This window comes from Zonotrichia leucophrys, chromosome 20, assembly GCF_028769735.1.
Source record: "Zonotrichia leucophrys gambelii isolate GWCS_2022_RI chromosome 20, RI_Zleu_2.0, whole genome shotgun sequence".
Taxonomy (NCBI): domain Eukaryota; kingdom Metazoa; phylum Chordata; class Aves; order Passeriformes; family Passerellidae; genus Zonotrichia; species Zonotrichia leucophrys.
Genome location: NC_088189.1, coordinates 14,844,544 through 14,983,287, shown reverse-complemented (window position 1 = coordinate 14,983,287; position 138,744 = coordinate 14,844,544). Strand labels below are relative to the sequence as shown.

Genomic DNA, 138,744 nt, shown 5'->3' with positions numbered 1-138,744 from the left:
TGTCCCCTTTGCACCCAGCTTCAGTTATTTATATCCATCAATAAGATCCCTCACAATCCAGGCTGAGCACTCCCAGCTCTCTCAGCTTTCCTCACAGCAGAGCTGCTCCAGTCCCTCCACGTCCTTCACAGCCACTGGTGGAGCTGCAGAAACCTTTCTTGCTGCCTTTCTTGTTCCCTGCCAGCCCCAGCTCCAGGTGCACTTTGGCTGTCCTGACCCCATCCCAGCACTCCTGGATTTGTATTCACACAGTGTCCTTGGATTCCTTGTTCAATTCCCTGCTGCCCTTGCTGCATTCCCTGCCCGTCAGGGAGCAGTGGGGGAGCTGATCCTTGACAATGAGTTGTGGCTCCTGGACCCCTTTTCTCCTCAGGATTGCATCCTGTGGGACTCTTCCACGCAGACCCTTCAGGAGGCTGAGTCTGCTCTCCTGAGCCCAGGTTTGTGACCCTGCTTTTTGCTCCTTCCCCTTCTCTCAGGACTCCCAGCTGTGCTCTCTCCTGCCAAGGCTGCCCCTCATCCTTCACACTCCTCACCAGATCAGATCCATCACAGCGTTTCCCCTCTTTTTGTTCTCGTCCAGCCTGTGCTAGGAAATTGTTTCCAGAGTGTTCCAGGGATTTCCAGAGTGTCCCAGTGCTCCCAGGATTGCTGTGCCCTGCTGTGCTGCCCTCCAGCTGGTCCCACAGGGGTTAAAGCCCATGGCTGCAAACAGGAACCCTGTTAGAACAGAATCCTCCAACTGCCTGAAAAAGGTTCGTGCTCTGCTCCCCCTCAGAGCTCTGCAGGGCACACACAGGGCTCTGCCCCCACATCCCGTTGCCTCCCAGCCCCGATCCACCTCCCTGGTTCATGGTCCACCCCAGGGCAGAGCTCACACAGATTCCTCCCCTTGGCTTCTCACCCAGGGCATCCTCCCCATCCATGGAAAAAGCCCAGCAAATGTCACTGAGACATGGCTGGGAGCCAACAAAGGAACAAAGGGCCTGGACAGCCCTGGCACCTCCTGGCTCCCACCTGGACCCTGCCACCCCCTCAGTCTCTGTCTGGCCCTGGCACTGCCCTCCCAGGGCACAGGAACCCATTGACAGCTCTGTCTGGCACTGCCTCCCTCCCGTCTCCTCTGGACTCCCATCCATGGCTCATCTTTCACTCTTCCCTGTTTCCTGACAGCTTTGAGAGCTGCTCACACATGGCCGCGCTCCAAACGTGGCTGCTCCTGGAATTCCTGTCATTTCCTGCCAGTTTGCCTTCTCTGAGGGTGCTGCAAGGCTCCATCCCAGCATTCCAGCTGGGAATGTCACCAGTGCCATGGCTCCAGGCACGGCCAGCACTGCTCTGGCACTACCCTGGGAACAGGAGCTCCCCAGTGCTGCTCCCTTGGGATACAGGCAGGGTTTGCACAGCTCAGAGGGGATTTTAAGGGGAGGCACAGTTGTGTCTCCTGCCCTCTTTTCCTGCTGGAGACCCCCAAGCACAGATGGAGAAGCGAGCTCAGCCTCAGCTCTACAACAGTGGATGCTGCAGCAGGAATTCTCTTGGCTGGAACACAAACCCCTCACCCAGCCAGACCCTTTGGAGGGGCTGGGAACCATCGTCAGAGATGAGGGCTGGGCACAGCTGCTGCCAGCTGGGCACCATCCCTGGCACTGCCCTGGGCTCCTCCTGCTCTGCCCCCTCTGCTGAGGGCTCTGCTCCCCCAGCCCTCCTGGCACCCTGAGCTGCTGCTGTCCCTGTGCCATCTGTGCTCCCCCTGCCCAGGCTGATGGAGGAGGGAGGGCTGGGCAGGCTCCTGGCACTGGGAAAAGGGAAAGCACCACAGGGATCCTGCAGGGGCTGTGGGCACAGCCTGGGGGAGCAGGGTGTGCTCAGGGCAGGGTCCCCAGGGATGGATGCACCTTAATGAGTGTTTGTGAGCGGGCTGGGCACCAGACTGGGCACCAGCAGACCTCTGAGACTGGGGGTGCTCCCAGCCTGTCACAGACATCTTTTCTGAAAAATTCTTTCCTTAGGATTTTTCCTCCTGAGAAGCTGAGAAGCCTCAGGAACAAAATGTTAACATTGATTATCTGCTGCTGTGGAATGCAACAGGTGCATCTGTGATTGGCCCATCTTGAATATTTGTAATTAATGGCCAATCACAGTCAGCTGGCTTGGAGAGAGAGTCCCAGACAGAGCCTTTGTTATCATTCTTTGCTATTCTATTCTTAGCTAGCCTTCTGATGAAATCCTTTCTTCTATTCTTTTAGTATAGTTTTAATATAATATATACCATAAAATAATAAATCAGCCTTCTGAAATATGGAGTCAGATCCTCATCTCTTCCCTCATCCAAGAACCCCTGTGAACACCATCACAGTTTTCTTCCTCAGCCCCACAGAGGTTCCTGCTGGTTTGGTCCTGCTCAGCCTGGTGCTGAGGGTGGAAGGTGCACCAAAGGACAGCAAAGCAAATTTTGCTGCTCTTCCTTTCAGGCCAGGGTGTCTCAAAGGAGCACGGCAGAGCAACCACACCCTGCAGAACCTGCCTGACTCCTCTGATCAGGAGGGATTTGTCCCAGCTTCTGCTGGACTTCACCAGACGATCCTGCACGGTTCTGCCATGACCTCAGTGATTGGGAAAGCTTTGAGCCCCTAAAAGTTGGCTCCACCAACTTTTGAGGTGCACCACTGAGCTTCCAAAAGAGATGGTGGAGGGAGCAGGGTATGGAGAGAAGGTGAAGGTGAGGAGGAGGAGGTTCCTCCACCTGGAGAGGATCCCGTGCTTGGCTGTGGGAAGGGACCTGAGGGAGGGAATGGGACCCATGGAGAGGAACAAAGGGCCCTGAGGGTGCTGGGATTTCTGGGTACCTGCAGCTCCAACCACAGTGGCCCAGGGAGGGCTGGTGGCTGCTGGGTCTCACAGGGTTTGCTGGCACCAGCAGTGGGAAGGAGCCAGGGGTGTCTCAGTTTGAAAAGACAGGACTCTGCTGAGGAAGGCAGGAGCCTCCCCTGAAATGGAGAATGTAAACCCTCCCCACCCCTCCCAATTGCTATAAATTTTAAATTAAGGGGCTCTCAGGCAAAAATATGGGAGCAGGAAATAACAGTTCTTTAATAGGGAAGAGAAAAAAAAGGATAAAATAAACAATGCAGTACACTAGAACAACACTGACAGAGTCAGAACCCAACCTGACACCCTGTGGGTCAGGCTGTTGGCAGCAGTCCCATTGGAATTGTGGCTCAGCCCTCCTGCAGTGTCAGGTGTGGTTCTGCTGGAGCAGGGATCCTGTAGAGAAGGATGAATTCTTCCTCCGAAGGTCCCATGGAAGAAGAGGCAGCTGCTGTTCCTCTGGGGAATCCCTTGGAGAAAGCCGTGCTGGTGTCTCAAAACCTCTGGATTATATCTGGGTAGGAATGCTTGGCTCCTCCCTCTGGGCTCACATCTCCCAATGGGATGTTATAGTTCTTATCAGCCATGCAGGGACATTCAATAGCTGTTATCAGCAATGTCCCCTCCTGAAACTGCCCACTTGGCAAAGGTAATCTGCCATACAGATGGTAATGGAAAACACCTTGCATTGCAATCTGGAACTGGGGGACGGGGAGCTCCCTGGCTGTGCCTCAGCTGGGACACCAGGAACCATTTCTTGGAGATATTGCAGCGAGGAGGGAGGATCCAGACGTCCAAGGAAACTGCCTTTGTTTGCCCTGCAGCTTTAGGAAGCCCCTCTTTGATATCAAGGCTGATATTTACCTTTCCTTCTCTGTCAGCTCAGGCCAAACCTGAGACAGGGAGAGCAGAAAAGCAGGGAGGGAAGGGATGGATAGGGAGCTGAGGTGGGAACAGGAGAGGCAGTGAGGAGGGATGTGCTGGAGGATGGTGAGGAAGGAAAGCACAAGAGGATCTGAGCACTGAGGCCTCCAGCCAAGCCAGCACTGCTTCTCTCAGCCTGTCTTTCATGTCTCGTAGTGTTTGGGTTTCTCTAAACTTAGAAAATCCCACATAAAGTTTTTTTTATCTTATCACCAAGACTGCTAAGTGCAACCCAAACTAAGAGACACCACATAGAACAAATGCTTAAACATTAAACCCACAGAAATCACTAGCAAATGTTGCATTTGTTATTGCTGTGTTAACCCCAGGAGCTCCAGGCAGGATTGGAGGGAGCAGTGAGAGAGGAAGCAGCAGGAACCAAGGGGAACCTGGCAAAGCTGGGAGAGGGACAGGAAGGGGAGCATTGTGTGGGGGCAGGAGTCTGGAGAAAAGCAGGTTCAGGTTCCTGGAAGCAGAGTCCCACATGCCCAGAGATGTGTGGAGGTGCCAGCACTCACACAAGCTCAATTCTGGCTCTGCATCCCATTTACAGATTCCAGTTGGAGCTGGGAACAGCTTTCTGCTTTTTCCAGGGTTAAAAGTTCAAAGTTTTGTCATTTGCTGGGTGCAAAGTGGAACCCCCAATATTTTCTGCTACACTCCACCCAAGCTCTTCATTTCCTCATGAGATGAGGATCAGCACTGCCAGGCTCAGGGTGGGATTGTTGGGATGCCCTGGGCAGGATTCAATGATCCCTGGGGGTCTGTTCCAGCTCAGGACACTCTTTGATTCTATGATTTTGGCCTGAGCTTTTGAACTTTGCAGCAGACAGCTTTTGGCCAGATTCTGCTTCCCCCACTCTCATAACCCTGATCTTTACTCGTTTCCACAGGAGCTGGCCCAGCTCCTTGGCAAGGCTCTGCTGGGGCACATCCCCTGTTCCAGGCCCTGCTGAGCCAGACGTGGTGTGCAGCAGATGTTGTGCCACCAGCCTGAGCAGGCTGCCACATCCTCACAGGAGCTCTCTGGAGTGGCTGCAGAGTCAGTGTGGGGTCCCAGCCTGGGGCAGTGCAGGGTCAGGGATGGCAGCACAGGGAGGAGCTGGGCAGGGCTGAGAAGCTCCTGGCACCCTGCCCCTGCTCACAGTGTCACCTTTCCCCAGATGTCCCTGAGCCTGCCCCGGGTGGCTCTGGGGAGGAGCCTGCAGGGGCAGTGACCCATCTGCCATCCCAGCTGCTGAGCCTCTCACCTGGAAGCTGGCTGGAGACTGAGTGTCCCCAAACCTCCAAGAGCTGCCTGTGCAGCCCAGGCTGGAGCTGGGAGCAGCTCTCTGCCATCCCTGCCCTGCCTTTGTGAGCCCTGAAGGAGCAGCACCTTCCCCTGCCCCACTCTGGGCAGACCTTCCCTGTGTCCCTCTGCTGTGGCTCCATCAGCACCCATGGCACAAAGCTGGGCATCTCCAGGGCTTCTGCAGCCTGGCTGAGCAGTGAGGAGAGGGTTTGCTCCTGCCCCACAGCCCCAGTCATCCACTGGGGGCACAAAACACATCCCAGTGTGTGTGGGCACGCTGTGCCAGGGGTTCTGCCCAGGGGACACCAGCCCTCAGTGCTGCACCCCTGGGCTGGTGCCACGAGCACCTTGCTCGCAGCCCCTTTCCCAGCTGCTGGGCCTCTGGGGTGCATCAGAGAACAGGGAATGTCCTGGTGTCCTGAGAGGAGCTTCAGCAGCCCTGAGAAACCTCAGTGCTGGGTGAGTGCAGCCCAGCAGGCACATGGAGGGAGCACGGCCCCAGCATGAGGACGTGGCAGAGCTGGGTGGCACCAGGACTGGGGCAGCAGGGAGAGACAGGGACAGGAAGGGTTGGGGCAGCTATGGGGTCGCTCTGTGGGTGCCAGGGACAAAGGGGCTGTGGGAACCTGTGCTGGCAGCAGGGAGCAAGCAGAGTGCAGCCCTTCCCTCCCTTCCAGGGATTCCTCCCAAGCATCCGAGCAGCCAAACCCATCTGCAGTGAGGGGGTGGAGAGCCATCAGCACCGGCAGGAAGCACTGTCAGAAAAAGCCTCGTCAGTGTTGTTCCATCGGTGCAATCATGTCAGGAACACAAAAAGGCAGCGCCACCTGCAAAAGAGCAAAAGAAAGAGCAGGAGCTGCCTGTGCCAGCCCCAGCGAGGCTCCAGCCCTGCCAGGGACGGCTCGGGGCTCCTGCCGTGCCCCCGGGGCTGGGCACACCCAGCCTGAGCCCTGAGCCCTGGCAGGTGACGGGCACGGTGCCCTGGGGCACACACAGCTCCGCACGGTGCCCCCGGGCACACCCAGCCCCGCACGGTGCCCCCGGGCACACCCAGCCCCGCACGGTGCCCTGGGGCACACACAGCTCCGCACGGTGCCCTGGGGCAAACACAGCTCTGCACGGTGCCCCCGGGCACACCAGCCCCGCATGGTGCCCTGGGGCACACACAGCTCCGCACGGTGCCCTGGGGCAAACACAGCTCCGCACGGTGCCCTGGGGCAAACACAGCTCTGCACGGTGCCCCCGGGCACACCCAGCCCCGCACGGTGCCCTGGGGCACACCCAGCCCCGCACGGTGCCCCGGGGCACACCCAGCTCCGCACGGTGCCCTGGGGCACACCCAGCCCCGCACGGTGCCCTGGGCACACACAGCTCCACACGATGCCCTGGGCACACACAGCTCTGCACGGTGCCCTGGGCACACCCAGCCCCGCACGGTGCCCTGGGGCACACACAGCTCTGCACGGTGCCCCTGGGCACACCCAGCTCTGCACGGTGCCCTGGGCACACCCAGCCCCGCACGGTGCCCCTGGGCACACCCAGCCCCGCACGGTGCCCTGGGCACACTCAGCTCTGCACGGTGCCCTGGGGCACACCCAGCCCCGCACGGTGCCCCCGGGCACACCCAGCCCCGCACGGTGCCCCCGGGCACACACAGCTCTGCACAGCCAGGGGGAACAGGGGCTCATTCCCCACCAGCGATGCCTCCTGGCTCCAGGCACTGCCCCTGTGTCCCCTGAGCCCTCAGTGAGGCCCCAGCCCCGGGGGGAGCAGGGCTGAGGCGTTCTGGAGGTGCCGGCTGTGTCTGGAGAGCATCAACCACTGCTGGCTGCTGCCCACCCCTGCCTGCTGCTCCCTGCCAGCTCCTGTGCTGCCTCTGGGGAGCAGGGACGTCACTGAGCAGTGCCAGCCCTGTGCCAGGCCTCACCTGATGCCCAGGGAAGACAGACCTACCTGCTCCCTGGCCCTGCCTTTCCCCAGTGCTGACAGAGAGCCGAGCAGGCTGCACGTTGGCATGGGGGGCTCCTCATCAGTGCTCCCTGCTCATCCTGCCCTCAGTCCGGGCTGCTCAGACACCCCCGGGGTCCCTGCCAGGCGGGCAGGGTGTGCCAGCAGCCGGTGCCAGCAGCCAGGGGCTCCTGGGGCACCCGGGGGGCAGCCCAGGACAGTTCCCTTCCCCTGTGCCAGGCAGATCTCAAACCTCCTGTACAACATCACCTCAAACCCGGCCTGGCAGCCCGGGAGCAATGTGAGCTCATGCTCAAATCCCGAGGGATCGCAGTCCCTGAGGAGCAGCAGCTCCTGCCGAGCTGCTCACAGCCCCAGGGAGGCTCTGCCCGGGGCTCCCCTGACCCTGCTGTCCCCTGCCAGGGCTGGCAGCTCCTCCCTCTGCCCTGCCCCATTCCTGACGGGCACAGCTCAGCCTGGCACCCTGGCACTCCCCTGGCACACCCACGGGCAGGAGGTGCCTTCAGGAGGGAGCTGGGGATTCCTGGCACCGCTGGAGCACCACTTTGAGCTGACCCATATCAAACGTTTGGGATGTGCTTGTCAAGCCCCAGCAGCTCTCCCAGGCTGGCAGAACGTGCTGAGTGTGCACCCAAACCCCTCCTGCTCTCCTTTTCCAGAGGGGACTCCTCTGTTGGTCCGTGGGGAGCTCTGGTGTCTCCCTTGTTCCCGGGTGGATGCACTGAGTGCAGGAGGGTCTCTGTGGGAAGGACAAGGTGCCTCTGCTCAGCTCGAGCCTTTGCTGCTCCTGCACAGCCCCAGCTGCCCCCCTGCCTGCCCCCTGCCCTGGGGGGTTCTGTGCTCCAGAAGGTTCTGGGCACCTGTGTGTGGCATTCCCTGAGCTCCAGGCACGTCCCACGTCCCTGCTGGGGCAAATGAAAGGCAGAGCTGGGGGTGCTCACCTGGGGAACAGGAGGCTCCAGGGAGAGCTCAGAGCCCATTCTGGGCCTGAAGGGGCTCCAGGAGAGCTGGAGAGGGACTGGGGACAGGGGATGGAGGGACAGGACACAGGGAATGGCTCCCGCTGCCAGAAGGCAGGGATGGATGGGAGATTGGGAATGAGGAATTGTTCCCTGTGAGGGTGGGCAGGCCCTGGCACAGGGTGCCCAGAGCAGCTGTGGCTGCCCCTGCATCCCTGGCAGTGCCCAAGGCCAGGCAGGGGTTTGGAGCAGTCTGGGACAGTGGAAGTGTCCCTGCCTGTGGTCCCTTCCAGCCCAAGCCAGTCTGGGATTCTGTAAATCCATCCAGGAGTGGAAGAGGTGCGAGAGGGAGGCTCAGGCTCGGCTCCCTCCCAGCAGAACAGGATTTCTTGATGAAGAATGAAAGTGCACCCAAGGACCCAGTGCCCCTGCCCAGTGAGGAGAAGTTTGTGTCCATTTGAAAGGACTGATGGCAAAAAAACCAAGAGGGAGAAATAAGAAAGTTTAATAAAAGCCTTCAGGAAGAATGAGAGGGGGCAGTGGAGCCCGAACAGGGCTGAAGGAGGGAGTGTGGTGAAGACTCCTGACACCTGAGCAGGGCACAGACCAGCACCAGCAGCAATGGGGACAGCGGGGAGGGGCTGGGAACGTGCCCTGGGAGCAGGACATCACAGGCCAGGTGTGCCATGGAAAAAGGGAGAGCCTGGAAAATGGGAGTAGTGCAGAATTTCTGTACATCAAAGATGGATGTGTGAAGATGAAAGTAGAGCAAAGCACAAATGCAGAGAGGAAAATCAGGCAGACCAAGGAAAAAATGAGTTCTGCCTTGAGGGATAAGCCTATGAAAATATAAATCTGTCTGTCCAGGAAAGTCTTGGTGAAGGCAGTGGGACAGAGAAGGGAATGCCAGGTGACACAAGAGATGGCTGAACCTTTGTGCTTTAAATATGTACAGAAGTGCTCACTCTGCCCAGATTACAGCTGGCAACAAGAGGCTCAGAGCAAGAGCAGAATAATGGGGAGGAATAGAGCATGGGAATATTCAAATTGTCAAAATCTCATCGAGTTCACCTTGGCATACATGAGAAACCAGTCACAGGCTTCGCTGACCTCAGAAAGCACAGGCACAGGTGAGGTCCCCGTGGAGGGGAGCAGGGGGAAGCACGGCCTGTGGCATTAAAAGGGAGCAGGGAAATCCACTGGGCAGCCTGGCTTTGGTCCTGAAGGGATTCAGAAGGAATTGTTACCTGGGATATGCTAAACCTCTCAAGGGTAATGCATGGTGAGGAACAGGCAGCAGGGATTTGCAATCACACAAAATACTGAACCAATGCAGGGCCCAGCACTGAGGGGGACTCAGCCCAGCTGGGAACAGGAGCAGGGGATGTTCCATGGTGTGCCTTGGCTTCCATGGGCTTTGGGGTGTGCCCTGGGAATGCTCCTCAGGAAACGCAGCTGAGGGGCTCAATCCCAGCTGGGCACAGCACTGAGGGCTCTGCCCAGCCTGGGCAGCCCAGCTGGGCTCACTGGGGCCCTGTCCTGGGCAGCCTCTTCATCAACCACAGGTGCATGGAGCAGTGATCATGCTCATAAAATGCTGAATTAAAAACAGACCACAAAGGGCTGCAACTGCTTCAAAGGACATGAGCAGAATGTAAAATAAAACCCAACTGCTGAGAAATGACTGGGAATTGGTAACAGCAGCTCAGTAAAGACAAATGCAAAGCAGGCGACCTGCAATGCACCACCCTGGAGCAGAGATCCTGGCTGGGGATGGAGGCACTGCTGGGCACCCTGGGGGTGCCTGGGCACCTCCTGCTGCCAGGCAGGGCCAGCACAGCCTGGGCATGGCCACAGGGGTGACCCCAGGGATGGAACAATAGGATGCTTTGGGTTGGGAGGAATCACAAAGCCCATCCTGTTCCACCCCTGCCATGGCAGGGACACCTCCCACCATCCCAGGCTGCTCCAGCCCTGCCCAGCCTGGTTTGGGCACTGCCAGGGACACAGGGGCAGCCACAGCTGCTCTGGGCACCCCCAGTGCTGCTCTGCTTGGCCCAGGGGGAATTTCAGCCGTGTTGCTTTCTTTAGTTTATACAGAGATACAAAACAAACTTACAAAAGGAAACAAAAAAAGCTTACAAAACTATGAAAGCTTTCTATCAAATTCTAAAAATTCTTTACAAATCTGTTTCCTACACAGCCAGAGATTTCTGCTGATCATCTCAAGCAAACAGGTGAAAGTCCAGAGGAGATGCTGACAAGCTTAGTTAGAAGTTTGAAAGACTTGAGCTTCAAGAAGGGGAAGAACAAATAAAATCTGGGTCTGGCAGGGCGAAAACTGGGCAGGGATGTGAGAACAGCCTCCTAAAATGCAAAAAAAAAAAAAAAAAAAAACAACAACCCACTAGAAGGGGATTAGTGATCACTTATTCTCAGGTCTACCAAGGGTTTTTTCCAGTAATTGGTTTAATTTGCATCTGGAGAGATTCAGGGTGGATTTTGATATTGCAAGGAGATTTTTCTTGTGCCACGTGATGGTGCCTGGGATGGAGGTGCTCCAAAGCTCCCTGCAGTGCCAGGGGCTCTGGGGGTGCCCTGCACGCTGGGGGGACCCCCCTGTACTGGGGGTGCTGGGGGGACACTGGGCAGGGAGCGCTGGGCAGGGCTGGGCAGGGCTGGATTGGGCAGAGCCGCCCCGGGGCAGGGGCAGGAGGGGAGGCAGCGGGGGCTCCTGTCCTTCCTATCCCCCTCCCAGCTCCTGCTGCCCCTGCCCTGGCAGAGGGAGCTCTGTCCCTGTGCCAGAGGCTGGAAGCTTTCTGTGAGCTGGGAATTCATCTCCATGAGCTCCACTTGTCCCCTTTGTGCCGCATCCCTCTCCAGCCTCTCCCCTCCCGTCTCTCCACTCGTGTTTTGCATCTCCTGCGTCATCCCCTTTCTGCTGCACCCTCCCGCATCTTTCATCTCCCCCATCCCTCCAGCTGTGCTCCTCCTCCTTTCCAGTCTCTCCCTCTTCATCCCCGCTCTGTCTCACAGCCGCTCTTTAATTCAGCAGCTCGGCATTTCCATTTCAATCGCGTTCCTGCCTCCATCCCGGGCAGGAGCGGGGCCAGGGGCTGCCACAGGGACGGTGCTGCTGTCCCCAGCCCGGTGCCACTCCCTGGCCATGGCAGGGTGTGCCCAGGCTGTCCCCAGGGTATCCCCAGTCCCATTCCCATTCCCTGGCCATGGCAGGGTATCCCCAGTGCCATTCCCTGGCCATGGCAGGCTGTCCCCAGGCTGTCCCCATGCTGTCCCCAGCCCAGCCCCATTCCCTGGCTGGAGAGGCAGTGACAGAGAGCATCCAGTGCTCCCCAGGGACATCTTCATGGACTCACCACCATTCCCAGAGCACCTGCAGGGTACCACGGACACAGCTCTGTGCCACCTGTGCCCACCCATCCTCGTGGATCCCCCCCGGCAAACGGGGGACCCCGTGGCAAAGGCACAGGTGAGGAGGGAGCTCTGGTGAGGTGTCACAGACATCTTTTATGAAAAATCTTTTCTTTAGGGTTTTTCCTCTTGAGAAGCTGAGAGGCCTCATGAACAAAATGTAAACAATGGTTATCTGCTGCTGTGGAATGCAGCAAGTAGATCTTTGATTAGTCTATGTTAATTGTTTCTAATTAATGGCCAGTCTGAGCCCAGCTGGCTCGGACAGAGAGTCCGAGACACAAGCCTTTGTTATCATTCCTTCTTTTTCTAGTCTTAGGTAGCCTTCTGATGAAATCCTTTCTTCTATTCTTTTAGTATAGTTTTAATGTAATATATATCATAAAATAATAAATCAAGCCTTTGAAACATGGAGTCAGATCCTCATCTCTTCCCTCAACCTGAGACCCCTGTGAACATGGTCACAGTGAGGGTGGGTCCCAAGAGCTGCTGGCTGTGGGAGCACCCAGAGGGTTTCCAGGGTTTCTGGGAGCAGAGCTGTGCCCTCACCAGGGCTGTGCCCTCACCAGGGCTGTGCCCTCACCAGGGCTGTGCCATCACCAGAGCTGTTCCCCCCTCAGGGCTGTGCCATCACCAAGGCTGTGCCCTCCCCAGGGCTCTGCTCCCCTCAGGGCTCTGCACACCCAGGGCACCCCTTGGCTCTGAGGCTCCCCCAGTGCAGGTTCCTGCCCAGCTCTGCACACCCTCAGAGCAGCCACAGAGTCTGGCAGAGTCTGCTCCTGCCCCAGGGCCATCTCCACATCCTCCTGCTCATCTGGGTGTTTTGGGGGGCTGCAGTTTTGGGGCTGCCTCTCTCCTGCAGTTTCACAAGGCCCTGTGGGCAAGATGCCCTGGTCTGTGCCAAGCATCAGCATCTCTGCTGGCCTGCCCAGGCTGCTGTGTGCCCCCAGGGCACCTGGCATGTCCTGCTGTCCCAGCAGAGCCTCTCTGCCCTGCAGGCACCACCACAGCCACTGCTTTGCCACCAGAGGCACCAGCTGGGCACCAAGGCTGTGGTGGCACCATCCCTGCTGGCCATGACCTTTCAGGAAGCTTTACCCCGTTTCAACCTGAATATTTGAGTTTTGCACTGGACAATCCTTTGGCCAGACTCTGCCATCTTTGTCCATTTTCATAACACACAGGCTGTAGCAACCACATGGGCTGGGTTTGCTCTTCCTCTTCACCAGTGTGCCCAGGCTCAGCAGGACCCTGCCCAAGGAGAGGCCAGCCATGCCCTGGCCCTGGCCCCAGCACTCCCAGGGACAGGCTCTTGGCCTGAGAGCTTTTGTGTAGCCCAAATGGCCTCTCCCACACCCCTGAATTCCCTTCTTGCACAGCAGCAGTGTGAACATCCATCAGAGAGCCCTGAGCTGTCCTGGGACCTGCTGGGGCAGCTCCAGTGCTGCCCTGGCCCTCCTGGGGCTCCTCAGCTGCCTCACAGGAGAATGGAGCTGGGAAATCCCATCCTGTGATACCCATGGATATGGGAGGCCCTGCAGTGAATCATCTAAAATTACCCTTTGTGGGTCCCACTACAATGGATCTTTTACAGTTCTATTTCTCCAAATTATCCACTCTTATAGGCAAGGCCATCCTTTGAACCTTGTTTTCAGCTCCATTTCTCTCTCAGCAATGTCTGTCCTATTCCATGGCATTTCCCATGAGCAGAACCATTCCTGGTGCATCCCTGCCCTGGGCTGGGGGTCTGTGAGCAGGGGCTGCCCCCCTCCCCAGCCCCTCCTGCCTCTCTGGGGCTCAGCCCCGCCACATCTGCCCGTGTACTCCCAGTGCCACAGCCTGACAGGCTCAGTGGGATTTGCACCCTGCCAAGGGCCTCCAGCCCCCCAGGCTGCTCCAGTCCCCCTCTGCAGGTCCCAGTTAATGGTTAACCTCAGGAGCTTTCCTCCTGGCAAACAGGGAGCCCTTCAACATTCCCCTTCACCTCCTGGTTAAAGAAAAGCCAAGAGGGCCAGTTGGTATCTGGGGAATTCTCTCTGTGCCAGGTGAAGCAGTGCCCACTGTGCAGGTGCCCAGCCAGTGCCAGGGCAGCTCCAGCCACAGCTGTGGCACAGGGCAGAACAGGGGCCCGGTTCACTTAGAGGACAGAATCATGGAATAACAGGGTGATTTGGGCTGGAAAGGACCTTAAAGACCATCTCACTCCACCCCTGCCATGGGCAAGGACCCCTTTGGGCCCAGGCTGCCCATCCCTCACACAGCAGCCCAAACCCACAAATTAATTGTCAGTGAGATCCAATCAAACAGAATATCCACAACTCCTTTGGGAAATGTTTCCTTTAGGATCTATGGGAGTGCATTTCCAAAACTCTGGACTTTAAATGAAGCCTCTCAAGCTCCAGCAATCCAAATGGAGAAGCTGGGCAGGATGGAGTTCAGCTGAGCATGGGGTCCTGCAGGGACCTTGCTGGGGAAAGGGACCCCTTTAGGCTGGGAATCAGAACCAGCTGTGTCCTTCTCCAGGGGCAGAGGGAGTGGGAGCAGGGCTGGCACTCTGATGCACCCAGGGAGCCTCAAGCTCTTTTCCATGGATCAAACTCACTCTCAGTGTGCAGGCAGCTGGGCTGGGGAGCACAAGTCTGATTTGGTGTCTCCAGAGGCAGAGCTGCTGCCCTGGGGTTCGGGTTTTGCTGTGACAGAGCCAGGGGAAGGACACTCTGTGGCCTTGGGAGGCTTTCAGTGGTGGCCACTGGTGGCCCCTGTTGTGGGGCTGGAACCAGAGGCTCTTTAAGGACCCTTCCCACCCAGCCCATTCCATGACCCTGTGCCAAGCCATGGGCACATGGTGACCCTGGCACCATGAGCAGAGGGGCTGTGCTGCCCCTGGGGACAGCAGCAGGGCCCAGGGCTGTGTCCCCTCAGGCTGGGCTGTACAACAGCCCCTGATCCCCATCCCCTCTGCCATGATGGGGAAAGCAAACAGGCAAAGGAGCTCTCGCTCAGGTTGTTAAATTTTCATGGCGATTTAGCAAGGCTGGTTGAGAGTCATTTTCCAGCTGATTTCAGTTCCTTTGAGCTGCTCCTGGGCTGCAGGGCCTGGGCTGCAAATGTGACAGCAGGGAGCTGCTGCTGTGCTGCTCAGAGCCTTGTCAAGGAGAAAGGCTGGCCTGGGAAAGGGTGCTAGCAGCGTTTGATAAGAGGTGATAATGCTAATTCTGGTCCTAAAACCTTTCTGTAATAGAAATGAGGGGCTTGTATTGATCCCGGCAATTACAGCCACAAAGGGCTCTCACAGCCAGGGAACATCAGGGAACATCCACTTCTGAGCTGAGAGACAGCAGAGGCTCCCTGGATCATGGCTGCTAATCCTGACAGAGAAATTCTGCCTTTGGAGGAGAAATCAGAAATTCATCAGCTGTCAGAAATTGGGCCCTGCTCTCCCCTGGAATCACAGAGTCATGGAATGGTTTGGGTGGGAAGGGACCTTGAAGCCCATCCAGTGCCACCCCTGCCATGGCAGGGACACCTCCCACTGTCCCAGGTTGCTCCCAGCCCTGTCCAGCCTGGCCTTGGGCACTGCCAGGGATCCAGGGGCAGCCCCAGCTGCTCTGGGCACCCTGTGCCAGGGCCTGCCCACCCTCACAGGGAGGAATTTCCCCCCAGTGTCCCATCCAGCCCTGCCCTTGCAGTGGGAGCCATTCCCCTTGTGCTGTCCCTCCATCCTTGTCCCCAGCCCCTCTCCAGCTCCCTCCAGGCACAGAGAGGGCTCTGAGGGATGCCAGGACAGCCTGGCCCACCTCTGCCTCAGGGCTGGGTGTCTCAGCAGCCTCTCTGACCCCTCTGCCTTCCGTGCCAGCAGGGGCAGGTGGCAGCCCCTGGCTCTGCTCCAGTGCCAGCTGGGGCTGTGTCCAAGGTCTGGCATTCCCTGGGGTATTTCTGAGGATGCCTGCAAAGAGCTTTCGCCAGAAACTGTCCCTTCTGGGGTGTCAGTGAGGTGGGCCCTGCATTCCAGGCAGGGCTGATCCCTGGGTCTGGTGCAGCTGGGGGCAGTGTCACCTGCTGGGTGTCCCCATGCTGTCCCAGGGTGAGCCCAGTGCTTGCAGACACATTTCCCAGCAGGGAGGAGCATTCCCAGCCTGCACCATGGCACAGCCATTGCCCCAGCACAGCTGCTTTCCCCACAGGAGGCACTGCCCTTCCTGTTGTGCCCAGGCCGTGCCCAGGCCGTGCCAGGCCTGCGGGTGGGAGCGGTGCCAGCCATGCCAGGGGCAGCAGATGGGCTGCAGGGGGGCACAGCCCGGGCTGCTCTCTCTGGGTGACCCCTGTGCCCACAGCACAGCCTGGCAGGGGGCAGAGGCTGGCATTGTGCCTCATGGCAGGATGAGAAACCCAGGGCTCCCCAAGGCAGGCCAGGGGCTCTGTTATTGCCACATTTCCCTTCACAGAGAAAAGCAAGGCATGATTCTTCCCAAGGATTTCTGAGATTCACATTCTCTGAACCTCAGAGAAAGGGAAAACACAATTCCTGTCACTTGCTGTGCCTGTGTTGTGCCACGGTAGAATGCAACATGGAGATTGTTTACCCAAAGTGAGGATGTTTTGTGTTCTTAGCCTGTCAGGGTGTCTGTGTTGGGACTGTTGGGTGACAGCCACAAGATTCAGAGCAGAGTGTGCAGGGTTGAGTGCTTGGCAGATTCAGTTTTAGATGTATAGAATAATATAGTTTAATAAAGTAATTAATCAGCCTTCTGATATCCATGGAGTCAGATACATCACTCTCTCTGCCACCTTTAATTTACAATCTCTGTGCCAGGGGAAGCCCTTGGGGGCTGTGCTGGTGCTCTTGCCTGCCCCAGGACTCATCTGGAGCTGCCCATGTGGGCACCTCAGGTGCCAGTGTGGGAAATGGATTTGTAGGGAATTCTCCAGGCCTGACAGAAGGCCCACACAGTGTGTGCATCTGTGTGCAAACCCTGAGATAGGAAATGCTGACTTGGAAATGCCATGGAACAGGACAGACATTGCTGTGAGAGAAATGGAGCTGGAAACAAGGTTCAAAGGATGGCCTTGCAAATAAGAGTGGATCCTTTGGAGAAATAGAACTGTGGGAGATGCATTGTAGTGGGACCCACAAGGGGTAATTTTAGATTATTTGCTTTAAGGCATCTGCAGCATGGTGTGGCAAAAGCTGAGAGGCCAAGAAACATTTAATAGTGTATTGGAAATAGATGGAAATATTTCCTAATAGTGTGTTAGGAAATAGATGGCTTCTGATGGTGATGGTGTGAATTATAACATCTGCATTGTCTCACCCTCCTCATGAGACTGAAAATAGAATAAAAGCTTTTAAAATGCCTCTCAGTTGCCCCATCTCTGGGTCAGAAAAGGGCACAATCCAACAGCCAGTCTGCAGTGCTACCCACTCCTGGTGAGCATTGCCCACCAGCTCCCTGATGCCAGGCCTGGGACAGGCCCTGGCTCCCTCCAGGATGGCCAAGCCCATGTGCTGGGGCTGCTGAGGCTGAGCCAGGGCCCCTCCAGGCTGAGGCACCCCCAGGGGACATCCCAGGGGACAGGTGGGGATGGACACCCCTCAAACACTGCCTTTGCTGGGGGTATGCACAGAATGGAGAGTTCTCCTGCCCCAGCTGGCCACTGGCACTGGGGATCCCCAGCTGTGCCACTGAGGCAGGCAGGAGATGTCCCCAAAGCACCCAGACCCACATCCCTCCAGAGTGACCCTGAGTGTCACTGCCTGCAGTGTCCCTGAGCCCTGGCTCTGTGCCCACCCCTCTGGTACAAACACACAGAAACTCCCTTGACTTTGTCACTCCCTGACTGCCCTGCCCTGCACAGCTCTGCTGTCACTGGTGTTTCTCTTTGCTTGTTTGAGACACCTCTTTAAGCATTGCTATTTTTCACCACAGCAACTTTAATGCTGTAAAAGATCTGCTCTGTCCAAAGGATAAAAGCCAGATCTGGTGGTGGTTACTGTTTACTGTTCCAGTAACTCTCATCCATTCCAAGCCCTTAATTCAAAGCCTTCCTCCATGCCTATACCTTCATCCACTGTCTCTGTGAGATCTTGAGAACTCTTTGTGAATCCATTTCCTGCATCTCTCTCTTGTACAATAAAAACTTTTTTGATAATTTTGTCCATCATTTGCTGCACACACTGCAGTATGCAAGGTGTCACTGCCAGTATCACCACCAAAGCACTCAACACATACAAACCCATTTTACAAAGTTCCCTTGGCTGGCCTCACCCACGCCAGGGCCCTGGGGCAGGCTGGGCTCAGCAGAGGCTCAGTGCCCTGCCCAGGGACCCCTTGGCTGCTGCCAGCACTGGGGGCTCCATGTCTCCCCCAGGTCCTGTGTCCTGTGTTTGCTGTCCTGGGCTCAGCTGCCATCCCCTGGGGCTGGGGGAGCTCTGGTGAGCCCTGCAAGGGCTCAAACGAGAGCACAGTGACCACAGGAGCCTGGCCAGGGAGCAGAGCCTGCACTGCTGCACTGCCCCTTCCCTCCTCCTCACTTCTGCACTCATCCATCAGCCAAAGCTGGCAGGGGGCTGGAGGTCTCAGCACCACAAATAAACACCCTGAAAAGAGGCCCCCACTGCCAAGCCTGGTGCTGTGCTGCTGGGAGAGGCTCCAGCTGGGTGTTGGACAGGCCTGGCAGGGGCTGGCTCTGCACAGATCTTTATTTTCCAAATATTATTCATGACCCTGTGTGTGATGAGCAGTAACAAGGCTGGGATCTCGCTGAGTGCTGCTGCCAGGGCGCCTGGGCCAGGGAAATTGGCTGTGGAGCATTGGAAGAGCTCTGAGAGAATGAGGGGCTGAGCCTGGCAGCCCCAGGGATGCTGCCTTGGTGCCCTCGGTGCCCTCAGTGCCCTCAGTGCCCTCGGTGCCCCTGGCCACGGGCTCGGGGCTGGCTCATGCCAGAGGCTGCAGTGGATGTTGCTGGGAGCCCAGGGCAGCAGGGGTCTGGGACAAACAGGGATTGTTTCCCCAGGCCTGATTCTCTCCTCAGCTCAGCCCTGGGCTTGTGCTCCCTGGCTCAGTGGGGTGCAGCCCTGGCAAATGCTCCTCTGCCCCATGGCAGCTGTGGGGTCCTGTGTCCTCACTGGAACCTCGCTGAGGACCTGAGCCCCCCTCTCTGGGGCTGCTGGTGGGGCTGGGCCCCACAGGGAAACACAGCACAGGCCAAGGCTGCAGGAGAGGGAGCAGCACAGCCCTGGGGCCCCCAACCCCATCAGGGTTACGGCATTTGGGAAGGAGCCCTGTGTCCCAGGGCAGGATGAATGTCCTGTCAGCCTGGGGGACACGAGTCCCTTGGAGAGGGCAGGGCCAGGCTGCTGCCAGGGCTGGAGGCAGCTGGGGAGGGGCTGGCAGGAGGGTAGGGCTGGGCAGTGCTGCCAGCCCCAGCATCCGCCCTGCCTGCCCTGGGGGAGCAGGGATGGAGGGAGCAGGAGCTGCTCTTGCTCCTGGCAGGGACAGGGACAGCACTGACCCAGCTGGGCTTGGCTCTGGCTGACCCAGGGCTCTCCTGCTGGGTGGGTCAGGGACAGGCTCTGCTGTCCTGGGGGCTGCAGAGCTCCAGTTCCCATCAGACAGGGGCCAAGGCTGGCACAGGGCAGGAGGGAGCACCTGAAGAGTACCTGGCACTGAGAGGGGAGTGAGGTGGGTGCCCATCGAGGAGAGAGACTGCCTGCCCTGCCCATTCCATCCCATCCCTGCCCACTGATGCCAGCAGTGGCTCTTGGGAGCACACAGGACACCTTCTCCAAGCCCAGGGGTTTTGCCTTCAGGGAGGGCTGGTCTACCCTATAGCTGCACTTGGGATCTGTTTCTGCCCAATCTCTGGGTGAGTTTCTGATGTTCTCTGGGGTGCTTGGTGAGGGATGGGAACCATGTGAATCCTGCATGCTAACCCAGAAGCACCATGGCAACATCCAGACCTCAGTTCAGAGTGTTTAGCACCAAATGTGGCTTTAGCGGAGGTTTCTGTAAGCTACTGACCCCTTCCCATTTGCTGATCCCACAACAGAGTCTTCTTTCTTATACCTGGCAAATCCTTGCAGCCTCACTCAGCCCTGCTGGTTTTCTTGTTGTATCCAGGGGGAAGCTTTTCCTGGGTTCCCTTCATTCAGCTGGCACCCCAGGAAGGATTGGAACCACACTGAACCACAACATCCACTGATTGCTCTGGAGATGCTGGAGGGAGCCCCTGCTCGTTGTGATCCACATCCCTGCTGCCTCAGCAGAGAGGGGAGGGGTCCCCACCTCCTCCCCAGGTGTGGAACCCAGCTAGGAAGCAAAACCTGCTGGGGACCCTTGGGGAAGAAAGTGTTGTTCTTCCTACAGGGATCCCAAATCCTCCCTGTATGAAACTGAATCTCAAGCATGTCTTAAAGCCACCGACATTTACAGCCATCTACATTTACAGTGATCAGGTATGAAGCTGAGAGAGGTCCTTGAGAGCTGCCAGCCCAGCCTGGGCAGGGGAACCCGCCTGGCAGCAGCTGGGTGAGCCCCAGCACCCTGCGTGTCCCCAGGAGAATGCACAGAGGTGTGGGAAGAGGCGGCTGTGAGCACTCTGCAACCTGACACCTGCAGCCAGAGCCGCTAATTAAGCTGCTAATTAGAGCTAAATGATGGCTGGGATGCTGCTCCTGGAGTGGAGGTCATTAACTCCCTCAGGCTGTGGCCAGGTGACCGCCACTGCTCATCTGAGTGTCCCCACAGCCAGCTCAGCCCCCGGGGCTCTGGGGACATTTCTCCAGGCTGGGCTGGGCAGGATGCAGGAGTTGCACGTGGCTTGGTGACTTTCCACCTAAGCAGATCCTTAGATCATTCTTGACCTGTTATTTTAGGACATGCAATAACACAACGTGCACACACCACTGTTCTCAAGGTAAAAAGGGAAGTTTATTTTCTGACTTTAGCATTTATAGATTTCCAAAAGTGACAGTGGATTGGAGGGTGAAAGTGCCACCTCTCCAATGACACTGGACAAACGAACAGTTTATCAAATTTCTCCTCTTTTATATAAGAATGCAAAACAACAAGTTATTTACAAAAAGTATGTAAAAAAGTTCATTACAAAAATGTAAACATCAGAAGGCTGAAAAAATCTTAAATAATCAAAGCAACATTGACCCTCTCTTGATTTATCTTCTGCCATTCCAGCTTTTAGCTTTCCAATTTTTCTGCCTTTCATTGAACCACTGAGACTGGAAAAGACTCCAAAATCATCAAGTCCAACCAGAGACCAGCACCACTGTGGTCACCACTAAGCCATGACCCCAGGTGCCACATTCTCACATTCCCACACCTTTTGAACCCTTGCAGTGATGGCACCTCTGGTGCTGTGCCCAGCAGTGTCAGAAGCCAAGGTTTTCACATGGTCACCTGCTCCATGTGCTGGGACACCGGGGGCTGCTCATCTCAGATATCTCAAACCCACAACAGATGGCTTCTTTCTTTTTTTTTTTCTTTTTTTTTTTTTTTAGGCATTCCCTTCATGCCTGTGACTCTTAATACAAAAATCCATACAGTCTCAGGATGTTTGCAGTGAGAAGGAAGAGCCTGGGCAGCAGAAAAGGTTATGCAGGACAAGTCAGGTTCTTGGGCAGAAATGCCACTTTCTGCTGGTCAGGATGGCCTGGGGTTCCTGCTGGGATTGGCACTGCAGCCTCCTCTGGGGCTCCATCCATGCAGGGATTCCCCTGCCAGGGAATAACTGCAAAGACTCCCTGATTCAGAAGGCTGAGCAATTGCTTTATTAAGCTATACTATATTAATTACACTATACTAAAACTATATCACACTAAAGTGTCTCGGTTTGGAAAGACAGGAGTCTGTTAACGAAGGCAGGAGCCTTCCCTGAAATGGAGATGTAAACCCTCCCCACCCCTCCCAATTGCTATAAATTTTAAATTAAGGGGCTCTCAGACAAAACTATCAGAGAAGGAAATAACAGTTCTTTAATAGGGAAAGGAAAAAAATAAAAGGATAAAATGAACAATGCAGTACACTAGAACAACACTGACAGAGTCAGAACCCAACCTGACGCCCTGTGGGTCAGGGTGTTGGCAACAGTCCCATTGGAATTGTGGCTCAGCCCTCCTGCAGTGTCAGGGCTGGTTCTGCTGGAGCAGGGATCCTGTAAAGAAGGATGGATTCTTCCTCTGAAGATCCAGTGGGAGAGACAGCTGCTGTTCCTCTGGGGAATCCAGTGGAGAAGCCGTGCTGGTGTCTCAAAACCTCTGGATTATATCTGGGTAGGAATGCTTGGCTCCTCCCTCTGGGCTCACATCTCCCAATGGGATGCTGCAGTTCTTATCAGCCATGCAGTGACATTCAATAGCTGTTATCAGCAATGTCCCCTCCCAAGGGAGGAGTGAATGTGGTCACTCAAAGATAAGGCAAACTGCCCACTTAACAAAGGTAATCTGCCATACAGATGGGAATGGAAAACATCTTGCATTGCAATCTGGAACATAAAGAAAAACCCATGATCCTTTCAGACAGTCAGACACAGCTTTGACCCAATTGGCCAACCCATCCAAACAACCCTCACCAGAGTGCAATTAACAAATCACTCTCATTAAACAATGTCCATAACACATTCCACATGTGCCAAACAACAGGAGCAGTAAGTAGAGATAAGAATTGTTTTCTCTTCTCTCTCTGAGCTTTCTCACTGCCTTCCCCAGGAAAAATCCTGGGAGAGAGAATGATGTCTCTCTCTGTTCACAGATTATGTGAGTTCCACAGGGCTCCCTGCAGCTGAGGGAGGCACGACAGGCAGGGTTAGGGAGCATCCATCCTCCTCACCATCACCAGCAGGGATGAGGAGCTGGGCAGGAGGATGAGGGTGACATGGGCAGGGTGGGTTAAAGCAGCACACGACTCCACATCCACTCTTCCCTTCACACATTGCTCTCCACCCATCCCTGCCCTCCCTCTGGGCTGCTCCAGGAGGACAGGCTGCTGTCCCTCATCTTTGCTCTGGGCCTGTCACCTCCAAGCTGGCAGTTAATTAGCTGTTGGAGCCTTCCCTCGAAGCAGAGCATGGCAGGGGCTCCCTCAGGAGAACTACACCTTCCTGGCAGCCTCAGGATGGGCAGCACAGGATGGGCAGACACCACAGGGCATCCACTGCTCTGCCTGGCACAGTCTGGGGCAGAGCCTGGGCATCCCCACAGAGCATGGCAGTGCCACCCTGCAGGGATGGTGCAGGATTGCATCCAGCTGGGCCCTGCAGAGAGCCTGGCTATGGAGGGAGCAGATCCAGGGGCTCAGGAGCCACAGCTGGGGCTGGTGCAGGACCTGCCCTTCCCCTGCCCCTCACATCCCACAACACAGCAGGAACGCCTTGGCAGCACTGTCACTGTCTCCTGCTCTGCTGCAGCACCAATGGTCCCTTTGCACCTGGTTCCAGCTGTGCTGGGTGGCACAAGGGACCCCACACCCTGCCCTGGGTCTTGGGGCCAAATATTCCTCCCTCCTAGTGTCCCAGGGGTGCTGCAATGCTTCCACTGCAGGCTTCCCTCCTGCTAGGCAGCAGGTGGGATGTGTCCCAACTCTGACACCAGTCATTAATCTCTTTGATTAATTAAAAATGCATTTCCTGCCCTTTTATTCCTATTTTTCCACCATGCGCATAACTACCTATAGTATCTCAACTGTCTGAAGGGCAGGCACTGGGAGCGTTTGGGGAGAAGGTCCTTGGGAGCCCTTGGGAAGCAGAGGATGAAGGCAGTGGGATGTGTGCTCATCCCCTGAGACTTCAGGGCTGCAGACATGCAGGGATAATAAGGGCTGGATTGCCAGATCTGGTGACAGTCCCTGACGACATCTGTCCCAGGGACTTCTTTGAGCTTGGGATCCCACTCAAACAGCCTGGAGGAAGATGGCATCAAGAGCTGGAATTGTTTTCTTTGGCTGGAAGCGTTTGCCTGAGCTGCCCAGCATTCCCACCACCCAAAGGATGAAGGGCAGGAGGTGCCCAGGAGCTGCAGCAGCTGTGGCCCCTCTCCTGTGGGTGCCAGCCCTGCACATGGGCACCCCAAGCCTCCTGTGGGGGGTTTTGCTGGAGCAGAGGAGCACACAGGGAGTGTCTCACTGATCCCAGCTGGCAGCCAGCTCCCCAGGCTCACAAAGGGCCTTTTCATGCCCTGCATAAACAAGCAAGAGCCATGAAAGGTTGTTATCGCAGAGCATCAGCACCAGCAGCAGCTCAGGCAGGGATTCCCAAAATAACCCAAAATTCCCAAAAGGCACACACACACACACACACACACACACACCCTTTTCCCTGCTGCTGGGATTTGGGGAATGAGGGCTTTGTGTGCCCCCAGCCCCTCTGCAGAGCCCTGCAGCCCCAGCTCTGTCCCCCTGTGCCAGGCAGCGCCTCCTTCAGCTCAACACAGCCTGCTCCAGCTCCTGCTGCATCCCTGTGTCAGCTGGTTTGAACAGCCAGGTGTCTGCTGAGGAAGGCAGGAGTCTCCCTTGAAATGGAAAATATAAACTCCCGCCCTCTGAATTGTCACAATTTTGAAATTAAGGGGCTCTCTGGCAAAGATATGGGAGCAGGAATAACAGTTCTTCATTAGGAAAATTAAAAATACAAATACAATAGTACAAACAAAACAAACCAGTGCCAGAGTGATCACAGGCCCTGGCCCCTGTGTGTCAGGGGGTATCCCAGCCCCATCCCATGGGGGCTCAGCCCTCCTGCAGTGCCAGCCGTGGCTCTGCTGCAGCAGAGATCCTGCACAAGGGGGGAGCTTTCCTCTGCAGCTCCAGGGCTGCTGCAGATGGGCCTGGGCTCCCTCTGGCCATGCAGGGCAGCAGAAAGCTGCTCCTCTGGCAATGCAGGGGGCAAAGGCTGCTGTGCTGGGCCAGGCTCAGATTGGATCCAGGTAGGAATGCTTGGCTCCTCCCCTGGGCGGAGCATCTCCCCATGGGATGCTGGGATTGGATCAGCCCTGCAGGGTCACTCAGTGGCCATGGACAGCAGAGATCTCCTGGAGGGAGGGTTGGCTGTGGGAGAGATAAAGAAAACTGCCCCATGGACAGAGGATAACTGTTCATAACCTCTGACAGATGGGGATTGAACACACAGCTCCAGCCAGTTCTTCTGACCTGAGACACCTGGAGCATCCATGGAGCAGCCTCAGCAGGGCTGGTGGTGGCTGCACGTGGCCCATCCCAGCACTGGGGCTGTGAGGGCTGCATGAAGGTTTGCTCTGGGCCTCCAGGAACTCCAAGAGCCCCAAGGTGCTCTTCCTTACAGGAGGTTTTTTCCATGGCTGCACCCTGGAGCTGGGCCCCAAGCTGCACCCCTCTGATCTATCTCCTTCAGAGAAGAGCAGGTTTCCATGTGGAAATACATTCCAGAGGCACTGCTGGAGGATGGGCTGCTCCTCTTGGCTTTCCTTCCCATAAAGCCAGGCCAGAGTCACTGCAGAGGCAAATTGAGAGGGGAAAATTTGCTGGAATTAATGAGCTTGGAGAGTCTCAAGGAGATAGAGCCATAGACCCAGCCTGGCTTGGGTTGGAAGGACCTTGAAGACCATTAAGTCATTCAGTTCCATGGCAGAGACACCTTGTCCTGTCCCAGGCTGCTCCAGCCTGGCCTTGGGCACTGCCAGGGATCCAGGGGCAGCCATAGCTGCTCTGGGCACCCCGTGCCAGGGCCTGCCCACCCTCACAGAGAACATTTTCTTCCTAACAAGCAATCTAAATATCTGGTCTCTTAGTTTAAAACCATTTCCCCTTGTCATGTCACCATCTGCCTGTGTAAATAGCTGCTCTCCCTCATTTTCATAAGCCTAAATCACTGCAAGGGGCTCTGAGCTCTCCCTGAAGCCTTCTCTTCTCCAGGTGAGCACCCCCAGCTCTGCCAGCCTGTCCCAGAGCAGAGGGCTCCAGCCCTTGGAGCATCTTTGTGGCCTCTCCTGGACTCAGTGCAGCAGCTCCACTGCTTCTGGTGCTGGGTCCCCAGGGCTGGGGCAGCTCTGCAGGTGGGGTCTCACCTGGGTGGGCAGAGGGGCAGAATCCCCCCTGACCTCTGCCCACATCCCCTCAGGATGTCTCCCTGGGCTGCTAAAAATCTGGGGAAAACCAGGTGCCCAAATCTGTCCTAACACGGAACTGTGAAACATCTGCCAGCCCTTTGCAATTTGTGCCAGTCCCCATTTATTTGTGGGGTTTTTGTGCTGATTCTGCTGGACAGAGGGAATCTGGTCAGGCCATCCTCACCTGGGATTACCTCAGTCTCAAAGAGGGAGATTTGCCCATGGAGCTCACAGGGCTCACAGGTCCCTCTGCTCACACTGAGGTTGCAGGAAGCTCCAAGGTTTCCCTTGTGCACCCATGGAAAACGAGGCTGACACTGGACAATTGACAGGCAGAAGGGCAGCTCCACCAGCTGAGAGTGCCTGAATTTGGGGTTTAAAAGAGCTGTGGTTTCTGGAAATCTGTTCAATTAATCTGTAAAAAAGCCCTGAACAAATGGCAGCTCCCTTAAATGTCTTTAAATTTCTTGAAATATCTTTTAATTTTCAGTAAAGTTCCTGAAAAGCTTGCAAAATTTACACTTCCTTAGTGTTTTCTGGGGAATAGAGAAGACTTGCTCTCCCCTCCCTGCCCACCTCATCTGCCATGTGTGATGTTTGCTCCTATCACTGCAGCAGGAATTGGGCAGGGATGCAGGAAAGCTCATTTATCAGTTATTGAACAGCCAGGAGAGCCCAGCACAGCTGTGGCCACGAGAGCTCCCAGGGGATTATTTTGCCAGGGCAGCTCCTTCCCTCTCCTCAGCAGGCAGAGGTGCATTTTCCACGCCTTCTTGGCTGTGGGAGAGACTCAGGCTTTGGCTTGGTGGTCAGGGGAAAACAGGCTGGGCTGTTTGCAGCAGTGTGAGATGAGGAGTGAAGGATTCACTGGGGAAATCTGTTCTGTAAGTTCTTCTTCCAGCTCCTTGGCTCCCAAGGGGATCCTGCATCCCAAGGGGACAGTGACATTAAGGATATGTGTGTTCAGAGAGCTGCCAGTGCAGTCACCCACTGACTTATCTGACCCAAATTCACTCCAAAGAGTGAATTAACATTTACATTTCCCAGATTTTCCTTTGGAGCATGACAGAACCCCCTGAGCAGCCATCACTGTTTTCCCTTTGAAGGCCTGCAAGATGAATGCAGACAGTCACAGCAGCTTGCACACAACTGCAATTATTTCTTTTTTCCAACAGCACAGTGCAGCTTTTCTCCTGTATGAATTCCCTACAAATTCACACCAGTTGTGTCCCTTGCAGCAAATGCTGTCCCTTGCAGAGCAGGCACAGCACCTCTTCAGCACTTTCCCTTGAGGATGTGAGGCAGTGAAGGTTGGGAGGGAAAGCTGTGCCTGCACAGGGGATCTCAGCAGCCAGCTGGAATATTTATTTGTAAATGAATGCCCTCCCTCAAGTTGGCTCCCATGCAGGGGGTGTTTCTTTTTTTTTCCAAGAGGTTCCTGCTATTTACCCAACTTTCCAGCTGGGCTTCTCCACTGCACAAAGGGCAGGACCTGCCTGAGTTTGTACAGTGAGTCAACAGCTCAGCAGGGGATTAGAGCCCACAATCCCGCTGGCATCGCTGCCTTGGCTCGAACCACTGGACCATGCAGCCTCATTTTGTTCCTGGTACTCTCTGCTGGTATGTGGTTTGTCAGGGAAAAAGCCTCAGCGTGGCTCATAAAGGAGGCACTTTCTAAAGCATTCACACAAAGCCTGCCTCATCCCAGCACCCAGCCCAGCCCTGGTGCTGGGGGTCAGGCTCCCTGTGGGACTGGGAACTGCAGGATTCCCTGGGGCTGGGGGGACAAAGCTGAGCAGCAGCACCCAGAGGCAGCTGGCACAGAGCCCTGGCACCCAGGTGACCATGTGCTGACACTCTGTGACTGCCTGGCTGCACAGGACGGGCACAGGCTCCAGGCTGGAGCTTCACTGCTGGGAAGGGTCCCCCAGCCTCCCTCACATCACTGGAGGCCTTTTCTGTCCCTCACACCAGGAGAGACACCGAGGGCAGCTGTGGCACCAGGTAAGGGAGCAAGGCAGGCCCTGCAGGACACTCAGGGTGCTGTTGGGAGTCCTGCTCGGTGCAGGTGAGCAGAGGGCACCAGGAACTGAGCTGGGAGCCACCACAGCTCTGGGAACGGGGAACCCAGAGCCCAGGGCTGGGCTGGCACCTCCCTGCAGCCTCCACTGCTCAGGGTCTGCCACACAGGGGGGCAGAGAGGGCTGAGTGGGCACCTTCCTATCTGAGAGCCAGCGCCATACTCAGGGCTTGCACTGGGAGCAGAGTGGCCACTGCATCCCTGCTGCGCATCCAGCAAATCCCTGTGCCCCCAGTGCATCCCTGCTGTGCATCCACTGCATCCCTGTGCCCCCAGTGCATCCCTGCTGTGCATCCACTGCATCCCTCATCCACTCTATCATCCACTGCATCCCTGTGCCCCCAGTACATCCCTGCTGTGCCCCCAGTGCATCCCTGCTGTGCATCCAGTGCATCCCTCTGCATCCACTGCATCCCTCATCCACTCTATCCCTGCTGTGTCCCCAGTGCATCCCTGCTGTGCATGCAAGTGTGCCCATGCATCCCAAGTGTCCGTGCTGCGGGTGCACACAGATTTTGAAGAGCAACAGCCTCCCCTTTCCGTTTGCATCTCCTGGGGGGGCTGCTTGCCCTGCCACCCCAAAATGCACAAGTGTGGCAGCTGCTGGTGTGGAGATGTCCCGGGGCCGGCTCACGGGTGTGCCCCCAAACGCCGCTGCTGGGCAGCCCGGGGTGCCCCACGAAGGGCCGGGTACTCCGGGAGCTGCAGGAGCCGCCGCGTGTCCCGCACGGGATGGCAGAGGAGGCTCAGCAGGGACGGGGCCGGGGGGAGGAGACTGAAGGTACCGGGTACCGCCCGCGGCCGGGGGCGCGTCCCGCGGGACGTGCGTGGGGACCCGGGGGGCCCTCGATGTCCCGGGGGCGGAGGGAGCCCCGCAGCCCCCGCAGCCCCGCGGGCCGGGAGCGCTCGGGGCGGGGGCGGTGCGGGCGGTGCGGGAGCCCCGGGCCCGGGCGGGGGCGGTGCGGGAGCCCCGGGCCCGCCCCTCCGCAGCGCCGCACCGCGCCCGGCCCGCCCCGCGCTGCGCCGCGCCCGCCGCACGGCGGGGCAGGAGCGGGCACGGACGGGCAGCGGCGGCGGCCGCGCCCCGCACACGGCGGCGGAACGGAGCCGAGCCGAACGGGCAGAGCCGAGGTGAGCGGCCGGGGTGCGGGGCCGGGCAGCCCCAGGTGCGGCGCGGGCTGTGAGGGGAGAGGCGGGCAGGGCTCAGCCCCGGGCCGGGAGCGCTGCCCCGAGCCGGGCCTGCCCTCAGCGGCGGCGGCGGCGCATCCCGCTCCGTGTCCCGCCGGGATGCTGCGGGCGGAGCTCCGGTCCCGGGGGCTCCGTGCAGGCGGCAGCGCCGGCCCCGTCCTGCGGCAGCGACCCGGCCATCCCCGGCATGCCGAGCCCCGCGGATCCGGAGCCCCGAGCTGCGGCAGCACATTGAAGCGCCGGGCTGTGATTTGAGGGAGACGATTTACATTAGAGGGAGAATGTGGAGAGAGCCAGGAACAACTTGGAATGGGTCCTCGCATATTTCTGTGGTTATTTTTGGAGTACCGTCATATGGCAGGAGGTGGGCTCTGGAGGTATCCTTGAGCTCAGCATTTTCTCCTTAGGCTGGTTACCCGGGAGATTGTACTAGAGGACCTGCGTGGCCCTTTCCCCATCAGTGGTTTCTGTATTTCCCGTCGCTGTTTCTCTGGCTGTTTCTCTGTATTGTTCCCTCAGCCCGTCTCGGTGGGGACCCTCCTGTGGGCAGACAATGGTCGGGGTGTGCGGCTGGGCAGTCTCAGTGTGCTGCAGGCGATGGCAAAGCTGTGCTTCATTCAGCTGTGGATGCTGTGAGGTGACTCCTGATCAGCCCCTTCTCCATTGCTGTGCATGAGGTGTGGCTTCTCCAGCATCCCCAGCGAGACCAGCCCATGCCTCCATCTCCTTCCCGCACTCAGCTGCCACTTTCCCTCCAGCTTTCTCCTGCTGCACTTGCCCAAAGGGATTTTTACTCCAGAAAAGCTCGGGGTGTGGGGAGGCACGTTGTTCCTCTGCTCTGCTCCTCGGGGGTCTGCACATGCCCTGGCTGTGCCAGGCCCCTCGGACACGGCTGGGGAGCGGCTCTGGTGGCTTCAGCTGCGTGTCCTTGTTGCCATGGGGCGAGTTTGGAGCTGAGGGGAGGCTGCCTGGCTTTGGGTGATGGTCCTTGCAGGAAGGGAATTCATTAATGACTCTTTAATGATGTTGGTTCAGAGTCTGGCTCGCAGACACGGCGCCGTCTGCGGGGCTCCCTGGGGTGCTGGGTCTCTCCATCAGGACCTGTCTGCTGCCTGCAGGGACACAGGGCATCTTCTGGAAGCTGGGGCAGGTCCAGAGCTCCCCTCCTTACCCAGGGATGGCCTCTGTGTTTGGAGTCCAGGAGCAGGGTGCAGCTGTCTCCTGTGGGCCCTGAGCCCCTCTGGGAAGGGAGGATTCCATCTCCTCTCCTCTTCCCTCCATCCCTGTGCCATGGGGATTGCTCTCCTCCATGCAGCCATTCCCAGCAGAGCCCTGGGGTGCAGAGCCTGTGTTTGGCTCCCTTTGGCAGGAGATGGGTTCTTCCCCTGCTGCTTTGGCTGCTTGTAGATGTTGTGCCTAGGACTGCCTAGAAATTTTGTTTGTTACCAATTCTTGAGATATGAGCATTCTCCAGAACTCTTAGGGGAGATGTTTTGGTCAGGAGGAAGCATCTAGAAAGGGTTTTTGGAGTCCAGCATGGGATTTCTGAGCTAGAGGTATGAGTGTTCCTGGTGTGCCGAAGATTTTGGTGCCTTCCCTGTGCAGACACAGAGCGTGCTGGGCCCCCTTCCCTGGGCTGCCACCCCCACCACAACCTTCCAGGGTGATGTGTGATGTCTTTGTGGCTGGCTCGGCTGAAGGAGTCACTGCAGCACATATTGGGGAAAGCCTTTTTCTTCCCCCAGGCAGCTGAGCTCTCTGTTGAGCTCTGGGTGATGACCTTGGTCCTGGTGAGGAGCTGGATCCCTCCCTGGTTTCTGGAGTTACATGAAGGATTTCTGCTGGCAGCACTGAGCCCTCGTCCCGCGGGGTTCCGCCGTCACTCTGGGCGTCCTGCCTGCCTTCCCCTCTGTCCAGCACTGCTGGGACTTCTGCTTTCCTGCAGGAACCTTCCAGACCACTCAGGTGCCTGACTAATTCTGTCCCTAACAGAAGAAATCTTTCCCATAACTAATTAGGGTTTCTAAATTAGGAAGCTGCTGACAATGACCTGTCGGTTAAAGGGCAGGGGTTGGGCTTGGCTCTTCCCTGAGCTTCCTGCTCAGCTCACAGACACCACTGGAGTGTCCTTTGCCTCAGTTCTCCTTGGCTGTGCGCTTGGGCCGTTTCCCTGCTGCCTGGGCACGGGGCTGTGGTGCTGGGTGGCAGCTGGGACACGATGGGAGCGCGAGGAGCAGGGCTGAGCTCTGTCGGAGCGGCGTGGGCGGCTGCCAGGCCTGCCTGTAGTAGACTTGCATGCGGTGCCTGTCACTTGGAGGTCTGAGCTGAGCCTGAAGCTCCCTCTGCCAAAGGAGAAACACAAAACAGTGGCAGTCCCTGGGTGCTGGGAGCTCCTGCACAGGGGAGCTTGTGCATCCGTGAGCACCTGACTCTCTGGCAGCACCTAAAGCGTGCTGGGGCTGTGACAGCCATGGCTGCGGGGCTCATTGTTCTCCTCAGAGCGATCAGTGCCTCTGAGTCAGCAGCTTTGGGTTTGTCACAGCCTGTGCAGGTCTGTGGTGCTGGGCCCTGACCCTGTGCAGGGGATGTGGGCTCAGCCTGGGATCAGAGGCACTGGGAGCTCGTGCTGTCCCTTGAGCCTGGAAGGAGCTGGGTCTGTGCGAGCTGCAGGAAGCTCCAGCCTCCCTCAGGAACCCCTTCCAGCCCCTGCCCTGTGCCAGTCAGGGCTGTAGAGCTGAGCATCACTGCTGCTGGCCAGGCTGGTCCTTCATGGTGCTCCTGTCTGGATCACAGGAGGGGGACAGTGTGGTGGGAGGAGACTGTCCCTGATGGGGACCTGCTGCAAGGCTCCCTGTGGCTGCAGATCCAGCCTTCCTCTCCTTCCAGCCCTTGAGGGGAACCTTGTGGGGTGTCCACGACCCAAGTGTGTCTTCAGACGAAGAGGAGAAGTCTGGGCAGCCACGTTTTCCAGTGTGGAAGCAGTGGCTGCTTCCTGCAGCAGCTCCTGTGCACACAGCGTGTTCCTGGTACAAAGCAGGTGCTGGGCCCAGGCACCATGGATGTCCCTTGTCTTGGATGGCAGCTGCTCCCTCTGTCCTGCCTTGCTCCAAGGGGATGTTGGAGCCATAGAATCATGGGTTTGGGTTAGAAAGGACCTTAAAGTTCATCTCAGTCCAACCCTCCTGCCATGGGCAGGGACACCTTTGGCTATCCCAGGTTGCTCCAAGCACCATCCAACCTGGCCTTGGACATGTTCAGCCACAGCTCCTCTGGGCAGCCTGTGCCAGGGCCTGCCCACCCTCACAGGGAAGGGTTTCTCCCTAATATCCAATCCTAAGGAGAGCTTTGGGCTCAAGTTTGGTACAACTGGGACAGGAGTCAAGGTTTGCTCTGTTTGCACTGGGCAGGGAGTGATGGGACAGTGTGGAATGGGACAGACACCCCAGAGCCCTGGATGGGTCATTTGATACAAATTCCTGTCTGCTTGTCCCAGTACACAGCTGAGGGGGCTCTGGATGCAGCTCAGAGTTGTCAGTGTCCTGGCATGGAATGGAAGCAGCAGACAGAGCCTTAAAATCTGGGTGATAACTCTCTGGAAGAGGATTTTCTTTCCCCCTCCTGCTGATGTTCTGTGTCCTGCCCTGTGCAGGCTCCTGGGGGCTCAGCAGTGCCCGGGACCCTCGTGCAGGAGCTGCCCAGAGCCCGGGCTGCAGGAGCACAGCCAGGGGATGCTGGGCTGACCCCATTGTGCTCAGAACACGAGACAAATGAGGCTGAAGCTGCAGATCTGTGCCTGCCAGCAGGTCAGCAGTTTCACTCGGCCACTTGGCCCCTTTGTGGCAGTGAAATGTGGCCGCAGGCCGGGATGTGCTCCATCCCCCCCTCAGTGCCCAGCCCGCTCCCCCAGGCTGTGCTGGGCCCTGGGAGCTCCTGGCTGGGCCGGGCTGTCCCCGAGCCCCCTGGAGCCCTGGGGAGGCGCTGGGGGCAGCAGGAGCAGATGCTGTGCCGGAGTAAAGCACATCCTGCGGCTGAGGCGATGCTGAATGGGGATTCACAGCCCAGCCCTGCTGCCAGGTTCCTCCCACCGGCTCCTTCCTCCCTCTGCTCCTACTAACCCACTGCCGGGCCCCTCGCTGCCTGGCAGCAGAGATGTCTGCTGCTATCCTTCCCGAGCATCAGATGGAGAGGAAAACACAGGGTGGAGTCAGCTCCGCACAAAGGAAATGTTGAGGTATCTTTTCTGCCTTCCGTGCGTTTTTTAGGTGGCTGGGGAGAGATTAAACAGGATCTTAACACATTCACAGCCCCCTTCCCACCTCATTTTCCTGTGAATCTGTTGCTGTCATGGTATCTTTCGGGTGATATTTTTAGCTTTGCCTTTTCCTTTTTTTTTTCCCCCTCGGCTCCTCGTATCAGGCTTTAGAAGGGAAACACGTTTCTATGGGAGAACAGAACGAGCCATTTCACGAGACATTTTGTTATGGGCAGAAGGGCCGGGAAATCTGATTGTGTGTTTGAAATGACACATTCCCCTTTGTAATCAGCTCATCGGCCTGGCTGGGGCCGTGCCAGCAGCGATCGAGGCACCCTGGCCGGCCGGGGGCGGGGATGGCCTGGCCCGGCCCCTCCATCCTCCCGGAGCATCTGCACTGTCCATCCCCTCCATCCTCCTGGGGCATCTCCACTGTCCATCCCCTCCATCCTCCTGGAGCATCTCCACTGGATCATCCCCTCCATCCCCTCCATCCTCCTGGGGCATCTCCAATGGCCCATCCCCTTCATCCCTTCCTTCCTCCCCTGAGCATTTCCACCGGCCTGGCTCCTCCATCCTCCCGGAGCATCTCCACTGGATCATCCCCTCCATCCTTCTGGAGCATCTCTACCAGATCATCCCCTCCATCCCCTCCATCCTCCTGGAGCATCTCCACCATCCATCCCCTCCATCCCTTCCTTCCTCCCCTGAGCATCTCCACCGGCCCGGCCCCTCTGTCCTCCCAGAGCATCTCCACTGGATCATCCTCTCCATCCTCCCCATCCCCTCCATCCTCCAGGCCCATCTCCACCAGCCCATCCCCAGTGGCCACACAGGAAGGGCTTGGGGCTCCTGTGGGTTTTTCTCCCCTGGGGACAGCTGGATGCTGTAATGAGGTGCACTCTGGGTCTGGCAGTGTCTGTGCTGGCAGGAGCACAGGGGATCAGGGTACTGGCACAGCTTTGGGGCTCTGGGGATGCTGAGAGGGACGTGGCAAAGGGCTCCAGGTGGGAGAGGGCTGGTTAGACGGTGGGGCTGCTGCCCACTTTGGGAAGGTGTCATTTTTGACAAGGATACAGATTGATGTTATGTGGTGATGATGAACTTTGGCAGGGGAAAATTCCAGCCCAAATTCTCTGCAGTATTTCCCTGTAGCAGATTTACTCAAGTCCTGATAGATGAAGGTCCCATGGAGTGGCCAGAACAAGAGAAGCCTCCTGGGAGGGCTGGTCTGGCTTGGCTCTGCACACCCCTTCGTGGGGCAGGGGCTGTTACCTCTGCAGATTCCTTGGGACTGTTCTTCAGGGAATCAAGGAATGCTTCCTGCTGGCAGGGCATGGTGGCCATGGTAGCACAGCATGCCTGGAAGTGTCCAAGGCCAGCCTAGATGGGACTTGGAGCATCCTGGTCCAGTGGAAGGTGTCCCTGCCCATGGCAGAGGATGGAATTAGATGGGCTTTGGGGTCCCTTCCAGCCCAAACCATTCTGGGATTCTATGGGATGAGGAAATTTCTGCTCATCACCTTGGTCTGGTGTAAGACCTGTCTGACTTGGGGTGACCCAGAGAAGGGCCACAGGATGTAGAGGAGGTGCAGCTGCCCATGCTGTATTTTGGGCACAGGGGCACTCTCAGCCCTCCTGGGCACCTCCATGCTGCTGATGGAGCTTTGGAGATCAGTCTCAGCCTGGGCAGGCCTGGGAAGGCCATGGTGGTGTGGTCCATGGTCCCTGGGGTGGTCCATGGTCAGGTTCCAGGGGTGGTCTCCCCTGTGTCTCCTGGGCTCCTCTCCAGCTGCACTCCCTGCCCTGTGTGTGCCCTGCCCTGCTGGCGGGGACACTGAGTCCCTGTCCCTGTGTGTGACCCATCAGCAGCTGTGCCAGGGGCTGCTTTCAATGTGAGCTGGGACAGTGCAGGGCTCCTTCCTAAGCCTGGCCAGCAGTGCCTCCATCCGTGTGCCACCCCGTCCCTGTGTCTGTCCCTGTGTCTGTCCCCAGGCAGTGTCACCCTGACCCATCAGGGCCGGGCTGGCTGGCTGTGCTGACGAGGTGATGACAATGTGGTGACAATGTGGGTCACTGTGGATGGTTGTGAGCCCGGGGCAGTGGCTGTGGCCGTGCACACAGCCTGGCACCAGCAGGGCTGGGTGGCAGGAGCTCAGGGCTCAGGCTGGTGTGGGTTTGTGCTCTGGGAGCTGCTGCTCTGCGCAGAATTGAGCAGGGCTGGGGGAGGCCTCGCTGCCACTGCCAGCATTCCCAGAGCCCTTCATTAATGGGATCCTCACTGGTGCAGTGGCTCCCACCCCAACGGGACCGCGGCTCAGAGCTGGCTCAGCAGCCACAATGGCCTCTCCCAGGGCAGGAGGGATGGGCTGAGGGCATGGGGAGGGCAGGAGCTCTGTGTGGCAGTGACAGCACAGGCTGAGTGCCACTGCCCTGCCCGTGCTGGCTGCATCCTCCATCCTGCCTCAGGAGCAGGGAGCAGCCCTGGGAGCCACCAGTGCCATCCTCCTCCTTGGGGTTCTGGGGAAAGCTGGCTGCTCTTGCACCTGCCTGCCCATCCCTTGAGCTGAGATGAAAGAAATTCAAAATCCAAGCACACAAACCTGGCAGCAGCATGGAGAACCCACAGAAATCATTGGGCCCTACAGAGAAGGAGCAGGGCCATGGAAGCTGTGCTGGATCAGGGAGAAAATCCCACAGATGCCCTGTGTGCCCTGTGCTGCCGGAGCCCAGCCCGTGGATCAGCTCAGCCGTGGCACCCATGGACACCTCTCCTGCAGCTCACCTGCTCTAAGATGGGTTTGTCTCCTTGCTGAAGCTCACAGCTTTATCCCATCAGGATTTCTGGCTGGGAGCAGCCTTTGTGCTGCTCAGGGCGGGCTCTGGGCTGCACACAGCTGATGTTTGCTTGTGGAGAGTGAAAGGATTTTGCTGAATCCATGGCAGAGGAGGGAGTTTTGCATAGGCCTGCTTTGCTTCTGCCTGGGGGGAGGCTGGGCCTCGCCTGTCCGAGGATGTTTGGAATTAACCCTTGGAGGAGTGGGAGCTCCTGTGCCAGACTGTGCTTCCTGCTCCTGTGGTGCTGCTGGGCAGATCCTTCTCCCTGGCTGGGTGCAGCTGTCATGTAAAGAGGCTCTGCAAGGCTGCTGCAGGCTGGGCTGGCCCTGTTGGAGCTGCCATGGCTGGAGTGGGGCAGGCTCAGGCTCCTGCCCCGCTGCCCCCCAGGCAAAGCCCTGCTGACCCTGGAGCCATGGGGCCTGAAAGGAGAGCCTGGGCCATGCCCAGGAGAGCTGGTGGCACTCAGAGGTGTGTGGGCTCTGCTGTAGTAAATATTTGCTGTTCTCCAGGAGGCAGCGGGGCTGGCTGCACATCAGGAGAGCAGAAGGAGTCTGAAGCAATGCACAGCTCCCATTTCCAGCAGGGAGAGTGGTATGGAATCCAAACACAGCGCTGGAGCTGGGCAGGCACCCTCTGGTGACAGCTGTAGTGTCCTTCTCAGCGCTTGCCATCATCTCTGGGCAGGACTTTTCCCTTCCTTTTAACCAAATGTGCTTTCCTCTTTGCAGGTTGTAAATCGTGCCTGAGCTGAGTGCTGAGAGCAGCCCCTGGAAGCAGCGTGAGTTTATCCTGAAAGCTTTTGTTCTCCTTTCCACATCCCACATGAGGCTGAGTGGGTTTTACAGCACAGAAAAGGTTGCTCAGCACGGAGAGGTGCTGCAGGGAGAGCCTTGTCTGCCAGGAACCCCTGGCAATCTGGCCTGCTCCCACCAAAACACCAAGCACTGCTGGCCTTGGGCTTGCTGTGGCTCTCTTTGTGTTGGGATTGCTTCCTGCCTTGGCTGGGGCTGGGCCAGCAGCCCCTGTGCCCACAGAAACCCTCCAGCTGCCTCATCCACTGCCAGAGGGGTTTGGGGTCTCACTGTTGGGTTTGCCCACTCTGGGGTTCTGTGCTCTCTGTTGTGAGGAGGGTCTGAGGGTGTTTGCAAAGCAGCTCTGGGGTTTTGCTGGCTGTGCTCCCTGGGCTACCAGCTGGCCTCAGGTGCAGCCTGGGAAGGTTGAGCTTCAGAATTCAATGCTGTGATGCTTGGAAGAGTCCATGGCCTGTGGCCCAGCCTCTTCAGGGACACCAGGGTCCCTCCAGCTGCTGAACTGCACCATTGCAGAGCCCCCCAGCACAGTGACAGCCATGGGAACCAGATGTGAGCAGCTTCCAGAGCCCTGAGGGCTGGGGAGACACGGTCCTGCTCTGCTGGGGCTCTCTGAGCTGCAGACTGAGGTGAGTCTGGGCAGAGCTGCAGCACAGCCCTCATGTCCTTATCTGAGAATTGGGGTGAGGAGCCCCAGAGCTGCACCCTGTCCTGGCTCTGCCCCAGGTGACAGCAGTGTGTGACAATGTGCACCACAGGGCTCAGACCCTGCTGCCCACGGGGCTCCTGCCCCACAGGGCAATGGCTGCAGGTTCTTTATCTGAGGTTCCACACCCAGAGGGTGCTGGCACTGCCCAGGCTGCCCAGGGGATGGGCACAGCCCCGAGGCTGCCAGAGCTCCAGGAAGGTTTGGAAACACTCCCAGGCACAGGGGGGATTGTTGGGATTGTTGGGGTGTCTGTGCAGGGCTGGGGGCTGGGCTGGATGGTCCTTATGGGTCCCTTCCAGCTCAGGATGCTCCATGGTCTGTGGGTGTGGGGTCTGGGTCCCTGCTGAGGGCTGGGATGGGCTCCCAGGGCTGGAGCTGCCTCTGGCTCATAGCAGGGCAGGTCTCTGCTGTGCTTTATGAGCAGTTTCTCACCAGCTCTCCTCCTCCAGGCATTTTGCAAGATGCCAACTCCACCCCTGCCTGGGGGTGCAGGGAGGGCCAGGAGTGTCAGGGATCCTTGTCCTGCCCCTGTGTGCAGGGGTTTGGGTGTGGGGTGAGCAGTCTGCACTTGGTGCAGGCAGAGCTGCAGGCCCAGTGTCAGTGGTGGGTTCCAGGTGGGTTCCAGGTGGGTTCCATGTGGGTTCCAGGTGCTCCTGCATGGCCACAGTGTCCCCCAAGGGTGGGACAGGGTGCCCTGGGCTCTGTGCTGGGCTGGGTACCCATGGGGAGTGTTCTGAGTGTTCTGCTCCTGGGAAAAGCCTCCAGGAAGCTCTGCCCCTGCATGGGTGCAAATCCCTGTTGGGGTCCCCCATGCTGGGGTGGCATGAGGAGCAGGAAGGAGGACATGTGCCATCCCCATGGTGGCCCTGGTGCCAGCCAGCCCCTGGCCTTGCTGGTGGCTTTGGTGGCCCGGGTGCAGCTGTGGCCCTGGCCCAGGTCTGGGTGTCTCTGGTTTCACAGCTGCCCCTTTATCTCCTGGGTGCTGGGGCCTGGGGAGCTGCAGCTCTGTGCCCAGGGGGTGTCCCCTGCTTTGGGAGGGTTGGTGACACTTTGGTTGTGGCACAGGGATTGTGCTGGCAATGAGCTCCTCCTGTCTCTGGGTTCCAGCAGCTCCCTCCCCCTGGGGCTGGCTGGGGGCTGATCCCTGGGGCAGCTTGCTCACAGGACATGGACATCACCAGCCGGTCACTGCAGGTCCTTCCAACTGAGCCACCCCAATGCTGCACAAGGTGTCACCTTCCCTTGGGGAAAATGACACTTTGTCACCACTGCAGACCCTGACAGGGCCTTGTGGGGCGCAGAGCAGAGGATGATGATGGTGGGGAGAGTGCTTTGCCCTTCCTTTGGATTGGAGAAGATGGGGAAGGCAGGGCTGAGCCTGTGCCAGGACTGGGCTCCTTTTGGTGCCCTCCCTTGTTCTGGGTGCAATTCCTCTCCTCTTCCAGTCCACAGCTTCCCAGGGTGTCTGGCCCTGTGTTCTTGTTGCCCAGGGAGCAGCTACTCTGCCCTGGCTGCACATCCCAGCACAAGGCAGCTGAACCCCTGCTCTGTGCCTTTCTCTGCAGGCAGGGAGGATGGAGCAGCTCTGTGCCAGTCCCTGCAGGGTGAGTGAGGGCTGTTCCACCAGGGCTGCAGCAGCTCCTGGAGTGCAGCCCAGGTGCCCCACAGTGGGCAGTGGGGTCTGAACTGGGCTCCCAGGGCATCTCTGCCATCCCAGCCTTGGGCTCAGCCTCCCTGCCCTGCTGCACCACAACATTGCAGGGCTGGGCTCTGGTGCCATCCCTGGATGAGGTGTGGAGGAGGGCAGGGATGGCTGCAGGCTGCTGGTCCTGCTCCCTCCCCGGGCTGACTTGGCTCTGGCACCTTTTTGACAGACACTGCCCGTCCCAAAAAGCAGGGGGGTCAGCAGGGCAGGGCCAGGTCCCAGCACCACCCCCAGGCACAGCCCCGGGCTCTGGGGTTGTCCCTGGGGGTCAGTCCCACAGCTCTGCTCACAGAGCTCAGGTGAGCAGGGAGCCGCTGCCCAGTGCCCCCTGAACACCCTGGGCAGGATCAGGTCCCTGTGAGAGGAGCTGGCCCAGGGCACTGCACAGATCCCTCTGGCCTGAGAGGAGCTGTTGGGTGTTTTATGGAGCAGCTGGGGGTGAGGCTGCTCTGTGCTCCTGCCTTGCACCCCGTGCTGCAGCAGGGCCCTGGCAGGGCTGGCACAGGCACTGGGAGCTGGCAATGCCGCCTGTGGGCACCAGGGCAGAGCCCTGCCCTGCCCCAGGGCTGCTCCTGCACTTTCCTCTTGATTTGGGGCCCATCCTGGCTGCAAGACATGCCTTGGTCAGCGAGCCCTGCTCTGTGCCACCCCAGCTGAGCAAACAGGTTTGTGGTGTGTGGCAATGTGGGCCCTGGAGGCTGGGGGAGCTGCCAGCTCCCCAAACTCTTGGGAAAGGCTGGCTGAGGGCCAGAGCCCTGCTTGCCTTGGCTGAGCTTCACCTCTCACATCCCAGCACAAGAGCTGGGCCATGGCAGGGCAGCCTGGGGTGCCCACCCCTGTCGGAGCCCCCTCCTCTGGGAGCAGGCAGCGGCCCCGTGCTCAGCCAAGGCCTCGCAGGGGATCGGGAGCTCTGGTCCCACCCTCCCCACCCCTTTGGGCAGGGGTTGGGGCTGGGATGGGCTGGGCTGGACTGGGCCGGGCCGGGCCGGTCTGGGCCAGGATGAGCCGGGATGAGCTGGACTGGGCTGGGCCGGTCTGGGTTGGGCTGGATGGGCTGGGCTGGATGGGCTGGGCTGGGCTGGATGGGCTGGGCTGGGCTGGATGGGCCGGGCCGGGCTGGGATAGGCTGGACTGGGCTGTCCTCAGCCCTGCTGCACTGGGGTCCCTGTGGGGCTGGCTGCAGGGGAGGAGCTGTCTGCTCTCACATCCCTGCCGAGGAGGATTTGCCACCTGGGACTGGTGTTTCTACAGCTTTTCTGGCACAGCAGGGCCCAGGGGATGTGGAGCTGTGGGCAGCATCTGAACAGGCCCAGTGTGGGCTGGGGATGTGCAGGACTTGCTCCCAGGGGAACAGCAGAGGCTGGGCTGTGTTCAGGAGAGCACCTGCCCCAGTGTGGATTTGCTCTGGGACATCATCTTCAACAGCACCTCCAGCCCATTTCCCACAGCCCTTGCTGTACTTTCCTTTATTGTGCCCCCCTGTGCAGCAAGCAGGACACTTGGTGAGGCATTGCAGGGAGCTCTGCACTGTGGAGGAGCTGTCAGGGACTGTCACTGGGCTTGCCGGATGCCGTGGGAGGCTGGGGCTCATGGCCACTGTGTCACCTGCCCAGCTCCCATGTGCGTGCTGCCATTGAAGGCAGCCAGTGCAGGGACAGGGCTGTCACTGCACCTGCCCCAGCCCCAGTCCCAGGGTGGCAGCACAGCCCCTTGGGTGGGGCAGGGGGAGCTGCACCTCCATTCCTCACTGTGAGCTGGGGCTGGATGTGTTTGGGAGGGTGAGGGAAGGAGAGGCTGCCCTAATCCTGCTCTGGATTCAGCTGGGCTTTGTGCACAGGGCTGCTCAGCTGCCAGCGAGAAGGTGCCCAGGTTGCCGGGGAGACAGAGCCAGGGATGTGGAGGATGTGGAGATTGTGTCACCCTGTGCTGCCACCAGGGCCAGTGACAGTCCCTGCCTGCATTGTCACCCTGTGCTGCCACCAGTGCCAGCCCCAGTGCCAGTCCCTGGGGCTGCTGCAGGGCACACAGTGCTGGGCCATGTGAGGCCCTGGTGCTCTGAGTCCCCTCCCTGGTGGCTCCTGGTGGCTGTGGCTGCCCTGGGTGGTGCCCTGGGCTCAGGGCAGGCTGGGGGGGCAGCTGGCTGTGGGTGCTCCTGGCACGGAGCAGGGCCCAGGTGTGTCCCCTGTGCCAGCCCAAGCAGAGGGATACTGTCTGGGGGTGGGTGGCCTTGCCAGCCCTCATCTCATTCCCTGCTGACCAAGATGGGCAGCCCCAACTCTTGGAAAGCCCAGGCTTCTCTCCTCTTCTAGAAGGGTCCCAGATCCCCTTCAGGTCCCAGGAGGTGACCAGGGGCTGGTGGGCAGAAGCACAGGGTGCTGTGCCAGCCCAGGCTCAGGCTGGGCTGGACCTGGCTGAGCTGGAGCCTCTCTGGCTTTGTGGTGCTGGTCCTGCCTGAAGCTTTCCCAGTTTAGCTGGGAGGGCAGGGGCTGTGCCAGCCTCTGCCCAGGCTGGTGCATGGCCCAGGACCTCAGGACATGAATTGCTGTGCTGGGATTTGCTGTGGTGAGCCCAGAGCAGCTGTGACAGTGGGGTCCCTGCTCCCAGGGTTGGGATTTGCTGTGGTGGGCCCAGAGCAGCTGTGACAGTGGGGTCCCTGCTCCCAGGGTCGGGACCCTCCTCTCAGAGCAGGTTCTGGTGATTCTCTCAGGCTCTGCCTCCCTCGGGCTCTGCCCTTGGGTGTGGTGGGGAGCCTTTGCTCAGGTTTGCTTTTTGTTTCCCCTTTATTTATTTATTATTGTGTTTTTAAGCTTCTCCTGCAGCCCTTCCTTGTCTTGTCATTTAATTGTCCAAGTTCCCTGAATGCTTGTCACCTGCCTGAGGGTAGAATTTGAGACACATCAAAGGTAGCTGAGAACATCCTCTGGGAGCTGAGGCGAGATTAAACAGCAAGGGAAAAAAAAAACCAACCAGCTGCTGTGCTCAGGTTTGGCCAGGAGGTAAAATGGAAGGGCTGGGGAAGCAGCAATGTTGGCTCTGCAGAAAATGTCTGCCCTGGGCCTGGCAGGGCTGGCCTGGGGGTCCCTCGTGTGCTGAGGCCTTGGGGGAGCTGGGTGAGAGCTCCAGGGTTTGGGAGCAGCTGTGCTGCAGGAGCTGGGGTGGATCCCAGAGCCCCTGGGGTGACTCTGTGGGCTGGGATGGATCCCAGAGCCCCAGGGATGGGTTTGTGCAGCTGGGATGGATCCCAGAGCCCCTGGGATGGATCCCAGAGCCCCTGGGATGGCTCTGTGGGCTGGGATGGATCCCAGAGCCCTGGGATGGCTCTGTGAGCTGGTATTGATCCCAGAGCCCCAGGGATGGCTCTGTGGGCTGGGATGGATCCCAGAGCCCCAGGAATGGCTCTGTGGGCTGGGATGGATCCCAGAGCCCTGGGATGGCTCTGTGGGCTGGGATGGATCCCAGAGCCCTGGGTTGGCTCTGTGGGCTGGTATTGATCCCAGAGCCCCTGGGATGGGTTTGTGCAGCTGGGATGGATCCCAGAGCCCCAGGGATGGATCCCAGAGCCCCTGGGGTGGCTCTGTGGGCTGGGATGGATCCCAGAGCCCTGGGATGATTCTGTGGGCTGGGATGGATCCCAGAGCCCCTGGGATGGCTCTGTGGGCTGGGATGGATCCCAGAGCCCTGGGGTGGCTCTGTGCAGCTGTGGCTGGGATTGATCAGGGCTGGCCCTGCTCAGTGACTCAGCTCCCTGTGCTGCCTGGATGCAGCAGGGGGTAGGAGCAGTGCCAGCTCCCCAGGGTGGCAGAGCTGGTGCCACCCCTGGGTCCCACGGGCTCCAGGGCACAGGGGGCCCAGCCTGGCAGTGGAGCTGCTGCTGCCTGCACTGGGCTGAGCCAGGCTCCAGCTGCAGCTCAGAGGGGCAAAGAAGGAGTTTTCAGCTTTGTCCTTGGGAGTGATGCAAAGCAAATGGGATCAGTCCCAGGCAGTGGCGGTTTGTGGTGTCAGGGCTGGGTGGAGGCAGTGCTTGCAGAGGTGTCAGCACCTCGGGCTCTGGCAGGAACCAGTGCCAGCTGCACCTCCCAGGCCTTGGCAGAGCAGCCTTTGGGCTCCTGGTGGGGCTGTGACCACCCCCTGAGCTTTGCTGAACCTGCACTCATGGAAAAATGGATTTTTGGGGATGTTTCTTGTGGTTTAAAACCCTTATGGCAACAGGCATTTTGTTGCAGAAAATATCTCCTTAACATATCTTTTAAAAAAACCCCAAAATAACCCACCTAAGATGTTCTCCTCCACTTCCCTGAAAAACCTCAGGGATTGATGCTGCTGGTGGGTGAGCCAGTGTGGGATGCTGTGCCCAGCACATCCCTGTGCCAGCAGGAATGGATGCCCTGGCTGGGCTGAGGGAGCAGCCCAGTGCAGCTCTCTGGGGCTCCTGCAGTGCCCAGGGGCAGTGCCAGGGTACAAGGGGGCAGTGCCAGGGTGGGGAGCTCATGGAAGCCTCCCTATGCTGGTGGGTGCATTGATTTCCTGCAGCTCAGTGATCAGTCAGATTTCCAGGTGCCAAGTCAAAGGGAAAGCTTGGATTTACCTCCTGCCTCTGATCTGTGAGAGGTCAGAGCTCTGCTACAAACACCAGTGCTGGGGGTAGTTTAAGGAAGCCCCCAAAGATCCATTTTCCAGCTGTTTTCCGTGGTTAATACAGCAGTTTGCTGCTCCTCTTTCCAGCCAGGGAATCTGTCTTCTCTCAGAAGGGAGATGAACAGCAGGATAAATTGCAGGCAGGGCCCAAAAATATATTTGCAAGAGCAATTCTCTTCCTTGAGCTCCTGCCTGTTTCACTTACAGATCTGCTGCTCCTCTCCTGTGATCTTGTAGCATTTTCTTCCATACAAATGAATTTTGAGGTGTTTGGAGGGATGTTGGCCTCTGCTGGCTGAGGATGTTCAGCTGGAGAAGAGAAACCTCCAGAGAGGCCTCAGAGCCCATTCAGAGCCTGAAGGGGCTCCAGGAGAGCTGGAGAGGGACTGGGGACAAGGGATGGAGGGACAGGACACAGGGAATGGCTGCCACTGCCAGAGGGCAGGGAAGGATGGAATATTGGGAATTGGGAATTGTTCCCTGTGAGGGTGGGCAGGCCCTGGCACAGGGTGCCCAGAGCAGCTGTGGCTGCCCCTGGATCCCTGGCAGTGCCCAAGGCCAGGCTGGATGGGCTGGATGGGGCTGGGAGCAGCCTGGGACAGTGGGAGGTGTCCCTGCCATGGCAGGGGTGGCACTGGATGGGCTTTATTGTCCCTTCCAACCCAAACCATTCTGGGATCCCAGTCAGCTGGGCTGGCTCTTGAGCTGGGCTCAGATGGGATGAAGGTGTTTCCATGTGTCCTTTCCCTTCCCCACATGGCATTTATCAGTTTCTGGGGGCAGCAGCTGCACCTGGGCTGGGAGGGTCCCATCTGGAGGTGCTGCTCCCTTTTCTGGGGCCCTTGGGTGGGGCTGAGCTGTGGGTGCAGCTCAGGGCAGAGCAGCACATCCCCATGGAGCATCCTGGTGGGATGAGCAGGGGCTGCCAGGCACCAGGGCTGCTTCCTGCCTGATTCCTGCATCCCTACCTGCATCCCTGCATCCCTGCATCCCTGCCTGCATCCCTGCATCCCTGCCTGATTCCTGCATCCCTGCCTGCATCCCTGCATCCCTGCCTGCATCACTTCCTGATTCCTGCATCCCTACCTGCATCCCTGCCTGCATCCCTGCATCCCTGCCTGCATCCCTGCCTGCATCCCTGCCTGATTCCTGCATCCCTGCCTGCATCCCTGCCTGATGCCTGCATCCCTGCATCCCTGCCTGCATCCCTGCCTGATTCCTGCATCCCTGCCTGATTCCTGCATCCCTGCCTGATTCCTGCATCCCTGCCTGCATCCCTGCCTGATTCCTGCATCCCTGCCTGATTCCTGCATCCCTGCCTGCATCCCTGCCTGATTCCTGCATCCCTGCCTGCATCCCTGCATCCCTGCCTGATTCCTGCATCCCTGCCTGATCCCTGCATCCCTGCCTGATTCCTGCATCCCTGCCTGCATCCCTGCCTAATCCCTGCCTGTTCTGGTACCCCCACATCCTCCCAGGCAGCTCAGTGGGAGCCCCTGCTGCCCACACCCCCATCCTGGGGCATGAGAGCATCACCAAACCCTGATTTAGGGTTTCTCTGCCTTCTCCTTTTTCCCAGAGAAAGGAAAATATCTTGAATCTCTGTTGGCCCTTTTGTTTGGCATTCCCACCCCAGCACTGCCCTGCCTGGCTCTGGGAAGCAGGGCCCAGAGAGGGGAGCCCCAAGGAGCACCCTGAGCCTCCCTGCAGCCCTGGCTGCTGTGGGATGCTGCAGGAGCAGCTTTCCCCTCTGGGACAGGGGTGCCAGGGAGCCCAGGGTGTGGCTGTTTGTGACAGGGACAGCCAGGGTGGCACAGGAGGGCCCTCAGGGTGCCCCCAGCCCTGCCTGGCCATGCTGTGCCCATGGCTCCTGTCCCTGTGTGCCCTTGGCTGCTGTTCCTCTGTGCCCATGGCTCCTGTTCCTGTGTGCCCATGGCTCCTGTTCCTCTGTGTGCCCATGGCTCCTGTTCCTGTGTGCCCTTGGCTCCTGTTCCTCTCTGTGCCCTTGGCTCCTGTTCCTGTGTGTGCCCATGGCTCCTGTTCCTGTGTGCCCATGGCTCCTGTTCCTGTGTGCCCATGGCTCCTGTTCCTCTGTGCCCATGGCTCCTGTTCCTCTGTGCCCATGGCTCCTGTTCCTGTGTCCTGCTCCTGTTCTGTGTGCCCATGGCTCCTGTTCCTCTGTGCCCATGGCTCCTGTTCCTGTGTGCCCATGGCTCCTGTTCCTCTGTGTGCCCATGGCTCCTGTTCCTGTGTGCCCATGGCTCCTGTTCCTGTGTGCCCTTGCCAAGGCGGGGTGCTGGTAGGGCACTGGGAGGGTGTTTGGCTCAGGTGACATCCTGCAGGTGGAAGGAGCCTTCCCTGTCTGCCTGGAGGATGGGGAGGGTGTTCTGGGGGTGCCTTTTGCCCTTCAGTGGCTCCCCAGGGCTGGTGCATCGTGTGCCATGGCACTGGTGGGTGTTGTGTGCTCAGTGTGGAGCACCTCCTTTATCCCCAGCCTTGTCCTGCCCAGCCAGAGCTCCTTGCTGGACTTTGCTGGAGGAGCTGGAAGCCCAAGCTGTGCCACCAGATCGTGAATTTCCCCTCTCTCCACTCCTGGTGTGTTCCCCACTCTGCTGACTGTGCAAGCCATGCCTTTGGAAAGGTCAGAGTTTCCCTGGAAGAGGCATATTCCTGCCTTTGTGGGGCTGCCTGCAGTGATGGAAGGGACAGGCTGGGCAGCCTTGAAGCCCCAGGGGGCTGCCAGAGCCCCTCCCTGGGGCAGGGATCAGGCACTGGGCTGGGGTTGCTGTGGATCCTGCCCCCAGGAGCTGTCCTTGATGCACCCCCTACTCCCAAGTGCCCATTCCTGGGGTGCTCTGGGCTGAGCTTTGGGGTCCCTGGGAGCTGCAGGGCTGTGCTGTGCTGTGTGACAGCTGTCCCCAGGCAGGGAGGGCACTGCTGGGCAGCAGGGATGGCTCTCAGGGGGCAGAGGATGGGTGTTCATCACTGCTGAGAGAGAAAAACTTCAGCTTGTGCTGCTGGGTGGGTGTCCCAGGGAGGGATGAGGGAACTGGGGAGCTCTGCAATAGCAGCATCCCCGTGTCACCCCCACTGCTGTGGCGCTGTGGAGCTGCTGGGCAGGGGCAGCAAGGCCCTGGCATGGCTGGGGGCATCTGTGGGGCTTAGTGGGGTGGGAGGGGCCTGTGGGGCCAAGGAAAGCAGGAGTGTCCCCAGAGCTGTGAGCAGCAGGACGTGCCCTGCCCCGAGGGTGACACCAGGGCTCAGTGGTGGCACATGGTGGCTGTGGGGGTGCTGCTGGTCCCATCCTGCTCTGCTGGGAGCAGGGGAGGAACCAGGGGGGACTGAGGGCTGTGGGGGCTGCTGGCTCTTCCCTCTCCCTGCTCCGTGGGGTCTGGGCTGTGCTTCCATCTGGGGAGGCACTGGGTGCTCACAGGAGCTGGCTCAGGGCTGTCCCCCTCCAGCTGGGACATCTTCATTTGCCTGTTAATGAGCCTGTGGAAGGAGTTTCTTGACTTCTGGGGGGACACAGCAACTCATTCCTGGAGTTGTTTGCTCAGCTGGGAGGTGTCACCCAGCAGGGTGGGAGTGGGACCTTGCTGGGAGTGCCCCACAGCTCCCATGGCTGGCAGAGGGACCAGGCTGTGTGAGGGGAGCAGGGGGTGCTGCCTTTGCATCCTGCTGGGCCCAGAGGAGGAGGAGGCACCTCAGCCCTGTCCCCCAGGATGCAGCAGAGCTGTGCTCCCCTTCCCTGCTTGTTCCTGTGGCCAGAGCAGCCTGGAGGAGGGTTGGTGTCTCAGATGGGCTCTGCCCTGGCTGCTCTGCCTCTGGCAGCTGTCAGGGTGAGCTGCCATGGCTGCCTGGCTCCAGCCTGGCTCGGGGGATGACTCCCTGTCAGTTTGGTGGCTTCTTTTCCCTCCCTAAGTTTCTCATGATTCATTTTTGACATGTGGCACCAGCTCTGGAGCCGCAGGGATGCTGATCTCCACTTCCAGTGTGTCCTTTTGTGCCATAAGCTCAGGCTGCTCCATTAACCCCAGCTCAGGGGCTGGCCCCGGAGCAGGAGGGCACTGCCCGTGCCCTGCAGGCCCTGGTGCCAGGGGAGGGTGTGAGGGAGGCCTTTGGTGCCTGTCAGCAGGGTCAGATGTCTGTGCTGCCTGGCTGGGGCATGATGAGCGAGCAGATGTCTGGGCTCCCGGCAGCTGCTGACATCATGTAAATCCATAATTGCCCAAACACACACTCAACACGTGTCAGGGAGGGCCGGGCCGGCTGCAGGGGAGCTGGGAGAGCCCCAAACCCAGGCTCCTTTTGGGTGGTGGATCCCCAAGCTTGTGAGGTGTCCCCCAGGATCACTGTGTGTTCTCATGAGATCATCCCACCCTTGTGCCGCTGCTCTCCTGCTTTTCCCCACTTGACCCAGTTCTTCCCTTGGCAGCTCCAGGCTGGCTGTCACACTCTGTGATGACGAGCTGCTGTCTGCTCTGCTCTGGCTGCTCCTGGTGCCTCAGCCTGGCCCTGGCTCAGCATCCCTGGGCAGCTCAGCTCAGCTCAGCTCAGTGGGGTGGGCACAGCAGCTCCACAGCCCCAGCCTGCCTGGCCAGGACAGTGTCACACACATCTTTTCATGAAAATCCTTTCTGTTACAGTGGTCACAAGGGTTGCAGGATGAAGAGAGAGGCGAGAATGTTGACCTCATGGTCAGAAGGCTTGATTTATTATTTTATGATATATATTATATTATAACCATACTAAAAAGAAATAGAAGGAAAAGTTCTCAGAAGGCTAGCTAAGCTAAGAATAGAAAAGGAATGAATAACAAAGATCTGTGTCCCAGCAGAGAGTGAGACAGCTCTGCTATGAGTGGTCAGTAAATCCAAACATCCACCTGAGACCAATCACGGATCCACCTGTTGCATTCCACAGCAGCAGATAACCATTGTTTACATTTGGTTGCTGAAACTTCTCAGCTTCAGCTGGAAAAATCCTAACGAAAGGGTTTTAATGAAAAGATGTCTGTGACACCTTTCCTTAGGATTTTCTCCTCCTGAGAAGCTGAGAGGCCTCAGGAACAAAATGTAAACAATGGTTATCTGCTGCTGTGGAATGCAACAGGTGCATCTGTGACTGGCCCATGTTGGATGTGTATAATTAATGGCCAATCACAGTCAGCTGGCTCAGACAGAGAGTCTGAGCCACAAACCTTTGTTATTCATTCTTTTGCTTTCTATTCTCAGCTTAGCCAGCCTTCTGAGGTGAAACCTTTTCTTCTATTCTTTTAGTACAGTTTTAATGTAATATATATCATAAAATAATAAATCAAGCCTTCTGAAATACAGAGTCAAATCTACATCTCTTCCCTCATCCTAAGACCCCTGTGAACACCATCACAGGACAGCACCACCTGCCTGGGTAAAGGGGCTGAAATGGCCAGCAGAGCCCTGCAGGGCCTGTCCCCAAGAAGGGACTGGTCCAGCCAGCCTGGAGGGGCCCTTCCTGCCCCCACAAAGCCTGTCCCCTGTCCCCAGCAAGGGACTGGTACACCCAGCCTGGAGGGGCCCTCGCTGCCCCCCTGGTCAGGCAGGCTCTGGCTGGACCCGTCCTTGGTGCCCCAGGGACAGGAGAGGACGTGTCTCAGTGGTTTCCATGGGAGCAGCCTCCCGTGGCCAGCCCATGGTGATTTCCTCCCCCAGCAGGTTCACACCTCTCAGCTCTTCCCTTCCTGAGCTGCAGAACTATTCAGGCTGGAAAAGACCTCCAAGGTCATGGACTCCAACCTTGTCAGCTAAACTGAGTGCCACACCCAGTCATTTCCCGACCACCTTTAGGGGTGGGCACTCCACCACCTGTCTGGGCAGCCCTTCCAATGCCTGGCAACCCTTTCAGTGAAGAGATTTTCCCAAATATCCAATTTAAAACTCTGCTGGTGCTACTTGAGGCCGTTCCCTCTCCTCCTGTCCCTGGGAGCAGAGCCTGACCCCCCCAGCTGTCCCCTCCTGTCAGGAGCTGTGCAGAGCCACAAGGGCCCCCTGAGCCTCCTTTGCTCCAGGCTGAGCCCCTTCCCAGCTCTGTGCCCTTCTCTGGACACGCTCCAGCCCCTCAAGGTCTCTCTTGTGAGGGGCCCAGAACTGGACACAGCCCTGGAGATGAGGAGCTGCTGCTTCGTGGTGCAGTGCTGCCATGGGGTGGGACAGCTCGGCTCAGGCTGGCAGGACAAGGTGACAGAGCTCACCTGCTCACAGGCTGAGGTGAAGAGGGAATGCTCAATTGCTGCCTTTCCTGCTGCCCTTCATGTTCCCAGTGTGATGTTTTTGAGCTCAGTCCCACCCTGCTGGGCAGGGAACAAGGTGCTCTCCTCTCTGACCTCCTTCCCAAGACTCCTGGCCGAGGTCTGGGGGCAGCAGGCTCCTCCCTGGAGGGGGAATGCCTGGTTTTGCCTCTGTCAAGGTCAGGACTGAAGCACTCAGGATGGTATTTTGTGTTCAGACTCAGGTGTTTATTATTTCTTATCTGTATCACAGACTTACAAGGCATGGGTTCTGTAGTATTTCAGTAACAAGGTACAAAATGGCTGAATGTCTTTCTCTACAAGGGAGGGAGATTTGCTGAGATGGAGAACAACTCTCAAAGCTGAGGAGGATAAAGCCCTGGTGCAGGTGGTGGTGCAGGAGAGGAGTTACGGAATCCCAGAGTGGTTTGGGTTGGAAGGGACCCTAAAGCTCATCTTGTCCCACCCTGTCCAGCCTGGCCTTGGGCACTGCCAGGGCTCCAGGGGCAGCCACAGCTGCTCTGGGCACCCTGTGCCAGGGCCTGCCCACCCTCACAAGGAAGAATTTCTTCCCAACATCTGATCTAAATCTCTCTTGGTTTAGTTTGGAATGGTTCCCTCTTGTCCTGTCATTGCCTCTCCATGTAAAAAGTCTCTCTCTCTCTATTTCCAGTGCCCTTAGGCCCTGGCAGGGGCTCTGAGCTCTCCCTGGAGCCTTCTCCTGTCCAGGTGAGCACCCCCAGCTCTGCCAGCCTGTCCCAGAGGAGAGGGCTCCAGCCCTGAGACCCTGGGAGCCTTGTCCCACTGTCCTCTCCAGCACAGAGTGCTCAGAGCTCACTGGGATGGATGGATGGATGGATGAGGGATGGATGGATGGGTGGATGGATGGATGATGGATGGATGGATGGATGGATGGATGGATGGATGGATGGATGGAGATGGATGGATGGATGGATGGATGGATGGGATGGATGGATGGAGGGATGATGGATGGATGATGGATGGATGGAGTGAGATGGATGGATGGATGGATGGATGATGATGGATGGATGGAGGATGATGGATGGAGGGATGGATGGATGGATGGAGGAATGATGGATGATAGGGATGAGGATTGTGATGATGATGGAGGGATGGATGGATGAGGATGGATGGATGGAGGGATGGATGGATGGAGGATGAGGGATGGATGGATGGAGGGATGGATGGATGGAGGATGAGGATGGATGGATGAGGGATGGATGGATGGATGGGTGATGGGGAGGATGGATGGATGGATGGATGGATGGATGGATGGATGGATGGATGGATGGATGGAGGAATGATGGATGGATGGATGGATGGATGGATGGATGATGATGGAGGGAGGGATGAGGATGGATGGATGGATGGATGGATGGATGGAGGAATGATGGATGGATGAGGATGGATGGAGGATGGATGGATGGAGGGATGGATGGATGGAGGGATGATGGATGGATGGGATGGATGGATGGATGGATGGATGGATGGATGGATGGATGGATGGAGGAATGATGGATGGATGGGGGATGATGGATGGATGGATGATGGATGGATGGATGGATGGATGGATGGATGGATGGATGGATGGATGGATGGATGGATGGATGATAGATGGATGGAGGTGCTCCCTGTGGTGAGCTGGCTGGATTAAAGCAGCTCTGGGGGCACTGTGTGGGGCTGCAGCTCCAGAGCAGGCTGCAGAGCCCCAAAGCAGGCTGTGAGCCCCAAAGCAGGCTGCAGGGCCCAGGGCAGGCTGTGAGCCCCGTGCTGCCCTGGGTGAGTCAGCTCTGGTGATTCAGCTCGGGCCAGCCCCCCTGCTGCAGCGGGAGGAGCCACCAGAGATGTTTTCCCTCCCTCATCTCAGCAGCGGTTCCTGAGCCTGCCTGAGGTACAGCAGCTCTGAGCTGGGAGATGTGCTCTGCCTGCCAAGGGAGCTCCAGCACATCTGGCACAGCTGGAAATCCCAGACTGGTTTGGGTTGGAGGGACCTCAAAGCCCATCCTGTTCCACCCCCTGCCATGGCAGGGACACCTCCCACTGTCACAGGTGCCCCCAGCCCTGTCCAGCCTGGCCTTGGGCACTGCCAGGGATCCAGGGGCAGCCACAGCTGCTGTGGGCACCTGTGCCGGGGCCTGCCCACCCTCACAGGGAGGAATTTCTTCCCAGTACCCCATCTGACCCTGCCCTCTGGCAGTGGGATGTGGTGGTGTTCACAGGGGTCTCAGGATGAGAGAAGAGATGAGAATCTTGACTCCATGTATCAGAAGGCTGATTTATTATTTTATGATATATATTATATTAAAAGAAAATTATATAATAAAGCTTCACTAAAGAATAGAAGAAATTATTTCATCAGAAGGGTAGCAAGGAATAGAAAGGAATGGAATGATAATGAAATCTTGTGACTGACCAGAGAATCTGAGACAGCTGGACTGTGATTGGCCATTAATTAAAACCAACCACATGAGGCCAATCAAAGATGCACCTGTTGCATTCCACAGCAGCAGATAATTATTGTTTACATTTGGTTTCTGAGGCCTCTCAGCTTCATAGGAGGAAAAATCCGAGCAAAAGGATTTTTCATAAAATATGTCTGTCACAGTGGGAAGCCAGTCCCTCTTGTCCTCTCATTCCATCCCTTGTCCCCATCCCTCTCCAGCTCTCCTGGAGCTCCTTCAGGCACTGCAAAGGGCTCCATGCTCTGCCCAGAACCTTGTTTTTTTCCAGGCTGAAATCCATTCAAATCCATTCACCAACCCAAGCACTTCAAAAATCTTACTTGGGCATCTTTCCATGTCCTCTCTGGGCTCAGATGCCCTCACCTGGAGCCACAGGAACTGCCCACAATTCTCTCAGGGCTTGGCCCAGCTCGGTGCTGCAGCTCACGGTGGGCTCAGAGGCTGTTGTGCACCCCCAGTGCATGGCCAGGCTGGTGCTCCCAGCCTCTGCCTTCCTTCTGCAGGATTCTGCAGAGCAGGTGCCCTGTGCCAAGCTGAATCCTGGTTGGGGGGGGGTTTGATTGCATTTTGCAAGTCACTGAGGGGTTCTCAGCCTGGCTGTTTGTGGTGTCTGAGTGCTTGGATACCAAAGGATTCTCCTCAGCTTTGTGGGGACACAAATGCTGTTGCTGTGCCTTTGTACAGGAGTGAGACTGGGGAAATGTTTCCTTAGCAGAATAGAGGCAAAGCCAGGTGAGAAAGGTTGTTCCAGGCTGGACCTTGTGCCATCCATCTCTGCCAGGGCTGCTGTGAGCCGGCTCAAGGGGGATGTCTGGCCATGGTCCTTCCCTGGTTGCTATTCCTGGCTCTTGTTCAATCTCCTTTGACACCCTTTTAGTCCTTTTGTGTATCTGTGAGATGCTTCAGAGGATGGAAATTTCCAAGTTCCAGTTTCCCTGCAGCAGCTGGAAGCAGCTAAGCCACACGTGTGCTGCAGGACTCAGAGTGTCAAACCCTCAGGGTCAGGGTGGGGGCTCTGGGCAGGTCTGGGGACTTTGGTGCTTTGGGGTTTGTGCAGGAGGGGCACGGTGTGGTGGTGGCACTGCATTCACGGGGATAAACCACCCATTACAAATACACCCTGCCCTGCAAACAGACAGGGACAGCAGCCTGGGCAGGGCTGGGCGCTGCTCAGACACAGCCAGGGGGTGTTAGAAGGTGTTATGGAGGAGGGATGGCAGTGAAGCCATGGGGTGTGGGCACTTCCCACCTGCAGCAGCACCGGGGTGAGGGGTGCCAGCTCCTGGGGATGGTGGAGGGCTGGGAGCATGTGGGGCTCATGGAGGTGGGCATGGGGCAGCTCCACTCTGCTCCTCCAGGCTTGGTGGCATGGCCTGGCCCTCCCTGTCCCCTCCATGGAGGGTGGGCCGGGCTGGGCACCTCTCCTCTGTGTCCCCGAGGTTTACCCTGCACAAGGAGCTGCTGGGGAAGGGGGTTCTGCCCCAAACAGGGACCTGCCAGGGTCTGGGTCCAGCACAGCTGCTGGGGAGCTTTGCTGTTTTCCTTGCATTTTGCAAGTCACTGAGGGGTTCTCAGCCTGGCTGTTTGTGGTGTCTGAGTGCTTGGATACCAGAGGATTCTCCTCAGCTTTGTGGGGACACAAATGCTGCTTCTGTGCCTTTGTACAGGAGTGAGACTGGGGAAATGTTTCCTTAGCAGAATAGAGGCAAAGCCAGGTAAGAAAGGTTGTTCCAGGCTGGACCTCCTGCCATCCATCTCTGCCAAGGCTGCTGTGGGGATGTCTGGCCATGGTCCTTCCCTGCGTGCTGGTCCTGTTTCAGCTCCTGGGAGCTTTGCTTCAGTGAAAGCCCCGGGGCTCATGGGGACTGTCCAAGATAAACTGGGGAGCACAAGGATGGGTGTCAGTGAGCCTGGCTGTGTGGGAGGCCCTGGAGGCTCCCTGGAGCAGTGGGACACCCCTGTCCCACAGGACCTGGGGCATGTCCTGCCTCTGGGGCAGGGGCAGGTGACAGGAGCCCGGTGTGGGCAGCACTGGGGGGTTCCCTGCAGGGAACTGAGGTGCCTCCTCCTCTGCACCCACGTCCCCTCTGTGTCCCTCTGTCGCAGGGTGTCCCCTGCAAGGAGGGTCAGAGCTGCTGAAGGAGCCCTTGTGCTGCTTCCCACCCTGCTGCAGCCCCGAGCTCACTCGCTCTCCCTTCTCCCCACTCTGATCCCTCTGGCATCCCTTCCCTTAAAAACATTTCTCTCTTATCTTTGATAATTGCCTGTGAGGCCTGGGCACCCCTGAGGCCTCTGAGCTGCCCTTGCCTTGGCAAAAGCTGAAAATCCTCTTTCTTCCCCCAGAGGGGCTGTGTCCTTCCTGCAGCTCCTGGGCTCCCTGTGCCAAGGCACCAGGGGATGGTTCCATGCACAGCAGAGGTTCCTCACGTGCCCTACAGGTTCTCCTTGGAGCTGTGGGTGCTGCCCAAGGACAGGCTGCTCCCTGCTGCTCCTGTCCTGCTGCATCCCAGAGTCAGTGTCCCTGTCCCTGTTCCTCAGTGTGGTGTGGAATCCTGCCATGCACAGAGGGCCTGTGTTGCACATGTTTGTGTTATTTAGTTCAATTTGGGGACACTCTGGAGTTTTTCAGGGTCCTGGTCCTGTGCCAGTCTGTCAGTGGTGGCAATGGGGCTGAGCAGCCACAGGGTCCCTGTGTGACACACCTGGCTGGGAGAGGGGCAGAGGGGAGCAACCCGAGGGAAGCCTGCCCTGGTGGCTGCAGATGCTCAGAAAATGTGAGTCACGCATCCCAGCAACGGGGAACTGGGCTGAACCCCACAAATACTCAAAGAGCAGCCCCTCCAGTGAGTGCTCTGAGGGAGGAGCTGAGGACAGAGCTGAGCAGGCATCGACAGGGACAAGGGACCAAGGGGGGTGTTTGGGGAAAAGACTGCTGTGGGTGTGGGCCAGCTGTGCCATGCCAGAGCTCCTGGCCTCCCAAACCCTCCCTTCTCCTTTTAACCCTCCCTTCCCCTCCTGATCCTGCTGGAGGGCAGCAGGACACGTGTGGGGACAGTGTGGGGACAGTGGCTGCCTGTGGCTGGCTGGGACTGGGGTGCCTGAGGGTGCCTCTGCTTGCTGGAGGTTACAGGGAATGAGGAGCCCTCACCTGCATTTAAGCCCTCAAAGACTGATGAGGCCTGAGATGGCAGCTGGGTATGGGATCAGGCTGCTCCCAAATGCCCATCCCCGGCTGGGTATGGGATCAGGCTGCTCCCAAATGCCATTCCCAGCTGGGTATGGGATCAGGCTGCTCCCAAATGCCATCCCCAGCTGGGTATGGGATCAGGCTGCTCCCAAATGCCCATCCCCAGCTGGGTGAGGGGCAGGAGGGTGCCTTGCTGTGACTGAGCCCCACGTGCCTCAGTTTCCTGTCAGGACTGGGTGAGCTCAGGGAGGGAACACAAGGAGGACAGTCCTTTCCCCCAGCATGAGGCCAGTGCAGCAGCTCTTGGCCAGTCTGGTCCTCAGAGGGAGAGCCATGGTGCCCCTGGGCACAAGGGCCAGAGGGCCAGCCCCCAGCACGGGGGGCTAACCCTAATCCCCCCCAGAGCCAGGGAAGGGGGCCCTGGGCTGCACCAGCCCTTCCTCTGCTGGGGTGCAGGGCAGTGGGGCAGCCCCTGCCAGCAGTGCCCCCACACTTCCCTCCTTCCCTGAGGGCATGTCCAGGGAGGGATGTGCCCAGGGCTGGTTCAGGGAGGTTTTTCAGTTCATTTTTCAGCCTTTCCAGCACAGCTTGGCCATCCCTCCCCTCCCTCCACCCCAGCTTTCTTGCTACCCAATTAATGAGGAACATGTTGGTGCTTGAAGTCAGAGGCTCTATCAGCAGCTCTCTGCCTTCCCCCAGCTTCCCAAATGCCTCCAAAGGAGGGCTGGCAGCTCTGCCAGGGTGAGGGGCAGGGCTGGCAGCTCTGCCAGGGTGAGAGGCAGGGCTGGCACTGATGCCCTCCGCCCCCACAGCATCCTCTGCTGGGATCTAAGGGCTTCTGGGCCTCTGAACTGAAACCAAAGCCCAGCTCAGCCTTGAGCTGTGTCCCACTGTGGTCTGAGGGAGCTGGCTCTGCTTCTGCCTGAGGCACCAAATTGTGCTCCAGGTGGCAGTGGGGGATGCAGCAATGCCCTGCTGTGCCATGTGGGATCACAGGGATGTGAGGAAAAGGTGCCCTGGGGTCAGAGGGGCAAGGGAGGACTCTCCAGCAGCACTGCCTGTGCAGGAGCTCAGCTCAGTGCTTGCTTGGGGGGCATTCTGGGGCTTGGGGGGCATTCTGGGGCCCCCAAACTGCTCCTTCCCTCAGGAGGCACCTTGGGGGTCTCACCAGTCAGGAACCCCTGAGGCTGGAAAGGAATTCCATGTGTCACATCCAACCCTCATCCCTGCACTGCCAAGGCCACCACTCAGGCATGCCCCCAAATCTGAGTGTCTTTTTAATTCCCCCAGCAATGGTGACTCCACCACTGCCCTGGGCGGCCTGTGCCAGTGCCAGCCCACCCTTTCCAAGAATTTTGGAGCCCAGAGGAGTTTCCACAGGCCCCTCTGCAGTTAGTGGGTAGTGGATGCAGTGTGTGTCCCTTTCTCTGGGTCCATCATTGCTTCCTGCCAGGGATGGAGGGAAGGTCCTTCCTTTCCCTGTTTTCCCCAGGATTCCCTGTTTTCCCCAGGATGGAGGGAAGGTCCCTCCTGTCCCTGTTCTCCCTAGGAGCCCCCAGGGACTCTGTTCAGCTGTGGGTGACCCCAGCCCTGAGCAGTGCTGAGCAGCCAAGAACTGGTCACCCCCAGCCCCAAGCCCCAGTGGCTTTAGCCTCCTGGACAGCTGGGAAGGGGAGGTTCAGGGCTGGCAGTGCCATCGGGGGTGCTGAGGCTGCCTTGGCATGGTGGGGGCTCCAAGGGGGGCTGCAGGCTCTGGGGGAGCTGCAGGCCCCACTGCAGGCCTGCCTGAATTGTGGGGATTGCACTGCTGAGGTTGGGGTTAGAGTGCAGACCAGGCAAGGATTCTGGAGTGTGAGTTTGCTGGTAGCTGTGGGATTCCTGGCTCTCCGTGGCTGCAGGCTGCTGTGTTTCACAATGGGACCCCTGGGCTGTCCCAGTTCAGTGGCTCAGGAGTGCCTGTGAAGGTGCCCAGCCTCAGGGAGGGCTGTGGGGGCTGGGACCCTTTCCCTGCCCTCTGCTTCCCCCAGGGCTGATGTTCTTGACTGGGGGAACAGTCCATGAGCATCCCAACCCACGGGTACCACTTGGGGAGCTGGTCCTGGTGAGCAGCTGGGCACTCTGGGGTTCTCCTTCTGCATCCAGCGTGGTCACCCACACAGTGAGTGCCTGTACCCCACAGCCAGAGCCTGATGGGGTCTCCATGGCTTGTGCTTTGTCCCCTTGGGTTCCTGCTGGCTCTGCATGCCCAGGGCTCCCATCAGCGTGTGCCCGAGCTGGTGGGTCCTGCCCACACCTGGTGAGGGCTCCCAGCCCCTGCCTGCCCCCCGACCCCGCCGTGTCCCTGCCCGTGCTCTGGCTGTCCCCTCTGCCAGCAGGAGCTGTCCCTGTGCCCGGCGGGGTCAGTGCAGGGCTGCAGGAGCCCCTGCAGAGGGTCCGTGCCGTGTTTGCTCCGCGGGGCTGTCCCTGCAGGGACGGGCAGGGGACTGTGCCCTGGGGACAGGGATGTGCCGGTGTCACCCTGGGCAGGGCCGGTGAAAGAGGAGCCTCTGTTCAGCCGCCGGCGCAGCCTGGGTGTGGATGGCAGCGCAGGGTTCGCTGCCCCGGGCCCCACGGCAGAGCTGGGGAGGGCAGGACAGTGCCAGGTTACCTTGGCATGGAGATGAGCAGCCGAGCTCTGCTGCCTTGCCGGGCGTGCGCAGGGAAGATCCCGGCGGGAGTGCCCGGCCCGGGATGAGTCAGGCGTTTGCGGGGCCGGGGGCGATGGGGGCGGCACCGGCACCCGGGGACACGCCCGGGAGGGCAGCCCCGCTCCCATCCCATCCCGTGCCGGCTGCGGCAGCAGCGCACATCCATCCATCCTTCCATCCTTCCTTCCTTCCTTCCATCCGTCACCGCGCGGGGCGTGGGAAGAGGCGGCTCTGCAGAAGGCGCTGCCTCGGCCGCAGCGCCCGCCCGGCGGGATGAGCCGAGCCGGGCTGAGCCGAGCCGGGCCGGAGCCATGGGCAGCTGGCACCCAGGTAGGGCCCCCCGGGCACGGCGCGATGCTCGGCCCCGCTGTGCTGCCGCTGCTGCCCCGGGCTCAGCCGGCGGCGGCTGCCTGGGGAGCGCTGGGGAGGATGGGGAGGATGCGGCTCCTGGAGCCCGGGGACCATGGGGGCGCTGGGACTTGATCTCAGAGGTCTTTCCCAAACTTGCTTCTAGGATTCCATGACGGGGCACTTTTACAGCTCGGGGCACTGCAATCTCTGCCCCTGCCGGTCCCCCGTGAGGAGATCAGGGCTCAGTCTTCAGGAACAGGAGATCCCTAGTGTTTCTGATCCCCCCCTTCACAACAAACAGCTCATATGATCCTCTGGCCCTGCTGCAGAGCAGCACAGGAGAACTCTCAGGCTGCACTGCAGAGTTCTTTGGGGATTTGTGTGTCCCATGCCAGGGGGGTGAGGTCCCAGGGGTGGCACTGGGGCCCGAGGGTGGCACTGGGGCTCAGGGTGCTGTGTGCTGTCGGGGCTTTGGGGTGGCACTGGGGCTCAGGGTGCTGTGTGCTGTCGGGGCTTTGGGGCTGCTTTCCTTGTTTGCCGTTTCTATGGAGGATCCCCAGGACTCTCCGCCGGGCTCCCTCAGGTTTGCAGGATGGCTGCACGGCACTGCCTGTGCCCCTGTCCCCTGTGCCCAGCTCAGCCCTGTGCCCAGCTCAGCCCTGCCCGGTCGGGGTGCTGGATGCCACAGCCCCGGGGAGCATCTCGGTTCTGGCCAGCCCCTGCCCCGTGCCCTGCAGCCACTGCCACCCCCGCAGGGTGCCCCCCATGTCCGTGTGTCTGTGTGGCAGCATCTGTCCCCAGTGTGACCCCACAATGTGATGGGGCTTTGCTGCCACCATCAGCCCCACTCGGAGGGGTGGGAGAGGAGGTCACTGGGTTGTCACCCACCCCTGTGCTCCCCACCCGAGCTGGAGCCCCCTTTGGGCGCTCAGCAGGGGCTGCTGCCCCCCTGGGACCGGGGGACTCCGGAGGTGAAGCCCCGTGGATGGGCAGAGCCTCTGCAGGGAGCGAGGGGCGTGAGGGGCAGCCCGGGGGAGAAGGGGGATGCTGAGCCCTGGAGAGCAGCTCTGCAGCCGGCAGTGACTGGGCACGGAGGGGGAGCAGCCTGCAGGGAGGGAAGGGAAGGCTCTGCCAGGGAAGCGCTGCAGCGCCTGGAGCTGCGAGATGCTGGGAAAGTGCTGGGGCAAAGCAGCTGGGAAATCCACACTCCAGCTTGAAGGGGAAGGAGGAGGAAAACACCAAAGGGAGGAGGAGCAGGCAGGGAGATGATGGGAGGAGATTCCAGGCATGACAAGCAGGTCTGCCTGTGATCCTGCTGAGGCTTCCTTTGCAGTCACTGTTCCCATGTGCCTGTTCCGGTAGCCCGAGCTCCATCCGGCTCCAGCCCTGTCCCCTGAGGGAGCATCCCCGGCCCTGGGCTCCAGCTGCAGCTGCATCGAGCCAGCCCTTGTTGGAAACTGGGCTTGTGCTGAAAGCTCACCCTTGCTGGAAACCAGGCATGGGGCACCAGGGCCTGTGGGTGCCAGGAGGAGCCCTTTGAGCACTGCCTGCACAGGGCAGCTCTGGGGGTTTGTGCCCACTGCCTCCAACAGCTTTGCACAGGATTTGCTCCAGTGGGACAGCCATGGGCAAGGCTGGTTGCTGGGAGGACTGGTGCCCACAGGGGTGGGGTCCTGCTCCAGCTGTAGGAAGTATTTAGAAAGAAATAACTTTAGAACTCCATCAAGTTCAATGCAGTTGTGTAAACCTCTTTAACAGGTTTGTAACAGCAGATATTTCAGTGGAATTGTCCCTTTGGCAGCACTCTGGGACCTGTGTCATTTCTGAACCCATGGCCTGCACTCTGGGGTCCATGCTGGGACAGCAGGAGCTGAGTTTGCACAGGGAAGGTGCTGTGGGATGGGCAGGGCTCCATGGCTGCTGCTCCCTGTCTGTGCTGTGCTGCCCCTTCCCATCAGGGACAGCTCCTGCCCACAGCACAGAGCTGCTCCCAGGGCAGCATCTCCCTCTGCAGCTCTCGAGGGCCATGGGGTAACAGAGGGACAGGGGGCTGGGACAGGTGTCACCGTGAGTGTGCAGAGCCTGCAGGTGCCCCCAGGGTGCTGAGCACCCCCAGCTGGGCACAGAGGGTGCTCATGTGGGTGCTCATGTGGGCCTTGGTGTCCCTCTCCCACAGCCCTGTGTGCAGGTGAGTGCGGGTGACCAGGCTGCCATGGAGGGTGGCAGTGTCCCACAGCAGGTGCCACTGTCCCCAGGGGCTTGGTGCTGACCCTGGGCTGCAGCAGCACTGGGGTGAGTGGCAGTGCTGGAGGAGCCCTGGCCTTCCCCCTCAGCCCCAGGGCTGGCCAGGAACAGCTCCTGAATGCAGCCCTTGTGGCTGTGCCCGGGAGCGTGGCAGTGCCAGCGTGGTCCCTCCGTCAGGGCTGTGCAGCTGCAGGGCTCAGCTGCAGCGGGGCCGTGCCTGCAGCCACTGCCCCTGCCAGCTCTGGCACCTCCAACAGCTCCTTGCCCCAGCAATGACCCTGTGGAGGGAGCAGAGCCTCCCCAGCATGGCTGCAAGGCCAGAGACTGAGGGATTCCTGCCCTGGGAGCAGGGACACGGTCCCTGGGGGTTTGCCAGGCTCCCTCAGCAGAGCTCTGCCACCCAGGCACTGCTGTGCCATGCTCTCACTCCCTTCAGCTGGAAGGCAGTCCCTGGGATCAGGTTCCTGGCGCACCATCAGAAGGTTGGAACTGGAGCTCAAGATGCAGAAGTAAGATGGGATGAATTCCCAGCTTACTACACTTAAAAATCCCCTCATTTCCTCAGGGATCACTGCAGGGAAAAAGTAGTTTGGAAGAAAGTTGAGAAATGCCAAGTGAAAACCTCAGCATGTTTTTGGCCCAAAGTGATACGTTGTCATTTTAGAGATTTCACGTTGATTAAAAATTCACACAAAGAGATCCAAGCAGAAGTGCTTGGGAATGATCCACACAGGGACCAGGGCTTGGAGCGAGCAACTGCTTGAATTTGCAGTGGAAAAAAAGCAGCTCTGTTTCCTCTGTGGAAAAAACAAACCAGCAGTGACCTCTGGAAGCTCCTGGTGGCCTTGGCTGAGTGTGGGGTCTGTCAGGAGGAGCTGATGCTGCTCAGGGCAGGTTGTCTGGCCTGTCATGGCCAGGAGAACGTGGCTGTGGCACAAGGGGTGGCACCCTGGGCCCTTGGTGAGCACGCAGGCACGGGAGGGGAGCGTTCCCGGGATCTCCTGGCTGCGGATCCGGCGGAAGGCGTAGGCTTGACTCCCTGTCTTCTCCATCACCTCCTCTCCGTTCCCTCCACCCCCAGAGCCAGTTTTAGTCATTTTCCTGGGAAGGTTTCACATCTTCCCACGGCTGAGGACACCTGAAGGGCAGCAGTGGGACAGGAGCTGTGGTGTGGGATGGGTTTCTTTGTGAGTCTCAGTGACACTGAGCAGAGCCTGAGCTGTGCAGTGGATCCAGATCTGCCAGGGATGGGGCACCCAGAAGGTCCTGGGCAGGCTGGGGGAGCTCACAGGAACCTCATGGAGCTCAGCCAGGCCAAGGGCAGGTCCTGCACCTGGGGCAGCCCCAGCACAGCACAGGCTGGGAATGGCTGCGTGGGGAGCAGCCCTGGGACAAGGACTTGGGGGTGCTGCTGGTGACAAACTGGATGTGACCTGGCCATGGGCACTGGCAGCCCAGGAACCAACCCTGCCCTGGCTGACCCCACAGCGTGGGCAGAGGTCAGGGGGGATTCTGCCCCTCTGCCCACCCAGGTGAGACCCCACCTGCAGAGCTGCCCCAGCCCTGGGGACCCAGCACCAGAAGGATGTGGAGCTGCTGCACTGAGTCCAGGAGAGGCCACAAAGATGCTGCAAGGGCTGGAGCCCTCTGCTCTGGGACAGGCTGGGAGAGCTGGGGGCATTCACTCAGAGAAGAGGAGGCTTCAGGGAGACCTTGGAGCCCTTCCCAGTGCCTAAAGGGGCTCCAGGAGAGCTGCAGAGGGACTGGGCACATGGGATGGAGGGACAGGACACAGGGAATGGCTTTCCACTGTCAGAGGGCAGGGTCAGATGGGATACTGGGGAGAAGTTTTTCCCTGTGAGGGTGGGCAGGCCCTGGCACAGGGTGCCCAGAGCAGCTGTGGCTGCCCCTGGATCCCTGGCAGTGCCCAAGGCCAGGCTGGGCAGGGCTTGGAGCACCCTGGGACAGTGAAAGTTGTCCCTGCCACAGCAGGGTTTGGAATTGGAACAGGATCTGCAGGCATTACTCAGGGCTGCTGGCGTGGCTGCTCTGTGGGCAGGGTGGGTGATGTGACCACAGGGTCACAGATGCTCCAACTGAGCCACCTTGTGCAGCCACAGCCCTTGGACTCAGGGATGATCCCAGCAGGTGCTGCACAGCTGGACACGGCCTGGTGGAGAGTGGGTGATGGTCCAAAGGGTGCTCCATGACCTGTGGAGTGTGGACCCTCCCAGGACACCCTGCTAGCCCATGCTCTGTTAGCATTAAATGTTCCAAAACCATAAAGGTTCCAAAACCACATTGCTGAGCATCCCGGCATGGAAAGTGCCTTCCCCTCCCTGTTCCTGGCCCTGGGTTTGTTTTTCAGGCAGCTGGGGTTGGAGGCAGGAATCCACAGGGTCCCAGGCTGGCCGTGGGAACCCAGCATGCTGCTGGGGTGGCCGGAGGGGAGCAGAGCAGCCAGCCCGGATGTGAGAGCTGTGCACTGTCCGTGCCTGCCATTTCCTGTGTCACTGCAGCCCTCCCTGACTCACAGCCTGCCTGTTCCTCCCACTCCTAGAAAACAGCAAGGGAAGGCTCCAGCCGGTGCAGGGGTGTGGGAGCAGGGGGTCAGAGCAGCTCTGCACAACCAGGTGCATCCCTGGCCATGGTGGGTCCCTGTCACCGGTGTGCCTCCCCACTGCTGCTCTTGTCCTCCAGCTCAGAGTATGAAATCCTGGTGTCCTGTGCTGCTGCCACCAGCCCTTTGCAAAGCCAGCTTTTGGCACAGACAGGGATCTGGGCTCTGGCAGTGGATCTGTGCATGGACAGGGATTGGAATCTGGCGGTGGATCTGTGAGTGGACAGGGATCTGGGCTCTGGCAGTGGATCTGTGCATGGACAGGGACAGGGCTCTGGCAGTGGATCTGTGCATGGACAGGGATCTGGGCTCTGGCAGTGGATCTGTGCATGGACAGGGCTCTGGCAGTGGATCTGTGCATGGACAGGGATCTGGGCTCTGGCAGTGGATCTGTGCATGGACAGGGACAGGGCTCTGGCAGTGGATCCGTGTGAGGCAGAAATGGGCACATCCCAAGCCTGTCCCAACCTCCCCCGAGCAGCCAGGGCATCCCAGCCGGCCCCGGGTGACACCTGCTGTCTCTCTCCGGTGCCGGTGGTAGCGCGGTGACCGGCGGTCATGACAACGGAGACAGGCCCGGGCTCTGAGGTGAGGAACGCGCAGGAGGACGCTCCGCAGCAGCAGCTGGAGGCGGCCGCCCAGGGCCCCACGGCCGCGCCCAGCCCCGCCGGCCGCGACACCGACCCCAATGAGAAGCTCGGGGCACAGCCGGACACCCGAAACATGGAGCCGGTGAGTGGCTGTGGGCCGGGGAACGCGGGAGGGGACGGGCAGAGCAGCACGGGAGGGGCCGTGCCGCCGCTCGCTGCCGGCCGTGGTGCCGCGAGGCGGGCCCGGCGCTCGGGGGCAGCCCCAGAGGAGCCCCTGAGGAGGGCCCGGCCGGGCTGTGCCGCTGCCCGCGCGGCTCCTGCAGGCAGCACCGGCTGCCCGGGCACGGGTGATGGTGAGCCCGGTGGTGTGCCAGGGCTGGGAATGGCCCTGCCGGCCCGCCATGGCTGTGGGCAGGGGTGCCGTGTCCCCACTGAGCTCCCCGGGCCCGGCTGCAGCCGCTGTTGGCTGCGGGGCTGTGGGGGGCTGAGTGCTGCCCTGGTGGTTGGGCAGGGAGATCGGGGTGCTGAACTGACCCCCGGTGTCCGTTTTCCAGGGAGCTGGGCTGTGCTGGCACTGTGGGTTGGTGGAACTGGCCTTGGCTGGGCACTGTCCATCAGCAGCTGCCCCTCTCTGCTGTGCAGAGCCTTCCCCCTCTGCCCCTGTGTCCCTCGGCAGGGCTGCCAGGTAAGGTAACCCTCTGTGTGTCCCTGCTCCAGGGCACAGACATGGAGGACAAGGACTACAGCGAGACCGACGGGCTCTCTGACAAAACAACTCCCAGCAAGACCCAGAAGTCACCCCAGAAAACCACCAAGAAAGTGAAGAGTGCCCTGTGCAGGGTGACCCTGCTCGATGCATCTGAATATGAGTGCGAGGTGGAGGTGAGTCCCAGACTTGGGGGCCTGTGCTGGCACCAAGGAGGGGACACTGCTGGGACCCTGCCCAGTCCAGAGGGTCCTGAAGGACAGGACCCTTCCTAGGACAGCTTTGTAGTACCTCTGTCCTAGAGAAAAACACACACAGAAATAGCCATTGAAGTTGAAATTTCAAAATTAGTTAAAAGTCTGGAAAGAAAGACCCTCGCAGGGGATATCAGCCCAGTGAAACCAAATTTGGCAGCTACTCATAAGAGAAAAGAGTGTCTAAGTCAGAAGCTTAATGGCTGGGGATAGAGCTCTGCCTGGCAGTTCAGGCACCTGGCAGTGGCGGCAGGGTGGAACAGAGGGGACACACACCTGGCAGTGGCTGCACCAAGGGTGCTTGCCATCACTCCACATGCTCCTGGTGGCTCTTGTTATGCTGTGCTTGGGGATCCAGCCACCACTGCCACCAGGAGCCCATTCCTGCAGCTCTGGGACCTGGGTGTCCCCACAGTGGTGCCCCATTCCTGCAGTCCTGGGACAACCTTTGGCACCACTTTAGGGACATACAGGTGATCCTGGGGCTGCAAGGCTGGGATGTGCTGAAGTCCACACTGGGTGAGAGGATGTTCTGATGGTCACCTGGAGGGTGTCCAGGAGCCCAAGGGACCAGCTGACATCAGCCTGTCCATGTCTCTGACAGAAACACGCCCGAGGCCAGGTGCTCTTTGACTTGGTGTGCGAGCACCTCAACCTCCTGGAGAAGGACTACTTTGGCCTCACCTTCTGCGATTCAGACAGCCAGAAGGTGAGCATGGGGGGGTCCCCCTGCAGCCCCCCATCCAAGGTTGGGACCCCCCTGACCTGCTGTCTCCTCATTGCAGAACTGGCTGGACCCCTCCAAAGAGATCAAGAAGCAGATCCGCAGTAAGTGCCTGGGGAGGGTCCATCCTCCTCAGCCCTGGGGTGTCCCATGGGGCTCCTGGATGGCTCAGTGTGGCTGTCCTGTGGCACATCACCTCCCCTTTGACCGCTGGCCTGGGGACAGGGACACTGTTGCTCATTCAGCTGTTTGTTACCCACCTCTTCTCTTACTCATGAGAGGCGAGGGGGCAAAGGACTCTGCTACTGGAGAGCTGTCTGACACTTGGTGCCACCCTGGGCACCACCTGGCCCATGCAAGGGGAACAGGGATGGTGGGGAGCGTGGGGGTCCGTGCTGGGACAGGTCCTGGGGTGCATTTGCCAAGGTATTGCCTTGCTGGGATGGCAGAAGAGCTGTTGCCCAAGGTGTCACCTTCTGGGACGCAGGAGGCTTTTGCAGGGACACTGAGCTTGTGGCTCCTGCAGTTGTGATGCTTTGCTGTCCCCAGCTCTCTGGGGAGGATTCCCCAAAAGCTGTGCTGGAGTCCCAAGGGCTGTGCCCCTGGCAGCCTCTGGAGCCCCCTTGTCCCTGCCCTGTGCAAGGCTTGGAGGGAGCAGCAGGATCCTCAGTGGGCACACGGATGCTCCTGTGCCCTGTGTGCAGCCCCTTGGGTGCTGTCCTGAACTGCTCTCTCCCCTCCCCAGGTGGGCCCTGGAACTTTGCCTTCACTGTGAAGTTCTACCCTCCAGACCCTGCCCAGCTCACAGAGGACATCACCAGGTGAGGAGAAAGGGCCTCCTTCCCAGGGAGTCCCAGCCTGCTCCAGAGAGCACCAGATTCCTACCCAGGGAGCCCCAGCCTGCTGTGGAATGCACAAGTCTCCTTCCTGGCGAGCCCCAGCCTGCCCTGGGGGCACCAGATTCCTACCCAGGGAGCCCCAGCTGCTGTGGGGTGCACAATTCTCCTTCCCAGGGAGTGCCAACCTGCTCCAGAGAGCACCAGATTCTTTCTCAGGGAGTCCCAGCCTTCTGTGGGGTGCACAATTCTCCTTCCTGGCGAGCCCCAGCCTGCCCTGGGGGCACCAGCTTGGTTCTTGGGTGCCCTGCCCCGCTCTGACCGCCTGCCCCCCTGCAGATACTACCTGTGCCTGCAGCTCCGTGCCGACATCATCACGGGCCGCCTGCCCTGCTCCTTTGTCACCCACGCCCTGCTGGGCTCCTACGCCGTGCAGGCCGAGCTGGGGGACCACGACACCGAGGAGCACGTGGGCAACTACGTCAGCGAGCTGCGCTTCGCCCCCAACCAGACGCGCGAGCTGGAGGAGCGCATCATGGAGCTGCACAAGACCTACCGGTGAGCCCAGGGAGGGGACAGCACGGACAGGACGGCTGCCCCACAGCCCTGGGCCACCCAGCCACGTGTCCCCCTCTGTGTCTCCCTGCAGGGGAATGACCCCCGGGGAAGCAGAGATCCATTTCCTGGAGAACGCCAAGAAGCTCTCCATGTACGGGGTGGACCTGCACCACGCCAAGGTACGGGGCTGGGGGCTGCCAGAGTGCTGCCCCTTCCCAGCCTGCTCCTGCCCACCTTCCTCCCTCAGAGAAATCTCCTGGCGTGGCTTTGGGTGGCACCAGAGAAGCTCCAGAGATCAGACTCCACCGGCCTGGGGGTCACTGTTCCCTCTGCCAGCCAGGCCCCCGCAGCATTCTGCAGGAGGGATGTGGCACTGCTGGCCAGGCTGGCTCTTGCCAAGCTGCTGACCTGTCCCCCTGTCTCCTGCAGGACTCAGAGGGCATCGACATCATGCTGGGCGTCTGTGCCAACGGCCTCCTCATCTACAGGGACCGGCTGCGCATCAACCGCTTCGCCTGGCCCAAGATCCTCAAGATTTCCTACAAGAGGAGCAACTTCTACATCAAGATCCGCCCTGGGGAGGTGGGTGCCAGGTGCTGGTGCAGCCCCTGGGTACCTGTCCTGAGGGATTGGAGCTGGTGGTGAGGATTTCTTCACCTGACTCTGGCCTATGCTCCAAGGATCCCATACTGGCCAAGAGAGCACATTTCCTGTGGCATGGATTTTCTTTCATGTTCTCTTGTGACTTCAACAGCTGAGGGACCCCAGGATCCCATTGCTGACAGAGATCATGACCCTGCTGGTATAGGGAGCTTGCCCAGGAATGGGGGTTAAGGGCCATTTTTGTCACATCTTCACAAGGCTTTTTCATTTATTTTCAGACTATTTCCACTCATTTATGGTGGGAAAATGCATTTCTGCCCATCTGTTCCAGCAGGCTGGAGGGCAAGGGCAGCACACTTGGGAGTGATGCCCTCATACCAAAACAGCTGTAAAAGCGTTTTGTTTCTTGAGGGAATTTCTCTTGCACTGAAAAGCTGTTTACAGCTGAGGAAAGTGCTTAGCCCAGAGATGTGGGGGCTATCACTCTGCTGGGCATGGTGCTGGGCATGGACCATCCCAGCATGAATTTGAAGAAGATTTTTGAGGGTCTTTTGCATGGTCACAGCTCCTGCCAGGGGAACCTGAGGACCTTGGCAAGGTCCTGGCATGTCCCCTGGGGCAGGATGTGTCTGTAACAGCCTCTCTCTGTCTCCCCCTAGTACGAACAGTTTGAGAGCACCATTGGCTTCAAGCTGCCCAACCACCGCTCAGCCAAGAGGCTCTGGAAGGTCTGCATAGAGCATCACACCTTCTTCAGGTGAGGCACCTTCTCTAGGCCTTCTCCAGGCCTCTTTTCCCAGAGGCAGACACATTCCTGCTTCTGCTGCAGTGGCTGCACGTGGGGAGCAGTGCCAGGGGGCCTGACTGGCGCTCGCTGACACCGTCCCACCCCTGTGACCCCCAGGCTGGTGTCCCCAGAGCCACCCCCCAAGGGTTTCCTGGTGATGGGCTCCAAGTTTCGGTACAGCGGGCGCACGCAGGCGCAGACGCGCCAGGCCAGCGCCCTCATCGACCGGCCCGCGCCCTTCTTCGAGCGCTCCTCCAGCAAACGCTACACCATGTCCCGCAGCCTGGACGGAGGTACGGGGCACACGGGGACACTGCGCCTCTGGCACCAACAGGGGACGCTGCCCGGCCTCGCTGGGCTGGCTCACAGCACCGTCAGCCTTCCTTCTGGAGGCTGTCCCCAGCCCCATCCCCGTGGCACAGGGGCTGTCCCCACCCCTAGGGGTAGCTCAGACTGTGCATGAACAGGGGGAGGTGGCAGGGCTGGGGTCAGGCAGCTCAGGGACACATCACCCCCTCCCCTGTGCCCTGGGACCCCTGGAATCACCTGCCCCGGGTGTGAGCTGGCAGGGCAGGGGGCTGGGGCAGGAGCAGGGTGGCAGGGCAGAGGCAGGAGAAGGGTGGCAGGGCTGCAGTGACTCAGCTCGCAGAGCTGGCTGGGGCAGGAGAAGGGTGGCAGGGCTGGGGCAGGAGCAGGGTGGCAGGGCTGCAGTGACAGCTGGGCAGAGCTGGCTGGGGCAGAAGCAGGGTGGTAGGGCTGCAGTGACAGCTGGCAGAGCTGGCAGGGGCAGGAGCAGGGTGGCAGGGCTGCAGTGACCCGTCTGTCCCCCATGGGCAGAGTTCTCTCGCCCGGCCTCTGTCAGCGAGAACCATGACGCCGGGCCTGAGGGGGAGAAGCAGGATGAGGACGGTGAGTTTGGCAGCAGGAGACGCTCTGAGACAGAGGATGAGGAGGTGACCACGCCGACGAAGATCAAGGAGCTGAAGGTACAGCCGAGGTGGGCAGAAGAGGGTGGGGGTGGAGGGGCAGGCAGGGCCTGGGCACAGGCAGCAGGGCTGGGCTGCAGGCAGGAAGGGTCACCTCAGGGCAGGGTCCCTGCAGCCCTGTGGGTGTCAGCTGTGCCCCAGGCTGGTGGGGCCCTGGGGATGTGGCTCTTGGCCCCACCAGTGGAAGTGGAGCTGTCACAGGGGTTCAGATTAACTTGGATTCCCCAGAGCCCTCCAGGTGGTCTCAAGGCTCATCTCCAGGCAGGGCTGGACCTGGGAGCAGCCCGGTTCTGGGACAGGGATGGGGACAGGCTGAGCACATCAGTGCCCACCACTGTCTGGCACAGCCCACCCCCTCCTGCCCTGGTCCCTGGGCTGTCCCAGCCCATTTCAGCCCCATGCTGGGAGGGGAGGGGGGTCCCTACCAGCCTATCAGCTTAACTGTGGTGTTTGTGACAAGTGCCCTCAACTGACCCTGCTGGTTACTTTTAACCCTCTCTTTGCTGCCAGCCGGAGCACGAAACAACCCCCAGGCACAAGCAGGAGGTATTCTCTCTCTGGAGTATCTTAGTCCTCATTGGTGCATCATATTGTCCATCCTTCCCAAAACAAGTCCGTCTGTCCCCCTATTTACTGGAATACAAGATGCATCGGGCCGGGGGTTGGGTGCTGGAGGAGCCCGAGGAACAGACAGCTGGGCATCAGCTGTGGCATCTTCTATCCCACTAAGTAAGGTGGTCCTGATCGTGCCTGTGAGCAAGAGCCCTCCCAAGGGCAGGAGAGGCCCTGGCCCGTTGGGATGACTTGGCTTCTGCTCGTGTTCCTGACCCCGCCATGTCCTCACCTTGTGTCTCCTCTCCTGTGGAGCTGGTCCCATCCTCCTGCTGGCACCCGACCCACGCTCTGCTCCTGCCTGACCCAAAGTGCCTCATCCCCCCTGCCCAGCTCTCCTGCAGCCCCCGGGGGAGCTGGGCTGGGGCTCCCCAAGCACTGTGGCTGCCATCCCACCCCACAGGGGCCAAGAGGCTCTGAGCTGCCTGGGGGGGCCAGCACTCACACCAGCCCTGTGCCTGCCCACCCTGAGGGGGGCTGAGCAGAGAGGGAGGCTGAACCCTCCCTGCACAAATTGTGCCTGTGATGGCCCCATCAGGAACGATTCATCCTGGCCTCAAATCCAGGGTGCTCCCCAGGGTTCGCCTCCGTAAGCAGAGATCCCAGCTGGAGCTGCCAATGGGAGCAAGCACTGCCAGGGGATGGGGTTGGCCACGCCGGCGGCACGCCCAGGCTCCCTGTGCAGCCCCAGCAGGGGTGGGCACTGCCCCGACCCTGCCCAGGCTCCCTGTGCAGCCCCAGCAGGGGTGGGCACTGCCCTGACCCTGCCCGCCTCATCGCTTGCCCCCTGCATGTGCATGTGCTGTGCCCAGCCCAGAGGTGGGCACACCTGAGCCCCCCTCAGCTCGGGCATGCGGGGCCAGGCCGGGACTTTCCTGAGCGCTGCTGAGCCCTCTGGTCTGGAAAATTCCGTGGGGCTTTTGCTGGGACTCTCACGGGTCTCTGCTCTGTTGCCGAGAAGGTGCCGGGGAGGTGTTTGGGAGCCTCCTTTTGAACCTGAGGAGAGCTTTGGGTTTGGGTTGGAGGCAGAAGCCGGGTTCCTCCTGGTTTGCCCACCTCTGTGGCAGGATGAGGGGGCACCCCGGCGCCGTGCCCTGACACTGACCCCTCTCTTCTCCCTGAGCACTCTGAGCTGTCCACTCTCCACAGCAGATCAGACCCACCCCAGCCTGGGCTGATCCACGGGGATCCAGTCTTGGATCCAAGCTGGACATCCCTGCCCAGCCCTGGACCTCCAGCCCTTTGTCAGAGCCTGCTCTGGGGGAACTCTGCTGGAAAGGCCTTTGTGAGACAGAGCCTGGGCTCCCTTGTGCCTGGCACCAGCCAACAGCAGTGGCTGCTGGTGTTTCCAGCAGGGCCCCATTCCTTGCTGGTCCCAAGGGAGAGCCAGCTCTCCCCTCCAGGAAGCTTTAGCATGTCCCCAGCCAGGAGGACACAGAGCCCTGGAGATGCCACCAGGCCTTGCTGTGCCCTTCACCTGCTACCCACGTTGTGCTGCTGCCTGCAGTGAAAGAGCTGCTCCCTGTCCTACAGTGGGACCTGCAGACCATGGTGCTCCATTCTGCTCCTCATTTGGCTCCTGAGCCCCTCAATTCCAGCCCAGTGTGACACCAGCCCTCCCAGTGCCCCTGCTCATCCCTTTGGACTGGGCTGCTGCTTTAACCATCTCCCTCTTCCTCTCTCCTTCCCAAGTTTTTAGACAAGCCAGAGGACGTTTTGCTGAAGCACCAGGCAAGCATCAATGAGCTGAAGCGGACCCTGAAGGAGCCCAACAGCAAACTGGTTCACAGGGACCGGGACAGGAGGCTGCCTTCCTCACCTGCCTCTTCCTCACCCAAGCACGAGGATGAAACACCAAAAGGAACCCCTGAAAAGGCCACTGAGGTTTGTTCTGCTGCTTCTCTTCCAGAGACGATCAGGATCTGTTGGGGAGCAGTCCTTCAGCTCCTGTGCTGCCCTGTGCATGCTGGGGACAGGGGTGTTGTTTCTATGTTTTTGAACCATTTTTACTGCTGGTGGGGAATCTCCCTGGGCACTGCAGAAGACTGAGCAGCCCTTGTCTGGAGGGGTTTTGGGGCTACCAGAGAGGTGGGCTGTGGCTCTGGTGGCGCATGGGGTGGGGTTTTGCACACTCTTCTCAGGAGCAGCCTGTGGGGCAGGGCCAGTGCAGCTCCTGCCCAGGGGTGTCTCCAGCAGGGCAGGACCAGGCTGCGGTGCAGGGGTGCCCTGTGGTGCTCTCAGCAGTGGAACCTGGGTGGTGGGAAGAGGTGGAAGATGAGTGGTGCCGTGCTGGATCCCACAGCCACATCCTCCCTTCTGGGCATTGTGCACACTGGCTTTGCACTGGGACCAGGGGGGCAACAGGAGAGTGCTGGAGTGGGGTGCCAGGACAGAGCCCCCGTACTGGAGGGGTGTGGATGTGGCACAGCTGGGCTCTGTGGGTCCCTGCTGGGCTCAGTGCAGGCAGCATGTGACAGGAGTGTCCCCCTGCCAGCCTGGATGCCCTGTCCCTGCCAGGGACCTTCCCTGCCTGCTGTCCCTTGGTGTGTGCTGTGCCCGCAGCAGGGGACGTGGCTCCGGGAGGGTGGGTGCCACCTGGGGCTGCTCTGCCCTGGCTGCCCCTGCCATGGAGAGGGCACAGGCTCTGTGGGGAGTTTGGGATGTGCCTGTGTTCCCAGTGGGCCCCAGCACTGCCTGGAGATGGGGGCTGCAGGGGGGGCTGTGGCCCCTCACAGTGCTCAGAGGAAGGGGGGCTTTCCCCCACATTGCTTTTACCATGGAATTTATCAGGTGCAGAGATATGAATGGAGCATCTAGAGCTGGCACAGCTGTGACCTCTGTCCATCTATCTCTCCATCCTTCCATCCATTCATCCATCCATCCGCTCACCCACCTGCTCACCCTTTGTTCCTTCATTCCTTCTCAAATTCTCCCTTTCTCTCTCTCTCTCTCTCTCTCTCTCTCTTTGTCTCTGTCTCTCTGTCTCTGTCTCCCTCTCTCTCTCCCCGTGGGTGCTGGGGTTTCCGTGCTGGCACAGACGATGGAAGAGGACACCTTAGAGGATTTTGCATCTGAGCATGGAGCTTCCCTAAGCATGGAGTCTTTCACACAGAAAAGCCTTGTCTCCTCTCCTGAGGTTGTCACCATCCCCTTTCTCTCCCACCTCTCACTCCCACCCTGGGGGTCCCCAGCCTGCCGAGGGGTCTTGTGCCCTCTGAGCAGAGCTGCCCATGGCTGGGTGCCCTTTCTGGTGATAGGCAGGACCCCTCCTTGTTGGTGGGACCTCTCCCCTGGCTGTTCTTGCAGGGCTCTGTGTTCCTGGAGAGAGTTCCCAGTGCTGGAGCCCAGTGCTTAGGGTCCCAAGGCAGGGGTGACCCGATGGCCTGGACACTTGGGTGGCTGCTCCAGCAGCCTCAGGCTGTCCTGGCTGCAGCTGGGGTTCCCTAGGCCCAGGCACCCTGATAAAGGGCACCCTTGGAGCCATGCCTGTGCACATCATGCTCCATCAGTGTGAGGGCTGTGAGCTCCCAGCACCCCCTGTGTGTGGGTTTAGGGGACAGCCAGGAGTGGTGCCTTCACTGAGCAAAAGCAGGCTGGGGTTTGAGCCTTGGTTCTGGCATGGTTGGCCCCAGGGATGTGCAATGCTGGGACACTTGTCCTGCCTGAGCACCCCAGGGGAGGCAGAGGGGTGGGGGACAGGCTGGGCACACTCTTGCTCCATGTGGGTGTCCCTTAGACCATGCAGAGTCACAAGCATGGGCAGGAGCCTGAACCTGGGCTGGCTGAAGCAATCCCCAGGAGGCAGGATGGGGGTCAGGGAGGGCTGGGGCACAGTCTGGGCTTCAGCAAGGATATGGCACCTTCAGCTGAGCAGCAGCATCTCCTGGTCCATGCTGGCACCCTCCCCATTCCAGGATTTGGGAGCTGGAGGACAGAAACAGCAGGTGTGAGGTGCACACACATCTCCTGAGTCAGTCTTGCCCTCGGTGTGCCCAGCCTGAGCTGGGGTGCAGGTGCTGAAGTGCCTCACCAGGGGTTTCTCTCCAGGCATCTGTGACTGAGACTCAGCCCTGACATGTCCCCATGTGTCCCCACAGGCCAGAGCCTGGGGTCTCCCTGAGAGAGTCATGGCCCCGAGGGGGTGATGGCACAAGGACAGCACATCTGCAGAGGCTGGAGCTCTCATCACTGCCAGGAGGTCCCTTGGTGCCCATGGGGTTGGGTGGTCTGTCACTTCCAGCCCTCTGGCCCCACTCCTGCTGGAGGGCAGGAACGCTGGACTGGGCAGTGCCAGGAGCCTCTCCAGCCCCCTGTTTTGTCCAACATCTGATTCCCTCATTTTCCTTGCCTGAGGCTGTGCTTTCCTCTCAGGTGAGCTGGGTGTCCCTCAGAGCAGAGAAGGGCAGCAGGGGCACTGAAGGATGCCCAGGGAAGAAGCCCCCCATGTGCCTCTCCAAGGCTATGGCCCCCCTTGGCAGGAGCAGAGGCTGTCTCTGCTCCCTGCTCTCCTCTTTCCTTTCTGCCTCTTGTGCTGAAGGCCACTGTGGGAATGCCCTTCCCAGTTGCTCCTGTCCCTAGAGCAGGTGCATGGGGAGGGGGGGAGGGCAGGAATGTGAAAGTCACTTATCCCTTGGGAGGTCAGGGCTGGTCTCTGGACAGAGCCTTCCCAGCATCAGCCCTTCAGAGGCAGCTTTGCTGTGGCTCCATCCCCCAGCCCACTGACAGCTCCTCACAAGCTCCTGCTTCCCTGGGGGATGTGCCCCAGGATCCAGGGATTTGCTCCAGGCATCCCCCAGAGCCCTCAGGCTCTGGACACAAAAGGGCTGCCCTGAGCTGTGGGCTGTGGCCAGAGCCCTCCAGAGCAGAGTGTACACCACACCAAGGAGGAGCTGGATGCCCCTTGGGCTGGGCTGTGCTCATCTCAAGAGCCTGAGGAGAGGGAAGAAGCTGGTTTGGGAATAAATCTGCAACTTTGGGGTTTTCCTGACTGGTGAAGACGTCCTGTCATGGATGAAGATGACAGGGGTCAGACTTTTTGATCTACATTTATCTTGGGCCTTAGTTCAGAAGAGGAGCCTGAAGAAAATCATCCCCTTTGCTCAGGGAAGATCTCCTCTGAAGGACTCTGGTTTGCAGCCAGAGAAGAGGGATGAGAGGGCTTTGCTAAGGAGATTTGTACAGGTGCCCACAAGCTGCCCATCCTTGTCCTGGCTGAGAATGGTTTCAGCAGTGGGACAGCAGGGCAGGAGCAGGGGAGAAGCTGCTGCACCCTCAGGAATGTGAGTGCTGTCCTGGCTGAGTGTGGCTGCTGGACAGGAGGGAGCACAGAGGGACGAGGGCCAGGGAGAGCACAGGGACTGAGGGGCAGAGAGCAGCACAGAGGGACTGAGGGGCAGAGAAAGCACAGGGACTGAGGGGCAGAGAGAGCACAGGGACTGAGGGGCAGAGAAAGGACAGGGACTGAGGGGCAGAGAGAGCACAGGGACTGAGGGGCAGAGAGAGCAGCACAGGGACTGAGGGGCAGAGAGAGCACAGGGACTGAGGGGCAGAGAGAGCACAGGGACTGAGGGTCACACAGCAGCACAGGGACTGAGGGCCAGAGAAAGCACAAGGACTGAGGGCCAGGCAGCAGCAGGGCTGCCCAGGGGGCTCCCAGGCAGGGGGGATGGTGCTGCCACGGGTCACACCCACCTGGGAACAGCCCCAGGGCAGGCACTGGTGGGCTCTGTTCCCAGTGCCATGAACTGGGAAGGAACAAAAGCTGCCCTGGAGGCATGAGTGGAGGAAGGGAGCTGGAGAGCAGCTGGCGAGGGGAAGGGGCTGTGGGAGAGGCTCCTGCTGGAGGGGGCTAGGGCTCAGGTTTCCTGCAGCCCCTGCTGCTCACTGGGGCTGCCTGGCCAGGGCAGAGTCCCTGCCAAGGATCCCTCTGGCACCAGAGGAGGAGGGTACCCTTGATCCCATCCCTCTGGATGCCCTGGCACTGTGAGGAACTGGTACTTTCCTGCCCTCAGGGTGGGGTGCTCTCTTGTGGGGCCCATGGGCTGTACCACAGCACAGCCCCAGGTGCTTCCCTGCAGGCTCCTGGGGGTTTTTGGGAGCAGAGGGAATCTTGGCAGAGCCTGGGGCAGGGGCAGGTTGGGGGCTGCAGTGAGGGCAGGGGCAGGGCCTGCAGCACTGTGCCGAGGGAGCTCTGCTTCCTTTGACACTTGGCAGAGAAAGGAGCAGCTGGGAATGGCATTCTTCTGCTGGGGGCTTTCACTGACTTCTCATTTCCTTGTGGGAGCTCTTCCACTAGTAACTGGTTTTCCTCCTTTCTTTCTCTTCTCTAATATTACCTTCCCTTCCCTCTCTCTGGCTCTGCTCCCCTCTGCCCCCTGTTTCCCTTTCTCCAGTATCAGTCACTAGGTTTGCATTTTGGGTTTGCAACTGCTCCAAACATTCCCCAGTGCCCTGCATGGGGTGAGGCTCAGTTTCCAGCTGTTCCTGGCTGGAGGGGCACGGCCAGGCAGCCCCTCCCTGGGCCTGGAGTGCATCCTGGTGCCCTCGAGGGCCATCCCTGCCCCTGCTGCAGGCTGTGCCATGGGCAGTGCCAGCCCCACGGGGAGCCCCAGCACTGCCCTCCTCATGTGCTGCCAGGGGTGGCTGAGCCGCCGCATGGTGCAGATGTTCTCCTGAAACTCTCATCCCATGAGTTATTTCCTACCTGCTGTTCCAAAAGTGGCTGGATTCTAGCAGTGCTTTGTTCTTGGCCCTCATGAGGCCTTCAGCTGACGTGCAGGATGAGCACATGGATGTACAAGGTGTCCCTGGCAGCAGTGACCTGGTGTCCCCTGCCAGCAGCACAGTGACATTCCCGCTGTGGCCGTGCTGCAGGATGCTCCGTGGCCTTTGCTTGGTCCTGCTGCTGAACCTGTGATCTTTTACACTTCCCAGGGAGCCTTTCTCAGGTGACACTTGCTGAACACTTGTTTTCAGCATGGCTGTGTTCTGAGGAGATGTCCCTGGTGAGCTGGAAAGGAGGGATGGCCTTTTGGGGAATCTGAGCTGCAGCAGCTGGTAGGAAAGGGACAGGGCCTTGCTAATGGCTTGCAGTGGTTTCTTTCCCTGCTTGTGCTCTTGGCACTCTGACAAATTCTTAGGGCACATGCGTGACACTGAGGGTGAAGCTACCCAGAACCCAGGGCCTTGCTTCCAATGAAATCTCACCCCTGGGAGTAGCCAGAGCCAGCTGAAAACAAGGGGGCAGCCAGCTGTGTTCCCCTGCTTCCAGAGAGACCCTGGTGGTGTTCCCGTGTCTGCTGGGAGCTCCACTCCCACTCTGTGCCACCAGCAGGGCCCCAGGTATTGCAGGTGTGTCAGGGGGCCACCACCCAGAGCAGAGCACTGTCCCCTGAGAGGACACTGGCTCGGTCCCCAGTGTGGCAGCAGCCCCTTATTTCAGCCCCTCTCCCCATCAATGAGCGGCTGGGCTCTGTGCAGAGCCTCAACTCTGGCCTTGATAAGAACAATAGTAATAATAATAATAATAATAATAATGATAATAATAATAATAATGACAGTGATGATGATGATGATGATGTAGGCAGCCCCGTGCCAGGCTGAGCAGCTGTGCCAGTCGTGCCAGCAGCACTCGGGGCCGGGTGTCTGATGCGTTTAACTCTTCTTGCTCCAATTGCAATGCAGGGCTCGGAGCACTGGGTATTTATAGAGAGAGAAGCCCCTAGGCTGGAAGCTGTAGCTCTGAGGAAAACTCTGAGAGCCAAGACGGAAGAAGCACGTGCAGGGACCTCGGAGGGGAGCACGAGTGGCAGCCTGACCAAAGTGGTGGTGACGGTAGGGAAAGCCAAGGACGGGGCAGGCCAGGAAGAGCCGGCAGCTGCAGCCTTGGAGACGAGGAAGAGAGCCAAAATGATTGCTAGTCCCGAGGATTTTGAGTCTGTGTGGGAGGATGAGCTCTATGAGAAGGAAAGCAGGGGTGAGTCCAGCCCAGGGGAGGCACATCCACCCGCCAAGAGTGCAGAGGGGGAGCACCAAGAGCCGGGCAGAGGCGCATCCACCAGGGAGCCAGGGCTGCCCAAGCCCTGTCAGCAGCCTGAAGAGAGGCAAAGGACCAAGATTTTGGAGCCAGAGCCTCCCCAGGGAGAAGGTGAGGTGCTCTCCAAGGACCGTGCTTCTGCAGTCTTCAGGAAGCAGGAGGCCAGAGTGGCAGCCACGGCCCCAGAGGTCCTGAAAATTAAAGTGAAGGCTGGTGACGACAGCTCAGAGACTTCTGCAACCCAGAGGATCATCTACTTAGGAGATCCAGAGGGGGAGGAGAAGGACAGTAAAGCACACCTGGTCTTGGACACTGGTGGGTGCCTTGGCTTGGAGGAGAGACCAGAAGCCCCAGTAAACACATCCAGGGAGGGATCCGAGCATGTCACACCTGTGGCAGAAGGGTTCCAAGCCCTCTCCTCAGCAAGTCACCAGCACAGGACAGTGTCTGAAAAACCCACTGGAGCACCAGAGCCACCTGGGATGAGCTGTGATGGGACCAGCCTGGAGGGACATCCCCTCTCAGGGTGGGAAGAGCTGTCCCTGCAGCCAGAGAAAGCACCTGGTGCTGGGGTGCCTGCAGGAGCACCCATGGGAGGTGAAGCCCTGCTGTGTTCCCAGGAGGTGGGACCAGAGGAGATGGAGCTGCAGAGCTCGGTGGGAGGCTTGAAGCCATGTGGCCTGGCAGGGGATGGCCCCAGGGCTGAGGAGCACAGAGGGAGCCCAGAACAGTCCCCAGACATCTGCCCAGCACTGGAGGGGCTCTCGGGAAGGGTTGGAGCAGACAGTGACAGGGAGGAAAGTACCAGAGTGGTTCTTCAGATGGAAGAGATAGAGCCCAAGTCACCTCCATCATCAGCTGGGTCTTGGCAGGGCCACACTCACACCACGGGGCTGGAGGGGGACAAACCCAGTGCTCCTGTCCCTCCGCCCCTTCCCCAGAAACCCAGGCCAGTCCCTGTGGAGCTGTCTCCAGGTACGGAGCCTCCAGGCACAGACCTGTCCCTGGGCACCAGCCCTGCCAGAGAGGTGGCCATGCCCAAGCGTGGGAGCCCCTCTAAGGAGGTGGCATTGCCCATGGGCACTAATCCTGAAGCTGAAGAGCAGTCCCAAGATGTGGGATTTGCCTCATGGAAACCCCATGAGGTGAAAAGTCCTGTTACAGGAGAGCCACCCCAAAACACAGACCCTGCAGCAGAGTCAGTCCAGGTTAGAGACCTGGCCACCAGCGAGGTGGCCCAGGACATGGACACAGCACAGAACAATGTGCCTGCCACTGAAGAGCCAGTGCAAGAAGAGAAGCCCATGATCAAAGAGCTCTTCCAGGGCTCAGGGTCAGGGAAGCCAACCAGAGATGAAGGCTCTGGGATGGAAGAACTGTCCCATGACAAAAGCCTTGGCATGGCTAAGGTGCCCCCCAAGGGAGAAGAAGCAGAACAGCAGACTGAGACAATCTTGAGGGACTTGCCCCTCCCCAATGCAGATCCCAAAGCACAAGAGCCACAGCGGGACTCGGAGTTCAGTGTTGGACAAGATCTGCAGTGTGGGAGCTGGACAGTCCCAGAAAGCACCAGGGACAGTGACCTGGCTCTGGGGCAGCCACCACAGGATGACTCTCCTCCCAGAGCAGCTGCTGATGTCCCTCCCTCCCAGTCCCCTGCAGCAGGATTGTGCCAAGGAAGCGAGGCATCCCAGCTCTCTGCCGTGGTGAATGAAGGCAGGACAGGGCAATCAGGTGGTGAGACACATCCAGCAGGGCCTGGGCTGTCGGTGTGCATGGCTGGGCTGGCAGGAGCTGTGGCCCAGGAGCACGGGGATGCTGCCCTGGCCCCAGGAAGCCAGGAGGACAGCAAGAGCTACAGGGAAACTTCCGTGGCCTCCAAGATCAAGATGTTTGAGCAAGGTGAAGCGGAGCGAAGGGCGGGCCAGGAGGGACAGGAGCACGTGCCTGATGCTGAGACATTGGTGACAGCCACGGGGAAGGCGAATGTGGCACAGGATCTGCCTTGGAGCACCGGCCTCGCCTCACCCTCTGCAGTGGGACCTGTGTCCAGCGTGGGCTCCTTGGTCCTCGGGCAAGGGGCTGGTTCAGGAGGCACCTCCCAGCCTCAGTCCCTGAAGGAAGGAGTCTCTGCCGAGCCCGAGCACGAAGAAGACAGTGCCGAGCTGGCCTCGCCCGACTCCGGCTGTGAGCTCACCCTGGCCGAGGCCGTGGTAACCGCACCGAGCCGTCCGGACGGGCCATTCGTGCGCATGTTCTGTGGCTCTGCCCGTGTCCAGTGGCTCCTCACACTCCATTGACTGGCAGCAGGCGCTTTGCATCCCTGTCCTCTCTGTCTGTGTGTGTGGTCAGGCTTCACTGGCTGCATGCGCAGCCGCTGCCCAGTCGGTTCATCAGCTTTTGTTTTGCGCCCCCCAACATTTTGGCTCCCTGGAGAATGCTGAACCCAGGAGGGGCACCTGAGCTCCGTGGCCGGGAGCAGGACAGGGCGCCGGGGGGTGGCTGGAGCAGCTGGGACTGTCACGGACACGCGGCCCACGCTTCCAGCTTCACCCCTGCATTTCCTACGTTGGTTGATTACCCCTTCTTGCTTAGCTGCCACCCTGCCCTGCCTTCAGCAAGCTGGTGGCCGGCTGATGGAGCAGCTTCCCTCGCTCTCGTGAGCGCCTGAGCAGCTCCTGCAGAGTTCATTTCCTTCCGACTAACCCTTTTCTCTAATCCAGAGCAAATCTCAGCAACCAAGTGGGGAAGAAAAGGATTTATGTGACCCATCAGTAAAATCCAGCCTGAAAGAAGAGAATGTAAAGGCTGCTGTTCCAGTGGTCTCGCAGGTCTCAGTGCTGTTTTGCTAAGTGCTTCTCCCGGCAGTGTGAGCGCTCGCCCCGCGGCCAGGGCTGTGCTGCCCCTCCGCTCCCCTTGCAGGGCTCTCTGTATGTATTGGTCAGACACACCCCCACACGTGTCTGCAGCGTGTTCCCCGGTGCTGCTGGACACCCTGTGTTTCGCCCATACCTCTCAACCTCCCACAGTGCCGAGGGAGGGGTGTGCCGGCAGGCCCGGCCCGCGGGGGATGGCCCTGGCTGTAAGCCTGGAGCAGAGGCCAGGAGGTGGGGTTTCCTCTGGCATCGGTGAGCTTAGAGCTGTTCCTAAGGGACAACTGGGTGTAGATTCCCATGGCTTCATGGCAAAGTGTGGCAATGGGACACGTCCCCTCCGATGGCAGAGTTGAGAGGTATGTCCGTGTCTGGAGAAGAGTGGATGGAGGGAGGTCATCCCTTGGCTCTGGCCGTGCTGTCAATTACACTGACCAGGTCACCCTGAGACCCACCTGAGGCCTCTGGAGGGGCAGGTGGTGTCAGTGGGGCAGACTCACCCCGGGGCAGCTGTTGGGCTGGACCTCCCCCCAGGGTGATGCTTCACAGGATGCTCAGTGGAATTGGCTCATTCCTCCTCAGTGGAATTGGCACCTTCCTTTGCTTCTCCCTCACCGTGCCTGGCTGATGGGCCCTTTCCTTTCAAACTCTTCTCTCTTTCTTTCCCTTGTTTGTTTTTTTTGAGTCACTGACATCCGATAGCCCTTCGTCTGAGCTCTTTTGAATGTCTCCTGTCAGACCCATTGTTTTGCATCCATCTGCTTCCACCGGTGCACTGAAGTGCCTCCAAGCTGGCCGAGCTTGTTTTTTGTCTGACCGAGCCTTTTTGAGATGATTCATTGCCAACAAACTTTTGGCACAATCCAATGGAGTCGCCTTCTCTCCTGCAGCAAAGCCACTGCTGTCAGAAAGGTTTCGGTCTCCATGCTTGAGTTGTGTTTGACTCTACTCTGTGATGTTTGCTGCAGCCTTCCTCCTCCTCCTCCTCCTCCTCGTGCTGCTGCCGTGTCCCGCCGGCGCTGCCCCGCGGTGCTCACGGCCCCGTCTCTCTCTCCACGATTGTGTCTCCCTCAGAGAGCGGGGGCGAGGGAGGGCCCCGAGGAGAGGGTGAAGCCGCCCCGGCACAGGGCCCCCGAGAGCGACACCGGCGACGAGGAGCCCGACCAGGAGAAGGACTCGGTGTTCCTGAAGGACAACCACCTGGCCATCGAGCGCAAGTGCTCCAGCATCACCGTCAGCTCAACCTCCAGCCTGGAGGCGGAGGTGGACTTCACCGTCATCGGGGACTTCCACGGCACGGCCTTCGAGGACATCTCCCGCAGCCTGCCCGAGCTGGACAAGGACAAGAGCGAAACAGAAGATGAAGGCCTGGTTTCCTTGCAGCACACTGACAAAGTAGTTCCCGGACTGGAAGAGGATGTGAAAGGCCGGGATAAGGTCTCCCAGCCCAGCCCAGATGTCTCCCAGGCAGAGGTACACAGGGACACCGTTCACTGAGACCGGCCCGGTGCCATCGTGCCTCTGTGTCCCTCGTGCCCACGTTGTGCTCCCGGCTGGTTTTGGGGAGCATGCTGGCTGCCACCCCCCGTTCCTGCCCGGTGCACGCTGTGTCTGTGTTGCATGGCTCTGTCACGTGCTTGGTGCATCTGCTAACCAGGAGAAGTCACTGTCACCTGTGTCCCTGCGTGTGGCTGTCCCAGCACAGCCCACAGCAGCATGTGCGCCGCAGGGAGGGCACGTGGCACTAACCATGGGAGCTGTCCTCGTGTCCTGCATGAATTCAGTGACCAGTCTGTGTAGTGCAGAGCCATGTGCTGCCCACTAACCTCTCTGGTCATGCTGGGGCTGGGGGGGATTGGCCTTGTGGAACCGCCCTGGAGCTCAAGGAGGGTCACTCTGTGCTGGGAGGGGTCATAGCAGGGCTAACAAAATTGCATGTGCATGTGTGTGGGGCCGAGTGCACTCATGGGGATGGAACAGCATCTCTGTGTGGCCTTGTCTCTGTGCTGGGCAGGGCCATCTCTGGCCCACCCACCTAGGGCAGCCTCCAGCCCTGCAGGTAAGTCCCCAGTGCTGGCCAGAGCTGCTGAGGTTAGTCCAAACCTAAAGCCAGGAAGAAGCTGCAGAATTAGAGGGAGCTGTCTCTGAACCAGCCTGGAAACCCTGGTGTGTGGCTGTGACCATGGGTGATCCACTCCAGGGCTGTTGGCTCAGGAATACTGAGCACTGGTGGAGCATCTCCCATGCAGGAGCCCTTGGCAGCTCCAGTTTCCTGCAGCAGGGCAGTGCTGCCAGCCTGTGTCCATTCCCCCCAGGCTCTGACACCCAGGTGTACCCAGAGCCACCAGGAGCTGGTACAGATCACAAAATGACTGCAGCATAGGCATGAAACTGGTTTGGTGGCTCTCACTTGGCTTTTGAAGAGTAGCTTGTCCTTATCCATGGTGTCTATAAATCTATCCAAAAAATCCCAGGGACAGAGCAGCAGGGCTGATTTGGGATGTGTGGGTCACAGGGCACTGTGGATGGTGCCTGTCTGCCCAGGGCAGCAGCCCAGCCCTGCAGTTTGCCCAGGCAGGACTCAATGTGACACTCACAGAACACTGTGTGTGTGGCACCTGCGAAGGAGCAGGGCAGGGATGCTTTGCCAGGGGCTGCTGCACAAGGAGCACAGAATTCGAGTGGCTGGGCTGGAAGGGACCTTAGAGGTCATCTCTTTCCAGCACCGTGCCATGGACAGAGCACTCAGGGCTGTTGGCATCGTGCCCCAGGCTCTGCTGACTCTCTGCTGTTCCTCCTGCAGCCCTCAGCCCCCAAGGCAGACGCTGTGACTGTGAAGAAGCCCGAAGCAGAAGGCTCCGCTCCCCATCGGGTCAGCGCCACAGACACGGCCCAGGTGACACGGTGGCTCCCCAGAGAGCCTGAGCCCTGACGCTCCCCAAAGCCTCAGCCCACCAAAGCCTGTCCCTGGCAGCAGCTCTGGGAGGGCAGTGGCTTTGTGGGGTGGTTGGGGGCCTCTGCTCACCCTTGGCGTGGTGAAGTCCTCCAAAAATACAAGCTAAAGGGATATTGTCTGAGTGTCCCTGCCCCCACTTGCCATGCTGCTGGGCAGTGCTGGCACACAGGAACATCTCTAGTGGGTGACAGCCACCAGCTGGCTGTAGCTTCACTGCCCTCCCTGGCTTTCTCTGGCAGCAGGATATGGCCACATTGTCCCTGCAAGTGTCACCCACTCCCTGGTGGCACCTCCAGGCTCACCTGGTTTCCTTTGTCCTGGCAGGTGGACGGAGGCACCCCGGGCAGCAGGGACAGCACCACCACCAGCACTGGCCAGGCTGGCACCACAGAGACAGCGCTGGTGACCTCAGTAAGCGGGGCTGGCCCTCGAGGGAGGGGCAGCCACTGTCCCCTGCGGTCCCTCTGCTCCTGTGGGAGTGACCGGGGCCACCTGTGCTGGGGGGACCCTGCCCCGCTGGGGGTGTCTTTGGAGGGTGGCACCTGCCATGTTTGCCCCATGCCAACATGAGCCAACGTGCCATCTGCTCTTCTTACAGGATCACGGCACCAAGGCTGGCAAAGGGGCCGCTCCCACCACAGACCTTCGCTCCCTGTCACCGGTGAGGGGGGACCTGGCCAAGCTGGGAAAGGCAACCCTGTGGGGCTGGAAGTGGGTGGGATTGGCCCCACTGGGCCCCCTGCTGTGTTCCCAGCACTGGCACCCGGCTGATCTGTTGGTGTTGGGAAGGGAAGAAGGATGCTCAGAAGGTTGGGGAGTAAGAAGTCAGGAGGCCCCAAGCTGTGGGGTTCTTCCTATGCCAGATCCATACCTTGAGCATCTGCCTGAGGAGGATAATTCCCAAAAATACCCCAGTCCCTGCTGCATTGGGCTGAGATGCATTTAGCTCTGGGTGTCCTGTGGGGTCACCCAAGGCCACCCACAAAGTCTCCTGACTCCCAGTGGAGGTGGTGGCCACCAACCATCCTGCCCAACACAGCCCTGCCTCTGGAAAGGGATTTCTTACTCCACCCCTTCATTTTGATGGAGTGCAGCCTGGCCAAACACCAGGTGCTGCCCCAGGCTCATCCTTTGTGCTGCAGGGAGAGCAGCCCTGGGGCTGGGGTACCAGTGCATCCTGCCCAGCCTTCCTTCCCAGCCTTCCCAGCTTTTGGCATGCAAAGTGGGATGGACAGAGAGGCAGCCTGAGGACTCTGTGCTAGAGTGGCCCTGAGGGTGGGTAGGGAAGAGCCAAAAGCAGTCATGAGACCCTCTGCAGCTGCTGTGGGCCTGGATACCTGTGGAAACCTCTCCCTGGTCCCCCCAAGCTCTTGGTGCAGTTGGAAGCACAGCTCATTGCCTTTTTCCCTTGCTGTGCTCTCCCCTCCCTGCTGGGCTGAGGGGCTACATCCCAGAGGGAGGTCCTGGCTGGCTGGGGCTGGGCTGGGCTCCCCAGGAGCAGAAGGCTCTGGGATGTCCCCTGAGCACGCTCCAGGATGTCCCCTGACCATGGTGTCCCACTGCTCGTGTCCCGCAGATCTCGGGCGGCTCCGCTGGCAAGGAAGTGCTCACCAGCATATTCAGTGCCACTGCAGAAACGCTCTCCACCTCCACCACCACCCACGTCACCAAGGTGAGAGCAGCTCCAGGGCTTCCTGAAGGCCACTGGAATTAGGGGATGGGTGGATTTATGTTGTGCCAGGTACAGCAGAAAGGGCCCCTCTCCTTCCAGCAAGCCAAGAGCTGAGTGCTGTCCCATGGAATGGCAATCCCACAGAGTGCTGTGTGCCCTGGGTGCTGCCTGTGCCATCCAGCCAGGTGGGACCACAGCAGGCAGGCACAGCCAGGGGTGAGCATTCAGCCAGGGGTGGGAGTGAAGGAGACAAGGCTGCAGCAGAGGGTCTCACCCATGGCTCTTGCATCCCCAGATAAAATACACGCTTTTCTTCCAGGGAACAAGGCACAGGATGGGAGGAAATGGCCTCAAGTTGTACCAGGGGAGGTTTAGATTGGATATTTGAGAAAATTTCTTTACAGAAAGAGTGGCCAGGCACTGGCACAGGCTGCCCAGGGCAGTGGTGTGTGACAGTGTTCACAGGCGTCTTAGGATGAGGGAGAGATGAGGATCTGATTCCATGTTTCAGAAGGCTTGATTTATTATTTTATTATATATATTACATTAAAACTATACTAAAATAATAGAAGAAAGAATTTCATCAGAAGGCTAGCTAAGAATAGAAAAAGAAGGAATGAATAACAAAGGTTTGTGGCTCGGACAGAGAGTCTGAGCCAGCTGACTGTGATTGGCCATTAATTAGAAACAATCACATGAGACCAATCACAGATGCACCTATTGCATTCCACAGCAGCAGATAACCATTGCTTACATTTTGTTCCTGAGGCCTCTCAGCTTCTCAGGAGGAAAAAATCCTAAAGAAAGGATTTTTCATAAAAGATGTCAGTGACAGTGGTGGAGTCCCATCCCTGGAGGAGTTTCAGATGTGTAGCTGTGCCACGTGGGGACATGGTCAGTGGTGGCCTTGGCAGTGCTGGGTGAACAGTTGGGCTTGGTGATCTCAGAGAGCTTTGCCAGCCTCACAGTGATTCTGTGGTTCAATAAGGACAGCAGCAGCTCTGTGGGGGAGCTGAGCTGCAGGAGGGTGCTTGGCACCTGCCCCAGCCCCTCTCCTTCCCCTGGGGCTGCTCTGTGCCTCCCTCCTCCCTGAGCCAGGGGCAGTGGGAGCTCTGCTGGATTACAGGGCACTTCTGAGGGGATGCTGGTGCTGTTCCTGCTCCTGTGGCAGAGTTCCCTCCCCTGCCTGGAGCTGGCTGCTGGGGCAGGGCTGAGAGCTCTCCTCTCCTCACGCAGACTGTGAAAGGAGGGTTCTCCGAGACCCGGATAGAGAAGCGCATCATCATCACGGGCGATGAAGATGTGGACCAGGACCAGGTAGGAGCAGGATGCTCTGCCTTTGCCCACTTCTGGCTGTCCCTGGATGCAGCACTGCATGTTTCTGCTTCTGCCTGAACCTGTTTACTGCTTTTGGCCAAAACCTGACCGCCAAGACCCCAGACCTGTCCAGCAGGGCGGGTTCCCACGGGTGCAGTGACCCTTGGGCCATCTCCCACCACGAAGTTGTGGCAAAGGCCACATCCCAGTGCAGAACAGAGTGATGGCATCCACTTTTTTACAGTCATAAACACATTTCTGTGTGTTCTTTCTCTGTTGAAATACTCCAAAGTGACCCAGGTCACCTCTCTCTTCCAGCACAATCTCACTACAGATTGAGCCTCCAGGTGACGGTGCCTCAGTGTCAGAGGACAAAAGTGACACACTTTTGGGATGAAATCACAAAGACTGACACAAGTCTTTAGGTCCACAAGGTCACTTCCCTGTGGCCTCACAGGGATTCATTACTTAAGAAAAAGAAATAAAGAGATAAAGTAATTAAAAGGCTCTGAAATAATTTTTAGAATTATAATAATGAATTTGATAATTGCTGTAGATTCTTCTAGTGTTTTCCTCTGCCCAGGTTTCAGTAGCACATCTGTACAGAAAAACAGCAGAGAAAGGCAGCTCGTGGGGGCTCCGAGTCATGGATGAATTCCCAATCATGCTGGATTCCCATGCTGGGCTTCAGCCTCTTCTGCCCATCTGCTGTGGGTTCAGCTCTGAACCCCTGCATTCCTGTCCTCCTGGAATCCCACTCTGCTCCCTGGAATGCTGCTCAGCTGCTTTCTGGCTGCAGTCAGGGTGCCTGATTGCAGGAGAGGGAGGATAAATGCTCTCTCTCACCCTTCTGCTTTCCAGGCACTGGCTTTAGCAATCAAAGAGGCAAAACTCCAGCACCCTGACATGCTGGTAACCAAAGCTGTGGTGTACAGAGAAACAGAGCCCTCTCCAGAGGAAAGGGACAAGAAATCTCAGGTAGGTGGAGAAGCTGCCAGGTGTGATTTACACCTGCTGGTAATGGCGGTGTCACAGGTCACGGTCTCTGGTCCCCACAGAGGGTGGCATGGTGGCTCTGGGCTCAGCCACCTGGTTGTGGTCAGGAAGCTGTGGATGTCACCCTGCTGTCCTGCTCAGCACAGGGCTCAGAGGCATTTGATGTAAAAAGGAAAGGACCTGCTCATCCCCCTGAGGTGGGAAGGGAATGAGGGATCTCAGGTTTTTGGGTAGGCTAAGGCACTTGGCTACAGGTTATGCAAAGCCAAAGTATCAGAACAATGTTGGCAGAAATTATGTTTGCTTTACAAAAACCGTACAGGCTTTCAGTCCCACTCAGATCTCCAGGTTTAGTTTTTATACACACACAGGTGTAGGAAGCAGCACACAAGGTTTGCACCTCCCTGCAGACACCCCAAAGCTGTCACAGTCCCAGACACTTCTCTAGGGCTTGGGGAGTCCTGCCCCACCCTGAACCCCCTCTTTGACCCCATTGCCCCTGCCAGCCTGGAGATGCAGCTCCCCTGGGCTGGCACAGCCACCAGAGCCCTGTGTGGGAGCACTGGGGACTGAGGTGCAGAGGAGAGGGAACAGTTCTGGGGGCTCTGGCAGAGCCAGGCTGCAGGTGCCTTTGGAGAGGCTCCTCAGAACTGGGGTTTTCCATTTCTTTATCATATGAAGGTTCTGATTGGCAGCTTTTAAGCCTGGAAAAGTGACCAGCAGTGCAGCTGGGGAGGCCATGAGAGGCTGGTGGAGCTGCCTCACCCTGTCCCACAGTACAAAGGAATCCAGACATTCCTGCATCCCATAGGATCCACCCAGTTTTAGCTGAATGGCTTAAAGTGAGGGAGTGACAGCTGCCCTCATGTCCTTCCTGCACCAGCACCAGCCCAGTGCCTGAATTCCTGCTAATTACCAAAGCTCCTGCTAATTAAATGCAAACCGTGGCCCCAAGTGTTTGCAAAGTTTCTATCCAGTGCCCTCATGCAGAGAGGAGCCTCCATGGACTGGCACTCCATGACTTGGTCCTTTCCATCTGCCTTGCACAGGAATCTTGACCAACATGTTCCTGGAAGCCAACATCTGTATTCCAACCTGGAGAACAGGGGAGAAGGAGCCTTCATGCTGGATTTATCAGCAAGACATAGACATCCTGGCTGCAATGTTCATGGCAAGAGACAAAAATTTTTAAAAAAGGAATAGCAAATATATTATATATATATATACATACATACATATATATATATATATATATATATATAAACAGGAAACAAAATGCATCCTTGCACTGCTGCTATATGCTGGAAACGAATAGCAAACAACACCACCAACAAACAAAGCCAACCCTCTGCAGATAAATTGAAGAATTTCCTGGATTGGTGATCAAATCAGATTTAAAAAGTCATAATAATAACAATAATCTTGGTAACAATACAATAAGCCACCATCTTGCATGTTACATGAAAGGACACACAATCATGAGTTCATTTGTTGCACACTGAATGAAAAGGAAAACTGCTTTGCAACAAAGCAAGTAAGCAAACTGAAGTAAAAAACCACAAGCAGAAGCAAAACCATTCCCCACCTCTGGAAAGAAGAGAGAAAAACATTCAAGTTATGACCTTAGAGTTATTTTCCAATTCACAAGTGTCGTTTCGCCCTTCTCCTCATTCCATGCTGGTTTTTTGCATTTTTTGGGGGTTCTGTTAACTCTTCCCCTTCCCTTCCTTATCTTCTCTGTGCACTTGTCCAACCTCTTGTTCTCTGAAGGTATTTAGGAATGGGTTTCATTTCAAACAAAGCAAATGATATGTACATGGTTTCTCATCTCTAACGAGCAGCCTGTGGGGTTTCATATGGATGTGCATTTCAGTTCTGTATATTATTCTATATAACAGAGGGGGAGGGAGGGAACAATGCTGAAATAATTCAACAGTGCTGGTACAGACGATGCCAACATTTTTAAATGGTTAACTCTTGGATTGACTGTGGTTGGTGTACTTGGAGACTCTTAGATCACCCGTGGGACTGTGAGTCCTGCAGGAAGGAATGGGAAAGGTTTTGGCTGCTGCTGGCTGGGGGGGAAGGGGAGAGGGACAGGGACAGGAGTGTCCTAATGGTGATGTGCAGTGTGTGGTGGTGAGGTTTGGAGGGGCAGCGTCACCTGGAGGGGCAGGGAAGGCTCCAGCTCCAACAGCAGGAGGGGCTCCCAGCCCCAGAGCACGGGCTCAGCTGGGAGCGAGGGGGGAGCTGCAGGGCTCGGGGCTCCCCTGCAGGAGCCCTGCCCCTGCGTGGGGTGGGTTTGCTTTGTTTCTGGATCCCAATAATGGACGTACTTGAGTTTTGTAGTAGGGTCAGAGGCGGAGGGGCTGCTTGTGCCCTGCCTCCCCCACTGCCAGGGGTGTGATGGCAAAGGGCTGGGGACAGCGCTGGCAGTGCTGCCCTGTCTGCCATGGGATGGGCAGTGCAGGGAGCGTGCTGTGCCCATCCCTGCAGTGCCCCCAGCCTCCCAGGCTGGATGGGGGAGCCCAGGAGGTGTCAGTGGAGCTGCTCCCAGCTCAGCCTTCAGCCGAGGCTCCTCCAGGGCTGCCTTTGGAAGGGGACCGTGGGCCAAGCCCAGGGCCCCGAACACTGTGAACAGGCAGTTCAGGTAGGCTCCCAACCAAAACCAGAAAGGAAAGGAAAGAAATGGGTTTCCTTCTTGGAATTGTGTCTAGCTCCTACAGAAGCAGAAGGGCCCATGATTCTGCACCATTTTGCCTTTAGTCTCCCACCCCTGACACAGGCTGTGCCCAGGACCGGGTGTGCTGTGCCAGGCCCTGCCAGGGCTCGCAGGATGCCCGAGCAGGAGCTCCAGAGCCACGAGGATGCCGCGGGCAGCCCCTGCTCCCACCTGCACTGCCCAGCAGGGAGCTGCTCCCTGGCAGCTGCTCCCCAGTGACTCTGTTCTCTGGCAGAGAGGCGTGGAAGGCAGGAGCACAGGGCTGCTGCCAGTGCCAGTGCCCGTGCCCAGGTGCCAGCCACGCACCTCCAGGGAGCACAGCCCCAGCCTCACAGCACTTAGGGCAGCTGCAAAGAGGCTCCTTTTGTGCCCTTTGTTTCCCCAATGCACCCAAGCCAGCCGTGCCCAGCAGAGGCACTGCCAGGGGTGGTGGAGGGTGTTCACCATGGCACAGTTCAGGGTCAGAGCCCGCCTGGCTGGGGCACCTCCACAGCCCACCCGAGGCTGCTGTGAGCCTGCAGAGTTGCTCTCAGCGTGGTGCCCAGCCCGGGAAGTGAAGGCTGCCCTGGGATTGAGCAGCTTTACAGAGTGGGGCTCCCTGTGCTTGGGCTGCTGCGAGTTCTGTTTGCAGTGAGCAGCCCCTGGCTCCCGCAGCGTGTTCATGGGTGGCACTGTCAAAACTTTTTTTTTCCTTAAAAAAAAAGAAAAAAAGGAAAGAAAAAAGCTCACTGCTTGTTTTCTTGGCAAGGTGTGGCTTACTGCTGCTCAGCCCCAGCCTGCCCATCACCACACTGTTTCAGATAGCTGGCCACTGCTTGTTTTCTTCCAGGGGCCTTTTCTGTGGAAAGGGGTGGGAGACATGAGTGCCTGTTTTTACCCAATCCCACAAATTCATTCTGAACCTGGCCTGCGATTGCATGAGTAATAATAACAGTAACAATAATAATAATAATAATAATATTTATTTTTCTTTGAGAAGCACCTTACCAACCAACTGCAACGCTCTGTTGTTCCTTCACTAACTCTCCTTTTCTCTTCCCTTGTTCTCCCTCTCCCCCTTTGGTCATACTCCTTTTCAGTGCTCGGTGGTGTATGCGTGTGTGCTCACTGTTCTTGTATTCAATAAAAGTGAAATAAATGTGTTTGATGCTAAATCACCCAGGGGCCTCAGTGGACTCTTTCCTTACTGAGAGGATGGAGAAGGGAAGGGAGAACCTTGCAATGGGAGCGCTGCACATGGAAATACCAGGCTTTGTGTAAAAAGAAGATCATAGAAATCACAGAATCCCAGAATGGCTTGGGCTGGAAGGGAATATTAACCTCATCCTGTTCCATCCCCTGCCATGGACAGGGACACCTTTGACTAGACCAGGATGCCCCATCCAGCCTGGCCTTGGGCACTGCCAGGGATCCAGGGGCAGCCGCAGCTGCTCTGGGCACCCTGTGCCAGGGCCTGCCCACCCTCCCAGGGAACAATTCCTGCCTAATATCCCATCCAGCCCTGCCCTCTGGCACTGGGAAGCCATTCCCCCTTGTCCCCAGCCACTCTCCAGCTCTCCTGGAGCCCCTGCAGGCCCTGCAAGGGGCTCTGAGCTCTCCTGGAGCCTCCTCCAGGTGAGCACCCCCAGCCTGTCCCAGAGCAGAGGGGCTCCAGCCCTCGGAGCATCTCCACGGCCACCTCCGGACTCCCAACATCTCCCCACCCGTCCGGAGCTGCAGAGCGCAGAGCGGGCGCAGTTCTCAGGTGGGCTCTCAGCGCCCCAAGGGCAGATGAAGATGTTGCCAGGTCGGGAACTGCGGCTGCCGGAGCCGGGAGCGGCTTCGTGCCAGTGCTGAGCCTGGGACACAGCGCGGGCAGCGAAGGTGCTTGTGAGAGTGCCCGGGGTGCGGGGAGGGCTGGAACTGCCCCTCTCTGGGGACCCCGAGCCCGTCTGCTGTCCTGGGAGGGAGGATGTGGTGCTGGGACAGGGTCTGTGTGTCACAGTGAGGGTCCCGTGTGTCTGTCCGGGGGGCCCTCTCGATCCATCAGTCCCAGGCACAGCTCTTGTCCGTCTGTCCCGCTGGGGGCTGGAAGCGCGGGGGCCCAGGGGGATGGCAGGAGGCAGCTGAGGGGACTGCGGGCCGGATTTGGGGACAATGGCTCAGCGGGGAGCAGCCGCCAGCCACGGAGAGGCTGAGGGGAGCAGCGCCGGGCCGGGGCTGGGGATGGGAACAGGGAGCGAGCCAGGGATGAGCGGAGGGGACAGCGAGCGAGCAGGGACCGAGCCGGGGGCGATCGGGGGGCACTTCCCGCTGCTCCCCGGGCACCGCCGCTGCGCAGCCCGCGCAGCCCAGCCCCGCCCGAGCGCGGTGCGGTGTGGGGCCGGGCGGGCGGAGGCTCCTCCCGCCGCCGTGACCGGAACCGCCGGGCCCGGATATCCGGGCAGTGCCGTTCGGTGCCATGGCGGCCCTGCGCTCGGATCCCGAGCTGGCTCGGCAGCTCTTCTTCGAGGGCGCGACCGTGGTGGTGCTGGACGTGCCCGAGGGCACCGAGTTCGGCATCGACTACAGCGCGTGGGCCGTGGGGCCGCGGTTCCGCGGCGTGAAGATGGTGCCGCCGGGGCTGCACTTCGTGCACTGCAGCGCGGCCGGCGGCGGCGGGCGGGACGCGGGGCCGCGCTCCGGCCGCTTCCTCAGCCTGCGGCGCCGCGAGGTGCGGGTGCTGCGCTGGGACCCCGCGGGCGAGGCCGTGCGGCCCGAGCCGCCCGAGCAGGGCGAGGCGCTGCGGGACGGCCTGCGGGAGCTGGACCCCTTCCTGGGGCCCTACCCCTACGAGACGCTGAAGAAGTGGGTGTCGCTGAGCAACTTCATCAGCGAGGCGGCGGCCGAGGAGCTGCAGCCCGAGAGCGGCCAGATCTGCGCCTTCGCCGAGGTGCTGCCCGAGGCGGCGGGGCGGCACACGCGGGACCGCGCCGGGCAGCACCGGCCGCCGCTGGGCGCCGAGTGCCGCAGCTACGCCGAGGGCCTGGCCCGGCTGCCCCGCATGCGGCCGCGGGCCGGCACCCAGATCCGCTTCTCCGAGCTGCCCCGGCAGGCCTTCCCCGACGGGGCCAGCCCCGAGGAGATCACCCGGCACAGCATGGACCTGAGCTACGCCCTGCAGCGGGTGATGGAGCAGCGCTACCCCGGCCAGCCCCTGGGCCTGCTCGGTGAGCCCCGCCCGGGAAACGGCGTTTTGTGCTCGGGGTGCCGCCTGTGCCGAGGCGCCTCTTCCGTGCGGGACAGGCGTTTGTGGAGTTTTTAGCAGCCATAGGGGCTGTTCCCAAAGCCTGGAGGAGACTGAGGCCGGAGCTGCAGCTTGCGATCTCCCTTCTGTGTGACCAGGGAGAGCACCCGAGGGAATGGATGGAGCTGTCAGCGGAAATTTAGGCGGATATTAGGAGAAGGTTCTTCCCCAGAGCGTGCTGGCGCTGCCCAGGCTCCCCAGGGAATGGGCACGGCCCCGAGGCTGCCAGAGCTCCAGGAGGGGCTGGACAGCGCTGCCAGGGATGCCCAGGGTGGGGTTTTTGGGGTGTCTGGGCAGGGGTGGGGCTGGGCTGGGTGATTCTTGTGGGTCCCTCCTGACTCAGGATATTCTGCCATTCTGTTCTGTGACTCTGGTGTGGAACATGGTGCTGCAGCCCAGGTGAAGTCAAAAGCAGCTGTCAGAGGTGGCCCAGGTGTCCGGCACCTTCCCTGTTCAGGGAACCTCGTGAGGAACCTCCCAGGACCTTACAGAGTGCTGGGAGCACCGGGTGGGGATGGGCACCCCCAGCCCCCCGTTCCTGTCAGGCTGGGCAGGGCTGTGGGCCTGGTTCCTGCTGCAGGGACCGGCCCCTCCTGGCCCAGCTCTGTGTGTGCTGCTGGGGACAGGGACAGTGCCCGGGCTGTGCCAGCCCTGCTGTGGGGACACCACACCCCCCAGAGAGAGCTCAGTGCTCCCCAGCCTGTTTTGCAACCTGTGATACAAATAAATGCTGGGTTTGTGGAGGTCCTGGAGCAGGGTTTTGTTTTGTTGCACGATGGAGGGAGAAGCCCTCCCAGCTGGAACCCAGGTTTGGAATAAGCCTTTGTTTGTCCCTTCTTTCATTTTTTGTACATTAACATTATACAACTTATTATTTTTCAAAATTAGCAAAAACAACTGTAGGATGTAGAGAGAACCTTAGGGAATGGTGGCAAAGCAGCTGATACCAAGCATCCAGTGTGATGAACCCTGGCTCTTAGTTCAGCAAGGCAAACACACTTGTTAAGGCACTGCTGGCCTCTCCCAGAATTCCAGGACAGTGCTGTTTGCAGTCCCATAACAGAATAACAGCAGGTCTGCCTTGTTGTTTGGTGGTGTTTGCTGTCTGTAGAGTCCCTCTGCCGTGCTGATAACCACAGTTACAGGTGACCTGCCCCGTTCTGCTTTGCTTTGCTCCAGCTGAAGAGCAGCACAGGGTCAGTGTTTGAGGTCTGAATGCCCTTTGCTAAAGCCAAACCAGAGTTTAGAAATCATTTGCGGAGCTTTGGGGAGGACACATCCCCAGGATATCTGTTAGTCTTATGTGTTTTGTTTTGTTTTGTTTCCCTTCTCTGAACCCACACAGCTGAGTTGCAGTTTGCCTTCATCTGTTTCCTGATTGGGAACGTGTATGACGCCTTTGAGCACTGGAAGAGGCTCCTGAACATCCTGTGCCGCTCAGAGGAGGCCATGGGGAAGTACCAGGACCTTTACATCAACCTCATTTCCGTGCTCTATCACCAGCTCAACGAGATCCCAGCAGATTTTTTTGTGGACATTGTCTCCCAGGACAACTTTTTAACCAGCACCTTGCAGGTGTGTTGGGGCTGTTCCCTGGGAAATGGGGTGGGAGGAAGGGCATCATCAAATCTGGGGAGAAGCTGCCAAAGGAGTTCAGCTGTGTGGGAGATGGGAGCCTGTCTGAGCACTCAGGGCTTCACTTTGACTTTTTGCCTCTTTTATTCAGTGAGAAATTCAGCTCAGCAGATACAAGAGAGGCTGGGCAACTGCAGCAGGGTGTCTGTTTGTTTAATTTTTCCAAAGTGCCATTCATTTTTCAAAAGAAAAAACAACACACAAAGCTTTGGCATGAAGGACTGATGATGCTGATTTTTGGACTGGTTTGCTCAGTGTGCAGGGAAGCTGCAGCAAAGCTTTATTGAGACAAGGGCAGTGATGGTGTTAAGGAAGCTTTTCCATTGCTTAGCACAGCTGAGGATTTCCTGCAGTCAAGTTCTTCTCCAGAGGGAATTAATGGTTATTCCAAAATGCAAAAGGTGCTGCCTCTGCTGGGACAGGTGGGGCAGGTGTGTGCCTCAGCCCAGTGAAAGCAGTTACCCACGGTAGGAGTGATGGGGCAGGACAGTCAGGACAGGCAGACAGATGGACAGGAGAGATCTCGGCAGCCAGGGCTGGAACTTGGGGTTCATTGCAAAGGGCCTGGGGGCAGGGCCCTGCTGGGAGCTGCCAGACACAGCCCAGAGCAGGCTGAGAGAAGGAAAGGGAGTGGGAAAGAGAATGAGAGAGAGGATGAGAGGGTAAGAGAGTAAGAGAGCAAAGTTCCCGTTACAATACCATAAATCTTCTTCTGTGCTGAATATTCTGTTTCTCACTAAGCAATCTAGTACAAGATACAAATCCTATAGCATTTACATACAGCTATAAGAGCCATTACATTACCATACTGTGTTACATTTTAAACCCTAAAAACTCCTCTTTGGGCCCCTTCTGCCAAGCTGTAGGGTCTGCTCTGACCCTTGGGCCTGTCTGCAAGCAGAGGGTGTTGTTCCCTCAAAAGGGGATTACTTTCAGCTGGCCATGCCATTGTTTTCCAGTTGTTCAGTAACTGAGGGATCTCAAAGCTTGCTTTCATTTCAATCTCGCTTATAGTTTCCATATTCTCAAAATCTTTTGCCAGACAATCATATTGATAAGGCTTTCCTGTTTCATCTTCCCCAACATCCACTGCTGGTGCCCATGCTGGCAGTGCAGCAGACTGGCTTATTTTACAGAAAAGAGCCCAAATCAGGCACTGACAAAGCTGAGCAATGGGAAGCAGCCCAGCAGGGAGCTCTGCTGCAGGTGCAGTTCCATTCCTCTCCTTGGTGACCCCAAGTCCTTGCTGTACTTGTGGGGAAGGTGAAGGTGTTTGGGTTTAATTGCTGGGTAAGATGTTCTGGGAAGCATTGCTTTAATCAAGTGGCTTTCAGATTTTTCAGTTGTGATTCTTACAAGTCTCAGGAAGGTTTTAATTTACATTTTATTTCTGTTGGTAGATTTTTTCCATCCTAGTACAGGACAGCACAGCTGTGTTTGCAGCACGCTCAGAGCAGTGCTGTCAGTTCCCAGCAGTACCCAGAATTTGGGAAACCCTTCTGGCTGCCTGAGTCCTGTCCATCCCTGGGCTCCCTCAGTCTGTGTTTCACCCCCTCAGCAGGAGCTGTGCTGGTTCAGGATCACCCCTAAGCCCTGCAGGACTCACCACGTTCCCTTTGCAGACTGAGCCCCTCCTCACTGAGCTCTCCATGCTCTGCTCCTGTGGGATTTCCTCAGTGGAGCCAGGGAAGCTCTGGGCCTTGCCTTACCCACTGCACACACAGACTGCAGAGCTGTGGGGAGGGCATTGTCTCTGCAGCTCCTGCTCAGCCCTGGAAGCAGCAGCTTCATTTTTGGGGTTTGAGCCAAGGCAAGAGGAGCACGGCACAGCCACCAGTGACTCTGCAGCCCTACCAGTGCTTAAAGGAAAAACAAAACAGCTTGGTGAAATAACTAACTTAATGTGCAGTTCATTGAGAAGAAGTAGGAAGTAAAATCTTCTAATCATTTTTCCCTACCAGCAGCATTTCTGTGTAAGAATTCTGTTAGGAAGAGGCAGTTTTCCAGTAGAATGAGCAAGAAAAAGGCAAATGTTCATCCACAAAGCAGAGAACTTTGCTGCGCATTGTCAGTGTTTTATCCCGCTTCCAGTAAATAAGAGGCTGTGTTTTCCCCAGAGGAGATTTCTTTTTATGGCAATTATTTCTGTTTCAGTTCAGGAGGAGCAGTGCTGGGCTCTGGGCTCAGTGCCCTGTTCATCACACTCAGGTGCTTTCCCCTGAGTCCAGCAGAGGCTGAGTTTGTGACATGTCAATAGATTTGTGTTTGGGGATGGAAGGCAGAGGTTCCCCCCCACTGCAGCACCCTGTGCACAAGGGGATGGCTGTGCTGGGGATAACCAAGCTTTTCCAGAGAGCTCCCATTCCTTTCTGACATTTAAGGTATTTAAGTTTCCTCTGTGTCCTGAAGTGTTGGTAATACCTTGTTACAGAAATGCTTTGGGAGATCTCTGCCCATGCAAATGAGGGGTGCAATTATTTGCTGGCCTTTGGACACTTGCTGGAAGTTTGCCTACTCATATTTGAATTTTTTAAAATGCCTTCTGTCAGGATGTTTTCCTGAGCTCACCTTTGGGCCTATTTCAGAATTGCACAGTACAAATTCAGTTTCAAACACCCTCCTGCCTCAGACCAAGCTCTGCCCTGAGTGCAGATGTGTGTGGTGCTGCTCAGTGCTGGGAAGGCAGGATGGGCTTGGGCTGGGAGGTGAGAGCTGTGGGCTTTGGCTGGGTCCCCCCAGAGCTGCAGGATCCCAGCCTGGTGTCCCTCAGGGAGCAGGTGCCCAGCTGGGCTCTGCCTGACCTCTGCTCTTTGTTTCAGGTGCTGTTCTCCTGCACCTGCAGCTCTGCTGTGGATGCGGCTCTGAGGAACAAGGCTGAGAAGTTCAAGGCTCACCTGACAAAGAAATTCAGATGGGACTTTGAGGCAGAGCCTGAGGACTGTGCCCCTGTGGTGGTGGAGCTGCCTGAGGGTGTGCAGGTGGACTGACCCAAAGGGCCCTTTAGGAGCAAACAGCTTCTAAAATGAGCTTTCCTTCTCTTCTGCAGCCCTGCCAGCTTCTTGAGGGCTGTGTCTGAAGCTGATCCTCTTTCTGCTGGAGAAGCAGATGTGGGAAACCCAGGAGGATGCTGAGCTCTGTGAGGAGCCCAGAGGTGTTGGAGGAGTTTGAGCGTTGCCATGTGGCACCTTTGGACAGGTTGGGGTTTTCCCAGCCCTCCTGCAGTGTCACCTCCTGGGACACAAACCACAGGCAAAGTCACACAGTCATTAAAGATCCAAAAGACCCTTTGATATCATGGAGTTCAGCCCTAAACCTGACACTGCCACAATCCTGCACTCAGCTGTCCTCTCATCCCTGCTCCCCTCCCCTGCTGGCCTGGAGCTGATCCCTGCTTGGGGAGCACCTCTGCTTTGGGGGTGTGCCTTGGTTTGAACAGCCAGGTGTCTGCTGAGGAAGGCAGGAGTCTCCCTTGAAATGGAAAATATAAACTCCCTCCCTCTGAATTGTCACAATTTTGAAATTAAGGGGCTCTCAGGCAAAGATATGGGAGCAGGAATAACAGTTCTTCATTAGGAAAATTAAAAATACAAATGTAATAATACAAAAAGCAGCACTGCCAGAGTGATCACAGTCCCTGCCCCCTGTGTGCCAGGGGGTGTCCCAGCCCCATCCCAGGGGGGCTCAGCCCTCCTGCAGTGCCAGCTGTGGCTCTGCTGCAGCAGGGATCCTGCACAAGGGGGGAGTTTTCCTCTGCAGCTCCAGGGCTGCTGCAGATGGGCCTGGGCTCCCTCTGGCCATGCAGGGCAGCAGAAAGCTGCTCCTCTGGCAATGCAGGGGGCAAAGGCTGCTGTGCTGTGCCAGGCTCAGATTGGATCCAGGTAGGAATGCTTGGCTCCTCCCCTGGGCGGAGCATCTCCCCATGGGATGCTGGGATTGGATCAGCCCTGCAGGGACACTCAGTGGCCATGGACAGCAGAGATCTCCTGGAGGGAGGGTTGGCTGTGGGAGAGAGAAAGAAAACTGCCCCAGGAACAGCAGAGAGCTGCCCCAGCTCTGACAGATGGCAAATAGAGCACACACATATCTTACAATCACAGACATCATCCAACCTCCAAACTTCTCTTCATTCCTTCTCCCTGCTCCACAGGCTCTCTGGTGCTGGACAAATCAGAGTTTTCAGTCTCAGGGACAGTTTCCTGGTGTGGGGCCTCTGCCTTGTCCTGCACCATGGATTGCTGCTGCTTGTCCCATCCACCTGCAAATCCAGGCATGAGGAATGTGCTGCCCTCCTGTCCCAGTGTGGCACAGCACCCTTTTTATTGGTGTGACAGGTGAGCAATGCCATGGCTGACTCACAATTAAAGGGCAAATATCCTGTATAGGTGTTAAGAAAAGTCTTGTAGATTTATAGTTGTGTTTTACCCTCCTTGAGTTGTTATCAGGGGTAACCTGGGTTTGGGACATTTGGGAGGGTCAGTTTGTCACTGTGGCAGCACCTGAGCTCCAGTCAGGATTTAAGGCAGTGATCTCCAGCACTAGAGAGCAAAGAAGGAGTTGATGGACAGGACTTTGAGAGGAGCTAAAGGCTTAAAAGGTGAAACCTCCATTGTGTGGGTGAGCACATGCTTGGAAAGATTCTCTGCTCCTGGCACTGTAATATTGTCTCCATTGAGTCTTCTGTTGTATTTTTGATAAGGTTTTAATAAACCTTTTAAATGTTTTGAAAGCGAGTTGGAAAGTGATGCTTGGGCCACTCCCCCATTCTGTTGATGTAGAATGTGTTTCAGAGTGTGGTGTGTCCTTTCAACATTTGCCTGACTTGTGAGGGAATGGGGAATTCCAAAAGTGTGGTGAACACCCCAGTCCAGCAGAAATGTGGCCAATGTTTGAGCTGTGTATGCAGGGCCATTGTTACTGCAATGGTGACTTCCCTGTTGGTGCCACCCCTCCTGCCCCCTGCCAGGGCACCAGGCAGGGCACCTGTGTCCCCTTTGGGGTGGGTTGGTGCCCCTGGTTCCACCCTGGCACTGGGAATCTCTCGGGTGGTTCTGCAGCCCGGGCTGGGTCTGTGCATCCCCATGGCAGCTCTGGTTTGTGGGGTTTGTGGGGTGTCAGGTGGGAGCCAGGGAGGTTCCTGCTCTCTAAAAGCAAACTGAAGGGGAAGGGAGCAGGTGGGAAGGTGCAGAAAGCTTGGCAGTGCTGTGGTTTGGAATCTGAAGTTAGCTCAGGGTTAAATTTTTTTTGAACCAGCAATTCTTCCTTGGGGCATTCTCTTCTCCTGTTTAAGGGTAAGTTGAATTTCTGTTCTTTGCTCAGTGTTTTGCTGTGGCAATCCTGCCTGTCTCTGTCCACTGTGCACCAGTTCCAGTATTTTCAGGTTTTATTAGGTTTTTCCGGTGTTTGCTGTTATTGTACCCTTATTTTTCTTCAGAAATAACACAATAGAAATCCATTTGTGCTTCCAACAGCTCCCAGGAGGGAGAGGTTTTCCAGGGTCTCTCAGACACACACCACCTTTGTTTGGAGCACTGTTTCTAAATGCTGTGCTTTGGCAGCTGGACAGGGCCTGCCCCAGCTGCTGCAGTTGGACTGGCTGGCACTGAGCTCCTGGAATATGGAAAAAGATGGAGTGGAGCTCCTTTCTCTGAGAGGGAAAGCATTTACTGCTGGTACTGCTGGGATTGTCACACAGTGTCAGAGCTCCTTGGGCAGCCCTGCTCCTGCAGGAGGGATGTGCTGGCTCTGGCCATTCCTTCCTGCCCTGCTGGGTCTGGGAGCTGCCCTGGGGACAGGGGGGCACCGGCCAGGCTGCGGTCAGACAGAGCAGAAATTATCCAGAGTAAAAATCCATTTTGATTTAGGTGAAATGTACATCTTTGAGCTAAGTCTGTAGCTTGCAAACAGCTGTTTAGTCTGACTCCTGTCCTCATAAAAAGCTTATGCTGGGAGAAACTGCTTCAGCCAAAGGACAGAGATAAGGGGGAGCAGACAGAGAGATTGTTACAGAGAGAGGGCAGCCTGACCCAGGAATTCTTTCTGATAAAGAAGAACTAGTGGCAAATATCACACAAAGTCAGTAGAATGAATATCTATGAACCTACTGTGAAATTGCATGCAGATGTATTTGAGAGGGAGATAAAAAAGGATCTGGAGTTCCCAGAGGTGCCCATGTCATTTTAGGGAACAATTCCCACATGTGCCCAGCGCTGTAATAAATACAGCAGCTTTACAGCTTTCACAAATTGTGGAGTTTGTTTGCTTCAGCAAATCGGGCTGGGGATGCTCCACAGAGCCCAGGAGGCTCTGCTGCAGGGGCCTCATTAGGGCAGCGCTAATGAGCTGCACAGCAGCCTCCATGCAAATGAGCCCCATGTGGGTCAATCGATGGCAGGAAAAATCCCCGGGGCTGCTCTGGGTGCCCGCCCTGCCCAGGGAGCTGCAGAGGAATGCCCTGCGCTTGTTTGTAAAATTTTTTAAAGTTTAATAAAATGGTTATAAAAATAGCAATTTAATTAGAGCAATAAAAATTGTGGACAATTTGAATTAGGACAATATGAGACAATAAGAACAAAGAGTTATGAACAGTCCGGGTATCTCTTTCTGGGCAGCACGAGCCCGAAAAAGGACCCCCGTTAACAGAGGATTAACCCTTAAAAGCAACAGCCTGTTGCATATTCATACACCTCATACATGATGCATAAATTCCATTCAAACACAGGATTCTGTCTGGGCAGTGTCAGCTTCTTCCTCTCAATCCTGTCATGTCTTCATGTCTGAGCAAGGCAGGAAGAAGTTTGTTTCTTCTGATAATGGAGCAATAAATTCTTTTTCTCTGAAAGATTTTGGTGTCCTGTGGCTGCCATCTGGTCCAAGTACCTCATTCCTTCCTTTAAAATATACCCCACATACATAGTTCCTACTTTAACTACAAAAATTACCTTTTAACTACAAGACAACATTTACCATCCTATTAAAATGTTAATACGGCACTACTAATCAATACAACACAATAGATAGTAAATATCTGCATAGAGCCACAAAATATGCACTTTTTATGTATGTATGTATAATATGCACCCTTCATCCTGCAGGGCTGGCACCTTCCCTGCATCTCCACTGTTCCCATGGGCTGGGAAGCAAACCCTGAGCCCCTGCCTGGTAGGAGGGGACAGGGGACAGAACAAGTCTCCCTTCCCTGGCTCCATCCCAGGCTGTGCCCCTGTGTCACTGTCATGTTTTCTGAAAAATCCCTTTGCCAGGATTTTCCTCCTGAGAAGCCTCAGAAATGAAATGTAAGCAATAATTATCTGATTGCTTGGGATGTGCTCTGGAGGTTGTTACCAACAGGTGCATCTTCGTTTGGTTCCATGTGAATTGTTTCTAATTAATGACCAATCCCAGTCCAGCTGTGTCAGGACTCTGGTCAGTCACAGGTTTTTTATTATTCATTCTTGTTAAGCCTTCTGATGTCTCCTTTCTCTTTCTTTAGTATAGTTTTAGTATATCGATAATGTAGTGTAATGCAATATAATATAATATAATATAATATAATATAATATAATATAATATAATATAATATAATATAATATAATATAATATAATATAATATAATATAATATAATATAATATAATATAAATATCAGCCTTCTGAGAATTTGGAGTCAATTCTCATCTCTCACCTCGCCCTGGGGACCCTCACATCAACACCACAACAATTGGTGACCACAGCCCTGTGTCCTGCACACACTGGTTGCTCCTGGGGGCTCCCCAGAACAGGTGCAGTTCTATCCTATGATAAAGGATTTTTAGCATTTTTCAGTATTTTTCCTCCTCCCAAGGGCAGGTTTAGCCACATTTGTTGATTTTTAATAGCAAAAGCTGCTTCTCCCCCCAGCTGTGACGGCTCTGCCCCCTTTGGGGGAGGGCAGCATAGAGAGGATTGCTGTGATTTTTATACATTACAGTAAATACAAATTCAGGTTTCAAACTTCTAAATAAATGAATTAAATAAGAGGAAGTTGTCTTTGGTTTTTATTCAAAAATCCCTGATTTCTCCCTCAGCTGAGGAGCAGCTGGAAGTACAGGGAACAGCCTGGAGCACCCAGGAAAGCTTAACGTGGGTGTAGCTGTAGTGGGCACACAGGAGGCTGCAGAGTTTTGGAAAAGAGGTATGTCGTGGATAATATTGAAAAAGCTGGGTTTGGAAGAGATCCCTTCCCAGCAGATGTGGGTTTGTGGAGGTTTCAGATGATGCACAAAACAAGAGCTGTTTCTTTTGACTGGACAGAACTGGGGATTCCTTCTGCACTTGAGCAAGCAAAAAGGTGGCCATGTCTGCTGGGAAAGGATCTCTGGGGCACAGGAGTTCCCTTGAGAATCTGACCTGCTTCCTTCTGTCAAGATTTTTTTTCTCTTATTTTTTTCTCTTTTTTAAAATTTTTTCAGACGAGATTATCTTTGTTTAACCAAAGGCGTTAAGTGAAGGTGAAGTGATAGGACAAGGGGAATGATTTCCCAGTGCCAGAGGGCAGGGATGGATGGCAGATTGGGAAGGGATTCTCCCCATGAGGGTGGGCAGGGCCTGGCACAGCTGTGGCTGCCCCTGCATCCCTGGCAGTGCCAAGGCCAGGCTGGATGGGCTGGAAGCTCCCTGGGATGGTGGGAGGTGTCCCTGCCATGGCAGGTTTGATCTTTAAGGTCCCCCCAACCCAAACCATCCTGAGATTCTAACCAGTGGGAATCCCAGAGATTGTTTCTCAGGAGTCAGTGGCTAGAAGCTCAAATATCCCAGGAGAAGTGCTGTCAGTGCTGGGAGTTCCTCTTGCTTCCCAAAAATCCCTTTCCATGTGTGCTGGGAGGGAGGGAGGGGCTGCCTGTGCTGCCTTTTGGGAGGCTTCCCATGAGCAGCATCCTCAGGGGCTGCAGATCCAACCTGGCTGGTGAAATTTGGCTGCAGAGAGGGAGAGCTGCTGTGGCAGAGCAGGAGAGGGACCTCTGGGTGGCTCCATCCTCACGGGTTTGGCAGTGGATGTTGGGATTTGTGAATCTGTGCTGCAGGAACATCTCTGTGGTCTCTGTGCTCCTGCTCTGTCCCTGTCCCTGTGCTCAGCAGGAATCTGGTGCTGCCCAGCACAGCTGGCAGAGACAGCCCCTCTGCAGCTCTCTGGCCACAGAGACAAACAGAAAACATTCCCAGAATGGTGCCAGAGAAGTCTGTGAGAAGATCAGAGAAAAGAATGAGAAACAATTCTTACCTTAACCTGCTGCACCTGGTGTTGTGCACATCTGGAATGTGTTATGGAGATTTGCTTACCAAAGGGTGGTTTCTTAATTAGCCAGTGGTGATGGGGTTTGGATTGGAGGACCAGTTAGTCCACCTGCAGCAAACTAAGGTATAAAAGTATGGGTTTCTTAATAAAGGTTATCATTCTTGATCAGCCTTCTGTAATACATGGAGTCTATTGTAAGAGCCAAAATGAGAGATGTGGGACTCCAGGGGCTCTTCAAAATGCAGTTTATTGTATCCAAAATGCAGTTTATTGTATCCAAAATGCAGTTTATTCCATCCAAGAGGTTACAGCAGTCCAGGGTGGTGGGTCACAGAGCTGTGCCCACAGCTGTCAGCTCCAGCTGCAGACAGGCCTGGAGACCCTTTGGTTTTGGTTACAATGCATTATTTACTTTTCTTTGATGAGCATCTTGATACAGCAGAACCAATCTATACCTTAACTATTATCTATAGCCTATCATAACTGCTATAATTACCATAATCATGTTACAATTCTCCAATCAGTAAAAGTTCGTACATTACAGTTTAAGCTAGACGTTGTTTTTCAGTTTTCTTGCAGTGGAAAATTCTGAGACCTTTTTTCTACTTGCCACATATGCTGACTTGTTTGCCTGTACAGTCTTTCTGCTTGGTAAAAACATCTTCTTGTTTGGGGTGGGTTTATCCTTTGCTCTAAGCCATAAAAACCCCTTCTAACTAACACACTCTTTGCCTCCTTGCTTATCCAGTAAGACTGGCTCAGCAATTCTTCTCTTCTATATCAAAACTTGCTTCCATCTCTAGTCGTTCTTCAGACTCTACATTCAATAATTTTTCTGCTAAGCACACACATTTGTGAGACTTTCTTGTCAAACTTTCATCCTTCCCAAGTCTATATCAATTATTATCCAGCCTGATTGCTGTTTCACTGCAGCCATTCCAAGGAATTGTTATCCCAGGGTTATCCTGGCAGTGCGGTGACACATCCTGGGCTGTCCTGGCTATCCCAGCTGGCAGCTGGTGCTTCCCACATGCCCCAATTTTTGCTGGTGTAGAAGGAATCCCCCAGGAATGCCTGGTCCGTGGAGCACCAGGGTGTTGGATCACACCTGAGACCATGACAGCATCATCAATGGAGCTCAAAATGCTGGACTGGAAATTTCAACATCAAAATACAAGAAAACTCACCCTTCTCATGAGACTAAAAATAGAATAGATGTTTTTAAATGCCTCTCAGTTGCCCCATCTGTGGGTCAGAAAGGAGTATAATCCAACAGCAGGGCAGGCTTTGCACCACAGCCCTGGCAGAAGTTGATTTTGGGTCAGCTGCTCCCTCCAGGCAGAGCCCGGCTGCTCCCAGTGACAGGAGTGAATTATCCTTTAATAAGGTTTGATGGAGGATTTTATGGGGCCACATTAATATGTATTCACTCCGTGCTGAAATCCTTCTCTGGGAAGGTTCTTGGGCCCTCCAGAGGGGTGTGAGCTGCTCACACACATCCATGGGATGGGATGGGATGGGATGGGATGGGATCCCTGCTCTGCCACCCAGCTCCAGGGCAGGGCAATGCCACAGGGGCTGCCTGAGCACCCCTGTGAGAGACACAGATGTCCCTGGGGTGAATTCCTGGCAGCTGGGGCTGGAGCAGGATGAGCTGGCAAACCTTTGGGAGAGGAGTGAGGCAGAATTGCTGGGCAGCCCCTTGGGCTCCATTTTCCCCTTGGTGTGAAGCACAGCCTCCTGTCTGGGGGTATTTTTGTTTTGTTTGTCAGACAGCCTCTTCAGGATTTAAAAAGCATCACTTGAGAGTCTGCTGAGCTCCACAGACTTGTGAGAGACCTTGGCAGGCAGGCAGTGCAGCAGGGAGCAGTTAGCCACGTCACCCAGCTGTGCTGCTGGTCACTTGGGGGCTCTAATGGCTTCACTTCATTAGCACCAGCTCGCTGGGGAGGGCTCTGCGTGCTCAGCACTGCTGGAGCTCCTCACTACCCAGAAGTGCTCATTTAATGCACTGAATTTCTTAACAAGCCCCATAAGCAGTGTACCCAATGTTCCTCCGGGGCTCTCACTCGTTTCATTCCTCAGCAGAACCGGGGAGGTCAAGAGCTCTCCTGCATTAGCAAAAGATGTTCCACCTTCCTTATTATCCACTGTTCCCTGCAAAGATTCTTTTAAACTCCCAAGGGAAAAGCCACCTTTGATTTACATTATTTTTCCTTCCTCTCCCTTTTCTTCTTCAGTGGCAAAACATTTATTGCTGCTTCAAAGGATGAGACAACTCCTCTGATTGTGGCTGGGGTCCTCACCCAGCTCTAGTGAGGCTCAACCATCAGCCTGCCCACACCTGAGGAGTGGGAGGAGATGGAAGGAGATGGAAGGAGATGGAAGGTTTTGTCGTGCATCAGCAATAAACCATTTCTTCCCCCCATGGTCACCACCCGGTTGTCACCAAAGATGCAGGAAAACCAAAATCTCTCCAACATTTTCAGTGTAAGAGAATCAAGGCATTACTTCATGATGGCCAGGATGTGCAACAGAAATCATGGCAGCCACACATTGCCCAGGTGTGCAGAGAAAATCATCCCATCACATATAAATTTTACCAGAATTTTTACATACACTGTCACAACCCATAGAAATTCATTGGTTCCGTGTTCATTGGTCCCACGTTGTTCAGTTCTCAGTGTTTGGTTTCCTATTTCTTATCAATCTCTTCACTTTCAATGTTAATTAGGTTCTCATTTTTATCCCTCTTTTCCCAGACCAGGTCTCTCTGACCAAGCCAGGGGTGATGTTTGGTGTTGATGGTCATTAATGGCTGTTAATGGTCATTATCCTTTGTGTACCCTCTGTGTCACTCCCAGTCTGTTGAGTTTGAAGCTCATCAGACCTTGCTGGACCAATCCCCTGAAAATAAAGTTCAATTCCCTTCCCTGTGCCAAGGGTGAACAAAACTGACTAAAGCTATAAAATAAAACTATTTAAACTTGGTATATTTTCCAAAACAGTGAAAGCATCTTTAGGTGTGCACCCACAAGGGTCCCTCTGCAGGCCGAGGTGCTCAGAGCCATGAAAATTAATCCACAAGCATCAGAGGTTTATGTCCAAAAAGGAGACAGAGGAGTCCTTTTAGATTATTCAAATAAAGGGAGATGCCATGGGGCATTCCCCTGGGGTCTCTCCAATATTTGGAGGACACAGCCTCCTTTTTATCCCAATTTCCCAGCCACATTTCTCTCTTACCCCACTGGCTGAGGTACTTGAGAGGCTCAGACTTCCCAAATTGCCTGATACCAGAGATTTCCCTCTAATGCATAACCGTCCCTTTTCATTTTTAATTCTTATGGAATTTAGGGATTTTTCTCCCTCACAGTTTCTTTCATCTTTCAATGTCCAATTTCATTTATCAGCAAACTTGAAGCTTATTTGTGAAGGCAAATATCTTTTTTCCATTCATCAATCAGTGGAATCCTTCCCATTGTTTCTTTTATTTCCCAGTGCAGTTTTATCTCCCAGCAGACCCACAGCTTGTTTGTGAAGACAAATCTGCCATTCCTCTCATCAGGAAGGGCAGCCCCTCTGTGTGCATCTCCCAGCTGAGGGCCTGGGCAGGCAGCGGGGTTTGGGCTCAGCTTCTGCTCCTGGTTCTGCCCAGGGCCCTCAGAACCTCTCCTCTCCCTCCTGTGTCTGGTGGGTGTTATAAATACACATTATAATATTGGCTTTTTGCAACTATTAAAATGAATTGTGTCTGTGTAGTGTTTAAGTAACTTTGGTATAAAGATACAGTTTTTATTTCTGTTTTTCATGATCTCAGTGCAATAGCTGATATCAGTGTGCTGTGTTCCAATGCCTGCTGGGATGGGGTAACACCCAATGCACACAGGGTGAGCACACCTGGCCAGATGTGCCAACCATCAGCACTCACCCTCTGAAGGCAGTGTGAGCCAGGGCCCAGAACTGGAGGGGATGAGAATGGACTAAAACCACACCCAAGGAATGCCCATGCTCTAGAAAGGTGGAACTGAGGAGGAGCCAGGCTAAACAATTCTCAGAACATATGAATTAGTTTGGGGAAAGGTTTACTATGCATGAGGGGCTATGAATATGCAACAGGCTGATGTAATTCAAGGTATTTCAGGGGTACCCGAAGGTACAGGGTGCTCCTGCCCCAGTGCCAAGATGCACCTGGCTGTGATAACCTTTGCTCTGTGCTCCTGCTCTCCCACTGTCCTTTATTGAGCTTTTTACATTTTCACAGGAGACTGAACGTGTTTTTCACATGGGGGGGGGGGGGGGGCTCGAGTGGTTTCTGCTCTGCAGGGTGGAAGGGGAGGTGATGGAGAGAGGAATCCCTGGGAAGGGCTCTGGGGGTTCCTGTCCAAAGGAGAGCAAGCTGTGCAGTGCTCAGGGCGATGTGCCCGGGTGTCCCTGCCCAGCGCTGCCCCAGGCCCGGGGCTGGGCTCAGCTGTGAGCGGGGCTGGAGCACCCACCCAGCCAGGCTGCAGGGACAGCACCTGCTCAGCTCCCTGAGCCCACGGTGACAGAGCCCTGTGGCCCCAAGGGACACAGCAGCGGCTCCGTGTGTGCTGCAGGGAGCGGCTGAGGGAACAGGGACGGGATGTCCCGGGCAGCAGCTGCTGAGCACTGCTGTGCCCCATCCCCTGGGGCTGCTGTGCCCCATCCCCTGCAGCTGCTGTGCCCCATCCCTGGGGCTGCTGTGCCCCCATCCCCTGGGGCTGCCCCACTTCCAAAGCTGCTCCTCCTCCTCCCCACAGCCCTGATTTCTCTCTCTGCTGCTCATTCGGGCCTCTGCTGCTCTGTGCCCGATGGGAGATGCAGGGATGGAGAGCTCTGTGTGCCCTCCCTGCCCCTGGTGTGACAGGTGAGCAATGCCATGGCTGACTCGCACAATTAAAGGGCAAATATCCTGTATACAGGTTAAGTTTTATAGATTTATAGTTATGTTTTACTCCTTGTTTTTTTATCAGGGGTAACCTGGGTTTGGGACCTTTGGGAGGTCAGTTTGTCACTATGGCAGCATCTGAGCTCCAATCAGGATTTAAGGCAGTGATCTCCAGCACTGGGCAGTGAAGGAGGAGTCAATGGACAGAGCTTTTGGAGGAGCTAAAGGGTTAAAATGCAAAACCTCCATTGTGTGAGTGAGCACATGCTGGGAAAGATCCTCTGCTCCTGGCACTGTAATATTTTCTCCATTCAATCTTCTGTTGTGATTTTTGATTAGGTTTTAATAAACCTTTTAAGCTCTTGGAAGTGAGGATCATTTTTCTCCCACCGGCCTGGCTGCCTCCCCAAGGGAACAGGAATGAGGTGGAGGCTGTCCAAGGTACCTGTCCCCATCCACTGGCCCTGCTGGTGTGGTGCTGTTGGATTTGCAGGGTTCCCAAAGTGTGGAATGATGAATCTGACTCCATGTTCTCAGAAGATTAATTTATTATTTTAAGGCACTATATTATATTAAAGAACGCTATACTAAACTATACTAAAGAATACAGAAAGGATACTTACAGAAAGCTAAAAAATAACAATGAAAACTCATTAATTTTTCCAGAGTCCTGACACAGCTTGGCCCTGATTGGCCAAAGAGTGAAAACAACTCACATGAAACCAATGAAATAATCACCTGTGGGTAAACAATCTCCAAACACATTCCAAAGCGGCAAAACACAGGAGAAGCAAGTGAGAAAATATTGTTTTCATTTTTCTTTGAGGCTTCTTAGCTTCCCAAGACAAGAATCCTGGGCAAGGGGATTTGTCCAGAAAATGTGACAGTGGCATGGTGGCTGCAGAGACCTGGCCCCAGCACACTCCTGGTGAGTCCTGTGAGATGGGGCACAGATGTGTGACCAGCTTGGTGCCACAGCATCCCTGCAAGGGCCCTTTGCCCTGGAGAGCCCATGGAGGCCAAGGCAGGGATGGGGGCACACTCAGACCTGGCTCACTGTGGGGTCAGTGTGGGGAGTGCTGAGCACCAGAGGCACCAGGGCTGCCTGAGGAGGTGCTGCAGGTGTTCTGCTCCCTCCCAGCCCCGTGTGACACCAGCAGCCAAGGAAACACCCAGTGGGGTCTCCAGGAGAGCAGAGTCCCTGCAGTTCTGGGGAGCAGAGCAGTCTCTGGAGACCTTCCCAGATGGGGATGGTGGTACCAGGACATGGGGCAGGAGTGGGCTGGAGGAGGTTTGAGGAATGCAGATGCTTGGATTTAGCAAGAAGACACAAGGAAGGCAGTTTTGGGGGATGTGTGAGGGGGTGAGGTGGGATGGGGACCTGGGTGGGCAGTGGGATCTGGGAGAGGTCAGACAGGGGTGTCTGGCATGAGGAAGGACAGCAAAACCTGACAGGGCTGAAAAAGGGAACCTCTGCCTCCAACCCCACAGCTCTTCCCCCTGGGATGTGCTGGGACAGGCTCAGCACCAGGGCTGGGAGCAGCCAGGGAAAGGTCCCTGCAGAAGGGCCAGGAGCCAGGGGAGGCCCCAGCTCCACATGGGGGATGAGAAATGTGCTGGTGGGAGATGATGTGGAGAGCACACAGAGTGAGGGGGCTGGGAGCCCTGCCAGGGCTGGGGCAGAGCCACAGGGACATCCCTGTGCCAGCTGGTTGTGCTGTGAGCAGGAGTGACACTTGGGTAAGGAGTGACCCTGCCCAGCTGTCTCGGTTTGGAAAGACAGGTGCCTGCTAAGGAAGGCAGGGACCTCCCCTGAAATGGAGAATGCAAACCCTCCCCACCCCTCCCAATTGCTATACATTTTAAATTAAGGGGCTCTCAGGCAAAAATATGGGAGCAGGAAATAACAGTTCTTTAATAGGGAAAGGAAAAAAATAAAAGGATAAAATAAACAATGCAGTACACTAGAACAACACTGACAGAGTCAGAACCCAACCTGACACCCTGTGGGTCAGGGTGTTGGTGGCAGTCCCATTGGAATTGTGGCTCAGCCCTCCTGCAGTGTCAGGGCTGGTTCTGCTGGAGCAGGGATCCTGTAGAGAAGGGTGTATTCTTCCTCTGAAGATCCAGTGTAAGGAGACGCAGCTGCTGTTCCTCTGGGGAATCCCATGGAGAAAGCCATGCTGGTGTTTGAAAAAACTTCTGGATTATATCTGGGTAGGAATGCTTGGCTCCTCCCTCTGGGCTCACATCTCCCAATGGGATGCTGCAGTTCTTATCAGCCATGCAGGGACATTCAATAGCTGTTATCAGCAATGTCCCCTCCCGAGGGAAGTGTGAATGTGGTCACTCAAAGAGAGAGATAAGGCAAACTGCCCACTTGGCAAAGGTAATCTGCCACACAGATGGGAATGGAAAACATCTTCCATTGCAATCTGGAACACCAGGAGACACCTCCTGCTCCCTGCAGTGCCTCTGTGCTGGGCAGGAATTGGGTGCAGGGCAGGGGCAGCCCAGCAGTGCCACAGGCTGGGTCTGGGGGGTGCAGGCTGCCCTGGGGGCACCTCCTGGCAGGACATGGGGACACTGCTGCCGCCCTGTGCCCTCCTGTGGGCAGCAGGGCCTCAGGCAGTGCTGGCCATGTGCTGGGAACACTTCAGCCCTTCAGCAAGGAGAGCTCAAGGAGAGGACAACAGGAGCAGCTTTTCCTTCAGGTGATCTTTCCTGGAGTGCTTCTGCTTTCCTTCCATCCTGCCTGGACAATGTCTGGTGGATTTTCTGTCTCTCCCAGCAGTGCCTGAAGCTGCTCCCAGAGGAGCCCAGAGCTCTGGTGATGCTGACTGAAGGCAGCTCTGATATTTGAATGTGAGCTGTGCTGGGTGCTGTCCCCAGCCCTGTCCCCTCCCCAAAGGACAGCCTGTCTCGTCCCAGCCTGTGGTGGATTTCTGTCAGCTTTCCAGAGGAAAGAACTCCATGCTGTTTCCAAAATATTGGGCCCCAAATCTCACCACACTTTGTGGGATATTGCCCACGGGGATGCCCAGGATTTCTTTGGACTTATCTCAGGCTTTTTATCATGTTCCTATTAACCCAGCTGGTGGGAGCAGGCTTGCTATATCTGACAGAGAATGCCTCTGCTATTTTAGGAAAGCTGCAATGGGAGTCTCTCCCAGCCCTTTTCTCCTTCATCCCTTCTCTCCTGCCCTCACAGCTGAAATTAGCAGCAGCCCCTTCCATGTTGGGACTTTTGCTGATATGGATGAGCTCCTCCTCCGTCACCCAAACACCCCTCACCTTAACACAATTAACCACTCTGTGTGCAATTTCCTTCAAGAACCAGGAGCACGAATCAGCGTGGATAAATCAGGTCCTTTGCTGAGAACGAGCATCAGATTCTGGATACAGGATCATCACCCGGAGGTTGAACCACAGACTAATCTGAGAGCTGTAATAAAGAAAATTAAAGCAATGAAACTATTAAAGGAATGAAGATTAAAGGAATGCTTCCCCATTCACAGCCCTTCAGCTGCTCCCTCATTTCCCTGAGCCCCGGGGCCAGGCAGGGCAGGAGCCAGCGCTGCTGAGCTGGGAGAGGTGGGGCCACCCGGGACAGGGCTGGGACAGAGGGCAGGGACGGGGACAGGGCTGGGACAGGGATGGGACAAGGATGGGACGGGGCTGGGACAGGGCTCCTGCAGGGCCACCAGCAGCCCCAGGGCTCTGCTCAGAGCAGGGACCTTGCAGCTGTGCCTGGGTGTTGGGAAGGATGAAAGTTTGACAAGAAAGTCTCACAGGTATGTGTGCTTAGCAGAGAGATTTTTAAATGCAGAATCTGAAGAAGAAATAGAGTTGTAGAGATGGAAGCAAGTTTTGATATAGAAGAGAAGGATTGCTGAGCCAGTCTCACTGGATAAGCAAGGAGGCAAAGGGTGTGTTAGTTAGAAGGGTTTTTATGGCTTAGAGCAAAGGATAAACCCACCTCAAACAAGATGTTTTCACCAAGCAGAAAGACAGTACAGGCAAACAAGTCAGTAAATGTGGCAAGTAGAAAAAAGAATTTTCTACTGCAAGAAAACTGAAAAACAACTTCTACCTTAAACTGTAATGTACTGACTTATAGTGATTGGAGAATTGTAACAAGAATATGGTAACTACAGTAGTTATGATAGGCTATAGATAATAGTTATGGTATAGATTGGTTCTGCTGTATTAAGATGCTCAGCAAAGGAAAGGTAATAATGCATTGTAACCAAAACCAAAGGGTCTCCAGGCCTGCCTGCAGCTGGAGCTGACAGATGTAGGCACAGCTCTGTCACCCACAACCCTGGACTGCTGTAACCTCTTGGATGGAATAAACTGCATTTTGGATACAATAAACTGCATTTTGGATGCCATAAACTGCATTTTGTAGAGCCCCTGGAGTCTCACATCCCTCATTTTGGCTCTTACACCTGGGAGGTGTGGAGGCTCTGTTTGTCTGCAGCTGGCACTGAGTTACACCTGCATGTCTCTGGGGACAAGGGGTGACACCATTTCAGCTTGCACAGTGTCACTGAGCCAGGAGGAGCCCTGAGGCTCCTTCCAGCATCCTCCCAGCTCCTCCTGCCTCTGTCCCAGCAGTGCCACAGGCAGGCTGTGTCTGACTGCCGGGTGCCACACCCCGGTGTCCCGCTCAGGACGGGGGTGCCCGTGGGGCTGCAGGTGTCCTGGGCCCAGCAGTGAAGCTGCTGCTCACTTCCTGACCCCTCAGTGTCACACGGGTCCCAGGGCAGCCTGTGGCTGTGCCGTGGTGCCAGCCTGGCACTCTGCAGGCTCTGAGTGTCCCCTGCCCATGTGTGGCTGTGCCGTGGTGCCAGCCTGGCACTCTGCAGGCTGGCAGTGTCCCTTGCCCATGTGTGGCTGTGCCATGGTGCCAGCCTGGCACTCTGCAGGCTCTGAGTGTCCCCTGCCCACGCGTGGCAGCCCCGGCTGCGGGGGAGTCGGCGAGTCAGCGATTGCTGAGCTCCAAAAGGAGAAATAAACATAGAGCCTTTGCAAGGAGTGTCACCTCCTGGGGAAGAAATTGCAGCTCTGCTCCACCCACACGGTGCAGGAGCGGCCCTGGAGCACTGACTCATTCCTGCTCTGGGGACCGTGGGCAGGGCTGGGGCAGCACGGCCGCCACCAGGCCTCTGTGTCCCTGTGTCCCCGGGCTGCAGGGACAGCAGGGGACCCGCGGGGCCTGCAGGGGAGCTGCCATGGCCACACCTGGCCAGGGAACACAGCTGGCCTGGACAGTGCCCTCAGGGCTGTCAGCCTGTCTGTGTCCCCTCGGGGATCCCGTGTGTGCCAGTGTCTTGTGTGTGCCAGTGTCCCGTGTGTGCCAGTGTCCCGTGTGTGCCAGTGCCCTGTGTGTGCCAGTGTCTTGTGTGTGCCAGTGTCCCCTGTGTGTGCCAGTGTCCTGTGTGCGCCAGTGCCCTGTGTGTGCCAGTGTCCCATGTGTGACAGTGTCCCATGTGTGACAGTGTCCCCCGTGTGTGCCAGTGTCCCGTGTGTGCCAGTGTCCCGTGTGTGTGCCAGTGCCCTGTGTGTGCCAGTGTCTTGTGTGTGCCAGTGTCCCATGTGTGACAGTGTCCCGTGTGTGTGCGTGTCCTGTGTGTGCCAGTGTCCTGTGTGTGCCAGTGTCCCATGTGTGACAGTGACCGGTGTGTGCCATTGTCCCCTGTGTGTGCCAGTGCTGTGTGTGTCAGTGTCCTGTGTGTGCCAGTGTCCCCCGTGTGTGCCAGAGTCCCTGCTGCTGCTCTGCAGTGACCATGGGGCTGTGGAGGGCACAGGGGGATTTTGGGGTGTGCCTGTGTCCCAGGCACCTCAGGCACTGCTGAGACTGAGAAATCAGAGAGTGTTGTGGTGTTGTGAGGGTCCCTAAGATGAGGTGAGAGATGAGAATTGACTCCAAGTTCTCAGAAGGTTGATATATTAATTATATTAATCATATCATATCATATCATACAACTATACTAAAGAAAGAGAAAGGAGACATCAGAAGACTAGAAAGCAATGATAATAAAAACCTGTGACAGACTCAGAGTCTGACACAGCTGGCTGTGATTGGCCATTACTTAAAAACAATTCACATGTTGGGTAAAAAATTCTCCAAATCACATTCCAGAGGAGCAAAACATGGAGAAGCTGAAGCTTCTGGAGCTCTGCACCAGCTCTAGGCCTGGCACAGGTGCCCATGGGGCTGCCCCTTCCTGGCAGTGCCCAGGCCAGGCTGGGCAGGGCTGGGAGCAGCCTGGGGCAGTGCCACGTGTCCCTGCCATGGCAGGGGTGGAACGAGTGATCCTGGAGGTCTCTCCCAGCCCAGAGCATTCTGTGTCCCACGGCAGAGGGTCCCTCCCTTTGGCTCCTCTGTCCCACTGCAGGGAGGTGACAGTGCTGCTGTCTCTCCTGTCACTCTCTGCTCACCACTGCAGCAGGGCTTGGCTGCCCAAGCCGGACTGTTTCCATGTCTGCTTTGAGGTTTGTGCTTTCAGTACAATAAAACCCTTGGGTGTGCAGCCCTGGCTGTGCCAGCAGGTTACTGGTGCCCCCCGTGCCCCCTGTGCCCTCCGTGCCCCCCGTGCCCGGGGATGTTGGCTGGCAGGAGCAGCAGGGCTGGGGATGCCACACACAAATGCCCAGGGTGCAGAACTGACCCAGGCAGACAATGAGCACCAGGAGTGCCCCTGGGGCTGCTGCAGGCTCCTTCCCACCCCTCCTTTCCTCCCTTTCTTTCCTTCCAGGCACCACTGGGGCATTTTTAAAATTAATTTTTTAAAATTAAAAGTGTATAATATCACATAATAGAAAACATAAAGTTTAAAGTTTTAAAATATAGTAATATAGATAAAACAAAATAGAAGTTTTAAGATAAAAACTAATCCTTCTTCTTAACCTTCTTCTTCACCTTCTTCTTCAGAAGTTTTAGTATTATATAATTAAATAAAGAATCCACATTACAGAACACAAATAATTAGTTATTAAGTTAAAAGTAAAAATAATTTAAATATAATTTCTTAATTAAACAATTTACCCTTTAAGAACCTTATAAAAAAAGATACATCTCCATTTTTACCTTATTAGAATACAATACTATGAAACTCACAACTTATAAAACTATAATATAGTATAATATGATATATATCACTATATATAATATTATAATATAATATAATAATTTTATATTATTTATATAATAATTTTATATGTTATATAATAATCCCCTTTTTTACTTCAAATTGTGCCCACTGTTGGAGGCAAAAACATCTGAGAGCATCTCCAGGGAGCCTGGAGCTCTGAGCAGCCGCAGCCTCAGGGGCTGAGCCCCTGCTGCACCTGAGAGCAGAGCCAGGAATATGGGGAACATTCCCAAACATCCCCCTTGTGGAAAATGGGTATTTTATTATTGGCTTTTTGCAAATATTAAAATGAATATTATATGTGTTATGTTAGAAAGTTATGCTGGATTAATTCTCTTAAGCAGTATGTTAAATATAGTTTTAGGTTAAAACATAATGTTAGAATAGAAACTATGCTATGTAAGATATGTTTTAAAGAAAAGACTCACAGTGAGATAGCAGCCGCAGGACACCTGAATCTTTCAGAGAAAGAGAATTTATTGCCCCATTATCAGATGAAATGAACTTCTTCCTGCCTTGCTCAGCCCTGAAGATGCTGTCAGGATTCAGAGGAAGAAGCTGGCACTTCCCAGACAGAATCCTGTGTTTGAATGGAATTTATGCATCATATATGAGGTGTATGAATATGCAACAGGTTATTGTTTTTAAGGGTTAATCCTCTCTTTATAGGGGTCCTTTTTCAGGCTTATTTTGCCCAGAAAGAGGTACCCGGATTATCCATAACTCTTTGTTTGTATTGTCTCATATTTGTATTGTCCTAATCCAAACTGTCCAAATTATTATTATTCTAATTATATTGCTATTTTTATAACAATTTTATTCTCATCAAAATTTTAAAAACAAGTGATTGGTGTTTTTCACACCCTCATCCCCAGGGCTGGGGGCCCCCAGCAGGGACAGGTGGCACCCACCATGGCACCTATTGTGGCACCCTGGGCTCTGTGAGGGGCTGGCAGGGAGGCACTGGGGGATGAGGGCAGTGCCATCCCAGGCTGGCAGTGCCATGTTGTGTCACACCTGCACACTGGGCAGGCAGAGCCTTGCAGAGCCCCAGGCTGGGTTTAGCAGAACCCTGTGTGCAGAGCAAGGCTTTGCCTCTGGATTCAAGGACACAATTGTGTCCCCTTGGCACCCCTGCTCTGACCTTCCCTGTCCTTTCCTCTGCAGACACCTCAGCCATTTTTTCCTAGGAATTCTTGAATTGTTTAACCAGAGCAAGCCTTCCAATTTTAGGGCTGGGAGGCAGGGCCTGCTTTCCTCCCTAACGGCTGCACTTGAGCAATCCTTACTCCCAGAACATGGAGACTGCATGGAGGCCATCAGCCCCTCACGCAGCCCCTCATGGAGGCCAGCAGCCCTTCATGCAGCCCCTCATGCAGCCCATCAGCCCCTCACGCAGCCCCTCATGGAGGCCATCAGCCCCTCACGCAGCCCCTCATGGAAGCCATCAGCCCCTCATGCAGCCCCTCATGGCAGCCATTAGCCCCTCACGCAGCCCCTCATGGAGGCCATCAGCCCTTCATGCAGCCCCTCATGCAGCCCATCAGCCCCTCATGCAGCCCCTCATGGAGGCCATCAGCCCCTCATGCAGCCCCTCATGGAAGCCATCAGCCCCTCATGCAGCCCCTCAAGGACGCCATCAGCCCCTCATGCAGCCCCTCATGGAGGCCATCAGCCCCTCACACAGCCCCTCATGGAGGCCACCAGCCCCTCATGCAGCCCCTCATGGAGGCCACCAGCCCCTCATGGAAGCCATCAGCCCCTCACGCAGCCCCTCATGGAGGCCATCAGCCCCTCCTGCAGCCCCTCATGGAAGCCATCAGCCCCTCATGCAGCCCCTCATGGAGGCCATCAGCCCCTCACGCAGCCTTCCTTTCCTCTGCTAATGCTTCCCGGGGAGGAGGGGAGCTCCAGCTCCTGCCAGCCAAGCCCTGCACTTGTCATTAAAGCCCTGAAGCAGCAAAATGCTGAAGAATATCTCTGAGGTGCTTTCCAGAGGGGAAGTGAGAGCTCCCAGCTGCAGCACAAGATGCCTGGAGGAGCTGACGTCCCCAGCAGATGGGACAGACAGGCCTGGACAGGCAGGGACAAGGACAATGCCTGCTCCCCCTGGGCCAGGACTGCTCACAGGGACAGGACAGGCCATGGAGGGGCCTGGACAGACAGGGACAAGGACAATGCCTGCTCCCCCTGGGCCAGGGCTGCCCACAGGGACAGGACAGGCCATGGAGGGCCCTTGGCACCCCCAAGGGAGGTGTCTGTGTGCCACCATCACTTCTGCCCTGCCAAAGCTGACTTGGGCTTCTCCATTGGTGTCCTGAGGTTCTGAACAGGCTGGGGGACACGTCTGGAGTGTGATGGCGCTGCTGGGGTCCCTTGCAGAGAATTCCTACCTTTCCCTGAGGAAATAAGGATGGTCACTGTGCAGGATGTCTGTGGGGTGTGCTGGGGTCCTGCCTCACGTTGTGGTGGGGTTTGGATCTCCCTGGGGCTCAAGGGTCAGAGCAGGGCCAGGCCAGGGGCTGTGGCTGCTGTGCTGGGGGAGCTGCACCAACCCTGGTGGGAGCAGCTCAGGGACCCTCACCTGTAGCCGTGGTATTTTCTGAAAAATCGTTTCCTTAGGATTTTTTCTCCTGAGAAGCTGGGAGGCCTCAGGAACAAAATGTGAACAATGATTATCTGCTGCTGTGGAATGCAACAGGTGCATCTGTGATTGTTTCTAATTAATGGCCAATCACAGTCAGCTGGCTTGGACTCGCTGTCTGCGACACAAACCTTTGTTATCATTCTTTCTTTTTCTATTCTTAGCCAGCCTTCTGATGAAATCCTTTCTTCTATTCTTTTAGTATAGTTTTAATATAAAATATATCATAGAATAATAAATCAAGCTTTTTGAAACATGGAGTCAGATCCTCATCTCTCCCCTCATCCTCAGACCCCTGTGAACATGGTCACCCCCACCCAGGGCTGTCCCACCCTGGGCACCCCCTGTCCCCCGGGCTGTGCTCAGGGCAGGGGGGGAGCAGGGCTGGGGCAGCCCTTGCCAGCCCTGCCATGCCAGCCCTGCTGTGCCTCGCTGCATCCTCATCCTCTCCTCCCTGCTGCTGCCCTCCTTTGGCTGCTTGCTGGAGATGAGAAGTGGCCTTTAAAATCTAGGCCAAGGTCACCCTCCCCTCCCTGGGAGGGTGGCAGCCCCTGCACAGAGCCTGGAGCCCACACAGCGTTGCAGCCGCTGCCAGGGGCACTGGGCTGGGCACGGACACACAGACACACAGACACGGCCCCGGAGACCATCCCAGGCCACCCTGCCATGGCAGGGACACCTCCCACTGTCCCAGGGTGCTCCAAGCCCCAGCCAGCCTGGCCTGGGGCACTGCCAGGGATGCAGGGGCAGCCCCAGCTGCTCTGGGCACCCTGTGCCAGGGCCTGCCCACCCTCACAGAGAACAATTCCATCCCAGTATCGTATCTAAACCTACTCAGTTTCCATCTGAAGCCATTGCCCTTGTGAAATCCCTGTGTCGCTTTTCAATAAGCCCCTGAGGCCCAGGAGGGCTCTGAGGGGTGCCTGCCCCCCCCAGGATGTCCCCAGAGCCATGGTACTGGGGCAGGTGGCTCTGCAGCCACCCCTGGCCCAGCCTGAGCTGCTGCAGAGCAGAGTTTGTTCTCACATGAGCAGGAGATGCTTCTCCTGCTCCTCCTGGTGCTGCCAGGCTTTCCCTCCGTGGTGTGAATTGTGACCCACCAGGGGTTGGTGGAGCAGTGCAGTGCCAGAGGGGCACTCAGGGGGCTGTCACCTGCATCAGGGTGGCCTGAGGCCATTTTATTGCACCCCCTGCTCCTGGCCCTGCCACAGATGCTGTGGTCTGACCACCTAAACCCTCCTGGTGCAGGAGCCAGCCAGGGCCAAGTGTGCAAATGAACTTCTGGGGAACCCTCAGAGTCCTGTGCCCTCCTTCCAAGCATCAAACTGTGGAATATAAAAGGTTCATTGTTTCAAGGGGACACAGGGGTCTGAGGCAAAGCCTCCCAGGAGCAAATGCTGAGCAGCAGCAGCCCTTCTTGATAAGAAACGTCCTCCTGACCGTCCCTGATGGCTTTCCAGGTGGATGCCAGCACTCCCATAGTGCTTTTTGCTAATGGAGAAAGATAATCCTGATGTCCTGGCCAGCACTGTGTCTGTGCAGTGCCCAGGGCTGTCCAAGCTGCTGATGACTGTTCTGTTCCTTTGGCTGCTGTGTCCTGCCAGGATCTACTGTCTGGCTACAGCCCCTGGTGCCCAGGAGAGGACAAAGTGCCCCCCCAGGCCTGGGGATGACCATCCTGTCCTCAGGGGGGGCTGGGGCAGAGGTGAGGGGGCAGAGGCCAAGGGCAGCCCTTGCCAGGGGCTGGCAGCTCCCTCCTACCTGCAGCCCTTCCATGCCAAGCTCCTGGCAGAGCTCTGCTGTCGCTGGAGAGAGGAGGCAGGTGCTCAACCCAAAATAACCAGATGGTGCTGGGCCTCTGAATGTAGGACAGGGGCACCTGTGGCTCCCTCTGCTCTTGGGCAGTGTGTGAAGGGCTCAGAGATCTGAGCAGAAGTGCAGGAGCTGGCCTGGTGCTCCAGAGAGGCTCCAGGGGAGCACAGGGACCCACAGCCATGCTGGGGACACTGTGCAGCCCCAGGGCTGAGCCCAAGGAGCTGTTCCTGCAGAGCACAGCTGGGATGGCTTTGCTGTCTGGGCTGGGATCATTTCCACTCTGATTTCTGAGGGATGGAGCTGCATCCATGCCCTCACATCCCAGAGCCTGGGGAGAGAGGGGAGGTGGGCACCACGGGCTGTGAGTGCTGGTGGCACTGCCAAGCTGTGGGCAGCTCCCTCCTGCCCGTGCCATGTGTGCTGTGACACCTGTGTGGGTGTCCCTGTCACAGATTGCACCCTCCAGGGCAGCCAGTGAGGCCCTGGCTGATCATTCCTCACAAGGACCCCCTGCCTCTGGCTCTGGCTGGCACTGGGAGATGCTCCCAGTCCCTCTGGGAGATGCTGGCACAGTCCTGGGTGATGCCCATGTTTAAGAGGTGCCTGCCTGGTTCTTTGCCTTGTGCCATTGCCAGGATGCCTTTGGTCCTGCAGACCAGAGGCATTTGCCAAGGACACCTCTCAAAGCCAAGAGCTCTGAATTCCAGACCTGTAACTCCAGTGGGATGTTCTGTTTGCAGCCTTCTTCCTTTCCTCTCAGGAGATGAACTCGTGGGGAAATATGTCCCTGAGTAACTGAGGGTCAGTTCTGTGCCCTGGCACTGCACAGAGAGGTAGAGCAGTGCTCCTGGTGTGTCCCCAACTCAGGCTGGGATCCCAGCTGGGGAAGGGAAACCATTGCCTGGCCCTTCCCCACCCTCCTGCCCCTGGCTTGATCCATCTCAGCTCGGAAGGGACCAGGCTGGTGCCACATCTGAGCCCTGGGTGGGGTTTGTCACCCCCTCTGAGCCCCCCTCTGGCTCCCAGACCTTCCTGGGGCTCTCAGATCTCAGCCATGAGGTGCCCAGGGAGCTTCTCCTCCTCAGAGCCCATCAGCCTGGGAGTGTGCCATGCCCCAGTGAGAGCCCAGCCCAGCCTGGTGGGACAGGCTCCAGCCCCACTCTGGGTGTGCTGGGAGCAGCTCTGGGCTGTGTGCCCATGGAGGGGCTGGAGCCTGAGCCAAGGCTGCTGGGAGGGGCTCCTGAGGGGCTCCAGGGTGGGCTGGGCAGATCTGCAGCTCCAGGATGGGCAGGTTTGCAGATCCAGGATGGGCAGCTCCAGGCTGGGCAGGTTTGCAGCTCCAGGATGGTTGGGGAGGTTTGCAGCTCCAGGCTGGGCAGGTTTACAGCTCCAGGCTGCCTGGGGAGCTTTACAGCTGAGCCTGGAGCCAGCCTGGGCAGGGTCCCTGTGCTGGGGCCCTGCTGGGCAGTGCCAGGGGCTGACACCTGCCCTGGGTGCAGCAGGTTGGGCTCTCAGGGGAGCACTGGCACACCTGGGCAGGACCACACTGGGCTGTGTCCAGCTCTGTTGGCTCTCCCCACCAGACTCCTCCTGGGGTGTAGGGACAGCATTTCCCGGGCTCTCTAACCCAGAGCAGCTCGGTTCAGAGCTGTAAAACCCAGAGCACAGCTTTTCACCGTGCTGACTCATTTGCACAAAATACCCAGGAGTGCCCAGGGTTTCCTCTGCTGTCTCAGGAGCACAGCTGCCACGTGGCTCACCAGGCCTTGCTCCTCATGCTGACAGATCCAGTGAAAGAGGCAGTGGGGACCAGAGCTGCCTCCACCAGGGAGTCTGCAAGGAACTCCGCTGTGAAGTTCAGGCACCATCAGCCTTTAATAAACAGCATTAAAGCTGTCCCTGCAGACTGACAACATGAAAATTTCATGTGCCTTTTAAGTAAGGCCGGGTGGAGCTCTTTAAACATCGACATCTGGGGAACAATGAGGAAGAAATCTGTGCCAGGGTCAGGGGAAGGACCCCCTGGAATGCAGCAGGAGGAGCTCGGGGTGGGAGGGGACCTGCAGTGCACTGCACATGGCTCAACCACAACCACAACCACCTCACCTCTTCAGCACCTGCCTGATTTGGGGCAGGGCTTGGGGGCAGCAGCTGAGCTCTTGTTGCAGATCTCTCGTTGCAGATCTCTTGGCCTTGGAGTGCGTCCAGAAGAGGCCACAGAGATGCTCCCAGGGCTGGAGCCCCTCTGCTCTGGGACAGGCTGGCAGAACTGGGGGTTCTCACCTGGAGGAGGCTCCAGGGAGAGCTCAGAGCCCTGCCAGGGCCTGCAGGGGCTCCAGGAGAGCTGGAGAGGGACTGGGGACATGGGATGGAGGGACAGGACACAGGGAATGGCTCCCACTGCCAGAGGGCAGGGATGAATGGGAGATTGGGAATTGGGAATTGTTCCCTGTGAGGGTGGGCAGGCCCTGGCACAGGGTGCCCAGAGCAGCTGTGGCTGCCCCTGGATCCCTGGCAGTGCCCAAGGCCAGGCTGGCTGGGGCTGGGAGCAGCCTGGCATGGTGGAAAGTGTCCCTGCCAGGGCAGGGTGGCACTGGATGAGGTTTATATTCCCTTCCAGCCCACACTATGCCATGATCCAATGATTCTGTGATCTTGGAATCTCTGACTCAAGAAGATCCTTTTGTTCCTGTACCTGTGAGGTGGGGAATGAATGTGAAGAGTTTAAAGGACGCCTCTTGTCCTGGTCCCAGTGCTGCTGACAGGAACAGCAGCCAGTCCATTGCAGAGGGAGTTCTGTCCCTGTGGGCAGGTGAAGGCCCTGGTCCCTCTCCATCCTGTGTCACTGGCTGTTGGCTCCATGGAACAGGACAGACCAAACTTCAGAGCAGAGCAGAGCTCCTGTCACTCAGCATGAGCTCTGCTCTGTCTCCTGTGAGAGCTCCAGGGCTGAAAGGGATTTGCCCAAACTCCTCCTCTGGTTTTACAGCTCCCACTGGCACCGCCAGCCCTGAGCCTTTGCTGGAGACAGAGCCCAAAGCTGCCATCCCTCAGAGGTGTCAGGCCAGGTAAAACAGCTGGGCTCAGGGCAGGAGGGGCTCACAGCCAGGCAGGGCTGCAGGGGGAGCCTGGGGGTGCTGGTGGGCTCACTCAGAGCAGCACAGGGGGAACTGTGGCAGCAGCTCTCTGGCCACAGAAACACAACTTTCCCAGGCATCATTGTGGGAAAGTCTGTGAGAAGATCAGGAAAAAGAATGAGAAACAATTCTTATCTTCACTTGCTGCATCTGGTATTGTGCACATGTGGAATGTGTTATGGAGATTTGTTTACCAAAGGGTGGTTTCTTAATTAGCCAAAGGTGATGGGGTTTTAATTCAAGGACCAATCAAGTCCACCTGTAGTGAAGCAGGGTATGAAAGCATGGGTTTCTTAATAAAGATTATTATTAACCTTCTGAAATACATGGAGTCTGTGTCAGTTATCACTCAGCCCTGGCCCTGAGTCCTTTTTGGGGCCCTCTGGGGTCCTCCCCCACCTGGGCCTCCGGGCCAGAATCCTCAGGTGTGGCACAAATGCCCCCACATGGGGACAGAGTGGGTTTTGGCATTTCAGGGACAGAAAGAAGTTCCCCTTTAGGGTACAGGAAATAGGGCTGAGAGCCTCTGAGCACAGTGGGATCACTAAAGGACCCATAGGAGCAGGGAAAAGCCTGGGAAGCAAGGGGAGAGCGTCTTGCAGATGTGCCTTCCTCTCACTCCCTCTGACCCCTATCTCCTTGCCTGTGGAGAGCTCTCCAGAAGGTAAAAATCACCATTATTTGGTTTTTTCAGCTTGATCTCTAAAACAATAGTTAAATAACTATTCCTGGTGCAGCAGTTGTTTCCAGCAAAGGCAGCACACGGCTCCTGAGGCCCTGCCATGGGGTGGGGATGTGTGGAGGGCAGGATCCTGCACTGCCTGCAGTGTCGCTGCCCCTCTGGCTGAGCTCACATCCCTGTTTCCTCCATGCCAAAGCTGGACATGGCTGTTAAGTGCCCTTGGGCTGAGCAGGACCCTGCTGTGCCCCCCAGCCCTCTGCTCCTCCCAGGCTGGCACCGAGGTGGGCACAGCTCTGGGGCAGGAGGGAGGGAAGCTCCAAGGAGGGCACCCCGAGGAGGGGCTGAGGGCTGTGACCCCCCAGCTCTCTGCACCCCTTGCTGTGGCCATCAGCTCCCTCCTGCCAGTGCTGGGGTGGCACCTGCCTGTCCCTGTGCCCTCCTGGGGGCTGCCGTGCCAGGGCCCATCTCCTCCTGTACCTCCCTGGCTGCAATGCCCTCGATTCCAGGCATTTGGAAATCCTGGCCTTGGCCTGTTCCTGCTGCCACCTGCCTCCACCTTGTCCCCTGGGGTCCCTCGTGCCCAGCTCCCTGGCCCCAGCACTGGTGGCTTTTCACATCCTCAGCAGAGCTGGTTCAGGAGCTGCCCCTCAGAGGGACACAGGGAGGGACTCACTGCCCCTGGGGATCCATCAGGTTCCTGAGCAAGGACTGGAGGGTGGCAGGGGAGCCATCAGTGACCCCAGTGCTGCTGGAGCCCAGTGGGATGGACAGGGCTCAGCCCCAGCGCTGTGGGGGTGGGAACAGGGCATTCCTTGGGGACCTCCTGTCCCTGTCCCCCTTCCTGGGACCTGGCACCCCCAGCCCAGGGGCAGTGCCTGGAGCCCCCACAGGAGCACAGCTGGGCTGGAGGGGGCTCAGAACCCCCTGGCTCTGCCTGCCTGCCCAGTCACAGCAGCACCAGACACAGACATGCTGCCTTCCTCCCCTTCCTCCTCCTGCTGCTCCCCTCACCTGCCAGGGGCTGCTCACAGGCGGTGCCAGCTGCTGCCAGCCCTGCCCTGGCTCCTGCAGCCTGTGCCAGGGGCTCTGTGCAGGGGCAGGCACTGCCAGGGGGACACTGTGCCCAGTGGGGACACTAACTGTGCCCAGGGAGGCACTGCCTGGGCAGGACACACACCCCCTGCCCTGTGCCACTGTGCCCAGCCACGGGCAGGGCTGTCCGCGCTGCTGGCAGGGACACCAGGGATGGGTCACAGCGGGCTCAGAAAGGTCCTGTACCCCTGCAGCAGCTCTGCCCTCCTGCTCCCGGCCTGGCACACGGGGATCCCACCCCAAAGGATGCTCCTCGCCCAGGAGTGGGGCTGCCACCTGTCCTGCCTGCCCAGCACACAGCCAGGGACATGTGAGTGAGGGAATCGGTCCCTTGGAGGTGACAGTGATGCCAATACCACCACTGAGAGGTGATGGAAACCCTGGCAGGGCGTGCCCAGCTTCCTGTCAGCCTCTCTGCCTCAGTTTCCCCGGTTGTGCCATCCCTGGCTTTGCTTTAGGGTCCCACAATAACGTGAATGTTCCAAACCTGGGAGCAGATGTGATGCGAGCTCCCATTCCTCTCCTCAGCCTCCTGCCAGCTCTCCAGTTCTGTGCTCCCATGGCAAACCCAAAAGCTTCCTCCTCTTCCTCCTCTTCACTCTTCTCACAGCTGCCAGAGGAGCTCAGTGCCCTGATCCAGACCTCAGCAAGCTGGAGCTGAGCTGGGCCCATCCGTGCTGGGGCTGTGCTGCCCCTGCAGCTCCTGCCTGTGGGGCCCTGGCCCTCCCCTGAGGCGAGGCTGCTTCCTCACACATCTCACTTGTGCTGAGCACCTCCCTCTATCCGTGGACCTTCTGAGCATCATTTGCTTCCCAGGCATCCTACCCCCACCCCCTTTATTTTTAAATTAAAAAGAAAAAAAGCCATGTTTCCATAGGAACTTGGAGAGAGGCTGATCCCGACCTCATTATTTGCTCAGTGAAAGGAACTTTATTTTTATCTGTTTGTGTACATTGTCAGATTTTGGCTAAACCTACTTTCCTGACTTTGTACAGTGAGTTCTTTTAATCTTCATTTCAGATGCATTCATCCCGGGGCTTAATTTATCCTGTATTGTGATCAAATTTAGCTGAAAGCGATCTGCTTTGCCAATCGTGAATATTCATCAGCTGCCTCATTCATGCAGAGAGGCGGGCGGGGCTGCCCCAGGTGCTGCCCAGTGTCAGACCCAGGACATTGCTCTGGCTGCCCTGGGGATGAGAGACCCTGCCAGGGGCTCAGACACCTTGGCATGGAGTCACAAACACCTGTGCCATCCATTTTAACCCATGGAAACAATTACCAACTTTGTGTGAAGGGTTACAAGCCACAAGAGTTTGTGTAGAATGATAGTGAATTTGTAACGGAGTGAAAATGTAGAATTTTGGGGATTTAGAATGGGGGTTCAAGAGGCAAGATGGAGGAGTCTGGGCATGTCCTGTCCTTTTTCTTCTTCTTCTTGTCCTCCATCTTCTGCTGTGATGGTGGCACTTTTGGATTGGTTTAGAGTAGAGACAGACTGTCTAACATAGGTGATAGGGATTGGAAAATTATTGTAAATAAAGTACAGGTAGGTTTTAGTATAAAAAGTTAACACCACCCCAAGGGCAGGGATTGTGCCACAACCCGACCTGCTGGACAGAGCTCAGCAGGTCAGAGAAAGAATGGAATAGATAAGAGAAAATAAACAACCTTGACAACCAGAGCCAAGGAATCCCAACTCCTTCTTCAGTCGTGGGGCTGGGAAAAAACCTCTTTAATGCCTTGGGAGCCATTTCAGCAACAGGAGAGCCGAGAGCCGAGCTGCCCCTCTCTGCTCCGGGAGCTGCTCCTGGCCTGTCCCACTCAGGACTGCCCTCCCCTCCACTGCCACCAATAGAGGGGCCCTGGAGGAGCAGGGACACACAGGGACAGCCACAGGGACACACAGGAGGGAGGGTGCACCGTGGAACCCAGAGTGGTTTGGGTTGGAAGGGATCTTAAAGCTCCACTTGTTCCAAGAGCGCTCTGAGGGATCCCTGGAGCCTTCTCCTCTCCAGGCCCAGCTCTCTGAGCTTGGAGGCAAGGCTGGGAGAGGAGAGGTGCCCCAGGGCCTCAAGGGGCTCCAGGAGAGCTGGAGAGGGACTGGGGACAGTCCCTCTCCATGGAGAGACAGGACAAGGGACACTGCCAGAGGGCAGGGATAGACGGGATACTGGGAGGAAATTGTTCCCTGTGAGGGTGGGCAGGCCCTGGCACAGGGGGCCCAGAACAGCTGTGGCTGCCCCTGGATCGCTGGCAATGCCCAAGGCCGGGCTGGATGGGCTTGGAGCACCCTGTCCAAAGGGACCCAGCAGTGTCAGGGGCAGCACCTGGCAGAGGAGCCGAGCACTGCTGCATCCCCTGCCCCTGCAGAAGGGCTGGGGTGAGGTATTTGCAGTGAGCCAAAGCAGAAACTTGTGCCCAATGCTACCTCCGAGCCTGCCATGTAATCCATCCCTCTGTATTAATGTCACTTGGCAGCTCTTCCCCTGGAGACTGCAGAGATTACTGGCAGGGAAGCCCTGGTGCTGTGTCCCTGTCCCTCAGCCCTGCTGCTGTCCCCCAGCCCTGGGCCACCTCCACCCCCCAAGCAGCTGTACCTAATCTGGTTTAGCCAATCCAGCCCAGCAAAGCCTCTAAGTGGATTGGCTTATCTCTCCTCACTAACCCAATCTGCCAATTGGATCTGCCTGGGTTTGCCTGGTCTACAAGTCTGGCCTGGATTTATCCAGGAGATCTGCACAGATGCTGCCTTGGGGGCTCAGTGCCCTCCCTGAGCCCTCTGGCTGCAGCCCCCTGATGCCACCACCAGTGCCAGGCCTTTGGGAGCACCGTGGGTGCCAGGCCTGGGCTGCTGGACACGGGGCCATGGCTCTGTGTGCCCATCCCTGCAGAGCCACAGCACCTCCCACCTTGGCTGGCACAGCCATGGCAGCAGCAGGACAAGCCCTGGATGGTTCATTCCTGTCTCTGCAGCTTTGTCCAGGCCCACGAGCCTCCAGAGCCTGGGAATGCTGCAGGAGCAGCTGGGTTCTGCCCTGGCACTCTGAGGGATGGGGGAGAGAGAGGGGTGGGCAGGGTCACTGCAAGGGGGCTGGGGACTCTGCTCTGGGTAGCAGAGAACACGAATCTGTCCTTGGGATGTCCTGGTGGGATATCCCTGTCCCAGTGGGATGTCCCTGTCCTGGTGGGATGTCCCTGTCCCGGTGGGATGTCCCTGTCCCGGTGGGAAGCTCCAGCCTCTCCCACCCTTTGAGGGGCAGGGCTGGCAGGGAGCACAGCCATGGATGCTCCCAGCCCTGGGGATGAACACCCAGCCCTGCCCCACCTCCCTTTGCTGTGGCAGCCCCAGGTTGCTGGGTTGGAGGACAGGGGACAAGGGCTCCATTTGGGCCAGAGAGGCCAGGCTGGGCCCTGCAGAGGCACAGCTGAGGCACAGCTCTGTCCCCACAGGGCCCTGGCAAGGACACAGTGACACGGAGCCACCTGCCACCACGGCTGCAGGCACGGCCCAGCAGCAGCACTGTCACAGAGCCAGGCTGACACAAAACATCCTGCACAGAAAGCCTGGACTGATGGAAGTGACTGCAGCTCAAAGCATTCTCCCTCCCAGGGCAATGGGGAAGGAGGGCCCCAGAGCCCCCAGAGCCCATCCCACCCCATCCCTGTTCTGGCAGGGGCAGGGATGCTCTCCCGGCTGTGTGCCCATGGTCAGGGACACGCTGGGACCCCTGCAGGCCCTTCTGATCCCTGGGCTCACTCCTCAGCAATCCCTGCTGGCTTTTGATTCCCCAGGCTGTTTGCTGGGCAGGAGCACACATCTCACTGGAATCAAGTGAGTTGGGTTTGTTCTTACTGCACAGACCCTTTCTTGGGTGTCTTAAAAGAAAAAGCTTGCAGAAACAGGTTAAAGATTGCTCAGCTGCTCAAGTGTCAGAGCTCAGTACATCCCTCTGGGTGTCCAGAGCTGCCAGGACCCCACCAGGGGGCTCAGAGACCCTGGCACACAGCGCAGAGCACCTGGGGATTTGATTATGACCAGTGGAGCAAATTACCAGCTTTGTATGAGGACCTGAAAGTCCTCATACAAATGAAAATGTAGATTTTAGGATTTCTGGTATGGGGGTTTTGGGGACAAGATGGAGGAACTTGGGCATGTCCAGCCTTTCTTCTTCTTCTTCTTCTTTTTCTTCTTCTTGTTCTCCATTTTCTGCAGTGATGTTGGCACTTTGGGATTAGTTCAGAGTAGAAGTGCACTGTCTAACATAGGTGATAGGTATTGGGAATTAAGTGTAAATATGTTATATGTTGTTTGTAGTATAAAAGGACAACACCGCCTCGGGGGCGGTCAGAGTGCCTGTGGCTGCCTTGCTGAGCAGATCTCGGCTGGGCAGAAAGAAAATTTTATAGATAAGAATTAATAAACAACCTCAAGACTGAAAGGGGAAGAGCTCTGACTTGTTCTTCAGATGCACAGGCTGAAACAGAGACATCCTGCACATCTTGGGGCAGCAATTAACAACCAAACTCTGAGACTCAAGGCTCCAGTTTAGATCAAGACTTTCTTGCTCTGAAGGGAAAGGTCAGGAGGTCAGCAGGGAATAATTTCTGGCCAGCTCCCTCAGTTCCTGTGAGGGCCAGGATGCAGGAGCAGCCCCAGGTGCTCTGAGCAGAGATCTCTGCAGCCAGAGCTGGAACTTGGGGTTTATTGCAAAGGGCCTGGGGCAGGGCCCTGCTGGGAGCTGCCAGACACAGCTCAGAGCAGGCTGAGAGAGGAGCCCGAGAGAGAGAGAGAGAGAGAGGGAAGAATAAAAGAAAGAGGGAAAGACAGCAAAGTTCCTGTTATAATACAATAAATCTTCTTTTGTGCTGAATATGCTGCTGAATATTCTAACCAATCTAGTACAAGATACAAATTCTACTGCATTTACATACAGCCTATAAGAATCATTACATTACCATACTGTGTTACATTTTAAACCCTAAAAACTCCTCTTTGGGCCCCTTCTGCCAAGCTGTAGGGTCTGCTCTGATCCTTGGGCCTGTCTGCAAGCAGAGGGTGTTGTTCCATCAAAAGGGGATCACCTTCAGCTGGCTATGCCATTGTTTTCCAATTGTTCAGTGACTGAGGTATCTCAAAGCTTGCTTTCATTTAAATCTTCTATATTCTCAAAATCTTTTGCCAGGCAATCATATTCATAAGGCTTTCCTGTTTTATCTTCCCCAACACTGGGCGTTCAGAGCTGACACAGCTCCCCCCTGAGACCCCTGGTGTCCCCTGCAGCCCAGCTGCCCCTGATGCCACCACTGTCTCGGCTCCCACCACCACTGTCCCTGCTGCCACCACTGCTGCTCCTGCTGCTGCCAGCACTGCTCCTGTTGCTGCCCAGCCGAGCCTGAAAGCGGGGCTGACACCTCTGGGCCCCACCAGTCCCTCCTGCAGCCAACCAGGGCTGGGGCAGAGCTCAGCTCCGGCTCCTGGGGCCACCTGGGACCTTTGCAGCTCCTGGCAGGGGCTGAGGTGCCCTCGTGCCCTGTGCTCGGTGCTTTCTGTGCCAACAGCAGGGCACCGCTGCGCTGACGTGATGCTCCCTGGCAGAATGAGGCAAGAGCTGCGCTGGGCAGGACCTCACCTGCCTTCCTCAGCAGGGCTGCGAGGAGGAGGAGGCACAGGAGGGGCAGGAGGAGGCACAGTGGGTGCAGGAGGGGCAGGAGGAGGCACAGGGGGTTCAGCTCCAGGCCTGCTCCAGGCTGGGCACCCTCCCTGGCTGTTCTGGGGCAAGCAAGAGGGAAGGGAGCTCATGGCACACTGGTGGTGACAAGGGTTTGATGCACTGCGGGACAAAGTCACTCTAGGACACAAAATAACACAATGCAGACACGCTGCTCTTTTCAAGGTAAAAGAGTTTTTAAATTTCTGATTCCAGCATTTATAGATTTCCAAAAGTGGCAGCGGGTTGGAGGGTGACAGTGCCACCTCTCCAATGACACTGGACAAACCGAGAGTCCATCAAATTTCTCCTCCTCTATAAAAGAATGCAAAACAATGAGTTATTTACAGAAAGTGTGTGAGAAAGTTTGTTACAAGAATGTAAATATCAGAAGGCTTAGAAAATCTTAAAAATCAGGGTGACAGGATAACTCATCACAGCAACTCCCAACATTTGGTGATTTCCAGGGCTTTGGGTGACCTTGCAGAAGGGGGCACAGGAGGGTCCCAGGGCTCAACCTGGAGCTGGTGCTGTGTCCCCTGGGTAGCCAGTGCTGGGCAGGGCTGTGGGGCTGTGATGGCTCTGAGAGCTCCTGCCCTGTCCCTGCACAATGGCTGCCACATGCCGTGGGCACCCTGGCAGCAACTGCCCCTCAGCAGGGCAGGGACAGTGACCTGTGTCCCCAAAGCACCCAGATCAGCCCCACCCCACACCGCTGGGCACTCTGTGCCATGCTGGCTCTGGGGCACGGGCATCAGTCTGTGCCAGCTGGTGAAGGACAGGGAGGTTTGGAAAAGGCCCCATTGATTCCAGGGGTGAAGAGGTGTTGAAGATTGCAATGCAAGATGTTTTCCATTCCCATCTGTGTGGCAGATTACCTTTGCCAAGTGGGCAGTTTGCCTTATCTCTCTCTCTTTGAGTGGCCACATTCACACTTCCCTCGGGAGGGGACATTGCTGATAACAGCTACTGAATGTCCCTGCATGGCTGATAAGAACTGCAGCATCCCATTGGGAGATGTGAGCCCAGAGGGAGGAGCCAAGCATTCCTACCCAGATATAATCCAGAGGTTTTGAGACACCAGCACATCTTCTGCACTGGATTCCCCAGAGGAACAGCAGCTGCCTCTCCTTCCACTGGATCTTTAGAGGAAGAATACATCCTTCTCTACAGGATCCCTGCTCCAGCAGAGCCACCCCTGACACTGCAGGAGGGCTGAGCCACACTGCTGCCAACATCCTGACCCACAGGGTGTCAGGTTGGGTTCTGACTCTGTCAGTGTTGTTCTAGTGTACTGCATTGTTTATTTTATCCTTTTCCCTTTCCCTATTAAAGAACTGTTATTTCCTGCTCCCATATTTTTGCCTGAGAGCCCCTTAATTTAAAATGTATAGCAATTGGGAGGGGTGGGGAGGGTTTACATTCTCCATTTCAGGGGAGGCTCCTGCCTTCCTTAGCAGGCACCTGTCTTTCCAAAACAAGACAAGTGGCCACCTGAGCCCTCAGTGAGTGCTGTGGGATGGGCCATTTGTGCATTGCTCTGCTCAGGGGGGTTGTCCGGGTGCTCAGGGGATGTTCTGAGGCTGTGGGGATGGAGCAGCTCAGAGCAGCCCTGGCTGGGGCTGCAGGGAGGGCCCCAGTGCAAAGGCTTTGCTGGCCCCTGTCCCCACGCTGGCTGCCTCCATGGGGCATCCACTGCCTGCTCAGGGGCTCCAGGGCTCTGCAAAGGCACCCCCAGTGCAGCAGGGCCCAGGGGCCTCCCCTCAGCCGCCCCAAACCTGCTGTGCTGCTGCAGGGCACTGCAGGGACCCCAAATGGAGGGGGCTGAACCCCAAATCAAGAGCTGACCCCAAATTGGGGGCTGAGCCACAAAGTAGGGGCAGTCCCCAAAGGGAGGCTGTTCCCCAAAGCACAAGACTGTCCCCCAAATCAGGAGCTGTCCCCAAATCAGGGACTGTCTCCAAATGGGGGCTGTCCACAGATCAGGAGCTGTCCCCAAAGCAGGGTCTGTCCCCAAAGCAGGAGCTGTCCCCAAGTGGGGTCTGTCCCCCAGGACTGAGCAAGGGCAGGGTTCCCAAGCAGGGCCAGGCTGCAGGGCCGTGCCCAGCCCGCTGCCAGGGGGTGATGCCAGGGCTCTGCCAGGGGCTGAAGGGTGCCAGGGGCAGGATGGCAGCAGGGAGCTGCCACAAGGCTGGCCAGGGCACAGCCCCTCAGGGGAGCTGATCTGGGCCTGTGCCAGTGGGGAAGGTGAGGGAAGGTGAAGGAAGGATGAGGAAGGAGCTCCTCACCTCCCACACGGAGCCCAGGATGTTTGTGGTGCTCTCCATCAGTGGAGGCAGAGGGAGATAATGATCACGGGGAATGGTGGGGAATTGGGGAGCTCTGTGCCCCTCAGAAAACCCGAGGAGCTGAGCAGCACCTTGACCTGAGTGCAGAAATCAGCACAGAGAATTTGTGGCTCTTGTGAGTCTGAAGAGGAAACGCTGCCAGGGCTGATGATTCCTCAGAGGCAATGAGGCCTTTCAGCAATTCAGAGATGAGGAAAAGCTCAGAAAGCCACAAGAAGGACACAGAATGAACCCAAACCGATCAGGATTCAGTGCCCAAAGGTAAACACAAAGGCTGGCTCATGGAGCATGAGCTGCCCTGGTGCTCTTGACCTGGCAGAGGCTCTGTTTGTTCCAGGGAAGGACATGAGGTTTGCAAAGAGCAGCACGTGGGGCTGCAGGGCTGCAGACAGTGATGGATGGGAGCTGATGGGAGGGACAGAGCCCTCAGGGGCTGCACGTGAAGTGGAGCATTCAGGAGAGCAGGGCAGAGCCCAGGGGCTCCACTGGGGCCTGTTAATCCAAGGGCACCCAGCAGAGACACCACAGAGGTTTGGGGACCATCAGGAGGTGAAGCAATGAAAAGGATGGAGCCAGTGAATAACAGCTCTGGGCTGATGCTGGGCACAGTGAGGTGCCAGGCCTGGCTCTGAGCAGTCACTGGCACACACCAGGGGCACCAGTGACACCAGTGACACCAGTGATACCAGTGGCACCAGTGACACCAGTGACCCCAGTGACCCCAGTGACACCAGTGACACCAGTGGCTCCAGTGACACCAGTGGCACCAGCGACACCAGTGGCACAGCACAGGGAGATGTGGCCCTGGCAGAGCAGGCAGGTTCCCCCTGAGCCGTGAGGGTGGGACCTGGGAGCTGTCCCCTCTGTCCTGCACCTCTGCTGGCTGCTGCTCGCTGGGAGCTGCATCAAGAGTGGACTCAGAGAGGGCAGGACAGAGCCAGGGCACCAACCCTGAGCTCTGCATTTCCAAATGTGCTGCCCTGTGCCACAGCCACCCCCAGAGCCACCTCTGGGGTGCCAGTGCTGGTTGCAGTCCTGCCCTTACCCTGGCACTTCACTGAGGGGCTTCACACCCAGATTCTGCTGCTCCCAGGAGCTGCTGCTGCCAGAGGGGTAAGCACAGGGAATGTCAGTGCCCTGAGAGTGCTCTGGGCAGGGGAAGGGGCTGGGGGGGCTTGGGCAGGGCAGGTTCCTGCAGGAGCCTGTGCATGCCCTCCTGTCCCAGCTGCACTGCACGGCTGCTGCTTGGGCTCCGTGCTGGGCCAGCCCCAGTGCCCCCTCCAGGCATGGGCAGGGTCCTGCTGTGCCCCAGCTCAGCCCTGAGGATCCTGAGCCAGCACTGCTGCTCCTGCCCATCCCATCCCATCCATCCCATCCCATCCCATCCCATCCCATCCCATCCATCCCATCCCATCCCATCCCATCCATCCCTCCTGTGGGTCCTGCCCCAGTCCATCCCTGTGATCCTGCCCCAGCCCTGTGGATCCTGCCCCATCCCTATGGATCCTGCTCATCCCTGCTGCTCCTGCCCCATCCCTGTGTATCCCATCCCTGTGTATCCCATCCCATCCCATCCCTGTGGGTCCTGCCCCAGCCCTGTGGATCCTGCCCCATCCCATCCCTGTGGATCCTGCCCCATCCCTGCTGCTCCTGCCCATCCCTGATGTTCCTGCCCCATCCCTGTGGATCCTGCCCCATCCCTGTGGATCCTGCTCATCCCTGTGGATCCTGCCCCATCCCATCCCTGTGTATCCTGCCCCATCCCTGCTCCTGCCCTCGAGCAGGACCCTGCTGCCCCATCTGTGCCTCCACCATTCCAGTGCTCAGATGTCTCAGGGGAGCTTTGTGGTCAGCAGTTCATTTCATTCGGCGCTTTTTGTCTTTTATATCCAAACTGTGGTATCCCAGGGGCACAAATACAGCCAACAGGGTTTGGTGGGAGTTTCCTGGAAGGTCCCAAGGAAGCAAAAGCCACCATTTTTGTGCTTTCTTGTGCTTTGAGGAAGACTGAGTCCTGTCCTGGAGGAGTCCCCAGGCTCATACCTGCACCACAGAGGGGTGATACCAGTCTCTGGAGCTGGGGGTTGTGACAGCAGGGTCCCCTGCCCCAAGGGACAGTGCTGGAGGCACTTTGAGGACTCAGGTTCCCATCCAAGCCCAGCCCAGCTCTGTGATTTGGGGATGAACCATGCCTTGCACTGCAGCCAGCCTGCCCCAGGTGGCTCCTGCAGGTGTTCCTGTGTTGCTTTTACCCCCAGCACATCCCCGGGGCTGCAGCTGCTGCAGAACACAATTCCAATGAACAGCCAGCCCCTGGGCAGGGTTTATCCCTGGGGCACTTAAACCAGCAGGGTCCCAGGGCTGGGGCAGGCAGGGTGGGCTGGGCAGGGGCTGGCTGCTCATTGTAATTCTCCCCTGGCACGCTCCTGTTCCTGCTGGGCACTGGAGGTGTCCTGGGAGCAGCTCAGGGACATTTCCAGGTCCTTTCATGGGGACAGCCGGGTGCACTGCTGTGTTTGTATGATGGGCAGCCTCACCCCAGCACACCAAGGCTGCCAGGGGCTGTGTGAGCCCAGAGCTGCAGGGCTTTGCCCCTGGGTGCTGGCAGTGCCCGTGCCACTGTCCCTGCCAGGCTGAGTCGTGTTCTGGCAGCCAGCACCCACAGGGTGGTCCCAGAGCATCCCCACAGGAGCTCCCCTGGTGAGGCTCCAGGGTGTCCCTGTCCCTTGGGGCCCTGAGGGGCTTTGCTGAGGGCTGATCCCCTCTGTGGCACCGTGCCCTGCCCTGCACACAGGGCCTGGCTGGCCCCTGAGCCCCTGCCCTGCCTGGGTTGGCGCTGGGCACTGGGCTGAGCACGGCTGCCACCCCTGGGCTCACCTGGGGCTGTGCCAGCGCCAGGGACTTGTCTGATCACTGTCCTGGTTTAGGGCAAATTTGGGAGAAAACCTCCAAAGGGGCCCCTCCAGAAAGCAAACCCACATGGCCCCTCTACCCAACCGGGTCTGGAAGGATTCCTGGGAGAGAAGTGGAAAGAACCTGTTTATTTAACAGGCACAGCACCCCCAGCACACAAAATGAGCAATACCAGATAACACCACTCTGTCACTGCTCTGAAAATTCAGAAAGTCTCTCTTGGGGGTGGTTGTGTGACCGTGTTCACAGGGGTCTCAGGTTCAGGGAAGAGATGAGGATCTGACTCCATGTTTCAGAAGGCTTGATTTATTATATTATGATATATATTATATTAAAACTATACTAAAAGAATAGAAGAAAGGATTTCCTCAGAAGGCTAGCTAAGAATAGAAAAAGAAGGAAGGATAACAAAGGCTTGTGGCTCAGACTCTCTGTCCAAGCCAGCTGACTGTGATTGGCCATTAATTAGAAGCAACCACATGAGACCAATCAAAGATGCACCTGTTGCATTCCACAGCAGCAGATAATCAATGTTTACATTTTGTTCCTGAAGCCTCTCAGCTTCTCAGGAGGAAAATCCTAAAGAAAGGATTTTTCATAAAAGATGTCTGTGACAGTGGTCACTCTGTTATCAGTCCATCCAGTGCTGGGGCAGCTGCTGCAGCCACAAGGTGCAAACTCTCGGTGTTCCCAGGGCCCAGTCCGGAGCAGGTTCAAGTAGGTCCAAAAAAGGGAAAGGAGAAGCAGTCCAGGGAAAATTTGGGCTGCTTAGCTAAACTAACTAATGAGCAGAAGCAAAAATGCAAGAGCAAAGTGAAAAGCCAAGCAAAAAGCAAAAGGAGCACCATGTACTGCCCCGTCTCTGTGTCCCGCCAGCCATGGGGGAGCAACTGATGGCAAAACCAAAACAAAACATTCGCTCTGCAGAGCCAGTCTGGAAGGCACAGAACATGACATCCAGCATGAACAGAGCACAGGAATGGGGATACAGCATCATAACATCACCCTGGGACAGTCACCCATGGAGTCATTAGGGACAGAACAACCTCTGGGATCAGTGAGTGCAGCCAGGACTCCAGAACAGCACCATGGTCAGCACTAACCCCTGGTCAGCACTAACCCCTGGCCAGCACTAACCCCTGGTCAGCACTAACCCTGTTCAGCGCTAATCCATCATCAGCACTAACCGTGCTCAGCACTAACCCATGGCCAGCACTAACCCCTGCTCAGCACTAACCCCTGGTCAGCACTAACCCTGCTCAGCACTAACCCATGCTCAGCACTATCCCCTGTCCCCAGGTGCCACATCCATTCATGCTTTGAACTCCTCCAGTACTGCCCTGGGCACCCTTT

General features: G+C 57.2%; 2 protein-coding genes across 14 annotated transcripts; both read left to right on the top strand.

The window, feature by feature from the left end:
• Positions 1–28,625: 28,625 nt before the first annotated feature.
• Positions 28,626–91,971, top strand: EPB41L1 (erythrocyte membrane protein band 4.1 like 1). 13 transcript variants are annotated; one of them, XM_064729678.1, is made up of 26 exons: positions 28,626–28,745; positions 36,621–36,670; positions 64,129–64,319; positions 64,895–65,059; positions 65,742–65,846; positions 65,923–65,965; positions 66,607–66,682; positions 67,037–67,255; positions 67,347–67,434; positions 67,685–67,837; positions 68,518–68,615; positions 68,763–68,938; positions 69,483–69,631; positions 70,142–70,177; positions 71,936–72,127; positions 73,281–73,379; positions 77,927–80,491; positions 81,002–81,109; positions 82,226–82,624; positions 83,955–84,023; positions 84,432–84,518; positions 84,706–84,768; positions 85,684–85,779; positions 87,016–87,096; positions 87,958–88,074; positions 89,142–91,971. In XM_064729678.1, exons 3-26 carry the CDS (start codon positions 64,146–64,148, stop codon positions 89,148–89,150), a joined length of 5,367 nt encoding a protein of 1,788 aa, XP_064585748.1. In that variant the 5' UTR covers positions 28,626–28,745; positions 36,621–36,670; positions 64,129–64,145; the 3' UTR covers positions 89,151–91,971. The 13 variants fall into 13 exon arrangements, with proteins under 13 accessions (XP_064585748.1, XP_064585745.1, XP_064585749.1 ...); XM_064729675.1 differs by having other exon boundaries at positions 83,955–84,047; XM_064729676.1 differs by lacking the exon at positions 28,626–28,745 and adding an exon at positions 30,616–30,767 and having other exon boundaries at positions 83,955–84,047.
• Positions 91,972–93,225: 1,254 nt separating this feature from the next.
• On the top strand, positions 93,226–100,434 carry AAR2 (AAR2 splicing factor). The gene is made up of 3 exons (XM_064730179.1): positions 93,226–94,002; positions 95,425–95,654; positions 98,534–100,434. The coding sequence occupies exons 1-3, from the start codon at positions 93,255–93,257 to the stop codon at positions 98,699–98,701; spliced, it is 1,146 nt and encodes a 381-aa protein (XP_064586249.1). The 5' UTR covers positions 93,226–93,254; the 3' UTR covers positions 98,702–100,434.
• Positions 100,435–138,744: the final 38,310 nt, after the last annotated feature.

Coding starts and splice junctions, on each gene's coding strand:
- EPB41L1 (XM_064729675.1), top strand. CDS start 64,146: ATGACAACGGAGACAGGCCCGGGCTCTGAGGTGAGGAACGCGCAGGAG. Junction 70,178..71,935: donor CCCCCAGGCACAAGCAGGAG/GTATTCTCTCTC, acceptor CTCCTTCCCAAG/TTTTTAGACAAGCCAGAGGA. Junction 82,625..83,954: donor CAGATGTCTCCCAGGCAGAG/GTACACAGGGAC, acceptor TTCCTCCTGCAG/CCCTCAGCCCCCAAGGCAGA.
- AAR2 (XM_064730179.1), top strand. CDS start 93,255: ATGGCGGCCCTGCGCTCGGATCCCGAGCTGGCTCGGCAGCTCTTCTTC. Junction 94,003..95,424: donor CCAGCCCCTGGGCCTGCTCG/GTGAGCCCCGCC, acceptor GAACCCACACAG/CTGAGTTGCAGTTTGCCTTC. Junction 95,655..98,533: donor TTTTAACCAGCACCTTGCAG/GTGTGTTGGGGC, acceptor TCTTTGTTTCAG/GTGCTGTTCTCCTGCACCTG.